Below are 144,179 nucleotides of genomic sequence, written 5' to 3'. Positions count from 1 at the left end.
AAATGCCTTCCTCACCATCTTAAATAAGCATGCCCCATTCAAGAAATGTAGAACCAGCAGGTGTTTCCCCAACCCTGGTACTCCAGTACCCCCAGCAGTACACATTTTCTTTGGAGCCCTGGACAAACACCTCATTCAACTCATTGGGGGTTGATGATTAGTTGAATCAGGTGTGTTTGTCCAGGGTTACTATAAAAATGTGTACTGTTGGGGGTAATGGAGGACCAGGGTCGGGAATCACCGACTTAAAACACAAGGCCAAATCTATATCCATTGGAGTTGCTTACCAAGACAGTGAATGTTCAAGGTTTGACTTAAATCTACTTGAACATCTATGGCAAGCCCTGGATATGGTTGTCTAGCAATGATCAACAACCAATTTGACAGAACTTGAAGAATTTAAAAATAAAGGCTAAATTTGCACAAGCCAGGTGTGGAAAGCTCTTAAGCTTTGTTCAAAACGCAGGTCTTAATGCTTTAATCTGTTTTGGAATACGCACTGTCCAAACAGCAAGTTACAAGTGACTAAATCGTGTGTGTTCAGACAGCAGTCATTTCCTGATAAGGCTATGCTAGTTGTCATAGTAATGGTGTGTGTGTGTGTGTGTGTGAGAGAGAGAGAGTAGTGTAGGCTGAGTGGTGGTGCTTCCTTTCACTCAGAAGTTAGGTAGCAAGCTAAAGTGACAGTGCCTGCCATGGACATTTCAGTTGATTTGAATGTTTAAAATCTTAGTGGAAGAACACTGAAAGCCTCAAAGGATAAGAGACAACTTGTCAAACTGTCACCTGAGTAGCTAACAAGCAACAAGATATGTGGAATAACAGTCTAAAAAGCATTTAAATCACAAGTCACATGGCCAGGAATCCAATTTGTATCTGACTTCAAACTACCTACAAAGGCTGTTCAGACTGCAGGCAAAATAAGATTCAAATCAGAAATGCAAATAGGATGTGGGTCACTTCAAACTGCCAATGTGAACACAGCTTAGAGACCTACTCAGAAAGTCACAGCTGTAGTCGCTGCCAAAGGTGCTTCTATTAAGTATTGACTCAGGGATGTAAACACTTGTTACGTAGACCTCTAGGAAGAGGGAAAGAAACACCCTGATACATCTCATAAATGCAAGTACAGATGACAAAGGCAGAGAATTTAACATTTACTGGGAATTTATTCCTTCACACAGTACATTTTGGGAAAAAGGGCTGAACAGAACCAAAACAAAGAAAGTAAATGTCAAACAAAGCCTCCTCTCCTACCTTACCTGCCTACCCACTACTTACCTAACCTTTTAGCACCACCTGGTGCACTACCCAAAATATAGGGGGTGGTCCACCCAGGTCTTACCTAGTGTGTAGAGACAGTAAAGACTATGGGCTATGTATGCCCGCAGGCCTCTTACCTAAGCACTCCCTAGGTGCCTTCCCCTTCCCCCCTGGGAACAAAAACAGAATAATACAAACAATTTCAATAATCAAAACCACTGCATCCCAATGGCACACACACATACATCTCAGAACCAGCAGCTACACAATACTTAACAAATCCCTGTCTCTGAGCAACAACCAAGATAGGACATCAAATCAGCTCTCTCGCTGCAACAACCAATGTAGGACATACCAAATCTCTCTTAACAACAACCAACAGAGGAAACACTAATCATCTCTCTTCTGAGTAACAGAACACTGGCTTATATAGCTGGAGAAGGAGTCTGTAATGGGATATAGCTGTATCCTCTGACGAGAGGGCGGGGTCAGCCCCAATTAGCAATGGGGCCGACCAATTAGCTGCTTGGGGGAATTTCAGGAAGCCCTCCTGAAACACACACATACAAACAAAACCACAACACAGAAAGTAGGGAATGTAACATTATGTAAATGAGATATTTCTGTATTTAATTTCCAATAAAAATCTATTTGTCATTATCGGGTATTTTCCATAGATTATTGAGGGAAAAAAAATATTTAATCAATTATGAATTTAGACTGTAACACTATATTTGTAAAAATATATATTTATAAGTCAAGGGGTATGAATACTTTCTGAAGACACTGGGCCCAAAGTTACTCCCGGACAGGGCCAACCACACCCACTTTACCAAAACACAACCCCCACACCAACATAGAGTGTTGGACTAGTAACCGGAAGGTTGCAAGTTCGAATCCCCGAGCTGACAAGGTACAAATCTGTTGTTCTGCCCCTGAACAGGCAGTTAACCCACTGTTCCAAGGCCGTCATTGAAAATAAGAATTTGTTCTTAACTGACTTGCCTAGTTAAATAAAGGTAAAATAAAATAGGGATAACAACAGACCACTAACTTACTACCCTGAGACAAGGCTGAGTGTAGCCCACAATGATCTCTCCCATCTGAGGGGCCTGAGTACAGGAAGGATGGGAGAGCTCAAGCAAGCCAGTGACTCAGCCACTGAAATAGGGTCAGAGGAAGAGAATCCCAGTGGAGAGAGGGGAGCCAGCCCAGCAAGGGTGGTTCGTCACTCCAGTGCCTTGCTGTTCACCTTAACACCCCTGGTGTGACCAAACTGACTGTTGAATGTTCTGTTTTTGCACACTGTTTGCATAGTTGTTTCATTATTTGGACAGAATATACTATGATTACAAATCATTGTTCGCCCAGCTATCTGCTGATTACAATCATTCTGTTATTGTTTCAGGGTAATGAACTGACAATACAAGAGCAATGGTAAATTGCACTGAACAGGGTTTGAGAATGATGGATGGAAAAGAGGAACTCTGTTACCATAGTGTTCTTGTATTATTAACCCTCTTGCACAAAGAATTTGGTATTACCATGAAACAATGCTGAAGGTGTTTCTGAGCAAATAGTGGTTGGAAAAATATAACTTGTTAGAAAATAATGTAATGTAAAATGAAATCGCATTTGTTACATGCGCCAAATACAACAGTAGTACAGTGAAATGCTTACTTACAAGCCCTTAACCAACAATGCAGTTAAGCAAAATAAGTGCCAAGAAAGTATTTACTAAAATAAAATAAACTGAAGTAAAAAATGTAAACATGAAAAAAATACTAATGAAAAAAGAAAATAGAAAAATAACAAATAATTAAAGAGCAACTACAAAATGAAATTAGCCTATATACTGGGGGTCCCGGTACAGAGTCAATGAGCGGGGGCACAGGTTAGTTGAGGTAATTGAGGTCATATGTACATGTAGGTAGAGGTAAAGTGACTATGCATAGATAATAAACAGAGAGTAGCAGCAGCGTAAAAATGGGGCGGGTCAATGCAAATAGTCCAGGTAGCCATTTGAGAAGCTGTTCAGGAGTCTTATGGCTTGGGGGTAGAAGCTGTTAAGAAGCCTTTTGGACCTAGACTTGGTGCTCCGGCACTGCTTGCCGTGCGGTAGCAGAGAGAACAGTCTGTGACTAGGGTGGCTGGTGTCTTTGGCAATTTTGAGTGCCTTCCTCTGACACGCCTGGTGTAGAGATCCTGGATGGCAGGAAGCTTGGCCAAAGTGATGTACTGGGCCGTACGCACTACCCTCTTGTAGTGCCTTATGGTCGGAGGCCGATCAGTTGCCTTACCAGGCGGTGATGCATTCGTTCAGGATGCTCTTGATGGTGCAGCTGTAGAACTTTTTGAGGATCTGAAGACCCATGCCAAATCTTTTCAGTGTTTTGAGAATAGGCATTGTCGTGCCCTCTTCACGTCTGTCTTGGTGTGTTTGGACCATGATAGTTTGTTGTTGATGTGTATACCAATGTGGACACCAAGCTCTTAACCTGCTCATGTAATGTAAATGCTACCCACATACATTATGTAATGTAAAATGCATCCACATACATCATGTAAAATGCTGTCTACATACATAATGTAATGTAAAATGCTGTACACATACATAATGTAAAATGCATCCACATACATAATGTCATGTAAAATGTGTCCAAATACATAATGTCATGTAAAATGTGTCCAAATACATCATGTAATGTAAAATACTGTCTACATACATCATGTAATGTAAAATACTGTCTACATACATCATGTAATGTAAAATACTGTCTACATACATCATGTAATGTAAAATACTGTCTACATACATCATGTAATGTAAAATACTGTCTACATACATCATGTAGTGTAAAATACTGTCTACATATGTAACAGATTTGAAACGGCTAGCTTAGTTAGCGTGGGCGCTAAATAGCGTTTCAATCAGTGACGTCACTTGCTCTGAGACCTTGAAGTAGTAGTTCCCCTTGCTCTGCAAGGGCCGCAGCTTTTGTGGAGCGATGGGTAACGATGCTTTGAGGGTGACTGTTGATGTGTGCAGAAGGTCCCTAGTTCGCGCCCGGGTATGGGCGAGGGACGGTCTAAACTTATACTGTTACATTGATGCTGTTGACCCGGATTACTAGTTGCTGCGGAAAAAGGAGGAAGGTCAAAAGGGGGGTGAGTGTAACAGATTTGAAACGGCTAGCTTAGTTAGCGTGGGCGCTAAATAGCGTTTCAATCAGTGACGTCACTTGCTCTGAGACCTTGAAGTAGTAGTTCCCCTTGCTCTGCAAGGGCCGCGGCTTTTGTGGCGCGATGGGTAACGATGCTTCGAGGGTGACTGTTGATGTGTGCAGAAGGTCCCTAGTTCGCGCCCGGGTATGGGCGAGGGGACGGTCTAAATTTGTACTGTTACACATACATAATGTAAAATACTGTCTACATACATCATGTAGTGTAAAATACTGTCTACATACATCATGTAATGTAAAATACTGTCTACATACATCATGTAAAATACTGTCTACATACATCATGTTGTGTAAAATACTGTCTACATACATAATGTAAAATACTGTCTACATACATCATGTAGTGTACAATTCTGTCTACATACATCATGTAGTGTAAAATACTGTCTACATACATCATGTTGTCTAAAATACTGTCTACATACATAATGTAAAATACTGTCTACATACATCATGTAGTGTACAATTCCGTCTACATACATCATGTAGTGTAAAATACTGTCTACATACATAATGTAAAATACTGTCTACATACATCATGTAGTGTAAAATACTGTCCACATACAGTGCCTTGCGAAAGTATTCGGCCCCCTTGAACTTTGCGACCTTTTGCCACATTTCAGGCTTCAAACATAAAGTTATAAAACTGTATTTTTTTGTGAAGAATCAACAACAAGTGGGACACAATCATGAAGTGGAACGCCATTTATTGGATATTTCAAACTTTTTTAACAAATCAAAAACTGAAAAATTGGGCGTGCAAAATTATTCAGCCCCTTTACTTTCAGTGCAGCAAACTCTCTCCAGAAGTTCAGTGAGGATCTCTGAATGATCCAATGTTGACCTAAATGACTAATGATGATAAATACAATCCACCTGTGTGTAATCAAGTCTCCGTATAAATGCACCTGCACTGTGATAGTCTCAGAGGTCCGTCAAAAGCGCAGAGAGCATCATGAAGAACAAGGAACACACCAGGCAGGTCCGAGATACTGTTGTGAAGAAGTTTAAAGCCGGATTTGGATACAAAAAGATTTCCCAAGCTTTAAACATCCCAAGGAGCACTGTGCAAGCGATAATATTGAAATGGAAGGAGTATCAGACCACTGCAAATCTACCAAGACCTGGCTGTCCCTCTAAACTTTCAGCTCATACAAGGAGAAGACTGATCAGAGATGCAGCCAAGAGGCCCATGATCACTCTGGATGAACTGCAGAGATCTACAGCTGAGGTGGGAGACTCTGTCCATAGGACAACAATCAGTCGTATATTGCACAAATCTGGCCTTTATGGAAGAGTGGCAAGAAGAAAGCCATTTCTTAAAGATATCCATAAAAAGTGTAGTTTAAAGTTTGCCACAAGCCACCTGGGAGACACACCAAACATGTGGAAGAAGGTGCTCTGGTCAGATGAAACCAAAATTGAACTTTTTGGCAACAATGCAAAACGTTATGTTTGGCGTAAAAGCAACACAGCTGAACACATCATCCCCACTGTCAAACATGGTGGTGGTAGCATCATGGTTTGGGCCTGCTTTTCTTCAGCAGGGACAGGGAAGATGGTTAAAATTGATGGGAAGATGGATGGAGCCAAATACAGGACCATTCTGGAAGAAAACCTGATGGAGTCTGCAAAAGACCTGAGACTGGGACGGAGATTTGTCTTCCAACAAGACAATGATCGAAAACATAAAGCAAAATCTACAATGAATGGTTCAAAAATAAACATATCCAGGTGTTAGAATGGCCAAGTCAAAGTCCAGACCTGAATCCAATCGAGAATCTGTGGAAAGAACTGAAAACTGCTGTTCACAAATGCTCTCCATCCAACCTCACTTAGCTTGAGCTGTTTTGCAAGGAGGAATGGGAAAACATTTCAGTCTCTCGATGTGCAAAACTGATAGAGACATACCCCAAGCGACTTACAGCTGTAATCGCAGCAAAAGGTGGCGCTACAAAGTATTAACTTAAGGGGGCTGAATAATTTTGCACGCCCAATTTTTCAGTTTTTGATTTGTTAAAAAAGTTTGAAATATCAAATAAATGTCGTTCCACTTCATGATTGTGTCCCACTTGTTGTTGATTCTTCACAAAAAAAATACAGTTATTATATCTTTATGTTTGAAGCCTGAAATGTGGCAAAAGGTCGCAAAGTTCAAGGGGGCCAAATACTTTCGCAAGGCACTGTACATCATGTAGTGTAAAATACTGTCTACATACATCATATAGTGTAAAATACTGTCTACAGCAGCAGGGTAGCCTAGTGGTTAGAGCGTTGGACTAGTAACCGGAAGGTTGCAAGTTCAAACCCCCCAGCTGACAAGGTACAAATCTGTCGTTCTGCCCCTGTACAGGCAGTTAACCCACTGTTCCTAGGCCGTCATTGAAAATAAGAATTTGTTCTTAACTGACTTGCCTAGTTAAATAAAGGTCAAATAAATACATAATGTAGTGTAAAATACTGTCTACATACATCATATAATGTAAAATACTGTCTACACACATCATGTAGTGTAAAATACTGTCTACATATATAATGTCAAATACTGTCTACACACATCATGTAGTGTAAAATGCTGACCATTAACATCATGATACTCAATTGTTTAGAATTGGAATCGATGTGAGAGAAAAGTAAATAGGGTAAATACAATAACGTATTTAGTGAATTTGAAAAGTAAGTTCACAAAATGAATGTTAACAGCCTCACAGGAGCCACATAATTTCCACCTGGTTGATCAGTTCAGAATATGCCCTCATTCACCAATGCCCATATAGGAGATTGGGCCAGTGTAGTTTTTCTGCTCGTCAAACAGAGCAATCCTTTTGCATGTATATGTTTTTGCATTGTTTACCTACCAGCACAAAACAAAGGAAACCATACAACCTTACTGCACAGCACAGACGAGTGGCGCAGCAGTCTAACGCACTGCATCTCAGTGCAAGAGGCGTCACTACAGTTCCAGGTTTGAATCTAGGCTGTATCACATCCGGTAATGATTGGGAGTCCTATAGCACAATTGGCCCAGCTTCGTCCAGGTTTGGCAGGGGTAGGCCGCTATTATAAATAATAATTTGTTCTTAACTCTCTTGCCTAGTTAAATAAAGTTTATAAGCGCTGAAATCGACCCTGCGGCACAGTCGATAGCGCGCCGGGCTGAAAGGTCGATGGTTCGAGACCTGCTCCCTGCTGTTTCATTACATTTGTGTGGGACAGGTTTGGCAGGGGTAGGCCGCTATTATAAATAATAATTTGTTCTTAACTCTCTTGCCTAGTTAAATAAAGTTTATAAGCGCTGAAATCGACCCTGCGGCACAGTCGATAGCGCGCCGGGCTGAAAGATCGACGGTTCGAGACCTGCTCGCTGCTGTTTCATTACATTTGTGTGGGACAGGTTTGGCAGGGGTAGGCCGCCATTATAAATAATAATTTGTTCTTAACTCTCTTGCCTAGTTAAATAAAGTTTATAAGCGCTGAAATCGACCCTGCGGCACAGTCGATAGCGCGCCGGGCCTCGGGCTGGAAGGTCGAGGGTTCGAGACCTGCTCCCTGCTGTTTCATTACATTTGTGTGGGAAGTGGTGCAAAAGGTTAAATGTAAAAAATAAATCAACTGGTTGTGTCCTTACTGTGCCGTTGAGTATCCTTGAAAAGTAGAGATGACAAGTAAAGTTGTGAAAGGAATTTTCCACACTGCTATTGCTCCCTATGATCCCGGGACGTCCCTAACCCCTCCCCTTTGAAGTTGTAATGTAAAATGCTTAGGGGGTAGTTATAAATCTTTTAGGGTAGGGACGCCCCAAGGATCCCAGATAATACGTGTTAGATATCATGCACTGGATACAAAATATAAAAAACAATGTACGTGGCATCATGTATTGTTGAATGTTTTGTAAAAATGTATATCATCTTTCACAAACGTCACATCCGTAAACAAAGAAGTCCCATGTGAAGAGCCTTCCATTCACCGAGAAGGAAAGGGAGGTACTTGTACTGTAAACAATGGATGTGTCATATATCGAAGTGGATATTTCCTTTCAGTAAGCTACAGCTGGGATACCATATACCATATATTGAGATGAATTAAACATGTATTCGATATATAATGATAGCTATCTATCCATAAATTGCTGTTTGTATATACGGTTTAGGTTTGTATTAACGTTACCCAACAAAGTACCCCCCACCGCTACTGAACGGTTTAGCCCAAATCGAACCGCAAGCCAGCTGTGGTCTTGGACCTTTAAAAATACTAAAGTGCCGTCAGCTAATTAGACTCAACCTCCTTTACAAACGACTCTTTTGGTGTATAACCTAGTCTCCCACAGCGGAGACGTAAAAAAGGTAAAACATAGCTATATTTCGATGTATATTTTTGTTAGAATTAGCACATGCTAGTTGGGAATTTAGCTAGATAGCGAAATCCTTTGAGCTTGTCAACAGTCACCTACCTACCTATTCTATGATGTTGCTAGTTACCAATTTATTGTTTGGGTCATGTTTATCCTTGTTGGTGTGATTGAGCTGGCTGTATGTAATCGTAACGTTACAAACTTGAACCCGTTAGAAATAGGTGATTTACCGTTAGCATTGTTGTTTACAAACAATATATCTTCTAGCTGTTAAAAAGCCATTTAGCTCCTTGTCAGATTAATATAATGTCGTTACAATAACAACTATTGCTTGTAGCGACATTTTAATTGGAGTTGGTAGCTTCAATACAATTCTTCCTGTGTAACTAGATGCGAGGAATGCAATCAATTAAAACCCTTTCAGCGACATAGTTATTGTCTTGCGTTTCTTTTGGCACAGGCAGATCTCTTCTCAGTCTTGTCCAGCGCTCTTGTTTTGGTGCTGCAGGATCGCGTGCACTTCTCAGTGACGCGTGTGTGTGTGGATATATTGTTTTGTGCATGCAGCTTGTACAGTGTACTGCAGTATTAACTGAAAATGCCCTTTGCTGTAACCAGCCTTGTAGTGCTGAGCGACGGATAGCCTATACGAATCCGAGAGTGAAAGACTCGTCTCTAACACGCAGGCTCACTTTTTGTAAACATTCCCATCACAAGTCAGACTTTTGAATATGCTTAATCTGAATGTACAGTACCAGTCAAAAGTTAAGAAGGAAGCACCACCTAGCTCTCTGGACTGGAGTTGTTGGTGTTTTCTTTGCCAGATAGCCCAACAGGGCAACACACGTCTGATACTGTGTCTTCTGTATATGGCCTAGTAGTTCGACATAGTGTATTGGAATGTTTTAAGGTCCATTTTAAAACTATTGGCCTAAATTCAAGTGCTTTGCCTCAACACTTATTGCTCTAAAAAGTGTAGGCCAAGTTGTTTACTTGATCTCAATGATGGGATGGCTGGAAGTGTGCCTTTTTTTTATGTTGCTTGGACTGATGTGCGGTACATGAGAATGATTACCCTGTCCATCTAAGCAGTGAAGTGTAACTGGATCTGTGGACGATTGGCTGAGAATGCCACTGTTATCATGTTACCCTGGAGACGCATGCAATCCCATTCATAACACTGTACCACATTCATCTGTACAAACAATAGTACGCAAGTATAAACACCATGGGACCACGCAGCCGTCATACCGCTCAGGAAGGAGACGCTTTCTGTCTCGTAGAGATGAACGTACTTTGGTGCGAAAAGTGCAAATCAATCCCTGAACAACAGCAAAGGACCTTGTGAAGATCCTGGAGGAAACGGGTACAAAAGTATCTATATCCACAGTAAAAACGAGTCCTATATCCACATGACCTGAAAGGCCGGTCAGCAAGGAAGAAGCCACTGCTCCAAAACTGCCATAAAAAAGTCAGACTACGGTTTGCAACTGCACATGGGGACAAAGATTGTACATTTTGGAGAAATATCCTCTGGTCTGATGAAACAAAAATAGAACTGTTTGGCCATAATGACCATCGTTATGTTTGGAGGAAAAAGAGAGAGGCTTGCAAGCCTAAGAACACCATCTCAACCGTGAAGCACGGGGGTGGCAGCATCATGTTGTGGGGGTGCTTTGCTGCAGGAGGGACTAGTGCACTTCACAAAATAGATGGCATCATGAGGATGGAAAATGATGTGGATATATTGAAGCAACATCTCAAGACATCAGTCAGGAAGTATAATCTTGTTCGTAAATGGGTCTTCCAAATGGACAATGACCCCAAGCATACTTCCAAAGTTGTGGAAAAATGGCTTAAGGACAACAAAGTCAAGGTATTGGAGTGGCCACCACAAAGTCATGACCTCAATCCTTTAGAAAGTTTGTGGGCAGAACTGAGTGCGAGCAAGATGGCCTACAAACCTGACTCAGTTACACCAGCTCTGTCAGGAGGAATGGGCCAAAATTCACCCAACTTATTTTGGGAAGCTTGTGGAAGGCTACCCAAAATGTTTGACCAAAGTTAAACAATTTTAAAGGAAATGCTACCAAATACTAATTGATTGTATGTAAACTTCTGACCCACTGGGAATGTGATGAAAGAAGTCAAATCTGAAACAAATCATTCTCTCTAGTATTATTCTGACATTTCACATTCTTGAAATAAAGTGGTGATCCTAACTGACCTAAGACAGGTTTTTTTTATTTGGATTAAATGTCAGGAGTTGTGAAAAACTAAGTTTAAATGTATTTGGCTAAGGTGTATGTAAACTTCTGACTTCAACTGTACATACATGCATGACTTCTGTGCCTGTCTGCAGCGCTATCCCACCATGCCTGGGAATGATGAGCGGCCCACCTCCATGTCCACCACTGTTAGCGAGGATGCCAGCAGCGACGCTGAGTCGTCATCGGACCGCTGTAACAGCATCACGTCTGCCAGCGACTTTGACTGCTCCCGCCAAAGCTTCACCAGTGACTGCTCCAGCAGCAAGCACAGCTCGCCCTCATGTGAGTAAATCTCCTTTCTCCCTGTTTAGTAGGACTGCTTCTTATGTTTGTCAAAATGTCATCCTAAAAATTGCATTTCCATTTCCTACCCATTTCCAGAAAGTGTGCACTTGCACACTTCCCATCATTGATTTAAAAGCATTGGATTGATGTTGTCATCACTTTTTGAGTAGTATAGAGAATCGGAATGCAACACTGTGTGCCATCTCCCCACTTTGGTTGAGCTTTCAAATGCCAAAATGGTTATTCTCAACACTTTTTGTTCTTATTTAAGAAATGTTATGCCCCCTATTTACAGCCAGCCCGCCCAAAACTATAACACTGGATGATGTCATTTCTTCTGCCCGGGACCTGTCCAACCTGACCCTGGCCCACGAGATCATTGTCAACCGTGACTTCCATGTGGAGCAGCCCCACCTACCTCAGAACAGGTACCAGCTCAAAATGGACGCCCAGTAAACATGGCCATCACTTGGGCTACTCAAATGCCAATTGACAACTGATGATATTCAATTCTCCTCTTCAGTTTGGAGAAGCAAGTCAAATATATAGTTCACAAGGCTTTCTGGGATGGCCTGGAGTCTGAGCTGAATGATGACCCACCAGAGTATGAGCACGCCATCAAACTGCTGGAGGAGATCAGAGAGGTGAGCATTGGCCCCTTTCCCCTCTATCAATCTTGATGAATCCATGGTTGGAAAGCTTATCTTATCAGGAAGATGACCCTGTTGGAAGACTTTGAAAATGTATAATTTCTAACTCCCTGAGCAGTAATCACTGATCTGACACAAGTGGATAAGCAACAGTTATGTAGTGGAATCCATTCTTTCACCTGTCCAATTGTGTGTGTATTGTGAATGTATGTATTTAAAATGGGCTAATAGCTTTTAAGATTGATATCTTCTTGCTATATATTGTTTCATTTTTTAAACCCATTTATTTTGAACAGATCCTGTTGTCGTTCCTGAGCCCGGGAGCCAATCGGCTACGGACTCAGATCCTGGAGGTGCTGGACATGTATCTGATTCGCCAGCAGGCGGACAAGGAAGCGGTGGACATACACGGCCTGGCCTCTTACATCATCACCATCATGGGCAAGCTGTGTGCCCCCGTCCGTGACGATGAGGTCAAGAAGCTCCGCGAGAGCCCCGACAATGTTGCGTCAATGTACAAGTACGTTTGGGCAAAGTTTTGTTTCCAACCCTTGTGAATATTTATTTGGATATTTGTAGCCATCCCCATTTTGATTCTGTTGCCTCTCTAAAGCTACCGTGCATTCGGAAAGTATTCAGACCCCATGTATTTTTCCACATTGTGTTACGTTACAGCCTTATTCTAAAATGGATTACAAAAAAAATGTAATCAATCGACACACAATGACAAAGTGAAAAGCGTTTTTTAGACATTTTTGCAAAATTTGAAAATAAATATATAGAAAATACCTTATTTACATAAGTATTCAGACCCTTTGCTATGCAAATCAAAATTGAGCCCAGATGTATTCTGTTTCCATTGCTCACCTTGAGATGTTTCTACAACTTAATTGAAGTCCACCTTTGTTAAATTCAATTGACCCTTTTAGATCTCCGAAGCTAGGAGTACAGATGTTGAGGTATGGGTTTGATGACGGCAAGTCACTAGGTATTACTTCTGGAAGCATCTGTTTTGAGAGTGTTATTACATTGAGCAGGGAGATCTTCCGGGTGCTGGACCTGATGAAGATGGACATGGTGAACTTTACCATCCAGAGCCTGCGGCCCGATCTGCAGAGGCAGTCAGTGGAGTATGAGAGGGCCAAGTTCCAGAGCATCGTGGAGAAGACTCCCAGTGAGTCTGCATTGTTATTAACCTTTAATTATTATGAGGAACATTTTATTGGCATTGGACTGGCGTTTGGATCATTTCCCTGTTTCTTTACAAATACATTTGTCAGTTGAGTGCCTAAATTCATTCATTGTTTGAACAGGGTGTGCTCCTGGAACAGTGCATGCTGTGTAAGGTTCAGGTCTAGCTGGTTTTCTTCCAAAGTAAATTATGAGCCTGTACTGCTTTATGGTGTTGTGGGATGTACAGCATGTGAAGCGTGGGTTTGATTTCTCTACATCATTAAATGAAAGATGTCGATCTCTATTAAATGCCATACAAATGACTGTCCTAACTTCCTCAGGTGCATTGGACCATACCACTGAGTGGATCAAGTCCTCTCTGGAGGAAGTGCTTTTCTCCATGCCAACCGTGGAGCAGCCCAACGGCCATGGGAAGGTGGGGAAAGCCCTGCCAAGTCCCCTCCTGGTCTTCAACAGTGGATTCATCTGCCTCCTCACCTGGGACTACCACAAGAGCCCACTGCCTGAAGTGGGTTTGAGTGTGTGTGTGTGTGTGTCTTAGTACATTATTCAAAATCATTATTCAAAATAATGATTTGCTTATTCAAGACATATCTTGATTGCCATTGGATTACTCATCCTTCGTTATTAAGAAAAGGTGACATTCAGTGCGTTTGTCAGGTGGTGAGGGTGTTGCTGAATGGTCACAGGGGAAATGTGTGTGTGTGTGTGTGTGTGTGAATAGAGGCGACAAGGATGTTGACAGGTGTTCGTTTCTGTGTATTATATGGTCAAATGAATTTTTGGTATTTATTTGCATATAGACTTATCTAGAGGGTTTGTTTGTCTGAAATGTGTGTGAATTCCATATGAATGCAAGTGTCTGAAAGAAGGTACCATCTCTCTCAACCAACTTACAACCACAAGTCTATCAAATGACCATTGTCTAAAATCTAGTCTCCATGGGGTGAATCCTAACTTCCACTAATGTCAAATGTTCATTTAGTCATGCATTGATGTCAATGGGAGTAAAAATGTGGCTTAAGTTGATGATTCGTCCCTATATGTGAAAGTCATTTGAGTCTCTCTGTGTGTGTGTGTGTGTGTGTGTTTAACCCACTCAGACCCTGATGACAGACGAGGTGCGTCTGCGGGAGCTCCAGCGGAGGCTCCAGCTGCTAAAGGCCGTGGCCTCCGTGCTGCTCATTGTCTACAGCGCCATCGGAGGGCCCATCTCGGGGCTGCCCACACTGGCCGAGCGCCTCAAGAGGATGACTAGCGTGCTCCTGGAGGGCATGCACCTCCCGTAGGTTCTACATAAACACACACACTCGTATATCAATTTCAAAGTGAAAATTGACACTGACTTCCTCCACTCTGCAGGGACTTTAACCTGTCAGAGGCTCTGGGGAACGTCAGTGGTCAGATCTGCTGTGAGCTCAACAAGTCCCTGACTGAGAGGAACTACCCAGCCTTGCCCCCAGAACTCCAGGTCACACTCAAGGGCCAGATCACCAGCATCACCCAGGAAAACAACCCTATCCGCAGTCTTGTGGGTAAGCAAAACAACACCTGAGGGCCTGACATGGCTCACTAACTATTTCATTGTATATATTTAATGCAATGTTCTCAGCCAAGCTACATTGCATTCGGAAAGTATTCAGACCCCTTGACATTTTCCACATTTTGTTACGTTACAGCCTTATTCTAAAATTGATTCAATTGTTGTTTTTTTGCTCATCAATCTACACACTATACCCCATAATGACAAGACAATTTTGTATTACTTTTTATGTAAATTTATAAGAAAAGAAAAACATGAAAATATCACATTTACATACAGTGGGGCAAAAAAGTATTTTGTCAGCCACCAATTGTGCAAGTTCTCCCACTTAAAAAGATGAGAGAGGCCTGTAATTTTCAAGTGGGAGAACTTGCACAATTGGTGGCTGACTAAATACTTTTTTGCCCCACTGTATATACCCTTTGTTGGCAATGACAGAGGTCAAACGTTTTCTGTAAGTCTTCACAAGGTTTTCACACACTGTTGCTGGTATTTTGGCCCATTCCTCCATGCAGATCTCCTCTAGAGCAGTGATGTTTTGGGGCTGTTGCTGGGCAACACAGACTTTCAACTCCCTCCAAAGATTTTCTATGGGGTTGAGATCTGGAGACTGGCTAGGCCACTCCAGGACCTTGAAATGCTTCTGACGAAGCCACTCCTTCGTTGCCCGGGCGGTGTGTTTGGGATCATTGTCATGCTGAAAGACCCAGCCACGTTTCATCTTCAATGCCCTTGCTGATGGAAGGAGGTTTTCACTCAAAATCTCACGATACATGGCCCCATTCATTCTTTCCTTTACACGGATCAGTCGTCCTGGTCCCTTTGCAGAAAAACAGCCCAAAAGCATGATGTTTCCACCCCCATGCTTCACAGTAGGTATGGTGTTCTTTGGATGCAACTCAGCATTCTTTGTCCTCCAAACACGACGAGTTGAGTTTTTACCAAAAAGTTCTATTTTGGTTTCATCTGACCATATGACATTCTCCCAATCTTCTTCTGGATCATCCAAATGCTCTCTAGCAAACTTCAGACGGGCCTGGACATGTACTGGCTTAAGCAGCGGGACACGTCTGGCACTGCAGGATTTGAGTCCCTGGCGGCGTAGTGTGCTACTGATGGTAGGCTTTGTTACTTTGGTCCCAGCTCTCTGTAGGTCATTCACTCGGTCCCCCCGTGTGGTTCTGGGATTTTTGCTCACCGTTCTTGTGATCATTTTGACACCACGGGGTGAGATCTTGCGTGGAGCCCCAGATCGAGGGAGATTATCAGTGGTCTTCCATTTCCTAATAATTGCTCCCACAGTTGATTTCTTCAAACCAAGCTGCTTACCTATTGCAGATTCAGTCCTCCCAGCCTGGTGCAGGTCTACAATTTTGTTTCTGGTGTCCTTTGACAGCTCTTTGGTCTTGGCCATAGTGGAGTTTGGAGTGTGACTGTTTGAGGTTGTGGACAGGTGATTTTATACTGATAACAAGTTCAAACAGGTGCCATTAATACAGGTAAATAGTGGAGGACAGAGGAGCCTCTTAAAGAAGAAGTTACAGGTCTGTGAGAGCCAGAAATCGTGCTTGTTTGTAGGTGACCAAATACTTATTTTCCACCATAATTTGCAAATAAATTCATTAAAAATCCTACAATGTGATTTTCTGGATTTCTTTCCCCTAATTTTGTCTGTCATAGTTGAAGTGTACCTACAATGAAAATTACAGGCCTCTCATCTTTTTAAGTGGGAGAACTTGCACAATTGTTGTTTGACTAAATACTTTTTTGCCCCACTAAGTATTCAGACCCTTTACTCAGTTCTCTGAAGCACCTTTGGCAGCGATTACAGCCTTGAGTCTTCTTGGGTATGACGCTACAAGCTTGGCACACCTGCATTTGGGGAGATTATCCCATTCTTCTCTGCAGATCCTCATAAGCTCTGTCAGGTTGGATGGGGAGCGTTGCTGCGCAGCTATTTTCACGTCTCTAGAGAGGTTTGTGTGGGTTCATGTCCGGGCTCTGGCTGGGTCACTCAAGGACATTCAGAGAATTCACCCCAGTCTGAGGTCCTGAGCGCTCTGGAACAGGTTTTCATCAAGGATCTCGCTGTACTTTGCTCCATTCATCTTTGCCTCATCCTGACTAGTCTCTGAGTCCCTGCTACTGAAAAACATCCCCACAGCTTGATGCTATGCTTCACCGTAGGGATGGTGCCAGGTTTCCTCCTGACGTGACGCTTGTCATTCAGGCCAAATAGTTCAATCTTGGTTTCATCAGACCAGAGAATGTTGTTTCTCATGGTTTGAATGTCCTTTAGGTGCCTTTTGGCAAACTCCAAGTGGGCTGTTATGTGCCTTTTACTGAGGAGTGGCTTCCGTCTGGCCAATCTAACATAAAGGCCTGATTGGTGGAGTGCTACAGAAGGTTGTCCTTCTGGAAGGTTCTCCCATCTCCACAGAGGAGCTTTGTCAGAGTGACCATCGGGTTCTTGGTCACCTCCCTGACTTAGGCCCTTCTCCCCCGATGGCTCAGTTTGGCTGGGGAAGCCAGCTCTAGGAAGAGTCTAGGTGGTTCCAAACTTATTCCATTTAAGAATGATGGAGGCCACTGTGTTCTTGGGGACCTTCAATTCTGCAGAAATGTTTTGGCACCCTTCCCCAGATCTGTGCCTCGACACAATCCTGTCTCGGAGCTCTACAGTCAATTCCTTCGGCCTCATGGCATGGTTTTTGCTCTGACATGCACTGTCAACTGTGGGACCTTATATAGACAGGTGTGTGCCTCTACAAATCATGTCAAATTAGTTGAATTTACCACAGGTGGACTCCAATCAAGTTATACAAACATCCTAAGGATGATTGATTGAAACAGGATGCACCTGTGCTCAATTTCAAGTTTCATAGCAAAGGGTCTGAATACTTATGCAAATCAGGTATTTCTATTTATTTTTTTATACATTTGCAAATTTCTAAACCTGTTTTTTTTTTTTTGCTAAGTCATTATGGGGTATGTGTGTAGATCAATTTGGATTTTTTTTTAAATGTTATCAATTTTAGAATGAGGCTGTAACGTAACAAAATGTGGAAGAAGGGGTCTGAATACATTCTGAATGGACAGTGTAATTGTACACTGTGTGAAATTTTCCTCCAGTTTATTTGAATTGCTTGAATAGCTCACACACAATTGCCTCGTGCCTGTCATCACTCTGTTTGTTCTGTGCCTCTTCTCTGTTCCTCTCCAGAGGGAAGGGTCCAGCAGTACTTCCGAGTGCTCCTCGCCACGCCCAACTCTCACGTGAATCCGCCCCCGACGCCCGGAGGCCTGGCCCTGATCCAACCGGAGCTCACCTCCTTGGCGGTCACCTTCGTCAGCCTGGTCAACTTCAACAAGCAGGTCTACAGCCCCTTCTACATGATGATCCTCAAGACCCTGCTCTTCAGTAACGCGGCGCCTCCACCGGCAGCCACCGCACCTCAGGACCCCAGCATACAGAACCCTGTGAACTCCAACTAGGACCGCCAACATACCTACCGAGCCAGGAGCAATACAAAGCTGGAGCTGACAACACCTTATTTGAAAAAGGGGTGAAGAAAGGAATGACTTAGCAGCTACCTAAATCCACCCCCCCAGTGCTCGTTCTGATTCCTTGAGGCTGCAATCGCCACGTTTCATAGACTTTATGACAAAAGGGAAAGGCCTATATATTTAGAATCATGTCGCCCATTTTTATAACGTTACATTTCATATGCTTTATGCTGTGCATAAAAATTGATCTATAACTGTTTGTTACACGTTGACAAATCCAGAACACAAAATGCTATATTATTCATTCTATTAGCTTATTCATTGAAGTGCCACCGTTTGAATAGAAATATAAAAAGTTTGTTTTTAACTTATGTCGGCTTGTGATAACTCGCCATTAAACTGGTTAGGGCTCGGGAAATGTCATCTTGATTGAAAACAAGAGACATGTTTTAATTGTTGCTTTCCAACATGTCGAAGACATGTTTAAATCACTTGAGCTAAATTAGGAGACTTAAAATATATATATATATATATATATATATATATATATATTATATATATTATATTATATATATATATAACTTTTTTGGGGCGGGGGACCCTGATTAATTGATATGATTATGGAATCACTAAATCTGATGGATTCTGACCTTTGACCTTTTGGAGATAAATATAATGCATGTTTTATTTTGTGTTAACATTCGTTGGAAAATGTTTTGTATGTTAGACCTTGCATAGTATTCAATAATTTTGTTGGGTTGTTTGAATGTGTTGACTTAATGTAGATTTTTGTTTTGTTATTTTGTGTCAGTGGATTTATAAAGTTGCGTGCTTTATACCTTCAAGGTACCAGTATTAGTTGTCCTTCTATACCTATATTTCCCTAAAAGCTATCCAACAGCTGTATGTTTCTGGACATGTTATGTAATATCTTATCTTTTGGTTTAGAACTCAAGTCATGAGAGGTGCTGAAGGTGTTTTGAAATGTCTAAAACTTCCCACAATGGAACTTTTTGGCGCAGAATAAACATTGTATGTTGTTAGCTTTTAAAATTCACTTGAATAAATACATTTTTATCTTCTCATGAAATGCAGCTATAATACAATACCTTATTATTTGTTTAGCAGTGACCTGTGTGTGTGTGCTTATTGAAAATAGTTGTCTACATACAGACACAACAATCAAAAGAGAGTTGTAATACCTGTAAAGGGCATAGATTGTAAAGATTACAATCGGACAACTAATGTAACTAGAAGGAACATTCGTTGCTGTTAGATTAAAGAAGAACTCCAGTGACCTGACAAATCAGCTGCCTGTCTGGTTTTGAAGCCACCTCTCCTCCATCTTGCACCCCCGTTTAATGCATACTTTTTCAATTATATGTGAGCTAAATATATAAAACATTTCTTTAAAGTGTCTTTTTTTGTGTTTAAAGTTGTAATGTTACTGTCCCCACTACAACAACAAAAAATGATGTAGAATTCCATTCATTCCTATCCTATGGAGGACTGCTCCTTCTGGGGAGTTCCAAATGACTGACCTGTGGCTTCAAAGTCACTCGGTGGCCAATTCAAATAATGCAGTCCAGGGTTTGTATACATCACTGGTGAGAACTTGCGTTTCCAAGCAACGCGTCTCTCATGCTATGAGGAAATAATGGTAGCTAAAGGTACAGCAAGTTATGTTTCTTATCTATTAATATGAATGAACAATTATTTAGTTATTCTCCAAATTATGACAAATTCAAGTAGAATTTTTGTTTAATTTTATATCGTTTTTAGAGCTCACTTGTCAAAGTTCCAACTTCCATTGCTTGCTGGCTAGCTAATGTTAGCTAGCTAGTTAGTACAGAGCATTGCTGTAAAGATTGCGCATTACCGTTCAAGGGGGGAGCTACCCACTGGGTAAAAACTGGTTGAATAAACGTTTCCACGTCTTTTTATTGAATTTTTATGTGATGCCGTTGAATTAGCTAGATATTTGGTTCACGAAGTTACCATGAATGAAAAATGACAGCCTGTGAATTGTTAGAGTTGCGTAAATTCGAATCTGGTATCAGGATAAATATGACAATGAGTCACCGATTGTATACTATGTGTTTTTTATTAGCTAAGCAATAAATGGCAAATGCAACTTTCGTATATACGGGCTCACTGTAATACCACGCAGGGCAGAACAGAGAACTGACAGGATGTCTTTCTGTCTTTCTCTCTATTTCTCTGTCGCTCTGTCTCTCTCTCTTGCTCTTTCTCTCTCTCTCTCTCTGTCTCTCTTTCTCTGTCTCACTCTCTCTATCTTTCTCTCACACAGATGGGCACACACACACACATAGTCAAGTACACTTGTGACAATTATAATCAATTGTTTGTCATTGTTTACCAGCATGTATTACCATGGCTACACCAGAATAAAGGTATTGGTATAGTTCCACTATACTATACACATCATACACTATTCACACCCACTCCTACTGGTCCCTGAAGACATGCATACAGGATGGCTATTATTGACAAGTCATAACTTATTTACTTCTTTTTACGAGTTGTATTTTATGGAGTTATTTTTGTGAGCACCCAGGGGTGTAGTTCCATGCCAGACTTGCAGAGGGAGACTCTCCTGGAGGAGCTGGAGATGGAGGCCCTGCCTGCCAGACCCCAGTCGCCTCTGGTGCTGCTGGCCACTGGGCCCTGCTCCAACATCGAGAAGCCCATTGACCCTGCCCAAGACCTCAGGAGGTGTGTGCGGTAGAGTGTGTGTGTGTGTATTTTTGTGCTTGAGTGTATGTATTTTGTGCTTGTGTGTGTGCGTGTGTGTGTGTGTGTGTGTGTGTGTGTGTGTGTGTGTGTGTGTGTGTGTGTGTGTGTGTGTGTGTGTGTGTGTGTGTGTGTGTGTGTGTGTGTGTGTGTGTGTGTGTGTGTGTGTGTGTGTGTGTGTGTGTGTTTGTTCTCATGTGTGTGAATGTGTCTTGGTTGCTACAGGACAGAGTGATTGTGGATCAAGCTGTGACAGACTCTGACACAGACCTCCCTCCTCTGATCAAGGCCCTGACGTGGAGAAGTCAGGTAGGGAACAGGTAGGGAACACACTCTGCAGGTAGGGAACACACTCTGCAGGTAGGGAACACACTGCAGGTAGGGAACACACTGCAGGTAGGGAACACACTCTACAGGTAGGAAACGCACTCTGCAGGTAGGGAACACACTCTGCAGGTAGGGAACACACTCTGCAAGTAGGGAACACACTCTGCAGGTAGGGAACCCACTCTGTAGGTAGGGAACACACTCTGCAGGCAGGGAACACACTCTGCAGGCAGGGAACACATTCTGCAGGTAGGGAACACACTCTGCAGGTAGGGAACACACTCTGCAGGTAGGGAACACACTCTGCAGGTAGGGAACACACTGCAGGCAGGGAACACACTCTGTAGGCAGGAACACACTGCAGGCAGGAACACACTCTGCAGGTAGGGAACTCACTCTGTTATACTGTTACTATCATTATGACCTCATCATGTTGGTCTGACCCCTCTCTCTCTCTCCTGTCCTTTCTCTCTCTCTCTCTCGCTTTACCTCTCTCTCTCTCTCTCTCTCTCTCTCTCTCTCCAGTTCTCTCTCTCCTGTTCTCTCTCTTTCTCTCTCCTGTTCTCTCTCTCTCCTGCTCTCTCTCCTGTTCTCCCTCTCTCTCTCTCTCGCCTGTTCTCTCTCTCTCTCTTTACCTCTCTCTCTCTCTCTCTCTCCTGTTCTCTCTCTCCTGTTCTCTCTCTTTCTCTCTCCTGTTCTCTCCTGTTCTCTCTCCTGTGAGATATACTGTTTTACATTGCCTGTTGAATTTATTTAATTCAGGAAAAATCCATTCTTGAATTGGCAATTGTTGATCCAGAATTTCACTTAATCTCTTGAATATCAATAGAATTGACTCCCAAGTGATCTGTTCCTTTCCCCTATAGGACCCCATGATAGAGCCAGCCCTGACCAACATCAGATGGAGTCTGAAGAAGAAGAAACCTCAGAGGTTCATCAACCCACAGCTGAAGAGACAGAACACCAACGCCATGTCCCACAGGTACTGTACCCTGCATCCCACTTGACTCAACACCTGAACACCACTTTAACACACTCTCTCTCATAATACAATACATTTTCTCACAGAGAGCTGTGCAGCTCTCCCAATGTAACTCAAAGTGCGTGTGTTCGTACGTGAGTGTGTGTGTGTGTGTCCAGGAAAAGGGCCGAGATCCCAGTGGGCCTACACGGTCTGGCTGCAGTGGTGGAAGACTGACCTCTCAGTCGAGGACTATCTCCGATACATCACCAATCAGGTCAGAGGTCACACATTCTGTAGTTACAGGAAGCAAGTAGAAGACTTTCTAATTAATAGAAGTAAATGCATAAAATCGATTGAGTAACTAGAAGAAAATCAACCAGTTTTGTGTAAAATTAAATCTCAATAAACTTTTGAATTGGACCATAGGTTATGCATGTACATTATAGACATGGCTTGATTTATTTTTTGTGTTTTGATGTTGTTGTATTTTAGTAGTTCTACTTTTTTTATATTGAATACTGTGCCCTGTTGGGTAGGGCTTGAAAGTTAAGCGTTTCACTATATTTGTGCATGTGACAAATAAAACGTGAAATTTAAAATAGGTGCCGGTACTCATTTTGGGCTTGAGTACTGTTTATATTTAGGTGCCAGAACTTTTCAGTCATTATTCTATAAGAGGTGCTGAACCTCAAGCAGTAAAAAAGTCAAGGTGCCGGTACTCAGTACCGAATGAAATGAATACTTTTTTAAAGGAATGAATGACATTTTATTTCCATGTCAAATCGCCAATTGGCAACCCATCCCTTATGGGATTAATTGACACATGAACAAACATTAAAATAATTCACTATGGTAATTAAATGATCATTATTCTTCCAATGTTCTTTGCATTGCACATCGCATAAATTAATAATAATTTTAAAAAGAAAGAAAGAAAAAGTAAGGTAAAAATCAATACATAATAGTAAATTACATCCATAGAGCAGTAAAATAATATACATACATACCTACATACACATTGTATATACATACATACATACATACATACATACATACATACATACATACATACACATTGTATATACATACATACATACACACATACATACATACATACATACATACATACATACACATTGTATATACATACATACATACATACATACACATTGTATATACATACATACACATTGTATATACATACATACCTACATACACATTGTATATACATACATACCTACATACATACATACATACATACATACATACATACATACATACATACATACATACATAGTATATACATACACACATACATACACATTGTATATACATACATACATACCTACATACACATTGTATATACATACATACCTACATACCTACCTACATACATACATACCTACATACCTACCTACATACATACCTACATACATACATACATACATACATACATACACATTGTATATACATACATACCTACATACATACATACATACACATTGTATATACATACATACATACCTACATACACATTGTATATACATACATACATACATACATACATACATACACATTGTATATACATACATACATACATACACATTGTATATACATATATACATACATACATACATACACATTGTATATACATACATACATACATACACATTGTGTATACATACATACATACATACACATTGTGTATACATACATACATACATACATACATACATACATACACATTGTATATACATACATACACATTGTATATACATACATACATACCTACATACACATTGTATATACATACATACCTACATACATACATACATACATACATACATACATACATAGTATATACATACACACATACATACACATTGTATATACATACATACATACCTACATACACATTGTATATACATACATACCTACATACCTACCTACATACATACCTACATACATACATACATACATACATACACATTGTATATACATACATACCTACATACATACATACATACACATTGTATATACATACATACATACCTACATACACATTGTACATACATACATACATACATACATACATACATACATACATACATACATACATACACATTGTATATACATATATACATACATACATACATACATACACATTGTATATACATACATACATACCTACATACACATTGTATATACATACATACACATTGTATATACATACATACATACACATTGTATATACATACATACATACCTACATACACATTGTATATACATACCTACATACATACATACATACATACATACACATTGTATATACATACATACATACCTACATACACATTGTATATACATACCTACATACATACATACATACATACATACATACATACATACATACCTACATACATACACATTGTACATACATACATACATACATACATACATACACATTGTATATACATACATACATACATACATACATACATACATACATACATACATACATACATACATACATACATACATACATACATACATACACACACACACACACATACAGTTGTGGCCAAAAGTTTTGAGTATGACACAAATATATATTTTCACAGTCTGCTGCCTCAGGTTGTATGATAGCAATTTGCATATACTCCAGAATGTAATGGAGAGTGATCAGATGAATTGCAATTAATTGCAAAGTCCCTCTTTGCCATGCAAATGTACTGAATCCCCCAAAAACATTTCCACTGCATTTCAGCCCTGCCACAAAAGGACCAGCTGACATCATGTCAGTGATTCTCTCGTTAACACAGGTGTGAGTGTTGACGAGGACAAGGCTGGAGATCACTCTGTCATACTGATTGAGTTTGAATAACAAACTGGAAGCTTCAAAAGGAGGGTGGTGCTTGGAATCATTGTTCTTCCTCTGTCAATCATGGTTACCTGGAAGGAAAAACGTGCTGTCGTCATTGCTTTACACAAAAAGGGCTTCACAGGCAAGGATATTGCTGCCAGTAAGATTGCACCTAAATCAACCATTTATCGGATCATCAAGAGCTTCAAGGAGAGCAGTTCAATTGTTGTGAAGAAGGCTTCAGGGCACCCAAGAAAGTCCAGCAAGCGCCAGGACCTTCTCCTAAAGTTGATTCAGCTGCGGGATCAGGGCACCACCAGTACAGAGTTTGCTCAGGAATGGCAGCAGGCAGGTGTGAGTGCATATGCACGCACAGTGAGTTAAAGACTTTTGGAGGATGGCCTTGTGTCAAGAAGGGCAGCAAAGAAGCCACTTCACTCCAGGGAAAACATCAGGGACAGACTGATATTCTGCAAAAGGTACAGCGATTGGACTGCTGAGGACTGGGGTAAAGTCATTTTCTCTGATGAATCCCCGTCCCGATTGTTTGGGGCATCCGGAAAAAAGCTTGTCCGGAGAAGACAAGGTGAGCGCTACCATCAGTCCTGTGTCATGCCAACAGTAAAGCATCCTGAGACCATTCATGTGTGGGGTTGCTTCTCAGCCAAGGGAGTGGGCTCACTCACAAATTTTGCCTAAGAACACAACCATGAATAAAGAATGGTACCAACACATCCTCCGAGTGCAACTTCTCCTAACCATCCAGGAACAGTTTGGTGATGAACAATGCCTTTTCAGCATGATGAAGCACCTTGCCATAAGGCGAAAGTAATAACTAAGTGGCTCTGGGAACAAAACATCAATATTTAGGGTCCATGGCCAGGAAACTCCCCAGACCTTAATCCCATTGAGAACTTGTGGTCAATCCTCAAGAGGCGGGTGGACAAACAAACCCACAAATTCTGACAAACTCCAAGCATTGATTATGCAAGAATGGGCTGCCATCAGTCAGGATGTGGCCCAGAAGTTGATTGACAGCATGCCAGGACAGATTGCAGAGGTCTTGAAAAAGAAGGGTCAACACTGCAAATATTGACTCTTTGTATCAACCTCATGTAATTGTCAATAAAAGCCTTTGACACTTATGAAATGCTTTTAATTATACTTCAGTATTCTATAGTAACATCTGACAAAAATATCTAAAGACACTGAGGCAGCAGACTTTGTGAAAATTAATATTTGCGTCTTTCTCAAAACTTTTGGCCACGACTGTACATACCAGCCTTGTGCAGGTCTACAATTTTATCCCTGATGTCCGTACACAGCTCTCTAGTCTTGGCCATTGTGGAGAGGTTGGAGTCTGTTTGATTGAGTGTGTGGACAGGTGTCTTTTATGCAGGTAACGAGTTCAAACAGGTGTAGTTAATACAGGTAATGAGTGGAGAACAGGAGAGCTTCTTAAAGAAAAACTAACAGGTCTGTGAGAGCCGGAATTCTTACTGGTTGGTAGGTGATCAAATACTTATGTCATGCAATAAAATGCAAATGAATTACTTAAAAATCATACAATGTGATTTTCTGGATTTTTGTTTTAGATTCCGTCTCTCACAGTTGAAGTGTACCTATGATAAAAAATTACAGACCTCTACATGCTTTGTAAGTAGGAAAACCTGCTAAATCGGCAGTGTCTCAAATAATTGTTCTCCCCACTGTATATCTTTTTTTTTACAATTTAATTATAGGTAGCCCTTTTTTTTATTCCAAGCTTTATTTAAATATTATGCAAACTGAAATAAACAATAGACAAAACAACGATTTCAATTTGTCCTCATCACATAAGGCCAGGGTATATCGGGTGTGCTTTCTAGAATAAGAGTAAGAGTATAGAAAGGGCAATAGAGGTTAAAATAAGTTTACTTCTCTATTTATTTGAGCTCACAGTAGTTACATAGTCTTTCGTCTTCCATTTCACCATGATACCAACCTGTTTCAATATCCCTGATCTGACCTGTTTCAATATCCCTGATCTGACCTGTTTCAATATCCCCGATCTGACCTGTTTCAATATCCCTGATCTGACCTGTTTCAATATCCCTGATCTGACCTGTTTCAATATCCCCGATCTGACCTGTTTCAATATCCCCGATCTGACCTGTTTCAATATCCCCGATCTGACCTGTTTCAATATCCCTGATCTGACCTGTTTCAATATCCCTGATCTGACCTGTTTCAATATCCCCGATCTGACCTGTTTCAATATCCCTGATCTGACCTGTTTCAATATCCCTGATCTGACCTGTTTCAATATCCCTGATCTGACCTGTTTCAATATCCCCGATCTGACCTGTTTCAATATCCCTGATCTGACCTGTTTCAATATCCCCGATCTTACCAGTTTCAATATCCCCGATCTTACCTGTTTCAATATCCCCGATCTTACCTGTTTCAATATCCCTGATCTTACCTGTTTCAATATCCTGATCTTACCTGTGCACATAGTGATCTCTTGCTTTTAGGTAGGTTATACATAATATATCTCTCACACACAAATTCACCCTTAATCAAACAAAAGTTTCTCAATTTGGGTTTAGAATTCATCTCACCACCCATTTTTTTTCATATTGCATCAACAGTTGTTTTTCAATCATATCTATGTCTCCCTTCATTTGGTTTTCGTACAGATGTTCACAGTCAGACTCTTGAAAAAGTTTGGACATTTCAGCTGACCAGGCTCCCCCTATGGATAGATCCCGTTGAAAAACTTTACTAGCTATTCTGGCAGTTGGCATATCCAGCAGTCTATTCTAAAGTCTCACCATACATGCCTTCCATCTCACCTCACAGGGTTCCCAGCCCATATCCCCAGTTATTGCAAGGAAAGGTGCAAACTTGTGGACACGTAAAAAGTAACATACTGCTCTGTTATGGGCATGTTGGTTTTTAAAATAACTCTTAGCACCCCACACTCCTGCTGAATAGTCCAGAACAGGACACACGCATGTCTGACACAGTTTGGAGTATGTAGAATAACCAATATCTTTGAGTGTTTTTGTTTTTCCCATAACTCCTCCAAGAACTCTACTTCCTGAGTCGGCTAGGGCTGATGTTCTGTATAGAAAGGTAATATGTTCATCAATAAAAAGACCCAAATATGTATAATTGCTAGTAAACTCAAGAATGTCTTCACCAAAACAAAACTGAAAAACACTTATCTTAGTAGCTGGTTTTCTAAAAGTCATTATCTGTGTTTTTGTCTGGTTGATCATGAGTCTCTATATTTTACACCAATTGACTGCACATAATAACATGTTCTGCAGGTCTTGTTCAGTTTCTTCCATCTAAATAGTATCATCAGCATATAAAAGGATTCTTAACATTTCATCATCATATCTTACTCCAATATTTAACTGTGGAATTTCTTTTGCCAAGTAATTTATAAATAAAGCAAACAAAGTCGGTGATAAGGCATCTCCTTGTTTTACACCCGAGGGTGTGGGAAACCAGTCTGTACCATACTCATGAACCTGCACACAAGCAATTGATACTTTGTAAAGAGACTGGATTGCGTAATCAAATTTCCCTTCAACCCTTGTCTTTAACAAACTATAGGCTAAAATATCCCTATTTACAAAATCATAAGCTTTCTGGAAATCAATGAAACATGCAAAAGTAGGCTTCTCTTTGTGTAATTTATTTCTGATTATTGTACCGAGAAGATATGATCTGTACAGGCTCTGGATTTACCAAAACCATTTTGTTCTTCCACCAGAATGTTTTGATCCTCCAAAAATGTAATTAGCCTATTGTTGAGGATGGATGAAAATATCATTTATAAACTGTACTTAATAAACTTATGCCTCTATAGTTCAGTTGCACTCTTGGGTAATTTTTTTGAAGATTTGGGAATGTGATTCACTATAGACTTATACCAAGTGGACGGCAGTATACTGTACTCAAAACACATTTGGAGCAAATCATATAGGACGTGAATTAATTTAGGGGATTTTAAAACCTCATTAGGCAGTTCATCAATGCCAAACGCTTTCCCATTTTTTGCAGCGTCAATCACCTTCTTAACTCCTGCCACAGAGAGCTCCTCATTTAAATACAGGTTACATATATCAGAAGGTTCTAACATTGTATTTTCCAGTTTAGTTTTCAGGGAACACATGTCTTTATAAAATTCTTCCTCAAAATATACCACAATATCAGAGTACCAGTGTTTTTCCAGGCCCAACTCAAGCACTGGATACATGTCCAATTATTTCCATGTCCAGTTATTTTTGTGGTATCAGAGAGCGATTGACTAGGACTCTCTCTGTCTCTGTCTCTGTGAAGGACTCTGACTACCTGTGGGTGGCGTTCCACCTGTACGATAGTGGCGATAGTGACGATGAGGAGGACGAGAGAAGGAGACTGCTCCAGCTACGACGAGACGAGTGGAAGAAGTCTCTGTCTGTCTGTCTGTCTGTCTGTCTGTCTTACTGTCTGTCTGTAGGTCTGTCTATCTTACTGTTTGTCTGTCTGTCTGTCTGTCTGTCTTACTGCCTGTCTGTCTGTCTGTCTATCTTACTGTCTGTCTGTAGGTCTGTCTATCTTACTGTTTGTCTGTCTGTCTGTCTTACTGTCTGTCTGTAGGTCTGTCTATCTTACTGTTTGTCTGTCTGTCTGTCTGTCTGTCTGTCTATCTTACTGTCTGTCTGTCTGTCTGTCTATCTTACTGTCTGTCTGTAGGTCTGTCTATCTTACTGTTTGTCTGTCTGTCTGTCTGTCTGTCTTACTGTCTGTCTGTAGGTCTGTCTATCTTACTGTTTGTCTGTCTGTCTGTCTGTCTGTCTGTCTGTCTGTCTGTCTGTCTGTCTGTCTGTCTGTCTGTCTATCTTACTGTCTGTCTGTAGGTCTGTCTATCTTACTGTTTGTCTGTCTGTCTGTCTGTCTTACTGTCTGTCTGTAGGTCTGTCTATCTTACTGTTTGTCTGTCTGTCTGTCTGTCTGTCTGTCTTACTGTCTGTCTGTCTGTCTGTCTATCTTACTGTCTGTCTGTAGGTCTGTCTATCTTACGGTTTGTCTGTCTGTCTGTCTGTCTGTCTTACTGTCTGTCTGTAGGTCTGTCTATCTTACTGTTTGTCTGTCTGTCTGTCTGTCTGTCTGTCTATCTTACTGTCTGTCTGTCTGTCTGTCTATCTTACTGTCTGTCTGTAGGTCTGTCTATCTTACTGTTTGTCTGTCTGTCTGTCTGTCTGTCTTACTGTCTGTCTGTAGGTCTGTCTATCTTACTGTTTGTCTGTCTGTCTGTCTGTCTGTCTTACTGTCTGTCTGTAGGTCTGTCTATCTTACTGTCTGTCTGTAGGTCTGTCTATCTTACTGTTTGTCTGTCTGTCTGTCTGTCTGTCTTACTGTCTGTCTGTAGGTCTGTCTATCTTACTGTTTGTCTGTCTGTCTGTCTGTCTGTCTGTCTTACTGTCTGTCTGTAGGTCTGTCTATCTTACTGTTTGTCTGTCTGTCTGTCTGTCTGTCTGTCTTACTGTCTGTCTGTAGGTCTGTCTATCTGTCTGTCTGTCTGTCTGTCTGTCTGTCTGTAGGTCTGTCTATCTTACTGTCTGTCTGTAGGTCTGTCTATCTGTCTGTCTGTCTGTCTGTCTGTCTGTCTGTCTGTCTGTCTGTCTGTCTGTAGGTCTGTCTATCTTACCGTTTGTCTGTCTGTCTGTCTGTCTTTCTTACTGTCTGTCTGTAGGTCTGTCTATCTTACTGTTTGTCTGTCTGTCTGTCTGTCTGTCTTACTGTCTGTCTGTAGGTCTGTCTATCTTACTGTCTGTCTGTAGGTCTGTCTATCTTACTGTTTGTCTGTCTGTCTGTCTGTCTGTCTGTCTTACTGTCTGTCTGTAGGTCTGTCTATCTTACTGTTTGTCTGTCTGTCTGTCTGTCTGTCTTACTGTCTGTCTGTAGGTCTGTCTATCTGTCTGTCTGTCTGTCTGTCTGTCTGTCTGTCTGTCTGTCTGTCTGTCTGTCTGTCTGTAGGTCTGTCTATCTTACTGTCTGTCTGTAGGTCTGTCTATCTTACTGTTTGTCTGTCTGTCTGTCTGTCTTACTATCTGTCTGTAGGTCTGTCTATCTTACTGTTTGTCTGTCTGCCACACTATTTTCATTCTTTTTTCTCCATTCTTTTTTGTTGTAATCATGTTTCTTACATTATGAGGACTGCGAGCAGCTAACAAACCAGTGTGTGTGGACAGGAGGCGGAGGCAGAAGATGGAGGCTCTAAAGGGTCAGAAGCAGGAGTACATGACAGGGGTGTGGAACGTCAACACGGTGCTGCTGAGAGGGCTGTGGAAGGAACCCGATCTGGAGGGTAACAAACACTCACACACACTAACTTTTGACCATAGTAATTTAGTGAGTCATTCAAAAGCAGGATGTTCCAGTCAAGGATTGTGAAATAAAAGGAAGTCAAACAGTTCTGGTTTAGTAGTAATGTCATGACTCATTGGATTTCTGGCTCGTTAGTACTAAACCTGTTTCATAGCCTATTGTTTCTAGACTCATAGGTAACCTATTGTCTGTTGGGTTTTTTACAGAAGAGGAAGAGAGCCCAGATGAAGAAATAACCAGCCCTAAACAGGTGTGTGTGTATGCGTGTCTTAATGTACAGATGATACTATAAATGTTCAGTACAGATTGCAAAATAGTTGGGAAGAGATTTTTTATGTACCGATTCCATGGTACAGGGTGTATGAGTTGATAAAAAAACAACGCCAGATTCAAGACTTTGTGCTTTTCAGCTTTAATTATTATATAGAATTCTTGCAACCAACAACATTTTGAAAATTTGGGGCATAAAATCATCGAAGCTCTGCAGATTTTGTTGTGAGGATACAGAATCAATAGACCATTTATTTTGGTATTGCCCTCAGGTAGCCTCTTTCTGGTCTCAGGTTCAGGAATGGCTGAAAATGCATAACATTGATATAAAATTTACCCTAGAAATAGTACTGTTAGGAGATCTGGAGAGACCAGGTCTGTCAATTACTAATATACTAATACTCTTAGTAAAAGTATTTATCTTCAACTCGCAATCTGTGGATTCTATTCGATTAGATAGATTGAAATTGTACATTAAGCATCACAGCATAGTTGAAAGATACATGTTGTGTAGAAATCCGAAGAGGGTGGCCAACAGAGATAGGTGGGATGGGCTGAGGGAAGCTGAGGGTTGGGATGTGGAATTGGAGACAAGTGGGAGTGGAGTTGCTGGGCAGGAGATGGAATGATGCATGAAAAATAAAGTCAAAATAAAACATAATAAAAAGTCAATTTGAATGACACTGAGGGGCAGTGTTTTTACAGCTAATGCTCACCATATACTACCAAAATGTCTTCCATACTTTGAACAGAATTGTGTGTGTGTGTGTGTATACATCCGTTTATGTGTATGTGTCCGTGTGTGTGCATTTGTATACATCCGTGTGTGTGTGCACGCGTTTCCTCCCAGGCCACAGCAGCATGGGAGCGCACTGCCCGTCTCATCCAGCAGAGGGAGTCTCTGCTGGCTCGTCTGGAGATGTTTGACAAGGACGCTTCTGACCCCAACCGCTTCTTCCTGCAAGGTACTGCATAATATATATCTGCTCTGGGGTAAAGTTTCCCCTTGGTGCAGATATATTCCCACGAGCCCGTCCTCCCCAATTAAGATGACACCAACCTCCTGTGCTCCTTACAATATTATAACATATTGCTTTTACAGCGTATTGTATTGGATGATATATTGTAAATTGCTAAATATATCATCATATTATTATTGTTATAAATAAAAGGCAGTTGATGAAATATCTAATGCCAGAGTACACCCTACTGGACAAAAAAATGTAAGCGCCTGGTATTCCCAGGCAGTCTCCCAGCCAAGTACTAACTAGGCCCAACCCTGCATAGCTTCTGAGAGGCTAGTATGGTCGTAAGTGAAGGAACATATCTTCATGTACTTTACAAAGTGAATGTTTTTCGCTCTATCTTTCTTTTTTTCCTTCCTTCCTTCCTCTTTCTTTATTTTCTTTCTATTAATTCCTTCCTGCCCTTCTCTCTCTTTCTCGCTCTCTCTCTCACTCATTTTTTTCTTTCTCAGGCTACCAGGGCACCTCTCTAGCCAGGTTGGATGAGTCCAAGCACCGGAGCATACTCAACTCCCAGATCTGTTCTCTGGAGATGGTGTTGTCTAAGATTCTCCACCACATTACAGACAGCTTCCACGACACTGTCACCTACAAGGTGAGTCAGGCCAATGGGCCATACATCAGGGGTCTATTAATTAGTGTACAGCGTAGCAAATTGTTTTGCAACGGAAAACGAAAACCTGTGTTTCTTATTAGACAAATTGAGCAAAGTCCCTCCTTGTTTTTGCTTGTTTGCTTCCGTTGACTTCCTAGTGAATATGACCCACTAGTGTCACTGTGCTCTCTGACATACAGCACATGCAGTATGCTATGGGGGATAGAGAGAGACAGAGCGAAAGCAGAGTTTTTAGTTTGGTGATTTACCCTCATTGAAAGAGCCTTGCTCACTTCCTCTGTTTCATCCTCTGGCCGTGTCCAAAATTGGTCCTGTCTTGCCTCCTACTTACTAAAACTGCATAATGTGTAATAGTCATATATTCTATCTAGAACATACCAGTTAGAAAATATTTATGCAGTAAGCTACAAATATTGACATACTAGGCTCATACACACTGAGAAAACGCTATGAAGAGCTCTGCGCCATCCCACATCTGATTATCCCCAATAACCAGAACTTGTCAACTCATCATCAAGTCCTTCATTGGTTTAATCAGGTGTAGTAGTATTGGGCTAGAACAAAAGCCCCAAAACTCTGGTGTAGCCAGACATAACTAAGCAGTTTCCTCACAGCTGTGTTTTCAACGGTCACTTTCTCACTCTCTCCAGGGGAGGCCGTACAGGGAGAAGATGCGAAATACTGTCACCACTGATAAATCCACTATAATTGAGAATTTCAATAAGCATTTTTCTACGGCTGGCCATGCTTTCCACCTGGCTACCCCTACCCCGGTCAACAGCACTGCACCCCCCACAGCAACTCGCCCAAGCCTTCCCCATTTCTCCTTCTCCCAAATCCAGTCAGCTGATGTTCTGAAAGAGCTGCAAAATCTGGACCCCTTCAAATCAGCCGGGCTAGACAATCTGGACCCTTTCTTTCTAAAATTATCTGCCGAAATTGTTGCCACCCCTATTACTAGCCTGTTCAACCTCTCTTTTGTGTCGTCTGAGATTCCCAAAGATTGGAAAGCAGCTGCGGTCATCCCCCTCTTCAAAGTGGGGGACACTCTTGACCCAAACTGCTACAGACCTATATCTATCCTACCATGCCTTTCTAAGGTCTTCGAAAGCCAAGTCAACAAACAGATTACCGACCATTTCGAATCTCACCATACCCTCTCTGCTATGCAATCTGGTTTCAGAGCTGGTCATGGGTGCACCTGAGCCACGCTCAAGGTCCTAAACGATATCTTAACTGCCATCGATAAGAAACATTACTGTGCAGCCGTATTCATTGATCTGGCCAAGGCTTTCGACTCTGTCAATCACCACATCCTCATCGGCAGACTCGACAGCCTTGGTATCTCAAATGATTGCCTCGCCTGGTTCACCAACTACTTCTCTGATAGAGTTCAGTGTGTCAAATCGGAGGGTCTGTTATCCGGACCTCTGGCAGTCTCTATGGGGGTGCCACAGGGTTCAATTCTTGGACCAACTCTCTTCTCTGTATACATCAATGATGTTGCTCTTGCTGCTGGTGAGTCTCTGATCCACCTCTACGCAGACAACACCATTCTGTATACTTCTGGCCCTTCTTTGGACACTGTGTTAACAACCCTCCAGGCAAGCTTCAATGCCATACAACTCTCCTTCCGTGGCCTCCAATTGCTCTTAAATACAAGTAAAACTAAATGCATGCTCTTCAACCGATCGCTGCCCGCACCTGCCCGCCTGTCCAACATCACTACTCTGGACGGCTCTGACTTAGAATACGTGTGACAACTACAAATACCTAGGTGTCTGGTTAGACTGTAAACTCTCCTTACAGACTCACATTAAGCCTCTCCAATCCAAAGTTAAATCTAGAATTGGCTTCCTATTTCACTCATGCTGCCAAACATACCCTTGTAAAACTGACCATCCTACCAATCCTCGACTTCGGCGATGTCATTTACAAAATAGCCTCCAATACCCTACTCAACAAATTGGATGCAGTCTATCACAGTGCCATCTGGTTTGTCACCAAAGCCCCATATACTACCCACCATTGCGACCTGTACGCTCTCGTTGGCTGGCCCTCGCTTCATACTCGTCGCCAAACCCACTGGCTCCATGTCATCTACAAGACCCTACTAGGTAAAGTCCCCCCTTATCTCAGCTCGCTGGTCACCATAGCATCACCCACCTGTAGCACGCGCTCCAGCAGGTATATCTCTCTGGTCACCCCCAAAACCAATTATTTCTTTGGCCGCCTCTCCTTCTAGTTCTCTGCTGTCAATGACTGGAACGAACTACAAATATCTCTGAAACTGGAAACACTTATCTCCCTCACTAGCTTTAAGCTCCAGCTGCCAGAGCAGCTCACAATATTACTGCACCTGTACATAGCCCACCTATAATTTAGCCCAAACAACTACCTCTTTCCCTACTGTATTTATTTATTTTATTTATTTATTTATTTTGCTCCTTTGCACCCCATTATTTTTATTTCTACTTTGCACATTTCTTCCACTGCAAGTCTACCATTCCAGTGTTTTACTTGCTATATTGTATTTACTTTGCCACCATGGCCTTTTTTTTGCCTTTACCTCCCTTATCTCACCTCATTTGCTCACATCGTATATAGACTTGTCTATACTGTATTATTGACTGTATGTTTGTTTTACTCCATGTGTAACTGTGTCGTTGTGTGTCGAACTGCTTTGCTTTATCTTGGCCAGGTCGCAATTATAAATGAGAACTTGTTTTCAACTTGCCTACCTGGTTAAATAAAGGTGAAATAAATAAATAAAATGTAAAAAAAAAAAAACCTTCAGCTGGGCACCCACCCCACCCCCCAAGGACACACCCCGACCCTCAGCCAAAGACCCCACCCTCACACACACAGCCACTCCAACCCAACCCAGCTGAGCTCAGTGTATCCGGTATAAGTTTGAACTTTGTATGCAAATGAATAAAATGCTTGGATAATTGTTTGTATACACTGCTGGGAATGAAATATTATATTTGATCATTTGTATGTATTCATATTATGTATAATCCATTATCATTATGAACGTGATTGGATAGTATTTATGCACTACTAGTAGGTTCATCTGACATTGACAACATTTGATATGGAGAATATTTTGTCATTAATCATTTACATTATTTTGTTCTGAGTGTGGCAGAAACATGCAACTCTAAGTGCCATGACAAAAGGAACGCTGTTTGCACTATGAGTCTATTTAGGGCCACTGGTAAGTGCGTTATCAGTTTTACCAAGTGCAATACCAAATATACCGAGCTAGCACTGCAGGCCTACAAGTTTACAATGAACAACAAGCTGTCACGTATCACCAGGCAGCCTGCTCCCATCTGCCTAGTTACAGTCAAGCATGCATTCTCTCACCCTCTCACGTGTGCGCGAAACGCCACCGCATTGGTCATTTCAGACCGGGGAGTGTTTTTGTTATAATTCAGGAAGAACACTACTCATTTCAAAAATAGTTGGGGATTTTTGTCAGAATTACATTATTTTCAAAGGAAATTATTATAATCCTGAGCACTATCGAGTGTGGATAGCGAGCTCCTGTGTTGAGCAAATAGATACACGTGAGTAGTTGTATTTAATTTCCTTACAACTTGGGTAAGTCTTATTACGAGTGAAGTATGTGCCACCTTCAGTTAAAAAGTGTTGTTCCTATCTTTTGTTTTTATAAACATTATAAAATGTTTGTCTGCTTGTGGAAATAATAAACGTATAAATAGCGTTTGTTATGCATACTATATAGCCTACTACAGACAGCTGCTGTGTAGTTTTGGGAATGTCGGCTAGCTACACTGCTGTGTCGAAAAGCTGTCAAATTAGACAGTAACGTTGATAGTTAACTATCAAGTGCACAGTTAGCTAGCTATACGCCAGTCGGCTACATATACTGACTGACAAAAGCCTACAATCAATGTTCACCCTAAAGAGGACATTTGGTAACTTCCCGAAGTTGAATCATCGCAATATCTGGCAAGTCAGTGCACGCAGACTGAATGGAAAGATGGATAACGGAAGTAGTCTCAATTGTTGTTTTTCTGCTACAAATAAGTTGGTCAAGTCAGTCAAACTTTTATTCCATTCTCAACCACATTCATGGAGAAGAAAGTCAGCTGTCCTTACGAAATATATTGCGGTCAAAGTGCTGTATAACTGCAGTATGCTGCAAATACTGCCTCAAATACCACAGTCGACTGCAGTTACTGCACTTTTACTGCAATTTCAAAACTGCATTTTTTTTTTTTGTAAGGGCAGCATTTTCAAGTATTTTATGGCACTGTAGTATTACAAGGATCTTCATCATACTGTATATTTACCTATCAGAGCTCTTATCAGTGTCCAGTTTTATTTTAGGTGAGGCACAGGAGTCACACTAAGAGACAGCAGTGCTAGTAGTGGTTCTGTCCTAGCTCTGATCCAGGGTGTTACGTGCAGCTTGAGCCTCCTTCAAAGTATTATTGTTCAAGAAGGCTCAAGCCACACAGCACACTGGACCAGAGCTTGTGCTGCCCATACTACATCAATCCATGCAACTTCCTTTCCCCGCAGTTCCCATCACCTGCCAATCAATCACCATTCCAGCCCAGCCACCCCACCTGTGTGGTCGGACCAGGTCTGGCCCGTTGGCATGGCGATGATGGAGGAAGGGGCACGGAGCTGCCTGCTTCAGTCACGCTCCAGCCTGGAGCAGGACATCAGGGCTTCCTACCTGATGGATCACATGATCAGTGACGGTGTGCTGACGGGGGACGAGGAGGACAGGATCAGGAGCAAGGTGGGGTGAGGAGGTGGGGAAGTACAGTAGCACCCTTTTCATACACTTTCCTATGTCCATACTGGTAAGTGTGTAGTGATGATTTAAGTGTATAAAAGTGTTTGTTGTGGGCCAGATTCCAAACAAACTTTCACACTACTGAGCCAACCGAGGGCACTGTGCTGGGAAAACTTATAAGTGGTTGGGTGCCTGATTCCAAACAAACACCCTCATAAGAGAGAGGGAGGAAGAAAGAGAGGAAGGGTGGAGAAAGAGGTAAAGTCAGAGAGATTGCATGGCCTTTTAAACACTTAACACTACGGACATCTGAAAGAACTGCATCGGTGTAAGAAATGCAATAAAGTGGATTCAAAATTCACATGGTCTCTCTCCATTGATCAGCCCACCAGGAAAGAGCAGGCGGCGGCCCTGCTGGAGCTGCTCCTGAGGAAGGATAACCATGCCTACATCTCCTTCTACAACGCCCTGGTCCGCGAGAGCTACGGAGACCTGGCCAGCCTGCTCCACAACAGCCTGCCCCTGGTCTCCCCCGAGGCTGAGAAGAGCTTCTCAGACGGTGGCACCCGCTATGGTGAGCTGCCCCAAAGGGTGGAGAATGGAGAATACCAGGAGACTAGGGCAGTCTGAGATGTGCCCTCCTTTTCTGATACAGGGAAATAATATACAGTGGGGAGAAAAAGTATTTGATACACTGCCGATTTTGCAGGTTTTCCTACTCACAAAGCATGTAGAGGTCTACATGTATCAAATACTTGTTCTCCCCACTGTACAGGGGAGCTCTATGTTTATGTACAGTTGAAGTCGGAGGTTTACATACACCTTAGCCAAATACATTTAAACTCAGTTTTTCACAACTACTGACATTTAATCATAGTAAAAATACCCTGTCTTACGTCAGTTAGGATCACCACTTTATTTTAAGAATGTGAAATGTCAGAATAAGAATAGAGAGAATTATTTTATTTCAGCTTTTATTTCCTTCATCACATTCCCAGTGGGTTAAAAGTTTACATACACTAAATTTAGTATTTGGTAGCATTGCCTTTAAATTGTTTAACTTTGGTCAAACATTTTGGGTAGCCTTCCACAAGCTTCCCACAATAAGTTGGGTGAATTTTGGCCCATTCCTCCTGACAGAGCTGGTGTAACTGAGTCAGGTTTGTATAGGCCTCCTTACTCGCACATGCTTTCTCAGTTCTGCCCACAAATTTTCTATACGATTGAGGTCAGTGATTTGCGATGGCCACTCCAATACCTTGACTTTGTTGTCCTTAAGCCATTTTGCCACAACTTTGAAAGTATGCTTGGGGTCATTGCCCATTTGGAAGACCCATTTGTGACAAAGCTTCAACTTCCTGACTGATGTCTTGAGATGTTGCTTCAATATATCCACATAAGTTTCCTTCCTTATGATGAATCTATTTTGTGAAGTGCACCAGTCCCTCCTGCAGCAAAGCACCCCCACAACATGATGCTGCCACCCATGTGCTTCATAGTTGGGATGGTGTTCTTCGGCTTGCAAGCTTCCCCATTTTTCCTCCAAACATAACGATGGTCATTATGGCCAAAAAGTTTGATTTTTGTTTCATCAGACCAGAGGACATTTCTCCAAAAAGTATGATCTTTGTCCCCATGTGCAATTGCAAACCGTAGTCTGGCTGTTTGGGAGCAGTGGCTTCTTCCTTGCTGAGTGACCTTTCAGGTTATGTCGATAGAGCACTCGTTTTACTGTGGGTATAGATACTTTTATACCTGTTTCCTCCAGCATCTTTACAAGGTCCTTTGCTGTTGTTCTGGGATTGATTTGCACTTTTCGCACCAAGGTACGTTCATCTCTAGGAGACAGAACGCGTATCCTTCCTGAGCGGTATGACGGCTGCGTGGTCCCATGGTGTTTATACTTGCGTACTATTGTTTGTACAGATGAACGTGTTACCTTCAGGTGTTTGGAAATTGCTCCCAAGGATGAACCAGACTTGTGGAGGTCTACAAAAAAATAATTCTGAGGTCTTGGCTGATTTGTTTTGATTTTCCCACGATGTCAAGCAAAGAGGCACCGAGTTTGAAGGTAGGCCTTGAAATCCATCCACAGGTACACCTCCAATTGACTCAAATTAGCCTATCAGAAGCTTCTAAAGCCATGACATCATTTTCTGGAATTTTCCAAGCTGTTTAAAGGCACAGTCAACTTACTGTATGTAAACTTCTGACCCACTGGAATTGTGATACAGTGAATTATAAGTGTAAACAATTGTTGGAACAATTACTTGTGTCATGCACAAAGTTGATGTCCTAACCGACTTGCCAAAACTATAGTTTGTTAACAAGAAATTTGTGGAGTGGTTGAAAAACAAGTTTTAATGACTCTAACCTAAGTGTATATAAACTTCCGTCTTCAACTGTATGTGTGTATGTGTGCTTCTGTTGGCTCACCTCTGTCTCTCTGCCTTGTTTGACCCCTCTGTTTATTTCATTGGCAACATACTGCATTTATATATAATGCCGTCTTTGCTGTATTACCCTGTTCCAGTCCAGGCGGTGCTGAGTGAGGGCGGCGTGCCCCAGAGACCCGTGGTGTTTGTGAGCCGGCCAGCCCTGATGAACCGGGTCAGGGAGAAGCTCTACCACTTGCAGAAGGAGCCTGGCTGGGTCACTGTGTTCGGCATGGCCGGCTCCGGCAAGTCTGTCTTGGCTGCGGAGGCAGTCCGAGACCACGCACTCATCACAGGTAGGTGGCTCCGGGGTGAAGTTTTCCCTCGGTACAGATCTAGGATCAGTTTCCTCCCCCAATCTTAACCAAGCCCAATAATGGGTAAAACGTCAGACTGACTCAAGATGCATTTCAGGAGAGGGGTTAACACATGTAGAGGAGTTTCTTTTTCTCTCTGTCTGCATTCACTTTCTCTCTGTTTTCTCTTTGTCTGCATTCACTTTCTGTTTTCTCTCTTTATCACATTGGTCTAACTGTTCTCTGTCTGTCTGTCTCTGTCTGTCTGTGTCTCTGTGTCTCTGCCTCACCATCTTTCTCTCTCTCTGACCATCTTTCTCTCTGTTTTCTCTGTTTATCACATTGGTCTCTTGACTGTACTCTCTCTCCATCTGTGTCTCTCTCTCCCTGTCTTTCTCTCTCTCTCTCTGACCTGACACACACGCACACACACTCACTCACACTGGTCCTCCTGACACCCTCCCCCCCCCCAGAGTGTTTTCCGGGAGGAGTCCACTGGCTGTCCGTAGGCCAGCTGGACCGGTCTGACCTGCTGGTTAGGATCCAGTCACTGTGTTTCCGTCTGGAGCAGCAGAGCCAGGAGAAAGACCCCTCGTCCTCCCTCCACCGGCCTCCTGGCTCTCTGGAGGAGGCCAAGGAGCGACTACGCTTCCTCATGCTCCGTCGTTACCCCAGGTCAGTCCCCCAGGGTTGATGTGGACTGGTAGCCAACTTTTCAACTTGGTCCATTTCTTCTAAATGGTGGCTGTTAATGATGAGTAGAACGTTCAGTTGGAACTCAGAAGTTTCAGCTCTGGAGTGAATTATTGTATGCTATTAATTACATTCCAATTCCTGTCAATTGAATTAGATGTGTGTGTGTGCAGGTCGTTGCTGATACTGGATGACATCTGGGACAGCTCGGTGCTCAAGGCCTTTGACATCCAGTGTCGAGTACTGCTCACCACCCGAGACAGAAGCCTAGCCGACTGTGTCAGCGGTGTGTATGAGTAATAGCACTGATATTAATACTAACATTACTACAGTACTACTGAAAATGATGACTTAATTTATAGAACACTTCTCAAACATTACACTCAATGCACCTGAATATGTGCACCTGCACCTGCATATGTGTGTGTGTGTACGCACTCATGCGTGTATGTGTGTGTGTGTCCAGGTTCTAAGTCTGAGGTGGCAGTGGAGAGTGGTCTGGAGGAGGATCAGGCCTTGGAGATCCTCGCCCTGTATGTCAACGGGAAACCCCAGAGACTCCCAGAACAGGCCCGCAGCATTGTCAGAGAGTGCAAAGGTACACACACACCATATGGAACTATAGTGTCAACAGAAATTGTATTGAATGAAATGAAAATTCTTTTCAGGTTTACAATAAAATGATAATTTACTTCACATATTCGAGAGAAATACAGTATTACATTTTCATATGAAGGATTTGGGAAGCATTATGTAGTGCCCAAAAACATTGATAGAAATAATGAACAGATCATAAATAGAGAACAAGCTAATTAAACATCAAATAAAACAGCAACATGGCATACTGTAGTAGTATGGATAGAATATAGTACCTTATACAACGGGTGGGTCTATTCCTGAATGCTGATTGGTTAAAACCACATTCCAGCCGGTGTCTATTCCACAAGTTGCCACCGTTTAAAGTGACTATGCATAAATAATAAACAACGGGGGGGGACAATGTAAATAGTCCGGGTGGCCATTTGATTAATTGTTCAGCAGTCTTATAGCTTGGGGGTAGAAGCTTTTAAGGAGGCTTTTGGTGCTAGACTTGGCTCTCCGGTACTGCTTGCTGTGCATTTTTGGGCTTTCCTCTGACACTGCCTAGTATATAGGTCCAGGATGGCAGGAAGCTTGGCCCCAGTGATGTACTGGGCCGTATGCACTACCCTCTGTAGCGCCTTACGATCAGATGCCGAGCAGTTACCATACCAGGCGGTGACGCAACTGGTCAGGATGCTCTCGATGGTGCAGCTGTAGAACTTTTTGAGTATCTGGGGACCCATGCCAAATCTTTTCAGTCTCCTGAGGTGGAAAAGGTGTTGTCATGCCCTCTTCACAACTGTTTTGGTGTGTTTGGACCATGATAGCTCGTTGGTGATGTGGACACCAAGTAACTTGAAACTCTCGACTCTCTCCACTTCAGCCCGTTGATGTTAATGGGGGTCTGTTCGGCCTGCCTTTTCCTGTAGTCCACAATCAGCTTCTTTGTCTTGCCCACATTGAGGGAGAGGTTGTTGTCCTGCCACCACACTGCCAGGTCTCTGACCTCCTCCTTATAGGCTGTCTCATTGTTGTTGGTAATCAGGCCTACCACTGCTGTCGTCAGCAAACTTAATGATGGTATTGTAGTTGTGTTTGGCCACGCAGTCGTGGGTGAACAGGGAGTACAGGAGGGGACTAAGCATGCACCCCTGAGGGGCCCCAGTGTTGAGGATCAGCATGGCAGACATGTTGTTGCCTACCCTTACCACCTGGGGGTGGCCCGTCAGGATGTCCAGGATCCAGTTGCAGAGGGAGGTGTTTTGTCCCAGAGTCCTTAGCTTAGTGATGAGCTTTGTGGGTGCTATGGTGTTGAACGCTGACCTGTGAGTGAATAGCATTCTCACATAGGGGTTCCTTTTGTCCAGGTGCGAAAGGGCTGTGTGGAGTGCAATAGAGATTGCATCATCTGTGGACCTGTTGGGGCGGTATGCGAATTGGAGTGGGTCTAGGGTATCCAGGATGATGCTGTTGATGTGAGCCATGACCAGCCTTTCAAAGCACTTCATGGCTACAGACGTGAGTGCTTCGGGGCGGTAATCATTTGGGCAGGTTACTTTTGCTTCCTTGGGCACAGGGACTATGGTGGTCTGCTTGAAACATGTAGGTATTATAGACTCTGTTAGGTAGGGTTTGAAAATGTCATTGAAGATAATCAGCTGGCATCACTTTTATGGATATATACAAAGAAATGTAAATTGAAAAAAGGTCAAACGAAATGGGGCTAGTTTGCAGTCTTTCCAGCTTCAGTTTTTAGTGATTGTGTTGTTGGCTCCTCTGTCCTGACAAGAGAGAGAAATTTCTATGCCAGTAGAAATCGTGCATCATTAGCTCATTGTTATGGATGTATCCAAGTAAATGTCACTAGAAAACAGCTTAAACAAACACAAATGCAGCTACTGTTGTTATTCTGGCTGCACTGTTTGACGTGACTGTAATTTAGCCGTAGTTAGCTAGCTAACAAGCAAGGGATAAGATCGTTGCCAGCCAGTATGGCTCTGGAACGAACGACTGGGTCGCGTCTCTGGCAACCGAACCGATAGAACGAACGAACGACCAGCCGGCTTGGGTAGCAACCCTGGAAGGATGAAATGGCATGAATAAGGTAATCAAAATCAAGTTTTTAATTAAAATATGTAAATCGTTATTTGAATATGTTGGTAACCCGTTAATGCCCTCAAAGCCAGTGTTTGGAGGATTTAATGGCACGGTTTGCCGGCTCTTGACTTCGTTTCAGGCCTAACAACACCCATGCCAATATATCCTACAAACACCGGCTTCTCGGGCATTATCACTTAATTATGATATTTAATAATGGTTCATGATAAATGAGTACAATGTGAGATGAGAAGGGAATCATTAATTATAGCTGGCACGGGGCAACCGATCCACACACTAACTCCATGTGCTTCTATTCAAAGCTCTTCCTTCTTTTTCGGCCCCCTTTTTTCTCTCTTTCTGTCATTCTTTCTTCTCTTCCTTGTGGAAGACCTTTCCATCTGGCTGCTCTTTCCATCTCAGTTCGAAGTTTTCAGTTATCCCATTGGCCTTCATTTTCTCCATTATCTGAGGAACAGAACCAGGATTTATGCCCTGAACACCTAATCTTACTGAATATTTATTTATTACATTGTAGGATTAACCAATTTGCATTACACATTTTAATTATGGCAGCTATATGTAGGTACCTGCACTCTTACGGTTTGAAGGGTTTATCATTACTTGGAGAACTCTCTTAACGTAAGGAGCAGTGGACTGTACTTGTTCACAGCGAGCTAGTCATTATGAATAAGAATTTATTCTTAACCCTTTACACTTGTGGGAAATTTACCTTTATGGAAAGGGCTAAATTGAAATGTTTCTAAAAGAAGAAATATGAATCGCATGGTAGAAATTGAAATGGAACAATTAGGAGATTATGGGGAAATTATTTGATCAAAGTTGAGGACACAACAGTTCACCTGATACAAGACTGAATCCAAACATTACACAGTTGATTTTATGTGCATTTTACGTTTACTGTACCTTTCACATCATTTGTTATTAGCGAAATCTGGAAATACTCTGGATCCCTCCAGTAGCATGATAAGAATATTCCTGGAAAAGGTGGGATACGTACAACATTAGACAAAACAATTACAAGGGTTTGAGTGAGAGGACTAAGTGGCCACACACCTCTCCAAAGTGTGCACAGTTCCTAAGTCATTCCAATGCACTTTTATGACTCAAAGAAGAGTGTTCAAATATAAAGTGTTTTTTTTTAGCTCTCCTAGTGGTGCTGTTGAGGAACTAGAGCAAGCAAATGTGTAGTTTTGTTTGGAACACAACCCTGCATCCCACTTTCACACAATTACTGTTTACGGACCATTTATAAATCGCAATCTGGGTCAGATGGGCATAAAATCTGCCATTTTGAACCCGTAAACTATCGAATCGTTCTGCCCCTGAACAAGGCAGTTAATCCACTGTTCCTCTGAACAAGGCAGTTAACCCACTGTTCCTCTGAACAAGGCAGTTAACCCACTGTTCCTCTGAACAAGGCAGTTAACCCACTGTTCCTCTGAACAAGGCAGTTAACCCACTGTTCCTCTGAACAAGGCAGTTAACCCACTGTTCCTCTGAACAAGGCAGTTAACCCACTGTTCCTCTGAACAAGGCAGTTAACCCACTGTTCCCCTGAACAAGGCAGTTAACCCACTGTTCCTCTGAACAAGGCAGTTAACCCACTGTTCCAAGGCCGTCATTGGAAATAAGAATTTGTTCTTAACTGACTTGCCTAGTTAAATAAAGAAAGTGTAAAGGGTTAACTGGCATACATGGTTAAATGAAGGTAAAAGTCTAGAAATGAAGAGGGTGAGACTCACCTGCTGTAAAATGGCCTCCCTCACGTAGCATCATTCAGGTCCATGTTTGGGTCTGGGGTCATCCTCACTCTCACTACCTGTATCTTCTTGACTGTTGGGGCTCTTGGGTCTAACACATACACAGATATAACCCTTCTCAGCAGGGAATTAATTTGAAATTTAAACCACCAATTGAAATAATTCATAATGTAGCCTTTTCATGGTAATTTAGCTTTGGGGACCTGTATGTCGAAAGACACATTGTCAAGGTAGTCCAATTAAACTCCACAAAATGCAAAACCCATGACGCAGGGTGGTTGGTTATATACACAGTTAAGATGAACAGTCACCATTACATACAATAATGTTACATATTTAAATCTGTGTGGACAGTTATTCCAAATCAACAGCCCATTTAAGGAGATGAGTTCGGTGGCACAATAAGGGATTTTAACTTACTACTGTAGCAACAAAGGGACATTCCTTCAGACATTCTCTTGTCTATCCATTGGTCTGAGGTACTGCGATTCCAAGCAGCGCAGAACTCGTTCAGTTCTCTGTCGACCCAGTATCTGAACGAGGAGTTACTCTGGTCCGACCACGTCCAGGTGTCTTTGAACTGGCCGATCCACATGCCTCTACCCCCGGCCACGTTACAGATCTCTTTGTTCTCAGTCTGGTTCCTCACACTGGCCAGGTCTGTATGGTGCTTCCTGCAGCTCCCTCCAGGTCTTTAGCTGTTGAACCATTAGGAAACGACCAGCTGGAGACTTAGTCCCTATGGGGACAAATGTAACCGGCAGAGTTTGGATCAGAGTTTGGATCAGTCCCATTTGAATTGTTGTCAATTCATAAACATTTGGAAATCAAGCTTGGAGTTGACAAGAAATTTGAAAGACAAATGTTGCGACCTTGATAACCCCACAGTAATCTGTTACTTGGTGAACTTGTGTGTATGTGATGTTAGTGTCCTCTGGTGTTACCAGGTTAGTGTGTTTTAACTACAATACATGTAGTATGTCACTCACCGTCGTAGCACACTGGAGGTAGTCGAGTAGTGCAGGGATAGTTGTGCCATTTTCCAGAATCATGCACGACACCACAATCTTCATTCAAATTACCTGACTGGCCTGTGTTCCAAAACACACTAAACTCAGTCTGTCCCTCACTATAGTGGTCTATGTCTGCCAGAGACCACTGCCACCTGAAATACTGTCCCTTCCTCAGTCCTATCCACACTGCGCCATCATAACCGCTGTCTATAGTCAAGTGGTTCACTCTGTTCATATCCTCCATGTTGCTTACGGTGGCCAGGTCCGTGTACTTCTCTCTGCAGTACCTCTGTGCTTCAGTCCAGTTTAGGGTCCCTTACATAGTGATACTGACAGGAGGATAGTGTGAAGAGCCCTGTGAAGAGGTGCATTGTCAATCCAAGTAACTGCCTCAAGGGCTGCAACATCAATAATATCTACTCTTCTACCCAGAGACTGCAACATCATTAATATAGACCCTTCTACCCAGAGGCTGCAACATCATTAATATAGACCCTTCTACCCAGAGGCTGCAACATCATTAATATAGACCCTTCTACCCAGAGGCTGCAACATCATTAATATAGACCCTTCTACCCAGAGGCTGCAACATCATTAATATAGACCCTTCTACCCAGAGGCTGCAACATCATTAATATAGACCCTTCTACCCAGAGGCTGCAACATCATTAATATAGACCCTTCTACCCAGAGGCTGCAACATCATTAATATAGACCCTTCTACCCAGAGGCTGCAACATCATTAATATAGACCCTTCTACCCAGAGGCTGCAACATCAATAATATCTACCCTTCTACCCAGAGGCTGCAACATCATTAATATAGACCCTTCTACCCAGAGGCTGCAACATCATTAATATAGACCCTTCTACCCAGAGGCTGCAACATCAATAATGTCTACCCTTCTACCCAGAGGCTGCAATATCAATAGTCAATTTGATCATCTAAAAGTTCAGAGCAGAACAAAAATAGTATTACTATTTCTTAAACTACTAATGTTCACATTTTAACTCAATATCTAAAAGTATTGCACTTTAGCAGATTCAACTTCTCAAGGGCTTGATGGTTCATTGATTATTTGTGATAGTGTTGGGTTGGAACACAAATGTGCTGGCTGCAGATATGCAATCGTAAATACATTGTAATAAAATATATTTTAAATATCATAACAAAGACCTGAGAAAAACACAATCGGCACTTTCTTCTCCATGACAAACGATTCCTAAAAAAAGAAACCAATATTTTGAGCGAGCTGTCTTGACCTGGTGTACTGTGGATCCTCTGCATTCAGCTGCACCTTTCTCTGTAGGGCAGGTGCTATTTCTCTGTCAGAACAATGGGTTTCACAAAACACATATTCATGTATTTTTATAGCTTTATTTGTATAGTGGTTATGTTCAGTTCTCTCTTACCAGCAGGACATCAGTCAAATGAGTATGAGTCTGTCAGCCTGTTTTGGTTTTTCTGTCAAAAAACTCAGTCAAATTAGCCTGAGCATAGACTTCGGAGTAAAGGAGCCCTTAATGCCCACTGAAATTTCTGTTAACCTTCAATGACTTGTAGAATTCCATTCAAAATCATGAAATAAATACAAATTCCATTTCTGTTACATCTCAACTCTTAAAAAACTATAAAACTCTTGGCACAATCAACCAGCCTACCTAAACCCCTCCTCTACCCTCCTCTCTTCCCCAGGCTCTCCCTTGGTGGTGTCCCTAATCGGGGCCCTGCTGCGGGAGTTCCCAGACCGCTGGGCCTACTACCTGCACACTCTTCAGCAGAAGAAGTTCAAGCGTATCCGTAAGTCGTCTTCGTATGACTACGATGCCCTTGACCAGGCCATGGCTGCCAGCATCCAGGTCCTGTCTGAGGAACACAGAGAGCGATACATTGACCTCACCGTGCTGGAGAAGGACGTCAAAGTACCTGCCAAGGTCAGACTGGCCGGGGGGGATTATGGTTAGGCTTGGGTAGGTAAGGTTAAATTCGGCTAGGCTTGGTTAGGTCAGGTTAGGCTAAACTAAGCTAGGCTACAGTAGGTTAGGGTAAGGCTATCCCGCACCTTCAGCCAGAAAGTATTCACAACCCATGGAGACATTGTGAGCTGTCCTTATGGAAAGAAGGAGGGAATAAGATAATAAAAGACAAGGAAGCAGGTCATTGTCTCTTAATCGAAGCCTGTTCTTCCATCAAAGGAGGCTGCTGAGGGGAGGACGGCTCATTATAATGTCTTGAATAGCGTTCCAGCCATTACTAGGAGCCAGTCCTCCCCAATTAAGGTGCCACCAACCTCCGGTGTCCTCCATGTTCCTCTGCCTGCAGGTTCTGTCGGTTCTGTGGGATCTAGAACCGGAGGAGGTGGAGGATGTTCTCCAGGACTTTGTGAACAAGTCCCTACTGTTCCGTGACTGTCACCACCGGCCCTACCTCTACTACCTCCACGACCTCCAGCTGGACTTCCTGGCTGAGATGAACCGCTCTGGTCTAGAGGTGGGTCTCATACACTCCAACCAGTGGAGGCTGCTGAGAGGAGGACGACTCATAATAATGTCCAGTATAGAGTGAATGGAATGGTATCAAACACTCCATTCCAGCCATTATTATGAGCCGTCCTCCCCTCAGCAGCCTCAACTGACTCCAACATACACACCTCTATCTTCATTTACATAGGGTTGTTATCTATGCTGGTGGCCATTTTGAAATGTATCTAAAGTTTGATGTTTGATAACTGTGTTGAAATTAATTCATATTTTCTGAAATCCAATGTAAGGAAATAATTCTAGAGAATCAATGTACATAGAACTTGGAAAACTAGACCGTCGCTTACAGAATTAATCAGTTAGACGCATGTCTTCTATGCCCTGCATTATTGGGACATCAATCTACTATAATTAAGCAATAAGGTCTGAGGGGTTTGTGATATATGGCCAATATACCACGGCTAAGGGCTGTGTCCAGGCACTCCGTGTTGCGTCGTGCTTAAGAACCACCCTTCTCCGTCATATATTGGCCATATATCACAAACCGCTTATTGCAATTATAAACTGGTTACCAATGTAATTAAAGCAGTAAAATAAATGTTTTGTCATATCTGTGCTATATGGGCTGTTATACCACGGCTGTCAGCCAATCAGCATTCAGGGCGTTAAAACCACCCAGTTTTATAATATGGTGTGTGTGTTCCAGAGCCTCCACACCAAGGTGGTGCGTCAGTACCAGCAGCGCTACAGCCAGGGTCCCCCCACCTCAGGAGATGAAGAGTGCCTTTACTGGTTCAGATTCCTCACCTACCACATGGCCAAGGCCAACCTCACACAGGTATGCACGCGCGCACACACAACCCACACAACTAAATCAACATTTTTGGGTCGCGTACACAGTTTAGCAGATATTATAGCGGGTGCAGGGAAATGCTTGTGTTACTAGCTCCTAGCAGGGACACAAATAATCAAAAACTAAATCCAATTAACCACCCAAATAACACTTTCAGAGCTTGTGTTTAAGCTTGTTTGCGGATGTGTGAGAGAGAGCTGGTGTGAGTGTGTGTTTTGTGAGCGAGTCTCTTTGCGTCTTGCTACAGGAGATGGTGTGATGGCTGTTCAACAGTCTGATGGAGATAAAGGCACCACTCCGTATGATAGAGGCCTTCGCCAGACAAGCACAAGTCGCTAACTTATTTCTCTCTCTCTCTCTCGCTCTCTCGCTATCTCCCCCCCCCCCTTTAGGAGTTGTGCTCTCTGATGTTCTCTCTGGACTGGGTCAGAACTAAAGCTCAGATTATGGGACCGGCTCATCTCATCAATGACTATGTTGAGTACGGAGCCATCCTGGACAAAGAGGTCAGGATTTGATCAACACCAAGTTCACTGAGGAAATTAGTGTACCCTGTTTTATCCTCATTTGATATGTTTTTCAGATCTTGTGTTTGGTATCAATTCCTCATAAGTCAATGGTGGCCTAGCGGTTAAGAGCATTGGTCCAGTAATCAAAACGTTGCTGGTTTGAATTCCTGGGCCGACTAGGTGAAACATTTGTTAATGTGCCCTTGAGCAAGGCACTTAACCCTAATTGCTCCTGTAAGTCTCTTTGCATAAGAGCGTCTGCTAAATGACTACAATGTAGAAATGTCAATGCAAGAAACAGTTACTCGTTTCATGCCTGTGAATACAATTGTTGTGTTCCAATCTCTCCTTTCTCTCACTGTGTGTACCTGTTCAATTCCCCTCATGGTTTTGAAACACCCCGTTTGTCACATCCTCGCTGTGAGTCTCTCTTTATGGTCCCCCCAGAACAGCGAGGTGCGGGGCCAATTCCAGGAGTTCCTGTCTCTGAACGGCCACCAGTTGGAGCAGCGTCCGTTCCCTGACGTAGTGCAGCTGGCCCTGTCCCAGCCAGACTCCTCTGAGGTGTACCGCCAGGCCCTGCTGCAGGCGCAGGAGAGGGCCACCAGAGGGGGACTCTACCTTGACTGGGTGTCAGTAGTAGGCCCGTACACACTACTCACGTGCTTATAAGTGTACTCACTACTTAATCGGGGTGTACAGTGTTGACCCCTAGCCCCCACCTCTTACTCCCGAGCCCTTATGCATTCCATTCCCCAGTCAACCATACCCTAACCATAGAGTTGGTTTTGTGTCGCAATTACCACAAAGCCTGTTTGAGCGTAGTGTCAGTGGCACTGCCCATGCTAAAACAGAAGCCATTGTAAATGCAAAAACGTACCCTCTATCCAACTCTATGACCATTACTCTACGTTTTAGTCTCATTGCCTGATGTTCAACTTCCTCTAACATCCCCTCATGCTCACGTTCTCTAAGTCATTTATGTTTGTGGTTTGTTCCAGGAACAAAAGTAGTCTGAAGAGCCTGTCTCGTCTGGTGGTCCAGCCCCACCAGGGATCCATCTACTCTGCCTGCTTCTCCCACGACGGCACCAAGATCGCCTCCTGTGGCTCCAGCAAGACACTGCGAGTAAGACACACACATTCTTTTGAAATACATCTTCACCCACTGTATCTCCCACACATCTCTGTTTGTGTGAGTGGGTGTCCTCAAAAGCTCTGCCCTGTGTGTGTCTCCAGGTGTTTAAGAGCACGTCTGGGGAGAAGATGCTGGAGATCCAGGCCCACGACGATGAGGTGCTCTGCTGCGCCTTCTCCCCGGATGACCGTCTCCTAGCAACCTGCTCCAGTGATAGGAAGGTCAAGGTATGGTGTGGAAGCCTCTGCGATTCAAACTTTGGACAGACTTCAGACAGACTTGCCTGACAACCCGACTTCGACAGACGGAAGTGGTTTGTCTGTCTCTAATCTGTGTAGTGTAAAAGGTTTGGAAAGCAAATAAAAGAGTTGTATATCTGCGTAACTACAGTATCTGTGTTGTGTGCCAGGTTTGGAACGTGGAGCGTGGGACTCTGATGAGGGTGTTTGAGGACGAACACGAGGAGCAGGTCAACCACTGTCAGTTCACCAACACACGCCGACGCCTCCTACTGGCCACCTGTTCCAACGACAAGTTCATGAACACCAAGGTGAGCCTGTGTGTGTGTGTGTGCCTGTTTCTGTTCTGTGTGTGATTTTTATTTTTCTTATTTTTTATATATTTTTTTAAACCATGAAGTAGGCCACATTTTTTTGCACTCCAGCTATAAGATAGATATATATCCCCCACACTATATATATATATATATATATATATATATATATATATATATATATATATATATATATATATATATATATATATATATATATATATATATATATATATATATATATATATATATATATATCCTACTCTCTCTCTCTAGCTGTGGAACATCAATAAACCCTCTTCCCAGAACACCATGTTTGGTCATTTGGAGCCTGTCAATCACTGCTGTTTCTCCCCTGATGACGCCTACCTCTCCACCTCTTCCAGCGACGGAACCCTGAAGGTGGGCGGGGCATAGTCACCACCTATGTGTTTATATTAGCAAATATAGATAAAGGTTTTTCATTTAGGTGTAGACTACTATTATGTATTTAACAACATTAATTGTACGTGTGTGTGTGTGTTTGTGTTTCAGCTGTGGGAGGTGTCCTCGGCTAATGAGTGGAAGTCCATAGACGTGGCGGACATGTTCTCGGAGCAGAGAGAGCAGACGGAGGTCATGGTGAAGTGCAGCACCTGGTCAGCAGGCGGCAGGACCATCATCTGTGCTGCCAGGAACGCAGTCTTTGTGAGTGTTGAAGAGCCAGCCCTCCCCTGCTGAGTGAGTAAGCCTCTGCTCTGCTCCGTCAGGCTGGCATGGGGCCGTGGCGTGGGCACAGGGACTGAGGGGTGGTCCCCTGGCTGAGCTCCATGACTCGGACCAGATTTGTTTAGCATGTTGCGATTCATCAGAGGAGGAGCTGGCAGAATGTTGAATGGACTTCGGTAACTGGGGGACATGAGCTAATGCTCATGCTAAGGCTAATACTACACTGAACAAAAATAGAAACCCAACACGCAACCATTTCTAAGATTTTACTGAGTTACAGTTCATAAAAGGAAATCGGTCAATTGAAATAAATGTATTCGTTCCTAATCTATGGATTTCACATGACTGGGAATATGCAGATATGTTGGTCACAGATACCTTAAAAAAAAAAGAAGTTGGGCCGTGGATTAGAAAACCAGTCAGCATCTGGTGTGACCACCATTTGCTTCATGCAGCGTGACACATCTCCTTCACATAGAGTTGATCAGGCTGTTGATTGTGCCCTGGGGAATGTTGTGGCTGTGGACAACGAGCATGCAGATGAGCTTCCCTGAGACGGTTTCTGACAGTTTGTGCAGAAATTCTTCAGTTGTGCAAACCCACAGTTTCATCAGCTGTCCGGGTGGCTGGTCTCAGACGAAGAAGCCGGATGTGAAGGTCCTGGGCTGGCGTGTTTACACGTGGTCTGCGGTTGTGAGGCCGGTTGGACGTACTGCCAAATTCTTTTGGAGGTGGCTTATGGTAGAGAAATGAACATTAAATTATCTGTCAACAGCTCCTGTGGACATTCCTGCAGTCAGCATGGCAATTGCACACTCCCTCAACTTGAGACATATGTGGCATTAACTACATGACATAAATTGTGTACAAACATTTCACCCCCCTTGCCCTCAGAACAGCCTCATTTCGTCAGGGCATCGACTCTACAAAGCGTTCCACAGGGATGCTGGCCCATGTTGACTCCAATGCTTCCCACAGTTGTGTCAAGTTGGCTGGATGTCCTTTGGGTGGTGGACCGTTCTTGATAAAACTACGATAAACCCAGCAGCGTTGTAGTTTTTGACACAAACCAGTGTGCCTGGCACCTACTACCATGCCCCGATCAAAGGCACTTAAATCTTTTGTCTTGCCCATTCACCCTCTGAATGGCACACATACACAATCTATTTTTCAATTGTCTCAAGGCTTAAAAATCCTTCTTTAACCTGCCTCCTCTCCTTCATTTACACTGATTGAAGTGGATTTAACAGGTGACATTTAAAAAGTTTTTTTTTTACCACGATTCACCTGGTCGGTCTGTCATGGAAAGAGCAGCTGTTCATAATGTTTTGTATGCTGTGTTGACGTAGTGCATTGACAATCTGTCAAATTCGGTCAATATATTTGTGTTTAGTGGTATGTTCTTGCCTAGTAAACTGCTCCTAGAGCAATCTGTCCGTGAAGCAATGAGAATGCCCTGGACAACTTGTCTTTCATGTTTTGGTATTTGGGCCTGTCTGTCCATCAGAGGGTAGAAGCGTGTGTTCTGACTGAGAATGAAGCCGTCCCACTCCTGGGAAATGTAAAGGTCTCTGTGTCCGTGTCTGTTCTCTCCACTCCAGGAATCAGAGTGGCGTTGAATGTCAGAGTTGTCAGTTTGTAGGCTAGTATTGATAGAAGAATAGATAGCTTGATGGACTTTAAAAACAATTATGGCTCGTAGAAACAGCAGTTGGAACCCCTTTTGTTTTCCTCCTGAATCTCTGTTTTCTCTCTGTCTCTTTCCCTTTCTTTTCTTCGGTCTGCTTTTCCCTTCACAATCCCACACTTTGCCAAGTTGGAAGATATGGAAATCATCATCCATGGTTGAGATGCAGGTTGACATGTATTGTCATGAGTCTTGCCCTGGAGGCAGAACTGAGCCGTTTCCGCTAGATGGGACAGCTGCAAAGTCAGAAAAATGAATGAAAACCAAACCTGCAGTTGAGACTTCACTTAGCAGCTTATCAGGCTATTACCATATTGCTTCCATTTAATCCCATCCTGTCATGTCCTTTACAGTTCACATTACATTTGAGTCATTTAGCAAAGACTCCAGATCAATTTACAATTAGATCTCTACATGGTCTGACCTAACAACCTATGAGCCCTCCAAGGGGCCATCAAGAAGTGTCTAGAAAGTTATCACTAGCTTATGCATGGAAGCCATTTTGTGCCCCACATATTGGCAGTTGCACTAGAGAGCGATCACCAGCTATAACAATGGTGTAGTGACAGATCCCTCCTGCTGTTCCCAGGTGTTTGATGTAGAGGCGGCGGCCATGTTGTTGGAGATCCGGACCAGTCGTCTGAGCACGGTGCAGTACTGTCACGCCTGCCCCAGCAGCAACCTGGTGGCCATCGCACTGTCACACTATGCTGTGGAGGTACACACACACACAGCCTGTTGACTATTACACTGTGCCATGTACACACATGGTGGCTATAGCCCTATCAAACTACTACACCATCATACGGCAAGATATGACATCATAGGTCTCTTCCCTCCAGCTGTGGGACATAGAGACCAGTAAGAAGATGGCTGACTGTAGTGGTCATCTGAGCTGGGTCCATGGAGTCCAGTTCTCCCCTGACGGATCTCTACTGCTCTCCTGTTCTGACGACCAGACCGTCAGGGTAAGTGTGTGTGTGTGTGTATTTGTGCGTCTGCCGTCTGTCTGTCAATAATTTGTCCAATCTGTCTTCATCAGTTAACCCTTCTCGTGACATATTGTACATAACCATTTAACACTTTTAATGGCATAAAAAATGTAATGCTGTGATGTGTGTGTGTGTGTGTGTCAGGTGTGGGAGACTAAAAAAGTCCACACCTCATCAGCTGTCTGTTTGAAGAGGGATTCTGACGTGCTCTTTAACAACGGTGACATTACCGTGGTCGCCGCCGACAACCGCAACAGACTGCAGGTGAGAGGGCTGGGCTGGACACACACACACACACAATGACGTCTTACAGATGTGACAGGTGTTAACCCAGCAGGCTGGCGTGTGTTTCAGGTGAGGAATGGGAGGACCGGAGCGGTGATGTTCCAGTCAGAGAACCAGGAGTCTCGTATCCGCTGCACTGCTATCTGCTCACAGACCTCAGCCGTGGGGCTGGGACGAGAGGATGGGACTATACAGGTACACACACACACACACACACACTGCTATCTGCTCACAGACCTCAGCCGTGGGGCTGGGACGAGAGGATGGGACGATACAGGTACACACACACACACACACACTGCTATCTGCTCACAGACCTCAGCCGTGGGGCTGGGACGGGAGGATGGGACGATACAGGTACACACACACACACTGCTATCTGCTCACAGACCTCAGCCGTGGGGCTGGGACGAGAGGATGGGACTATACAGGTACACACACACACACTGCTATCTGCTCACAGACCTCAGCCGTGGGGCTGGGACGAGAGGATGGGACTATACAGGTACACACACACACACTGCTATCTGCTCACAGACCTCAGCCGTGGGGCTGGGACGAGAGGATGGGACGATACAGGTACACACACACACACACTGCTATCTGCTCACAGACCTCAGCCGTGGGGCTCGGACGAGAGGATGGGACGATACAGGTACACACACACACACTGCTATCTGCTCACAGACCTCAGCCGTGGGGCTGGGACGAGAGGATGGGACTATACAGGTACACACACACACACACACACACACACACTGCTATCTGCTCACAGACCTCAGCCGTGGGGCTGGGACGAGAGGATGGGACTATACAGGTACACACACACACACTGCTATCTGCTCTCAGACCTCAGCCGTGGGGCTGGGACGAGAGGATGGGACTATACAGGTACACACACACACACACACACACACACACACACACTGCTATCTGCTCACAGACCTCAGCCGTGGGGCTGGGACGAGAGGATGGGACTATACAGGTACACACACACACACACACACACACACTGCTATCTGCTCACAGACCTCAGCCGTGGGGCTGGGACGAGAGGATGGGACTATACAGGTACACACACACACACACACACACACACACTGCTATCTGCTCACAGACCTCAGCCGTGGGGCTGGGACGAGAGGATGGGACTATACAGGTACACACACACACACACACACACACACACACTGCTATCTGCTCACAGACCTCAGCCGTGGGGCTGGGACGAGAGGATGGGACGATACAGGTACACACACACACACACACACACACACACACTGCTATCTGCTCACAGACCTCAGCCGTGGGGCTGGGACGAGAGGATGGGACGATACAGGTAAAGCAAAAATCTTCAAGGACACAAAAGTAGGAAAATGCTTATGTATAATTTATGCTTAACTTGACAAAAGTGCAGGTGCTATGAGGGAAAAGTGCCAGAAATGTAAAAGGCTTTTTGGCTGGAGAAGATGGTGTCACTGCCAAACTTGTTAAAGACCAACTGAGCTGTAGGAAAGGCAGGAAGAGACATTCTTTCAGGTAAAGCTGGACACAATGTTACACCAAAACTAAGTTTGACAGTTTTACCACTGGTGCTGTCCTAGTAGCATTGTGACTACTGTGGTCTGCCTATGCTTGGAAGAGTTGGTCGAAGTGGTGTGTGTGTGTAAAAATCATGTTCACCTTGCTGGAGGAGGTGTTTCTCACGTCCACTAATGGCTGGTGACATTGTGCTGGAAACCTCTCTGTCTGGCCTGTCAACCCTGTCTCAGTCCTCCTGTACTGTACCCTGTACTGTACTCTCTGTCTGCCTGTCTGCCTGCCTGCCTGCCTGCCTGCCTGCCTGCCTGCCTGCCTATCCTGTCTCAGTCGTGCCGTACCCAGCTCTCTCTCTGTCTTGCTCTCTCTCTCTGTCTTGCACTCTGTCTCTGTCTTGCGCTCTCTCTCTCTCTCTCTGTGTGTGTGTGTGTGTGTGTGTGTGTGTGTGTGTGCCTGGCCTGTCAACCCTGTCTCAGTCCTACTGTACTGTACCCAGCTTTCTCGCTCTCTTTCTGTCTGGCCTGTCTCAGTTCTACTGTACTGTACCATACCCAGCTCTCTGTCTGGCCTGTCAACCCTGTCTCAGTCCTACTGTACTGTACAATACCCAGCTCTCTCTCTCAATTCAATTAAATTCAAGGGGCTTTATTGACATGGGAAACGTGTTAACGTTGCCAAAGCAAGTGAGGTAGATAATATACAAAAGTGAAATAAACAATAAAAATGACATTACAAATGTCATATTATAAATACACTGCTCAAAAAAATAAAGGGAACAATAAAATAACACATCCTAGATCTGAATGAATGAAATATTCTTATTAAATACTTTTTTCTTTACATAGTTGAATGTGCTGACATTTAAAATCACACAAAAATTATCAATTGAAATCAAATTTATCAACCCATGGAGGTCTGGATTTGGAGTCACACTCAAAATTAAAGTGGAAAACCACACTACAGGCTGATCCAACTTTGATGTAAAGTCAAAATGAGGCTCAGTAGTGTGTGTGGCCTCCACGTGCCTGTATGACCTCCCTACAACACCTGGGCATGCTCCTGATGAGGTGGCGGATGGTCTTTTTTTAATTTTACCTTTATTTAACTAGGCAAGTCAGTTAAGAACAAATTCTCATTTTCAATGACGGCCTAGGAACAGTGGGTTAACTGCCTGTTCAGGGGCAGAACGACAGATTTGTTCCTTGTCAGCTCGGGTTTTGAACTTGCAACCTTCCGGTTACTAGTCCAACACTCTAACCACTAGGCTACCCTGCTGCCCCATCTCCTGAGGGATCTCCTCCCAGACCTGGACTAAAGCATCCGCCAACCCCTCGACAGTCTGTGGTGCAATGTGGCGTTGGTGGATGGAGCGAGACATGATGTCCCAGATGTGCTCAATTGGATTCAGGTCTGGGGAGCGGGCGGACCAGTCCATAGCATCAATGCTTTCCTCTTGCAGGAACTGCTGACACACTCCAGCCACATGAGGTCTAGCATTGTCTTGCATTAGGAGGAACCCAGGGCCAACCGCACCAGCATATGGTCTCACAAGGGGTCTGAGGATCTCATCTCGGTACCTAATGGCAGTCAGGCTACCTCTGGCGAGCACATGGAGGGATGTGCGGCCCCCCAAAGAAATGCCACTGTAACGGATGTGAAACGGCTAGCTTAGTTGGCGGTGGTACGTGCTAAATAGCGTTTCAATCGGTGACGTCACTTGCTCTGAGACCTTGAAGTAGTTGTTCCCCTTGCTCTGCAAGGGCCACGGCTTTTGTGGAGCGATGGGTAACGATGCTTCGTGGGTGAATGTTGTTGATGTGTGCAGAGGGTCCCTGGTTCGCGCCAGGGTATGGGCGAGGGGATAGTATAAAGTTATACTGTTACACCACCCCACACCATGACCTACCCACCGCCAAACCGGTCATGCTGGAGGATGTTGCAGGCAGCAGAACGTTCTCCACTGCGTCTCCAGACTCTGTCACGTCTGTCACATGTGCTCATCTGTGAAGAGCACAGGGCGCCAGTGGCGAATTTGTCAATCTTGGTGTTCTCTGGCAAATGCCAAACGTCCTGCACGGTGTTGGGCTGTAAGCACAACCCCCACCTGTGGACGTCGGGCCCTCATACCACCCTCATGGAGTCTGTTTCTGACCGTTTGAGCAGACACATGCACATTTGTGGCCTGCTGGAGGTCATTTTGCAGGGCTCTGGCAGTGCTCCTCCTGCTCCTCCTTGCACAAAGGCGGAGGTAGTGGTCCTGCTGCTGGGTTGTTGCCCTCCTACGGTCTCCTCCACGTCTCCTGATGTACTGGCCTGTCTCCTGGTAGCGCCTCCATGCTCTGGACACTACGCTGACAGACACAGCAAAAGGAAGCATAGGAACTGAGAAGTGGTCTGTGGTCACCACCTGCAGAACCACTCCTTTATTGGGGGTGTCTTGCTAATTGCCTATAATTTCCACCTGTCGTCTATTCCATTTGCACAACAGCATGTGAAATTTATTGTCAATCAGTGTTGCTTCCTAAGTGGACAGTTTGATTTCACAGAAGTGTGATTGACTTAGAGTTACATTGTGTTGTTTAAGTGTTCCCTTTCTTTTTTTGAGCAGTATATGTATGTATGTATGTATGTATGTATGTATGTATGTATGTATGTGTGTTTTAACAATGTACAAATGGTTAAAGTACACAAGATAAAATATATAAGCATAAAAATGGGTTGTATTTACAATGGTGTTTGTTCTTCACTGGTTGCCCTTTTCTCGTGGCAACAGGTCACAAATCTTACTGCTGTGATGGCACACTGTGGAATTTCACCCAGTAGATATGGGAGTCTATCAAAATTGGATTTGTTTTCGAATTCTTTGTGGATCTGTGTAATATGAGGGAAATATGTCTCTCTAATATGGTCATACATTGGGCAGGAGGTTAGGAAGTGCAGCTCAGTTTCCACCTCATTTTGTGGGCAGTGAGCACATAGCCTGTCTTCTCTTGAGAGCCAGGTCTGCCTACGGCGGCCTTTCTCAATAGCAAGGCTATGCTCACTGAGTCTGTACATAGTCAAAGCTTTCTTTAAGTTTGCGTCAGTCACAGTGGTCAGGTATTCTGCCGCTGTGTACTCTCTGTTTAGGGCCAAATAGCATTCTAGTTTGCTCTTTTTTTGTTAATTCTTTCCAATGTGTCAAATGTCTCTCTCTCTCTCTCTTGACCTATTTTGTCCTCTCTCTTTCTGCTTTTCTTTTCTAGTAGTCATAAATGAGATCTTTCCTACTTCTGACCTTTTCTTCCTCTCTCATTTATTCCCACTCTCTGCTCTACTTGCTCCATCGCTCCCTGTCTCTATGATAAATGGTTGTTTACTGTGAGCCCAGGAAAATCTGGTCCCTTTTGGAAGTGTGTGTGGAGACTCAGGGATGTCCCTGGAAGTGGTAGTAAGTAGTGTCACACAGGAGACTCAGGGTTGTCCCTGGAAGTGGTAGTAAGTAGTGTCACACAGGAGACTCAGGGATGTCCCTGGAAGTGGTAGTAAGTAGTGTCACACAGGAGACTCAGGGATGTCCCTGGAAGTGGTAGTAAGTAGTGTCACACAGGAGACTCAGGGATGTCCCTGGAAGTGGTAGTAAGTAGTGTCACACAGGAGACTCAGGGATGTCCCTAGAAGTGGTAGTAAGTAGTGTCACACAGGAGACTCAGTGATGTCCCTGGAAGTGGTAGTAAGTAGTGTCACACAGGAGACTCAGTGATGTCCCTGGAAGTGGTAATAAGTAGTGTCACACAGGAGACTCAGGGATGTCCTTGGAAGTGGTAGTAAGTAGTGTCACACAGGCAGGTGTGTAAAACTCTGTACTCCAGTAAGGGCCACACCTCAGGAACCTCTTATATTAATGAATGGAGCCTGGGCTCTAACCAACACAGGGGTTAATGGATTATAATAACTCGGGCCTCTTCTCTCACTCACACACACACTTGGGTGTCTGTCTACTCTTCTGAGTCAAGACAGTCAAGAGGGTATGAGGAAGAGGACAGATGGTTGAAATGAGTGGAGCTGAAAGACTGCAGGGTTGTGTAATATCAGTTACTTAACATGTGAAAAGTGGGCATACCATGGAAATGTTGGTTTCACTGTGAGGATACTTGTGTTGGTCTTTACACCTGTTCCATTACATCTAATTCCTCTCATTTCCACCAGAGGGAGCTGCTGCTTTGTGTCCTTCCAGGTCCGCTGCTGCAGTAGTCTGCTCGCACTCTCCCTCTAACTCTTGCTCTCTCTCACTCTCTCTCCCTCTAACTCTTGTGCTCTCACTTTCTCTTTCTCTCTCTCTCTCTCTCTCTCTCTCTCTCTCTCTCTCTCTCTCTCTCTCTCTCTCTCTCTCTCTCTCTCGCTCTCCCCCTCTAGCTCTTGTGCTCTCTCGCACTCTTTCTTTCCCTCTAGCTCTCTCTCGTGCTCTCTCTCTCTGTGTCTCTCTGCCTGCTCTCTCTTTCTCTCCACATCAGAGCCACTGTGCTATTAGAGCAGAGAGGTACAAATTGACCATAACTCTTAATGAACTCACAAAGCAATGCCCTCGTTGTCATTGACTCAGTTTGACGCATGCCTCGCATTCTAGTCTTCTTTCTTGGCTGTAATTGCCACTTTGATTGGCTCGGTTCTCTCCTCTGAAATGACATGCGTTTTTTCTATTAAGAAGGAAAAGAAGAGGGACAGGAGTGTTGAAGAGAGTGTGTGTTCTACCCCAGGCAGGAGGGAAGACAGTTAGGCAGGTACTGAGGACCATTGGATGGAGGACTCTACAGCGGCTGACCTCTCACAGGGGCTTGTTGCTGGCGCTAGGGCTAGAAACAGGCAGTGTGCAGGTATGGTAGCGTGATATGGCATGTGTGCGCGTCAGTGGAGGCTGCTGAGGGGAGGACGGCTCATAATAATGGCTGGAATGGAGTCAATGGAATTGTCTCAAACACGTGGTTTCTATGTGGTTAATACCAGTCCAGCCATTACTATGAGACGTCCTACCCTCAGCAGCCTCCACTGTGTGCTTCGACCTGGATTCAAATAATATCATAAATACTTATACTTAGTCTGCCTAGATGGTCAGGGTGTGCACTGTTGGGACTATTCCATTTGCACCAGGCTCAATCAAGTCCTGATCTTTTTAAGGTGTGTGTGTGTGTGTGTGTGTTCCTTGACCTTCTCAAAGGGATTGTGATCAGTGTTAGGGAGAGGGATAGCTCCAGTACTGTGGAGTGATCTATTGTTCAAATGGAGTTTAAGGTGCACATCACAGCATATCTTTCTGTATGCAATATTACACAAGGGAGGCTGCACATGTGGATGAAAACAGATCAGGGATCAGTACATGTTAACCTGCTCATCGTTAGTTACTTCGATGACCACTGCTCTCAGATCAGATCTGTGCTGCTTTTGTTGATCTGTTTATTCCTAAGCTTCATAAGCCAAACTAGTATTCCTACCGCTAACATGTTTTACTCAACCTTTCCCCCATATCGCCCTGAGCACCCTCAATGCTGCCTCATTCCCAAACCTTGAGGAGAGCTGGCAACCTTTCCCCCATATCGCCCTGAGCACCCTCCCTGCTGCCTCATTCCCAAACCTTGAGGAGAGCTGGCAACCTTTCCCCCATATCGCCCTGAGCACCCTCCCTGCTGCCTCATTCCCAAACCTTGAGGAGAGCTGGCAACCTTTCCCCCATATCGCCCTGAGCACCCTCCCTGCTGCCTCATTCCCAAACCTTGAGGAGAGCTGGCAACCTTTCCCCCATATCGCCCTGAGCACCCTCAATGCTGCCTCATTCCCAAACCTTGAGGTGAGCTGGCAACCTTTCCCCCATATCGCCCTGAGCACCCTCCCTGCTGCCTCATTCCCAAACCTTGAGGAGAGCTGGCAACCTTTCCCCCATATCGCCCTGAGCACCCTCCCTGCTGCCTCATTCCCAAACCTTGAGGAGAGCTGGCAACCTTTCCCCCATATCGCCCTGAGCACACTCCCTGCTGCCTCATTCCCAAACCTTGAGGAGAGCTGGCAACCTTTTGAAACCCGTTTCCCAGTAGCATCGCAGAGCCTCCTCTGGTTGGCATGCCCTGCGGCTAGCCTTCTCACCCGTTTGTTTCCCAGTAGCATCGCAGAGCGTCCTCTGGTTGGCATGCCCTGCGGCTAGCCTTCTCACGCGTTTGTTTCCCAGTAGCATCGCAGAGCGTCCTCTGGTTGGCATGTCCTCTGGTTGGCATGCCCTGCAGCTAGCCTTCTCACACGTTTGTTTCCCAGTAGCATCGCAGAGCGTCCTCTGGTTGGCATGCTCTGCGGCTAGCCTTCTCACCCGTTTGTTTCCCAGTAGCATCGCAGAGCATCCTCTGGTTGGCATGTCCTCTGGTTGGCATGTCCTCTGGTTGGCATGCCCTGCAGCTAGCCTTCTCACACGTTTGTTTCCCAGTAGCATCGCAGAGCGTCCTCTGGTTGGCATGCTCTGCGGCTAGCCTTCTCACACGTTTGTTTCCCAGTAGCATCGCAGAGCATCCTCTGGTTGGCATGCCCTCCGGCTAGCCTTCTCACACGTTTGTTTCCCAGTAGCATCGCAGAGCGTCCTCTGGTTGGTATGCCCTGCGGCTAGCCTTCTCACGCGTTTGTTTGAAGTAGAGGTTTAAATATTTTAGCACAATCTCAATCTACGATTCACCTTGTGCTCAGTGTGTCTGTGTGTCTGTGTGTGTGTGTCTGTGTGCGTGTGTGCATGCTTGCGTGCATGTGTAGTCATTTTTCGTCTAAAGTTATGAGCTTGTGTGTTTCTTTGCCTTTTGGTTTACACTACAAATATCATACCAGGAGGGTTAATTTATTATTTTGCGATAATATTTATAGACTTCAAGTATGTTTGATAACTTAAGTTTGCAATCATTTCCAATAGTTCAATGTCATCAGAATTCAGCCTTAAAATTCTAGTCCAACTACTCAGTCAAGTTATCAAAGATGGCGCGGGAAGTTTGTAAGACAGTTCGGACTTCTAGGACCTCAGTAATGTACTCTATGTTGTCAGAGTTTCCGTTGTAACTTGAAGCCAGTTCTTTGGGCATCAGAGCTGTTTTTTGTCCTACTGTGGCAGTGTTGTCTGTCAGACCCTCACACAAAGCAGTCAGGGCAGATCCACTCTGCTAATGGGCTGATCAATCGCACGCAGAGCCCGGTAATATTTAAAACATGTCCTTTTTGATGAGCTTATCACTGTCAACCCAAACGCATTACTTTGGTCTCCTTTTTTATTCTAATATATTTTATTTAGCTCTTTTACTAGTTTTGGTCTAGGCTTACCCATAGACAGTTAGGTTATTTCTTTATCCTCCCAGCTTTCCCCTCTAAATATCTCTGTCTTCCCTCCTCTTTCTGTCTCCCGTTTTCTATCTCACTTGAGCAGTTGCTTGTTTTTACACTTTTGGGAGCAAAATATAGTGTGGGACTCTCTTATTTTATTTTTTCTAAGTTTACTATTCTGTTAGTCAACACCTCTCCAACTTCTTGGGATGTGTGTCAACTCATGATTTTAATATATTGTTTTTGCTCTTTTGACACAGTAATAAAGGATTTAATTGGAATCATCTGTCTCTCCCTTCTCCTCCATCCCCTCTCTCTCCCTCCCCTCTATCTCCCCAGGTGTTGGAGGTGCCGTCGGGGACCTCTCTAGCCACTCTTCAGGGTCACACCAGGACAGTTCTCCACTGCCAGTTCACCCCGGAGGGACACACACTCATCACCTCCTCTGAGGACACCACCATACGGGTGGGGCCCTTCTCTTTCTTCCTCATCCTTCTTTCTTCTCTTCTCTTCTGTGGTTTGTTATTTCCCTCCATGTGTCTGTGTGTGTGTCTGATGTTTTCGGACTGTTCCGCTCTGTCACCCCTAACAGCTCTCCTCTACAGTTCCACCTCACTGAACATATCCTCTCATATCCTCTGTTTCTCTCATCGCCTCTCCTCTGTTTTTAGGACAGCCTGTCCACTGCTAGACCTATCTGCCTATCAGAAGTACACACACTATCCAGAGCACCACCTTGCTGCAAATCAGAACAGCACAGCCTCACTTTGTATTCATCTTACTCTATATTCCATTACTGTCTATGGACCATCTCCTGTGTAGTCCCTTACTGTCTATGGACCATCTCCTGTTTAGTCCCTTACTGTCTATGGACCATCTCCTGTCTAGTCCCTTACTGTCTATGGACCATCTCCTGTCTAGTCCCTTACTGTCTATGGACCATCTCCTGTTTAGTCCCTTACTGTCTATGGACCGTCTCCTGTCTAGTCCCTTACTGTCTATGGACCATCTCCTGTCTAGTCCCTTACTGTCTATGGACCATCTTCTATGTAGTCCCTTACTGTCCATGGACCATCTCCTGTGTAGTCCCTTACTGTCCATGGACCATCTTCTATGTAGTCCCTTACTGTCTATGGACCATCTCCTGTTTAGTCCCTTACTGTCTATGGACCATCTCCTGTCTAGTCCCTTACTGTCTATGGACCATCTCCTGTTTAGTCCCTTACTGTCCATGGACCATCTCCTGTGTAGTCCCTTACTGTCTATGGACCATCTCCTGTTTAGTCCCTTACTGTCTATGGACCATCTCCTGTCTAGTCCCTTACTGTCTATGGACCATCTCCTGTGTAGTCCCTTACTGTCTATGGACCATCTCCTGTCTAGTCCCTTACTGTCTATGGACCATCTCCTGTTTAGTCCCTTACTGTCTATGGACCATCTCCTGTCTAGTCCCTTACTGTCTATGGACCATCTCCTGTTTAGTCCCTTACTGTCCATGGACCATCTCCTGTCTAGTCCCTTACTGTCTATGGACCATCTCCTGTCTAGTCCCTTACTGTCTATGGACCATCTCCTGTGTAGTCCCTTACTGTCTATGGACCATCTCCTGTGTAGTCCCTTACTGTCTATGGACCATCTCCTGTTTAGTCCCTTACTGTCTATGGACCATCTCCTGTTTAGTCCCTTACTGTCTATGGACCATCTCCTGTGTAGTCCCTTACTGTCTATGGACCATCTCCTGTGTAGTCCCTTACTGTCTATGGACCATCTCCTGTTTAGTCCCTTACTGTCTATGGACCGTCTCCTGTCTAGTCCCTTACTGTCTATGGACCATCTCCTGTTTAGTCCCTTACTGTCCATGGACCATCTCCTGTCTAGTCCCTTACTGTCTATGGACCATCTCCTGTCTAGTCCCTTACTGTCTATGGACCATCTCCTGTGTAGTCCCTTACTGTCTATGGACCATCTCCTGTCTAGTCCCTTACTGTCTATGGACCATCTTCTATGTAGTCCCTTACTGTCTATGGACCATCTCCTGTTTAGTCCCTTACTGTCCATGGACCATCTCCTGTGTAGTCCCTTACTGTCTATGGACCATCTCCTGTCTAGTCCCTTACTGTCTATGGACCATCTCCTGTCTAGTCCCTTACTGTCTATGGACCATCTCCTGTCTAGTCCCTTACTGTCTATGGACCATCTCCTGTGTAGTCCCTTACTGTCTATGGACCATCTCCTGTCTAGTCCCTTACTGTCTATGGACCATCTCCTGTCTAGTCCCTTACTGTCTATGGACCATCTTCTATGTAGTCCCTTACTGTCCATGGACCATCTCCTGTCTAGTCCCTTACTGTCTATGGACCATCTCCTGTGTAGTCCCTTACTGTCTATGGACCATCTCCTGTCTAGTCCCTTACTGTCTATGGACCATCTTCTATGTAGTCCCTTACTGTCTATGGACCATCTCCTGTCTAGTCCCTTACTGTCTATGGACCATCTCCTGTGTAGTCCCTTACTGTCTATGGACCATCTCCTGTGTAGTCCCTTACTGTCTATGGACCATCTCCTGTGTAGTCCCTTACGGTCTATGGACCATCTCCTGTGTAGTCCCTTACTGTCTATGGACCATCTCCTGTGTAGTCCCTTACTGTCTATGGACCATCTCCTGTGTAGTCCCTTACTGTCTATGGACCATCTTCTATGTAGTCCCTTACGGTCCATGGACCATCTCCTGTTTATATGAATGTTTGAGTAGCTTCGCTGAAAAGGGAGTATTTGGTGGATAGATTGACTTTGAGGAAATGTGACTAGCTCTATACAGTAAACATAGCTGTTACTCTGACCACTGACTTCTGGAGTGGTGAGGGGGGTGAATGGTACATTCACAAACCCAACATTAGTAAGAGTTTTATGTGTCAATCATTGTCTGAGATATTTGCGTAGAGGCCAATATTTTGCCCAGTGCCCATTCCCTCCTACCAGCTGAATACTCCCACTCTGGGCACAGATCCAGGATCAGCTTACCCTCAATAACTCTGATTGTGCTAAATCCCTGGTTCAGGTGCAACTTTTACCCACTCCAGTACCAGAAGGTGATTGCTCTCTCTCTCGCACTTTCTCTCTCCCTCGCCTTCTCTCTTTCTCTCTCTCTCTTTCTCTCTCCCCCTGTAGGTGTGGAGGTGGAGGACAGGTGAGTGTGTGGTTCTGGAGGGCCACAAGGAGCAGGTCAGATGCTTCTCTCTGCTCACCACCACACCCTCCTCAGAGACACATCTCCTCAGCTGGTCCTTTGACGGCACCATCAAGGTAATACAAGCACACGTATGCAGTACCAGACAGACAGTAAGACTTAGAAACACACACACACGCATGCAAAACCTGTTAAAAGCAACAAGTTACATGAACTAAAGGATATTTACTAGAGGGAGGTGACACAGAAAGCGTCTCCTCCTCTCTCTCCCTCCCCCCAGGTGTGGGACATGTCTAGTGGTGAACGGCTACAGGACCTAGTGTGTCACCAGGGGGCGGTGCTAGCCTGTGACGTGTCGCCTGATGGACAGCTCTTCGCCACCACTTCCGCTGACAAGACTGCCAAGGTAACACACACACACACACACACACACACACACACGTGTCATCAGTATGCGACCGAACCTAGCCTAAATCCTTAGATCAGTGTGAGACAGGCATGTTGTCTATATCATAATCCCTTCAGAAACGTGTATAGTGTACATTTATTATGCGGTCAACTAAAGGTCATTGGTAGCTTGAGATGGACATGAAGCAGATGGTTACTGTGGTCACTAACTTAGCCAGCGGTCAAGCCGCCCACTCGCCTCCCTGCCCCTCCAGCGGTCAAGCCGCCCACTTGCCTCCCTGCCCCTCCAGCGGTCAAGCCGCCCACTCGCCTCCCTGTCCCTCCAGCGGTCATTAAGTCTGACTGCAACCTACAGACCGTACCGCTGCCCTCTCCTCTCCTCCTACCTAGCATTACCTGTGTGTGTGCGTGTTTGTGAGAGAGAGCAGGCTGTTGCTCTGCGGTTGACTTTGATTGACACTGTAGGTTGGGAGAGGATCTCTCCTCTGACTAGGTTTACACTTACTGTCACCTTACTGTGTTTTTGCCCTCGATCGTCCTTCCTCGTTCTCCATCAGTTTGTATTGTTCCCTCTTCTATTTTCTATCCTTGTTTCCCCTTCTGTCAGTCACAGGATCGTTGAGTTGGTCACTCACTGTGGAAATGGCTATTAAGTCAGCATCCAAATTGGCATTGGAGGTGTGTGTGTGTGTGTGTGTGTGTGGGGGTGGGTAATGGTTCAGAGCTGGTGTTCCCATTAACCACACTGTTTATGTCTGTTCATCAGACCAGCATGCTTTCATTAGTGCTTTGGACCTAGACACTCTGGTAATGATGTGGAATTGTAGTCTGAAGGGCTGGCCGTGGTTCTGACATACACGCAGGCGCGCGCTCTCTCACACACACACACACACACACACACACACACACACACACACACACACACACACACACAGTGCCTTGCAAAAGTATTCACCCCCTTGGCGTTTTTCCTATTTTGTTGCATTACAACCTGTAGTTTAAATTAGATTTTTATTTGGATTTCATGTAATGGACATACACAAAATAGACAAAATAGTCAAAATTGGTGAAGTGAAATGAAAAAAAAATACTTATATATATTAATAAAAAAATAAGGAAAAGTGGTGCGTGCATATGTGTTCAATCCTTTGCTATGAAGCCCCTAAATAAGATCTGGTGCAACCAATTACCTCAAGAAGTCACAGAATTAGTTAGATTGCACAGAGGTGGACTTTAAGATCTTACTGTGTATTTTTACACCTGTTCTGAAATGCCCCAGAGTCCGCAAAACCACTAAGCAAGGGGCACTACCAAGCAAGCGGCACTATGAAGACCAAGGAACTCTCCTAACAGGTCAGGGACAAAGTTGTGGAGAAGTACAGATCAGGGTTGGGTTATAAAAAAATATCTGAAACTTCTCGTCTCACAGAGCACCAATAAATTCATTATACATTTTTTTTTAAAGAATATGGCACCACGACAAACCTGCCAAGAGGGCCACCCACCAAAACTCACAGACCAGGTATGGAGGGCATTAATCAGAGAGGCAACAAAGAGACCAAAGATAACCCTGAAGGAGCTGCAAAGCTCCACAGCGGAGATTGGAGTATTTGTCCATAGGACCACTTTAAGCCGTACACTCCACAGAGCTGGGCTTTACGGAAGAGTGTCCAGAAAAATATAAGCAAACATGTTTGGTGTTTGCCAAAAGGCATGTGGGAGACTCCCCAAACATATGGAAGATGGTACTCAGTTCAGATGAGACTAAAATTTAGCTTTTTGGCCATCATGGAAAACGCTGTCTGGCGCAAACCCAACACCTCCCATCATCCCAAGAACACCATCCCCACAGTGAAGCATGGTGGTGTTTGCATCATGCTGTGGGGATGTTTTTCATTGGCAAGGACTGGGGAACTGGTCAGAATTGAAGGAATGATGGATGGCGCTAAATACAGGGAAATTCTTGAGGAAAAACTGTTTCAGTCTTCCAGAGATTTGAGACTGGGACGGAGGTTCACCTTGCAGCAGGACAATGACCCTAAGCATACTGCTAAAGCAACACTTGTGGTTTAAGGGGAAACATTTAAATGTCTTGGAATGGCCTAGTCAAAGCCCAGAACTCAATCCAATTGAGAATCTGTGGTACGACTTCAAGATTGCTGTACACCAGCGGAACCCAACCCAACTTGAAGGTGCTGGAGCAGTTTTGCCTTGAAGAATGGGGGGGGGGGTAGTTATGCGCGCTCAAATTTTCTGTTTTTTTTGTCTTGTATGTTTCTTCAAAGTGGTAGGCATGTTGTGTAAATCAAACGATACAAACTCCCCAAAAATCTATTTTAATTCCAAGGTGTGAGGCAACAAAATAGGAAAATTGCCAAGAGGGGTGAATACTTTCGCACGCCACTGTATGCACACATACACCCACGGTCTTTTTCTGTCTGCTATCATAGATCAAAGCCGAACCCTGAGTCTGATCGTCTTTGTCTGATAGAATAAAAGACTGAAGCTTTTTGTTCCACTCATCTGTCTCTCTCTCCCCCTCTCTCTCTCTCTTCTCTGTTCCTTTCTCTCTCCCTTCCTCCCTCTGTCTATTGACCTTCAGATGACTATGAGACGTGCCAAATTAACTTAATCATCTACCATGTGATGTTCTCTCCATCAAGCATGAAAGAGGGAGAGCGAGATAGACAGACAGGAAGACAGAGACAATTTACTAAAAACATTGTGTTCTTGTAATAAACAGTATTCTTTATTATGTTAGTTTTACTCTGTTTATTTAGAACCAAACGGACAGCTAGGAAAAGCTCAAACCAAGTTTATTCACCTAATGGGTCAGACAGCTGAACAGACAAAGACATGTGCCCGTGTGTGTGTGTGTGTGTGTAAAATATACATACAGTGCCTTGCGAAAGTATTCGCCCCCCTTGAACTTTGCGACCTTTTGCCACATTTCAGGCTTCAAACATAAAGATATAAAACTGTATTTTTTTGTGAAGAATCAACAACAAGTGGGACACAATCATGAAGTGGAACGACATTTATTGGATATTTCAAACTTTTTTAACAAATCAAAAACTGAAAAATTGGGCGTGCAAAATTATTCAGCCCCCTTAAGTTAATACTTTGTAGCGCCACCTTTTGCTGCGATTACAGCTGTAAGTCGCTTGGGGTATGTCTCTATCAGTTTTGCACATCGAGAGACTGACATTTTTTCCCATTCCTCCTTGCAAAACAGCTCGAGCTCAGTGAGGTTGGATGGAGAGCATTTGTGAACAGCAGTTTTCAGTTCTTCCCACATATTCTCGATTGGATTCAGGTCTGGACTTTGACTTGGCCATTCTAACACCTGGATATGTTTATTTTTGAACCATTCCATTGTAGATTTTGCTTTATGTTTTGGATCATTGTCTTGTTGGAAGACAAATCTCCATCCCAGTCTCAGGTCTTTTGCAGACTCCATCAGGTTCTCTTCCAGAATGGTCCTGTATTTGGCTCCATCCATCTTCCCATCAATTTTAACCATCTTCCCTGTCCCTGCTGAAGAAAAGCAGGCCCAAACCATGATGCTGCCACCACCATGTTTGACAGTGGGGATGGTGTGTTCAGGGTGATGAGCTGTGTTGCTTTTACGGCAAAAATAAAGTTTTGCATTGTTGCCAAAAAGTTCAATTTTGGTTTCATCTGACCAGAGCACCTTCTTCCACATGTTTGGTGTGTCTCCCAGGTGGCTTGTGGCAAACTTTAAACAACACTTTTTATGGATATCTTTAAGAAATGGCTTTCTTCTTGCCACTCTTCCATAAAGGCCAGATTTGTGCAATATACGACTGATTGTTGTCCTATGGACAGAGTCTCCCACCTCAGCTGTAGATCTCTGCAGTTCATCCAGAGTGATCATGGGCCTCTTGGCTGCATCTCTGATCAGTCTTCTCCTTGTATGAGCTGAAAGTTTAGAGGGACGGCCAGGTCTTGGTAGATTTGCAGTGGTCTGATACTCCTTCCATTTCAATATTATCGCTTGCACAGTGCTCCTTGGGATGTTTAAAGCTTGGGAAATCTTTTTGTATCCAAATCTGGCTTTAAACTTCTTCACAACAGTATCTCGGACCTGCCTGGTGTGTTCCTTGTTCTTCATGATGCTCTCTGCGCTTTTAACGGACCTCTGAGACTATCACAGTGCAGGTGCATTTATACGGAGACTTGATTACACACAGGTGGATTGTATTTATCATCATTAGTCATTTAGGTCAACATTGGATCATTCAGAGATCCTCACTGAACTTCTGGAGAGAGTTTGCTGCACTGAAAGTAAAGGGGCTGAATAATTTTGCACGCCCAATTTTTCAGTTTTTGATTTGTTAAAGTTTGAAATATTCAATAAATGTCGTCCCACTTGTTGTTGATTCTTCACAAAAAAATACAGTTTTATATCTTTATGTTTGAAGCCTGAAATGTGGCAAAAGGTCGCAAAGTTCAAGGGGGCCGAATACTTTCGCAAGGCACTGTAAATAGTGGGGCAAAAAAGTATTTAGTCAGCCACAAATTGTGCAAGTTCTCCCACTTAAAAAGATGAGAGAGGCCTGTAATTTATCATAAGTACACTTCAACTATGACAGACAATATGCCCCCCAAAAAAAATGTAAATCACATTGTAGGATTTTTAATGAATTTATTTGCAAATTATGGTATATCTTTTTAAGTGGGAGAACTTGCACAATTGGAATATGAAATATCCTTATATATATATACCCACCCCACTTTGGGTGGTCTCCTCCCTTTCTCTAAACATTACATATTTAATGGTAGGCAGGAAGGTAAGTGATGTGGGTAATAAACTGTTCCTTCTCCCTTAATGTGATCTGACCTGGGCCCCGATTCCTCACTAATCCACAGCTCTCCACCCTTATCAGTGACCACAACCATGTGATTGCCTTTCCCTTACTCAGTAACAGTCCAAGCCCCTGGCTCATATCCAACCTTAATTGACCCCACCATATACATTCCTCCTACAGAAAACCATTCACTTCTGGTGTAGCAAGTATTTCAAATTAAATTAAACAACAACTGAAACTAGACTGTGGCCCTTCTTTCCATAGGATACCTGATGTCAAGCAATAACATGTTCTGACAGAATGTCAGAATGACAGGTTCTGCATTCCCCTCTGTACCATGAACAAGGATATTTCATATTTCAAGTTTAGAAGTCAGAACCCATCAATTAGATGTACTTTACATACTGATGGGATTAAATTAAAATATGTTTACACTACCTTGTAGTTTACCAATAAAATGGCCGGATGGTGAAGTAGACATACTTCGTATTCACATCTCAAAAAATATAAATTAAATTACCACAATCAATTTCAATAGAAAGTTAGAAAAAATAGATACGATTCTGCAACCGTGGAGAGGTAAATACTTGTCTATTTATGGAAAAATCACATTGATTAACTCTTTGGTCCTATCACAGTTTACTTACTAATGGCACCGCCTACTCCAGATTACTTGTTTTTTAAATCATATGAGCAAAAAATATTTCATTTTATTTGGAATGCTAAGCTAGACAAAAATTTAAACGTGCCTATTTATATAATAAATATGAGTTTGGGGGGCTAAAATGATTAAATATGAAATATTTAAACCTCTCACTAAAAGCTTCACTCATGCATATGTTATACTTAAACCCAAAATGGTTCTCCAGTAGATTATTAAAGCTCATCCTTTGTTCAAAAATGGCCTTTTGGCCTTTTATACAGAGTACAACTTCTTATTTCCGACTAATTGAAAAGTACATTTTGTTTAAAGTATCGCCCTTTCTTAAACAAGATATACAAAGCTGGTTACAATTTCAGTTTTATCCTCCAGAAATGATAGAACAAATGTTATGGTTAAACTCACATATACTGATTTAATAAAAATACACATTCTTTATGGATTATAATTTTTTTAATGGTATTATATTTATGAATGATATTATGACTAGAAATGGAGGAGATATGTCACATATGCAGCTATCGAAAATATATGGGAATATCTGCTCAATCCTAATTTACAACCAACTGATTGCAGCACTACCACAATGGAGGAGGCAAGTAGAAAAGGGAGAAGGTAGGGAACTTGTTTGCCTGCCATGTAGTAAAGATACAAATTGGCTGAAAGGAATTGGCGTAAATAGAAAAATATACCCGTTTTCATTTGAGGACAAAAATGTTGACAGCTGTGCCATACAGGAAATACATGGGAAGAGATTTTTTACGTACCGATTCCATGGCACATGGTTTATGAACTGGTACAAAAAACAACACTTGATTCAACACTTAAAGTTTTTAAATTTAAATGATTATATAAATTCTTGCCACCGACTGAATGCTATATAAATGGGGCATACAACAATCTCAGCTCTGTAGATTTTGCTGTGAAGAGACAGAATCACTAGATTATTTATTCTGGTATTTCACCTATGTAGCTTGTTTCTGGTCACAGGTTCAGGAATGGTTAAAAAATCACAACAGTAACCTTGCAAATAGCAGTGTTGGGCAATTTGGAAAGCCATAGTCATTAAATAATCAAATACTAGTAGGAAAAGTTTCTTTAGCTCACAATCTGATTTAGAAAGGTAAACAAAATTATGTAAAACATCACAGTACAATTGAAAAATATCTGGTAGATGGAAACCAAATGAGGGTGGTCTATGGTGATAGGGTAGGATGGGCTGAGAGTGGCTGAGGGGTGGGATTAAAGAGCTGAGGTCTATGGTGATAGGTGGGATGGGCTGAGAGTGGCTGAGGGGTGGGATTAAAGAGCTGAGGTCTATGGTGGTAGGTGGGATGGGCTGAGAGTGGCTGAGGGGTGGGATTAAAGAGCTGAGGTCTATGGTGGTAGGTGGGATGGGCTGAGAGTGGCTGAGGGGTGGGATTAAAGAGCTGAGGTCTATGGTGGTAGGTGGGATGGGCTGAGAGTGGCTGAGGGGTGGGATTAAAGAGCTAAGGTCTATGGTGGTAGGTGGGATGGGCTGAGAGTGGCTGAGGGGTGGGATTAAAGAGCTGAGGTCTATGGTGGTAGGTAGGATGGGCTGAGAGTGGCTGAGGGGTGGGATTAAAGAGCTGAGGTCTATGGTGGTAGGTGGGATGGGCTGAGAGTGGCTGAGGGTTGGGATTGGTAATAATACGTTGTTTGGTAATGTATTATTGTTATGTGACTGCTTTATATAGAAGTACCATGTGTGTCAAATGTGTATGTATATGTAGCAGAAAAGCTGTAAAAAAAATACATACAAACATACATACATACATACAGTGGGGCAAAAAAGTATTTAGTCAGCCACCAATTGTGCAAGTTCTCCCACTTAAAAATATGAGAGAGGCCTGTAATTTTCATCATAGGTACACTTCAACTATGACAGACAAACGTTTTCTGTAAGTCTTCACAAGGTTTTCACACACTGTTGCTGGTATTTTGGCCCATTCTTCCATGCAGATCTCCTCTAGAGCAGTGATGTTTTGGGGCTGTTGCTGGGCAACACGGGACTTTCAACTCCCTCCAAAGATTTTCTATGGGGTTGAGATCTGGAGACTGGCTAGGCCACTCCAGGACCTTGAAATGCTTCTTATGAAGCCACTCCTTCGTTGCCCGGGCAGTGTGTTTGGGATCATTGTCATGCTGAAAGACCCAGCAACGTTTCATCTTCAATGCCTTGCTGATGGAAGGAGGTTTTCACTCAAAATCTCACGATACATGGCCCCATTCATGAATTCCTTTACACGGATCAGTCGTCCTGGTCCCTTTGCAGAAAAACAGCCCCAAAGCATGATGTTTCCACCCCCATGCTTCACAGTAGGTATGGTGTTCTTTGGATGCAACTCAGCATTCTTTGTCCTCCAAACACAACGAGTTGAGTTTTTACCAAAAAGGTCTATTTTGGTTTCATCTGAACATATGACATTCTCCCAATCTTCTTCTGGATCATCCAAATGCTCTCTAGCAAACTTCAGACGGGCCTGGACATGTACTGGCTTAAGCAGGGGGACACGTCTGGCACTGCAGGATTTGAGTCCCTGGCGGCGTAGTGTGTTACTGATGGTAGGCTTTGTTACTTTGGTCCCAGCTCTCTGCAGGTCATTCACTCGGTCCCCCTGTGTGGTTCTGGGATTTTTGCTCACCGTTCTTCTGATCCTTTTGACCCCACTGGGTGAGATCTTGCGTGGAGCCCCAGATCGAGGGAGATTATCAGTGGTCTTGTATGTCTTCCATTTCCTAATAATTGCTCCCACAGTTGATTTCTTCAAACCAAGCTGCTTACCTATTGCAGATTCAGTCTTCCCAGCCTGGTGCAGGTCTACAATTTTGTTTCTGGTGTCCTTTGACAGCGCTTTGGTCTTGGCCATAGTGGAGTTTGGAGTGTGACTGTTTGAGGTTGTGGACAGGTGTCTTTTATACTAATAACAAGTTCAAATAGGTGCCATTAACACAGGTAACGAGTGGAGGACAGAGGAGCCTCTTAAAGAAGAAGTTACAGGTCTGTGAGAGCCAGAAATATTGCTTGTTTGTAGATGACCAAATACTTATTTTCCACCATAATTTGCAAATAAATTCATAAAAAATCCTACAATGTGATTTTCTGGATTTTTTTTTCTCATTGTCTGTCATAGTTGAAGTGTACCTATGAAAAGTATAGGCCTCTCATCTTTTTAAGTGGGAGAACTTGCACAATTGGTGGCTGACTAAATACTTTGTTGCCCCACTGTGTGTGTGTGTGTGTATCCTCCAAAGAGGGGCAGTGGTGGATGGGTTAATACAATGTAAAAATAGCCTCATGGTATGGGCAGTATCGTCTATCAAAGAGCAGCCGGGAGGCTTTAATTGGTGCCAGGCTTCATTATCAGTGAGCGCTTGCTCTGTTCTTTAAGTTGAGTGGTCTACCAGACTAGCAGCATAGAGAAACAATAGACAGTTAGGCCTTCAGGGAAAAAGGAAATGTATTCAATTGAATTAACCAAGGCACTCTGCATATAGAAGTGGCCTAACCAAAATTGCTATGGCATGTTCAAAAGAACATATTTGAAAATGTTTTATTTTAGTTTCGACAAACTTTTGTAACCGCTGACCTCCTGTTTCTCCTCTCATTGGCCCTCAGGTGTGGAGCAGTGCATCGTGGGAGTGCGTGCGCCTGTTGACCGGCCACCAGGACTGTGTCCGCAGCTGCCGCTTCTCTTGGGATGGCCGGCGCCTAGCAACCGGCGACGACAACGGAGAGATACGGGTGGGTAGGGATAGAGGGATGGAAGGGGGGGTGAGTGAGTAAAGGGGAGGGAGGAAGGAAGGAGTGAGTGAAGGAGCATTAGAAGGAGGGGAAGTTGAGGGGTAAGTGAAGGAGTGAGCACATGAGTGAAGGAAGGAGCTGGAGAGACGGAGAGGAGGAACAGGTGTGCAGGTCAGCAGGGGGGATGAAGAGGAAGGAAAGAAGGCTGAGGAGGGGAGGAAGTAGAAGACAGTTATTCAGATTGAATCCCTAAGTCTCTGGCATCTGCATAGATCCTAGAGAAAGAGAAGGAGAGATGGAGGGAGAAGGGATGATGGAAATGAAGGGAGAGAGGGAAAGTGGGGTAAGAGAATAAATGAGTGTGCAAGATGGGATGATGGAAAATAAGAACAATTAAAGAGAAGAACAGGGAGAGTGAGAGAGAGGGACAGACAAGGGACTGAAGAAATGAGAGCATGACAGAGGGACCTGTCTGTTCCTCTACAATCACACTACCAGCTGCTTTCCACAAACTATCCCTGACTGTCTGACTAGTACATTTGGACTACACTCCAAAGTTTGTGAGTACACTCAAGTTTTCGTACCTGAAAAGTGATCTAATGTCGAGATGAGTCCACATCTCATGCCACTTCCCAGGTTCGAAAACAACTGACAAACTTTTATTTTGGAGTGAACTGTCACTTTAAAGTCATGACATGTCAATCATCCAGGGTTGTGTTCATTAGGCACCAAACAGAAGGAAACCGACTTAAACCACAAGATTGAATTACAGTACATAGAGTGGAATATATGCCCCTCTTGTTTCTATGGAAACACTTGAGTCATTCTCAGTGAATCATGCAAGGTGTTAAATATAGCATGTTCTGTGTCCTATATAGACAGGACAGTATGGCTCATGGTTGTTAGTTGCATAACTCCAGTATTAAAATGGAGAGTTGTTTTACGTCTCTATGGGCCTTTATTAATCAGTGAAAGTGGTCATTGATTGAAAGGTAAAGTTGAAAAGCACAACATACTGTAGCATTCAAGGACTGGATTATTGGACACCTAACTGTAGACTACTGTATGTCTAAGGTTGGTAGTCACTAGATGGCCATGTTAGAAAGTACTAAAGTAGCCTGAACAGTACATGAGATATTTGTTATTTTAGTTTGTAGTTCTGGTTGGGGTTAGATATTTTATGGCCGTCCCGTCAAAAGGTTCCTAAGATACCAGGTTGATAATAAGTACATAGCTGTCATACACCCCACCATTTATAACTACTAGGTCTCATTCATTTCTCTCATTTTTCATTCGTTTGTCTCGTGTGTCTCAGCTGTGGAACGTGAAGGATGGTACTCTGCTTAAGATCTGTTCCCGTGACAACAAGGACGCCATGGACTCTCTGCATGGAGGCTGGGTGACCGACCTGCACTTCTCCCCAGACAACACTGTGCTGCTGTCTACAGGAGGATACATTAAGGTAGGAAACACATACACACAGAGAGACACACACACACACACACACACACACACACACACACACACACACACACACTAATGGGAACAAACTGAGGTTTAAAGCACTATCGACCAGAGCCCTTGTCCCCCGGGGATTACATCATCACTGCCTGGTTAAAAAGCCAATCAGAGCCCGACTGAGGCTGACCCCCAGGTGATCCCTCCTTCTGTAAAACTGGAGGTAATCAGAGAGGTGTAACAGACACATGCAGACACACACTCCGCAATCCAATCAAGTTGGGAGGAGGATGAGATGTGAAATCTCACTCACACTTACTGTGACTACTGCTTTGGGAGTACTATAAACCTACTGTGGTGTAAGAAAGCTTGGGGGCATTACATTTAGCATACGTGGATGGGTGTGGGTAGGTGGGCGGGCGTGGGTGTGAGAGGAGAGAGAGGGAGTTTCTTGCCTGAGTGATTTCAGGAAAATTCAACAGCAGCATTCCTTAACTCACTTGTCTCCTCCGCTCTGAATTCCAAAAGCCTCTAGTAAATGTATGAAGTATATTAAACCAGTGATTTTAACATACATTGGATCAATGTGATGGATGTTTTTCTTCTAATGCCTCTCAACACATCTTTTTCTGTGATATTCAAGTGTCTGTTTTAGAGGTCGACCGATTATGATTTTTCAATACCGATACCGATTATTGGAGGACCAAAAAACCCGATACCGATTAATCGGCCGACTTTTAATTTATTTTATTTGTAATAATGACAATTACAACTACTGAATTAACACTTATTTTAACTTAATATAATGCATCAATAAAATCAATTTAGCCTCAAGTAAATAATGAAACATGTTCAATTTGGTTTAAATAATAAGTGTTGGAGAAGAAAGTAAAAGTGCAATATGTGCCATGTAAGAAAGCTAACGTTTAAGTTCCTTGCTCAGAACATGAGAACATATGAAAGCTAGTGGTTCCTTTTAACATGAGTCTTCAATATTCCCAGGTAAGAAGTTTTAGGTTGTAGTTATTATAGGAATTATAGGACTATTTCTCTCTATACCATTTGTATTTCATTAACCTTTGACTATTGGATGTTCTTATAGGCACTTTAGTATTGCCAGTGTAACAGTATAGCGTCCGTCCCTCTCCTCGCTCCTCCCTGGGCTCGAACCAGCAACACAACGACAATTAGCGCGCGCTAACTAGCTGGCCATTTCACTTCGGTTACACAAGCCTCATCTCGGGAGTTGATAGGCTTGAAGTCATAAAAAGCGCAATGCTTGACGCACAACGAAGAGCTGCTGGCAAAACGCACGAAAGTGCTGTTTGAATGAATGTTTACGCGCCTGCTTCTTCCTACCACCGCTCAGTCAGATACTTGTATGCTCAGTCAGATTATATGCAACGCAGGACACGCTAGATAATATCTAGTAATATCATCAACCATGTGTAGTTAACTAGTGATTATGATTGATAGTTTTTTATAAGATAAGTTTAATGCTAGCTAGCAACTTACCTTGGCTTACTGCATTCGTGTAACAGGCAGTCTCCTTGTGGAGTGCAACGAGAGAGAGGCAGGTCGTTATTGCGTTGGACTAGTTAACTGTAAGGTTGCAAGATTGAATCCCCCGAGCTGACAAGGTGAAAATCTGTCGTTCTGCCCCTGAACAAAGCAGTTAACCCACCGTTCCTAGGCCGTCATTGAAAATAAGAATGTGTTCTTAACTGACTTGCCTCGTTAAATAAAGGTTAATAAAGTTAAATAAAGGTATTTAAAAAAAAAATAAAAATAATAATAATTAAAAAAATCGGCGTCCAAAAATATCGATTTCCGATTATGAAAACTTGAAATCGGCCCTAATTAATCGGGCATTCTGATTAATCGGCCGACCTCTAGTCTGTTTGAATCAAACTGTTTGCCACGTATCCAAGAAACACAAAATAAATTGACTGCATGTTCATTTCAAACTTCTTTCTCTCGCAGTTGTTAGCTAGCCTTTTTGTTTGTTGTCTTCATTGGGAAGATTCTAGTTTCTATTGATGAGCCCCAGGTCATTAAGCACATTGTGATCAGTCAATATGTTGTGCATAGTGTTAATGAGTCAACTCTATGGATACTGATGGAGAACTTAACTACTAATTCCATCATTACCTCCTGATGACACTCGCTCTTATCCAGAGTGTTAGAGTGATGGAGGTATTCTGTCCTTCTATCACTTCCTCTTTCCACACTTCCTTTCTTTCTCCTGAGGCACCTTGACTTGATGGATCTGAGCATGTGTAGATGTAACGAGCAGTGATGGATTATTATGCCTGTCTGCGCTGAAGAGGCGAATCCCTTGTAATGAGCGTTGATTGATTTATCGTGGGTGAGAGGTGAGCTGTCAGTCATAATAATTGCCGTGGCAGCTGTGTATTCATAGTTAAACGATTACTAATTTAGCCTGGGGAGGCGTGGGGACAGAATAAATAAAACGGACTAATTGAGTCTGTATGTATTAACAGTGGGCCTTATTCAATCAAACCTGTATTCAGATTTCAGCTGGAAGTTATTACAAAATATACAGCACTGGAACAAAATAAAAGACCACTGCAAAATGATCAGTTTCTCTGGTTATAAATCCATATCAAATTTTATTTGTCACATACACATGGTTAGCAGATGTTAATGCGAGTGTAGCGAAATGCTTGTGCTTCTAGTTCCAACAATGCAGGAATAACCAACGAGTAATCGAACCTAACAATTCCACAACTGCTACCTTATACACACAAGTGTAAAGGGATAAAGAATATGTAAATAAAGATATATGAATGCGTGATGGTACAGAACGGCAAGATAGGCAAGATGCAGTAGATGGTATCGAGTACAGTATATACATATGAGATGAGTAATGTAAGGTATGTAAACATTATATTAAGTGGCATTGTTTAAAGTGGCTAGTGATAAAAAAATTTTTTACATCAATTTCCATTATTAAAGTGAGCTGGAGTTGAGTCAGTATGTTGGCAGCAGCCACTCAATGTTAGTGGTGCCTGTTTAACAGTCTGATGACCTTGAGATAGAAGCTGTTTTTCAGTCTCTCGGTCCCCGCTTTAATGCACCTGTACTGACCTCGCCTTCTGGATGATAGCGGGGTGAACAGGCAGTGGCACGGGTGGTTGTTGTCCTTGATGACCTTTATGGCCTTCCTGTGACATCAGGTGGTGTAGGTGTCCTGGAGGGTAGGTAGTTTGCCCCTGGTGATAGGTTGTGCAGACGTCACTACCCTCTGGAGAGCCTTACGGTTGTGGGCGGAGCAGTTGCCGTACCAGGCGGTGATACAGCCCGACAGGATGCTCTCGATTGTGCATCTGTAGAAGTTTGAGTGCTTTTGTTGACCAGCCAAATTTCTTCAGCCTCCTGAGGTTGAAGAGGCGCTGCTGCGCCTTCTTCACAACGCTGTCTGTGTGGGTGGACCAATTCAGTTTGTCTGTGATGTGTACGCCGAGGAACTTAGAACTTACTACCCTCTCCACTACTGTCTCGTCGATATGGATAGGGGGGTGCTCCCTCTGCTGTTTCCTGAAGTCCACAATCATCTCCTTTGTTTTGTTGACGTTGAGTGTGAGGTTACTTTCCTGACACCACATGCCGAGTGCCCTCATCTCCTTCCTGTAGGCCGTCTCGTCGTTGTTGGTTATCAAGCCTATCACTGTAGTGTCGTCCGCAAACTTGATGATTGAGTTGGAGGCGTGTATGGCCACGCAGTCGTGGGTGAACAGGGAGTACAGGAGAGGGCTCAGAATGCACCCTTGTGGGGCCCCAGTGTTGAGGATCAGCGGGGTGGAGATGTTGTTACCTACCCTCACCACCTGGGGGCGGCCCGTCAGGAAGTCCAGTACCCAGTTACACAGGGCGGGGTCGAGACCTAGGGTCTTGAGCTTGATTACGAGTTTGGAGGGTACTATGGTGTTAAATGCTGAGCTGTAGTCAATGAACAGCATTCTCACTTAGGTATTCCTCTTGTCCAGATGGGTTAGGGCAGTGTGGTTGCGATTGCGTCGTCTGTGGACCTATTGGGACGATAAGCAAATTGGAGTGGGTCTAGGGTGTCAGGTAGGGTCGAGGTGATATGGTCCTTGACTAGTCTCTCAAAGCACTTCATGATGACGGAAGTGAGTGCTACGGGGCGGTAGTCGTTTAGCTCCGTTACCTTCGCTTTCTTGGGAACAGGAACAATGGTGGCCCTCTTGAAGCATTTGGGAACAGCAGACTGGGATAAGGATTGATTGAATATGTCCGTAAACACACCAGCCAGCTGGTCTGCGCATGCTCTGAGGACGCGGCAGAGGATGCCCTCTGGGCCTGCAGCCTTGCGAGGGTTAACACGTTTAAATGTTTTACTCATGTCGGCTGCAGTTTAAGGAATCCACAGGGTTTGGTAGCGGGCCGTGTCAGTGGCACTGTATTGTCCTCAAAGCGAGCAAAGAAGTTATTTAGTCTGCCTGGGAGCAAGACATCCTGGTCTGCGACGGGACTGGTTTTCTTTTTGTAATCCGTGATTGACTGTAGACCCTGCCACATACCTCTTGTGTCTGAGCCGTTGAATTGCAACTCTACTTTGTCTCTATACTGACGCTTAGCTTGTTTGATTGCCTTACAGAGGGAATAGCTACACTGTTTGTATTCGGTCATGTTTCCGGTCACCTTGCCCTGGTTAAAAGCAGTGGTTCGCTCTTTCAGTTTCGCGCGAATGCTGCCATCAATCCACGGTTTCTGGTTTGGGAATGTTTTAATAGTTGCTGTGGTTATGACATCACCGATGCACTTTCTAATGAACTCGCTCACCGAATCAGCGTATTCATCAATGTTGTTGTTGGACGCAATGCGGAACATATCCCAATCCACGTGATCGAAGCAGTCTTGAAGCGTGGAATCAGATCGGTCGGACCAGCGTTGAACAGACCTGAGTGCGGGAGCTTCTTGTTTTAGTTTCTGTCTGTAGGCTGGAAGCAACAAAATGGAGTCGTGGTCAGCTTTTCCGAAAGGAGGGCGGGGGAGGGCCTTATATGCGTTAGAATAAGTTAGAATAACAATGATCCAGGGTTTTACCAGCCCTGGTTGCGCAATCGATATGCTGATAGAATTTCGGGAGTCTTGTTTTCAGATTAGCCTTGTTAAAATCCCCAGCTACAATGAATGCAGCCCACGTCTCGTTAATAATAAGGCATACCCTTCCGCCCCTCTTCTTACCAGAAAGATGCTTGTTTCTGTCGGGGTGATGCGTGAAGAAACCAGCTGGCTGCACCGACTCCAATAGCGTGTCTCGAGTGAGCCATGTTACCGTGAAGCAAAGAACGTTAGTCTCTGATGTCTCTCTGGAAGGCAACCCTTGCTCGGATTTCGTCAACCTTGTTGTCAAGAGACTGGACGTTGGCGAGTAGTAAGGTAGGGAGTGGTGCGCGATGTGCCCGTCTCCGGAGCCTGACCAGAAGACACCTTCGTTTTCCCCTTTTACGGCGACGTTGTTTAGGTTCGCCGGCTGGGATCCGATCCATTGTCCTGGGTGGAAGGCAAAACACAGGATCCGCTTCGGGAAAGTCATATTCCTGGTCGTAATGATGGTGAGTTGACGTTGCTCTTATATTCAGTAGTTCCTCCCGACTGTATGTAATGAAACCTAAGATTACCTGGGGTACCAATGTAGGAAATAAAATATAAAAAATATATACTGTTGTTGTTGTTGTGTTTGGGTAAAATGAACATTTTTGTTTTATTCTATAAACTGCTGACAACATTTCTCTCAAATTCCAAATAAAAATATTGTCATTTAGAGCATTTACAGTGGGGCAAAAAAGTATTTAGTCAGCCACCAATTGTGCAAGTTCTCCCACTTAAAAAGATGAGAGAGTCCTGTAATTTTCATCATAGGTACACTTCAACTATGACAGACAAAATGAGAAATAAAATCCACAGAATCACATTGTAGTATTTTTAATGAATTTATTTGCAATTTATGGTGGAAAGCAGCTTGGTTTGAAGAAATCAACTGTGGGAGCAATTATTAGGAAATGGAAGACATACAAGACCACTGATAATCTCCCTCGATCTGGGGCTCCACGCAAGATCTCACCCCGTGGGGTCAAAATGATCACAAGAATGGTGAGCAAAAATCCCAGAACCACACAGGGGGACCTAGTGAATGACCTGCAGAGAGCTGGAACCAAAGTAACAAAGCCTACCATCAGTAACACACTACACCGCCAGGGACTCAAATCCTGCAGTGCCAGACGTGTCCCCCAGCTTAAGCCAGTACATGTCCAGGCCCGTCTGAAGTTTGCTAGAGAGCATTTGGATGATCCAGAAGAAGATTGGGAGAATATGGTCAGATGAAACCAAAATATAACTTTTTGGTAAAAACTCAACTCGTCGTGTTTGGAGGACAAAGAATGCTGAGTTGCATCCAAAGAACACCATACCTACTGTGAAGCATGGGGGTGGAAACATCATGCTTTGGGGCTGTTTTTCTGCAAAGGGACCAGGACGACTGATCCGTGTAAAGGAAAGAATGAATGGGGCCATGTATCGTGAGATTTTGAGTGAAAACCTCCTTCCATCAGCAAGTGCATTGAAGATGAAACGTGGCTGGGTCTTTCAGCATGACAATGATCCCAAACACACCGCCCAGGCAATGAAGGAGTGGCTTCGTAAGAAGCATTTCAAGGTCCTGGAGTGGCCTAGCCAGTCTCCAGATCTCAACCCCATAGAAAATCTTTGGAGGGAGTTGAAAGTCCATGTTGCCCAGCAACAGCCCCCAAAAATCACTGCTCTAGAGGAGATCTGCATGGAGGAATGGGCCAAAATACCATCAATAGTGTGTGAAAACCTTGTGAAGACTTACAGAAAACGTTTGACCTCTGTCATTGCCAACAAAGGGTATATAACAAAGTATTGAGAAACTTTTGTTATTGACCAAATACTTATATTCCACCCTGATTTGCAAATAAATTCATTAAAAATCCTACAATGTGATTTTCTGGATTTTTTTTCCCTGTCATAGTTGAAAATTACAGGCCTCTCTCATATTTTTAAGTGGGAGAACTTGCACAATTGGTGGCTGACTAAATGCTTTTTCGCCCCACTGTATTTGCAGAAAATGACAACTGGTCAAAATAACAAAAAATATGCAGTGTTGTCAAACATCAAATAATGCAAAGAAAATAAGTTCATATTCATTTTCATTAATGTTTAATTAGGAAGAGTTCATAAATCTTTGCTTTAATAACCCTGATTTTCAATCACAGCTTTCATGCATGTTGGCATGCTCTCCACCAGTCTTTCACATTGATGTTGGGTGACTAAGGCACACCAATTCAAGCAGCTCGGCTTTGTTTGATGGCTTGTGACTATCCATCTTCCTCTTGATCACATTCTCAGAGATTTTCAATGGGGTTCAGGTCTGGAGATTGGGCTGGCCATGACAGGGTCTTGATCTGGTGGTCCTCCATCTACACCTTGATTGACCTGACTGTGTGGCATGGAGCATTGTCCTGCTGGAAAAACCAATCCTCAGAGATGGGGAACATTGTCAGAGCAGAAGGAAGCCACTTTTCTTCCAGGACAACCTTGTACGTGGCTTCATTCATACTTCCTTCACAAAGGCAAATCTGCCCGATTTCCAGCCTTGCTGAAGCACCCCCAAATCATCACCGATCACCAAATTTCACAGTGGGTGTGAGACCTGGAGAGGCCTACAAGCCACAGTGTCTCGCACCCACTGTGAAAATGTGTCTTTGTGAAGGACACATGAATCAAGTACAAAACTTTTTTCCTTCTGCTCTGACAATTTGGGTTTTGGTTGAGTTAAGGCCTAGTTTGTACTGTAGCCTTGTCTGCCTGAAGAAGACCATGTCTTTCCAAATGTTGATTTTGTATCACGCTGTATGAAAACTAACTTGAGGAAGCAGCCAACAGTGAGAAGAACTTATCATTACAGACGTGTGTGTTCAGTAGAAGTGGTGCTGATGGGATCAGTAGTGCTGTGATGTTGATTCAATAAAGCTAGTCTCCCTGATGTCTGTCAACCCCTATCTGTCTCCTCCTTATGGCTTCCTGGAGTAACTTCCCACCACAACACTCACACTATCTCTGTCTTGCTATATTTAAAGGAGATTATCAATCTCTCTCCCTCTCTCTATTCTCCATCTCTGGTCCCTTTCCATGGACTCCTCTCATTATTTACCTTTTTTTTCTCTCCGTCTGGTCCATGTGACGGGTAATATCAGGTAGTGTAATTAAAAGCAGCACGGTGTGTGACCCTCTGGGAGCTGTTCCAATGCTTCCTTAAGCCTCTGAGACACCAGGATAGGACATTGTGTGTGTGTGTGTGTGTGTTTCAGGGAGTGATAAGGTGTTTTGGGGCAGCTCTCTAAGTGAGGGTGTAATATCACACTGACCCCATCATTCTCTGCCCGGTAATACCTCACACAGCCTGTCTTACACCTGGGAGACAGCCCCCGACGCACAGCTATACATCACACAGTCTGACACACATCACGCACATGAAGACACGCACACAGACACACACACACACACACACACATACATGCAGACACAGGTACGCACATAGGTACACTCAGAATCAGCGGGATCTCACAGATTCAGCATGAGTTGCTGTGAGACAATCTGTCATACTGCCATAATCCAAGTAGAGGTGGGATGTGTGAAGAGGCTCATCCTGACACACACCTACCTACCTACCTACCTACCTACCTACACACACACACACAGCAGGAGACCCTGAGTAATTCACACATAGCGCTCAATCTTAGATGCTTCATCCTAAGTCAACACTAGTCCTTAGGATTGAGGAGACACAGTATACATCCCAAATGGCACACTATTCCCCTATTTAGTGCACTACTTTTGATCAGGGCCCAACTCGCTCTGGTCAACAGTAGTGCACTGTATAGGGGAAAGTGCACCATTTGGTATGCAACCACAGACCAATATACAGTACCAGTCAAAAGTTAGAACACACCTACTCATTCCAGAGTTTTTCTTTATTTTTACTATTTTCTACATTGTAGAATAATAGTGAAGATATCAAAACTATGAAATAACACATGGAATCATGTAGTAAGTGTTAAACAAATCAAAATATATTTTATAGCCACACTTTGCCTTGATGATAACTTTGCACACTCTTGGCATTCTCTCAACCAGCTTCACCTGGAATGGTTTCCAACAGTCTTGAAGGGGTTCCTACGTATGCTGAGCACTTGCTAGCTGCTTTTTCTTCACTCTGCGGTCAAACTTATTCGAAACCATCTCATTTGGGTTGTGGTCAGGTGATTGTGGAGGCCAGGTCATCTGATGCAGCACTCCATCACTCTCCTTCTTGGTCAAATAGCCCTTACACAGCCTGGAGGTGTGTTGGGTCATTGTCCTGTTGAAATACAAATGATAGTTCCACTAAGCGCAAACCAGATGGGATGGCGTATCGCTGCAGAATGTTGTGGTAGCCATAATGGTTAAGTGTGTTTTGAATTCGAAATAAATGAATGACCGTGTCACCAGAAAAGCACCATCACACCACCTCCTCCATGCTTCACAGTGGGAACCACACATGCAGAGATCATCCGTTAACCTACTCTGCGTCTCAAAGACATGGCGATTGGAACCAAATATCGCAAATTTGGACTCCTCAGACTGAAGGACAGATTTCCACCGGTCTAATGTACATTGCTTGTGTTTCTTGGCCCAAGCAAGTCTCTTATTGTTGTCCTTTTAGTAGTGGTTTCTTTGTAGCGATTCAACCATGAAGGCCTGATTCACAGTCTCCTCTGAACAGTTGATGTTGAGATGTCTCTTACTTGAACTCTGTGAAGCATTTATTTGGGCTGCAATTTCTGAGGCTGGTAACTCTAATGAACTTATCCTCTGCAGCAGAATACTCTGGGTCTACCTTTCCTGTGGCGGTCCCAGTTTCATCATAGTGCTTGATGGTTTTTGCGACTGCACTTGAGGGAACTTTAAAAGTTCTTGAATTTTTCCGCATTGACTGATCTTAAAGTAATGATGGACTGTCTTTTCTCTTTGCTTATTTGATCTGTTCTTGTCATTATATGGACTTGGTCTTTTACCAAATACAGTTGAAGTCGGAAGTTTACATACGTTGGAGTCAATAAAACTCGTTTTTCAACCACTCCGCACATTTCTTGTTAACAAACTATAGTTTTGGCAAGTCTGTTGTGTCATGCACAAAGTAGATGTCCTAAGTCATTTTTCCAACAATTGTTTACAGACAGATTATTTCACTTATAATTCACTGTATCACAATTCCAGTGGGTCAGAAGTTTACATACACTAAGTTGACTGTGCCTTTTCAACAGCTTGGAAAATTCCAGAAAATTATGTCATGGCTTTAGAAGCTTCTGATAGGCTAATTTACATAATTTGAGTCAATTGGAGGTTTACCTGTGGATGTATTTCAAGGCCTACCTTCAAACTCAGTGCCTCTTTGCTTGACATCATTGGAAAATCAAAAGACATCAGCCAAGACCTCAGATAAAACATTGTAGACCTCTACAAGACTGGTTCATCCTTGGGAGCAATTTCCAAACGCCAGAAGGTACCACGTTCATCTGTACAAACAGAAGTACGCAAGTATGAACACCATGAGACCACGCAGCCGTCATACCACTCAGGAAGGAGACACGTTCTGTCTCCTAGAGATGAATATACTTTGGTGCGAAAAGTGCAAATCAATCCCAGAACAACAGCAAAGGACCTTGTGAAGATGCTGGAGGAAACTGGTACAGTGGGGCAAAAAAGTATTTAGTCAGCCACCAATTGTGCAAGTTCTCCCACTTAAAAAGATGAGAGGCCTGTAATTTTCATCGTAGGTACACTTCAACTACAGACAATGAGAAAAAAACATCCAGAAAATCACATTGTAGGATTTTTAATGAATTTATTTGCAAATTATGGTAGAAAAGAAAAAAGCAGCTTGGGTTGAATAAATCAACTGTGGGAGCAATTATTAGGAAATGGAAGACATACAAGACCACTGATAATCTCCCTCGATCTGGGGCTCCACGCAAGATCTCACCCCGTGGGGTCAAAATGATCACAAGAATGGTGAGCAAAAATCCCAGAACCACACAGGGGGACCTAGTGAATGACCTGCAGAGAGCTTGGACCAAAGTAACAAAGCCTACCATCAGTAACACACTACGCCGCCAGGGACTCAAATCCTGCAGTGCCAGACGTGTCCCCCAGCTTAAGCCAGTACATGTCCAGGCCCGTCTGAAGTTTGCTAGAGAGCATTTGGATGATCCAGAAGAAGATTGTGAGAATGTCATATGGTCAGATGAAACCAAAATATAACTTTTTGGTAAAAACTCAACTCGTCGTGTTTGGAGGACAAAGAATGCTGAGTTGCATCCAAAGAACACCATACCTACTGTGAAGCATGGGGGTGGAAACATCATCAAAGAAACCAGGACGACTGATCCGTGTAAAGGCAAGAATGAATGGGGCCATGTATCGTGAGATTTTGAGTGAAAACCTCCTTCCATCAACAAGAGCATTGAAGATGAAACGTGGCTGGGTCTTTCAGCATGACAATGATCCCAAACACACCGCCCGGGCAATGAAGGAGTGGCTTCGTAAGAAGCATTTCAAGGTCCTGGAGTGGCCTAGCCAGTCTCCAGATCTCAACCCCATAGAAAATCTTTGGAGGGAGTTGAATGTCCGTGTTGCCCAGCAACAGCCCCCCAAAAATCACTGCTCTAGAGGAGATCTGCATGGAGGAATGGGCCAAAATACCAGCAACAGTGTGTGTGAACCTTGTGAAGACTTACAGAAAACGTTTGACCTCTATTATATACCCTTTGTTGGCAATGACAAAGTATTGAGATAAACTTTTGTTATTGACCAAATACTTATTTTCCACCATAATTTGCAAATAAATTCATAAAAAATCCTACAATGTGATTTTCTGGAATTTTTTTCTAATTTGGTCTGTCATAGTTAAAGTGTACCTATGATGGAAATTACAGGCCTCTCTCATCTTTTTAAGTGGGAGAACTTGCACAATTGGTGGCTGACTAAGTACGTTTTTGCCCCACTGTATATTAGTATCTATATCCACAGTAAAACAAGTCCTATATCGACATAACCTGAAAGGCCGTTCAGCAAGGAGGAAGCCACTGCTCCAAAACTGCCATTTAAAAAAGCCAGACTACGGTTTGCAACTGCACATGGGGACAAAGAATCATACTTTTTTGAGAAATGTCCTCTGGTCTGATGAAACACAAATAGAACTCTTTGGCCATACTGACCATCGTTATGTTTGGAGGAAAAAGGGGGAAGCTTGCAAGCCGAAGAACACCATCCCAACCGTAAAGCACGGGGGTGGCAGCATTATGTTGTGGGGGTGCTTTGCTGCAGGAGGGACTGGTGCACGTCACAAACTAGATGGCATCATGAGAAAGGAAAATTATGTGGATATATTGAAGAAACATCTCAAGACATCTGTCAGGAAGTTGAAGCTTGGTCGCAAACGGTTCTTCCAAATGGACTATGACCCCAAGCATACTTTCAAAGTTGTGGCAAAATGGCTTAAGGACAACAAAGTCTAGGTATTGGAGTGGCCATCACAAAGCCCTGACCTCCTATAGAAGACCTTTGGGCAGAACTGAGAAAGTGTGTGCGAGCAAGGAGGCCTGCAAACCTGACTCCGTTACACCAGCTCTGTCAGGAGGAATGGGCCAAAATTCACCCAACTTATTGTGGGAAGCTTGTGGAAGGCTACCCAAAACGTTTGACAATTTAAAGACAATGCTAGCAAATACTAATTGAGTGTATGTAAACTTCTGACCCACTGGGAATGTGATGTAAAAAATAAAAGCTGAAATACATCATTCTCTCTACTATTATTATGACATTTCACATTCTTAAAATAAAGTGGAGATCCTAAAACTACATTTTTACTAGGATTAAATGTCAGGAATTGTGAAACCTTTAAACTTTTTTTGGGCTACGGTGTATGTAAGCTTCCGACTTCAACTATTGGTCTTTCTTCTGTATGCCACCCCTACCTTGTCACAATACAACTGAATGGCTCAAACGCATTAAGAATGAAATATATATTCCACAAGCTTTTAACAAGGCGCACCTGTTAATTGAAACGTATTCCAGGTGACTACCTCATGAAACTGGTTGAGAGGATGCCAAAAGTGTGCAAAGCTGTCATCAAGGCAAGGGTGGCTACTTTGAAGAATCTCAAATCTAAAATATATTTTTTGAGTTAACACTTTTCTTTTGGCTACTACATGATTCCATATTTGTTATTTCATAGTTTTGATTTCTTCACTATTATTCTTCAATGTAGAAAGTAGTACAAATAAAGAAAAACTCTGGAATGAGTAGGTGTGTCCAAACCTTGACTGGTACTGTAGGTGCAATCACCTATCTTGATAATCACACAGTATTTAATTTATCATTATAATACTTTGATGCTTTCCTATGCAATATTATACAGTACTATATGACTCAACAGTGCTCTATATTATTACATTACGGTTCTATAAGACTAATGCAATCGATATAATGTTGAATTTTCTCAATATTCCAAAATACAGTGCTTTGCAAAAGTATTCAGACCCCTTGGATTTCTTCACATTTTATTGTGTTGCAAAGTAGGATTGAAATGGATAAAACAAATTGTAATGTTTGTCAACAAATCTAAACAAAATACTCTTTCAAAGTGGATTTTTTTTCAACACTTTTTTTAAAGATGAATAAAAAATAAATAAAATATATTAGTTGCATAAGTATTCAGCTTCCTGATTCCATACATGTTAGAAACACCTATGTCAGCAGAACAGAACATGTATGTGGGTACTGTATGTTCTCTTCTCTCAAAATACCCTTCTACACTGGGTGTACAAAACATTAGGAGCACCTTCTTTAGAACAGCCTAATTTCGTCAGGGCATGGACTCTAGAAAGTATTGAAAGCGTTCCACAGGGATGCTGGCCCGTGCTGACTCCAATGCTTCCCACAGTTGTGTCAAGTTGGCTGGATGTCCTTTGGGTGGTGGACCGTTCTTGATAAAACTGTGATAAACCCAGCAGCGTTGTAGTTTTTGACACAAACCAGTGTGCCTAGCACCTACTACCATACTCTGATCAAAGGCACTTAAATCTTTTGTCTTGCCCATTCACCCTCTGAATGGCACACAATATACAGTGCCTTGCGAAAGTATTCGGCCCCCTTGAACTTTGCGACCTTTTGCCACATTTCAGGCTTCAAACATAAAGATATAAAAATGTATTTTTTTGTGAAGAATCAACAACAAGTGGGACACAATCATGAAGTGGAACGACATTTATTGGATATTTCAAACTTTTTTAACAAATCAAAAACTGAAAAATTGGGCGTGCAAAATTATTCAGCCCCCTTAAGTTAATACTTTGTAGCACCACCTTTTGCTGCGATTACAGCTGTAAGTCGCTTGGGGTATGTCTCTATCAGTTTTGCACATCGAGAGACTGACATTTTTTCCCATTCCTCCTTGCAAAACAGCTCGAGCTCAGTGAGGTTGGATGGAGAGCATTTGTGAACAGCAGTTTTCAGTTCTTTCCACAGATTCTCGATTGGATTCAGGTCTGGACTTTGACTTGGCCATTATAACACCTGGATATGTTTATTTTTGAACCATTCCATTGTAGATTTTGCTTTATGTTTTGGATCATTGTCTTGTTGGAAGACAAATCTCCGTCCCAGTCTCAGGTCTTTTGCAGACTCCATCAGGTTTTCTTCCAGAATGGTCCTGTATTTGGCTCCATCCATCTTCCCATCAATTTTAACCATCTTCCCTGTCCCTGCTGAAGAAAAGCAGGCCCAAACCATGATGCTGCCACCACCATGTTTGACAGTGGGGATGGTGTGTTCAGCTGTGTTGCTTTTACGCCAAACATAATGTTTTGCATTGTTGCCAAAAAGTTCAATTTTGGTTTCATCTGACCAGAGCACCTTCTTCCACTTGTTTGGTGTGTCTCCCAGGTGGCTTGTGGCAAACTTTAAACAACACTTTTTATGGATATCTTTAAGAAATGGCTTTCTTCTTGCCACTCTTCCATAAAGGCCAGATTTGTGCAATATACGACTGATTGTTGTCCTATGGACAGAGTCTCCCACCTCAGCTGTAGATCTCTGCAGTTCATCCATAGTGATCATGGGCCTCTTGGCTGCATCTCTGATCAGTCTTCTCCTTGTATGAGCTGAAAGTTTAGAGGGACGGCCAGGTCTTGGTAGATTTGCAGTGGTCTGATACTCCTTCCATTTCAATATTATCGCTTGCACAGTGCTCCTTGGGATGTTTAAAGCTTGGGAAATCTTTTTGTATCCAAATCTGGCTTTAAACTTCTACACAACAGTATCTCGGACCTGCCTGGTGTGTTCCTTGTTCTTCATGATGCTCTCTGCGCTTTTAACGGACCTCTGAGACTATCACAGTGCAGGTGCATTTATACGGAGACTTGATTACACACAGGTGGATTGTATTTATCATCATTAGTCATTTAGGTCAACATTGGATCATTCAGAGATCCTCACTGAACTTCTGGAGAGAGTTTGCTGCACTGAAAGTAAAGGGGCTGAATAATTTTGCACGCCCAATTTTTCAGTTTTTGATTTGTTAAAAAAGTTTGAAATATCCAATAAATGTCGTTCCACTTCATGATTGTGTCCCACTTGTTGTTGATTCTTCACAAAAAAATACAGTTTTATATCTTTATGTTTGAAGCCTGAAATGTGGCAAAAGGTCGCAAAGTTCAAGGGGGCCGAATACTTTCGCAAGGCACTGTGTCTCAATTGTCTCAAGGCTTAAAAATCCTACTTGAACCTGTCTCCTCCCCTTCAGCTACACTGATTCGAAGTGGATTTAACAAGTGACATCAATAAGGGATCATAGCATTCACCTGGTCAGTCTGTCATGGAAAGAGCAAGTTTTTGTAATGTGTTGTACACTCTGTGTACGTGTTCTTTCTCTCAACAGACCCACATATAGCATGCCTTCACAAAGTATTCACACCCCTTGACTTTTTCCACATTTTGCTGTGTTACAGCCTGAATATAAAATAGATGAAATGTGGATGTTTTGTCAGTGGCCTACACACGCAATACCCCATAATGTGGAATTTTTTTAAAACATTTTTACAGATTTATTAAATATTAAATACTGAAATCTAGTGAGACAAAAGTATTCAAACTCTTTTGTTATGGCAAGCCTAAATAAGTTCAGGAGTAAAAATGTGCTCAATAAGTTGCATGGACTCACTCTGTGTGCAATAATAGTGTTTAACATATAGATTTTAACGACTACCTCATCTCTGTACCCCACAAATCTGTAAGGTTGAGCAGTGAATTTCAAATACAGATTCAACCACCAAGACCAGGGAGATTTTTGAAGGGCACCCATTGGTAGATGGTTTAAAAGAAAATGGCAGACATTGAATATCTCTTTCAGCATGGTGGAGTGATTAACTATGCTTTGGATGGTGTATCAGTACACCCAGTCACTACAAAGATACAGGCGTTCTTCCTAATTAAGTTGCCGGAGAGGAAGGAAACCACTCAGGTATTTTACCATGAGGCCAATAGTGACTTTAAAACCGTTAGTTTAATGGTTGTGATAGGAGAACTGAGGATGGATCAACAACGTTGTAGTTACTCCACAATACTAACATAATTGACAGAGTAAAAAGGAAGCCTGTGCAGAATAAAATATATTCAAAAATGTGCACCCTGTTTGCAACAAGTCACTTAAGTAATACTGTAAAAAATGTGGCAAAGCAATTAATTAACTTTTAGTCCTGAATACATAGTGTTGTTTGGAGAAAACACAAAACATTACTGAGTACCACCACTGGTGATTTTAGCAAGTAAACCAAGTTAATGGCACCATAACGGTGACAACAAAGCAACAAAAAAGAACTCGCAATATCAACTAGAATTACTGAACTTTTTTCTTCAAAAATAATATTTGGAATGGAAGAGTCACTGGCAAACATGGTTACAGACCTAACAACATTTAAATAGAATCTCCTCATGGTTACAGACCCAACAACATTTAAATAGAATCTCCTCATGGTTACAGACCTAACAACATTTAAATAGAATCTCCTCATGGTTACAGACCCAACAACATTTAAATAGAATCTCCTCATGGTTACAGACCCAACAACATTTAAATAGAATCTCCTCATGGTTACAGACCCAACAACATTTAAATAGAATCTCCTCATGGTTACAGACCCAACAACATTTAAATAGAATCTCCTCATGGTTACAGACCCAACAACATTTAAATAGAATCTCCTCATGGTTACAGACCCAACAACATTTAAATATAATCTCCTCATGGTTACAGACCCAACAACATTTAAATATAATCTCCTCATGGTTACAGACCCAACAACTTTTAAATAGAATCTCCTCATGGTTACAGACCCAACAACATTATATAGTATCCCTTCCTCATGGTTACAGATCCAACGACATTATATAGTATGCCCTCCTCATGGTTACATACCCAACAACATTATATAGTATCCCTTCCTCATGGTTACAGACCCAACAACATTATATAGTATGCCCTCCTCATGGTTACATACCCAACAACATTATATAGTATCCCTTCCTCATGGTTACAGACCCAACAACATTTATATAGAATCCCCTCATGGTTACAGACCCAACAACATTATATAGTATCCCTTCCTCATGGTTACAGACCCAACAACATTATATAGTATCCCTTCCTCATGGTTACAGACCCAACAACATTTATATGGAATCCCCTCATGGTTACAGACCAAACAACATTATATAGTATCCCTTCCTCATGGTTACAGACCCTCCTCATGGTTACAGACCCTCCTCATGGTTACAGACCCAACAACATTATATAGTATCCCCTCCTCATCGTTACAGACCCAACAACATTATATAGTATCCCCTCCTCATCGTTACAGACCCTCCTCATGGTTACAGACCCTCCTCATGGTTACAGACCCAACAACATTATATAGTATCCCCTCCTCATGGTTACAGTCACAACAACATTATATAGTATCCCCTCCTCATGGTTACAGACCCAACAACATTATATAGTATCCCCTCCTCATGGTTACAGACCCAACAACATTATATAGAATCCCCTCTTCATGGTTACAGACCCAACAACATTTATGTAGAATCCCCTCATGGTTACAGACCCAACAACATTATATAGTATCCCCTCCTCATGGTTACAGACCCAACAACATTATATAGTATCCCTTCCTCATGGTTACATACCCAACGACATTATATAGTATCCCTTCCTCATGGTTACAGACCCAACAACATTATATAGTATCCCTTCCTCATGGTTACAGACCCAACAACATTATATAAAATCCCCTCATGGTTACAGACCCAACAACATTATATAGTATCCCCTCATGGTTACAGACCCAACAACATTATATAGTATCCCCTCCTCATGGTTACAGACCCAACAACATTATATAGAATCCCCTCTTCATGGTTACAGACCCAACAACATTTATGTAGAATCCCCTCATGGTTACAGACCCAAGAACATTATATAGTATCCCCCCCTCATGGTTACAGACCCAACAACATTATATAGTATCCCCTCATGGTACCAGATCCAACAACATTATATAGTATCCCCTCCTCATGGTTACAGACCCAACAACATTTATGTAGAATCCCCTCATGGTTACAGACCCAACAACATTATATAGTATCCCTTCCTCATGGTTACAGACCCTCCTCATGGTTACAGACCCTCCTCATGGTTACAGACCCAACAACATTATATAGTATCCCCTCCTCATCGTTACAGACCCTCCTCATGGTTACAGACCCAACAACATTATATAGTATCCCCTCCTCATGGTTACAGACCCAACAACATTATATAGTATCCCCTCCTCATGGTTACAGACCCAACAACATTATATAGTATCCCCTCCTCATGGTTACAGACCCAACAACATTATATAGAATCCCCTCTTCATGGTTACAGACCCAACAACATTTATGTAGAATCCCCTCATGGTTACAGACCCAACAACATGATATAGTATCCCCTCCTCATGGTTACAGACCCAACAACATTATATAGTATCCCCTCCTCATGGTTACAGACCCAACAACATTATATAGTATCCCTTCCTCATGGTTACAGACCCAACAACATTATATAGTATGCCCTCCTCATGGTTACAGACCCAACAACATTATATAGTATCCCCTCCTCATGGTTACAGACCCAACAACATTATATAGTATCCCCCCCTCATGGTTACAGACCCAACAGCATTATATAGTATCCCTTCCTCATGGTTACAGACCCAACAACATTATATAGTATCCCTTCCTCATGGTTACAGACCCAACAACATTATATAAAATCCCCTCATGGTTACAGACCCAACAACATTATATAGTATCCCCTCATGGTTACAGACCCAACAACAATATATAGTATCCCCTCCTCATGGTTACAGACCCAACAACATTATATAGAATCCCCTCTTCATGGTTACAGACCCAACAACATTTATGTAGAATCCCCTCATGGTTACAGACCCAACAACATTATATAGTATCCCCCCCTCATGGTTACAGACCCAACAACATTATATAGTATCCCCTCATGGTACCAGATCCAACAACATTATATAGTATCCCCTCCTCATGGTTACAGACCCAACAACATTTATGTAGAATCCCCTCATGGTTACAGACCCAACAACATTATATAGTATCCCCCCCTCATGGTTACCGACCCAACAACATTATATAGTATCCCCTCATGGTACCAGATCCAACAACATTATATAGTATCCCCTCTTCATGGTTACAGACCCAACAACATTATATAGTATCCCCTCCTCATGGTTACAGACCCAACAACATTATATAGTATCCCTTCCTCATGGTTACAGACCCAACAACATTATATAGAATGCCCTCCTTATGGTTACAGACCCAACAACATTATATAGTATCCCTTCCTCATCGTTACAGACCCAACAACATTATATAAAATCCCCTCCTCATGGTTACAGACCCAACAACATTATATAGTATCCCCTCATGGTACCAGATCCAACAACATTATATAGTATCCCCTCCTCATGGTTACAGACCGAACAACATTATATAGTATCCCCTCCTCATGGTTACAGACCCAACAACATTATATAGTGTCCCCTCCTCATGGTTACAGACCCAACAACATTATATAAAATCCCCTCATGGTTACAGACCCAACAACATTATATAGTATCCCCTCCTCATGGTTACAGACCCTACAACATTATATAGTATCCCCTCCTCATGGTTACAGACCCAACAACATTATATAGTATCCCCTCCTCATGGTTACCGACCCAACAACATTATATAGTATCCCCTCCTCATGGTTACAGACCCAACAACATTAAATAGTATCCCTTCCTCATGGTTACAGACCCACTAACATTATATAGTATCCCCTCCTCATGGTTACAGACCCACTAACATTATATAGTATCCCCTCCTCATGGTTACAGACCCAACAACATTATATAGTATCCCCTCCTCATGGTTACAGACCCTCCTCATGGTTACAGACCCAACAACATTATATAGTATCCCTTCCTCATGGTTACAGACCCAACAACATTATATAGTATCCCTTCCTCATGGTTACAGACCCAACAACATTTTATAGTATCCCTTCCTCATGGTTACAGACCCAACAACATTATATAGTATCCCTTCCTCATGGTTACAGACCCAACAACATTATATAGTATCCCCTCCTCATGGTTACAGACCCAACAATATTATATAGTATCCCTTCCTCATGGTTACAGACCCACTAACATTATATAGTATCCCCTCCTCATGGTTACAGACCCAACAACATTATATAGTATCCCCTCCTCATCGTTACAGACACTCCTCATGGTTACAGACCCAACAACATTATATAGTATCCCCTCCTAATGGTTACAGACCCAACAACATTATATAGTATCCCTTCCTCATGGTTACAGACCCTCCTCATCGTTACAGACCCAACAACATTATATAGTATCCCCTCCTAATGGTTACAGACCCTCCTCATGGTTACAGACCCAACAACATTATATAGTATCCCCTCCTAATGGTTACAGACCCAACAACATTATATAGTATCCCTTCCTCATGGTTACAGACCCTCCTCATCGTTACAGACCCAACAACATTATATAGTATCCCCTCCTAATGGTTACAGACCCAACAACATTATATCGTATCCCCTCCTAATGGTTACAGACCCAACAACATTATATCGTATCCCCTCCTAATGGTTACAGACCCACCAACATTATATAGTATCCCTTCCTCATGGTTACAGACCCAACAACATTATATAGTATCCCTTTCTCATGGTTACAGACCCAACAACATTATATAGTATCCCCTCCTCATGGTTACAGACCCAACAACATTATATAGTATCCCCTCCTCATGGTTACAGACCCAACAACATTATATAGTATCCCCCCCTCATGGTTACAGACCCAACAACATTATATAGTATCCCCCCCTCATGGTTACAGACCCAACAACATTATATAGTATCCCTTCCTCATGGTTACAGACCCAACAACATTATATAGTATCCCCTCCTCGTGGTTACAGACCCAACAACATTATATAGTATCCCTTCCTCGTGAATAAAAGCACATGAGCTAATCTTTGGACCGTTGTTGTGCTTACTTGAACAGGAAGGTGGCGTGGCGGTCCTTCTTGTGGGCACATTTTGTCATCAAAGGTGCTTTTTTTAAAGGGAACTCTTTAAAAAAAAAAAAATAAAAAAAAAAGGTTGAATCATGATGTCCGTGATCTTCAGGTCGGAGCGCTAGAAAGAGGCCCGAGTTCCCGGTGTGGAATTCTGTTGGATGACCGTTCAAAATGTCATTTCCAAGTTGGAGCTAGTTTTTTCCCCCAGAGTTCCCAGTTGTCTTAAACACGGAAGAAGTCATTCTGGATGGACAGCATGGCTAATGTATTCAACCTTTTCTGGTCCATGGTGTTGCGAGTGAATGTTTATCTTTTTAAGCTTGGAAAAGAGACCATTTCAGAGAGATTATTTAAATCCTTAAACCCAGACTTGGACCACACATCCTCTCCACCAAATAGCAGGCAGGCGAAGCAAAATGGTGATTGCTTTGCAACGCTTGCAGTTAGCTACTGATTCCTTCCAAACCACTCATTGTTGAATTTGCGATTTCCGACTTGTTGTGTAATGTTTATGGCCAATGAGCACCGATACCTTTTTTTTTTTTTATCTATAATTTATTTTATCTATAATTTATCTTCATGTTTCAAGGATGGAAAAGGATTTTCCAGTAGATTGTCGACGTGGTTCATGGTGAGGACTGCTTGTCTAGCTTGCTAGCTAAGATTTTGAAGTAAAATGATCCAATCAAAGCTACGGTAGATATAACGTGATTTGATGTCATTTTATCTGTGGCCAATGACCTTGAGCCTTCTTAAATATGCCCTTCTAATGTAAATCTATGGCAGCACCCAAGGGGACTTAAATTGCCTAGCTTTCCCTGTAGATTCTGCGGTGACGTAGTGTTCCCATGAGTGACAGAACACTGAGCATATCACGGCACAACTAAAGAAGATTACCAACGCCTACGCTCTGTATATTCCGCTAGCTGCCCCTCCACCACAGAAAGCACTGAGCTAGGCTGAAACGCCTGCATTTTGGAGCTGCCTTACTCAAGAAAGAGACCATGTTTTGTATGCGGCTTTATTAACTCAATATTATTTTTAAAAATATTTTACATCGTTTGCTGATATGTGACATGAATTAATGCCAAAATAACATGCCCTAAATGACGAGTCGCCACTGAGTACCACTCTCCATATTTTCCAGCATAGTTATGGCTGCATTATGTTATGGGTATGCTTGTAATCATAAAGGACTTGGGAGTTTTTCAGGATAAAAAATAAACGTAATGGAAACGCAATGGAGCTAAACACAGGCAAAATCCTAAAGGAAAACCTGGAAAACCTGGTTGTCTTTTTTCCACTAGACTCTGGGAGATTAATTTGCCTTTCAGCAGGACAATAACCTAAAACACAAGGCCAAATATACACTGGAGTTGCTTCCCAAGAAGACAGGGAATGTTCCTGAAAGGCGAGTTAATGTTTTGACTTAAATCTATAGCATGACCTGAAAATGGTTGTCTAGCATTGATCAACAACCAATTTGACAGAGCTTGAACAATTTTTTAAAATAATAATGGGCAAATGTTGCACAATCCAGGTGTGGAAAGCTCTTAGAGACTTACCCAGAATGACTCACAGCTGTAATTGCTGCCAAAAGTGCATCTACAAAGTTGGGTTGTAAATTAGATATGTCTGCATTTCATTTTCAATAAATTTGCTAACATTTCTTAAAACATGTTTTCACGTTGTCATTATGGGTTATTGCGTGTACATGGGTGATCATTTATTTATTTTTTAATCAATTTTGAATTCCGGCTGTAACACAACAAAATGTGGAATAAGTTAACAGGTATGACTACTTTCTGAAGACACTGTATGTTCTGTTTTCTCAATATACCCACATTTATCAAATATATCCCCAGATCTCATACCATCCTCATTTAACCTTCATTCATTTCCCTAGTTACTCTCACACCGACACACGTGTACAGACACACACACACACACACACACACACACACACACACACACATACGTAGACACGCACACAGTACTGTAGATGGATGTGAGGAGTTTAGATGAAGGCAGTTGCCTGTCGGTAGTGTTGTCAGACCTCACTTCTCTTCTCTAGGTGATTGAAGACCAAGAGAAGACATCCAACCTTATCTCACCTTTTCACACTCGCTGTTGTTGCGCTCCATCTCTCTGTTCCCCATAGGACGTCTCTCACACTAATGGTATCTCTCCTCTCTCGCTCTGTCTTTCTCTCACTCTCTTTTACTCGCTCACTTTGTGTGTGTCTCTATCTCTGTCTGTTTCTCACTCTCCCTTTCTCTCAGGTGTTCATTCTGTTTTTTTCACTTTTCATCTCCCCATTGGAACCCCTCTCTCAATCTCTCTCTCCTTCATCATAAGCTTCTGCTTCGGTAAGAATTGGATAAAATGAGAGCTTTCTGCTCCTCTCTCTCCTTTCTGTCTCTGTCTGTGTGTGTGTTATGGTTGTTAAATGTGCGCTAACAAGACCCAGGTGGCCAATGAGGAGAGTGAGAGGAGTCAAGGTTAATATGACCTTCCCCTGGAAAGGTGGAAAGGGGGAGAAAAGAAAGAGTATATTCGTGAGGGAGAGAATCATAGAGAAGGGTGAGAGTTAAAGAGAGAGATGGAGGTAAATTGTGTGATCTGTGTCCCCCATAAAGCTAAATAATCCATCTGTAAATATCTTGTTGCTGAAACCCTGTTAATAATGTTTAATAGTCAGTCGGCTAACAATATTGGACGAGAAATGTAAATTATGCTGATTGGTCCGTTCAAGTCTCCCGATGTAACGTCACAAACACCTAGTTTAGTAATAAAAAGGCTCTCCGTTGCCTTCCCATGACAACGGTGCATTTTCTAATGCTTGTAGATACAGCATTCTTACACCACAGTCTATGTCGGTAAATAGATTGGATGAAGTCATCCGATAAGACATGGTGGAGCGAGTCAGTACGAGAGAACCTTGTCAGTGTAGATCTGTTGTTCCTCCCCAGCCATAACACCACGTACTGATAGTTCCCAACAGAGAAGCTGCAGGAGAGCCATGCCACACTCCACGCAGAGCAGAGACATGCCTCATAAAATACACGCACACTACCTGTCACATCACATACTTTAAATCACAGTTCTGTGCTATGTGGTGGCTTTGTGTGTATGTGGGTTTGGGGTGGGTGTTTTTTGTGATTTTGTTGTTTGAGGTTTTGTTTTTAGGCTTGTGTTTTTGTATAAATTAAATGTGTATTTCGGATAGAATTACGATCAGACACAGTACAGTTATTATATTTGTGTGTTCATATTTTTCTTATTCCAAGATCAAAAGATACATCTCGGTGTTTGAAAGAGCCAGCTATTGTCACCGTTCCCTTGAGTAAGGACCACCCAAACTGCTCATTGACTGCTCTCTGCTCCAGCTTCTCCAACTTAATGTGTGTTTGCGTGTACGTACACACACATATATACATACAAACACACACACACAAACACACACACACACATCTATACATTCTAATGTGTAAAGCATGATCTGTCTGGTACAAAATGACTGGTAGTTTAGGAGTGCAGACAGTCGGTCTCTAACAGACAGACAGAGAGACAGATCTTTCATCAAGCAGTGATGAAACCGTGCGGTTTGGTAAAAGCAGAAGACTCATTTCTGTCTCGGTTGAACTAATAAAGTATTCTCCTTCTTCTTCAGCTAGAGCCGTGATCTAGCCTTGTTCAGCTTTTGCTACGTCCCAAAAGCTATCCTATTCTGTTTATAGTACACTACTTTTGACCAGAGCCCTATCCAAGCAGTGCACTATAAAGGGAATAGGGTGCCATTTGGTTGGCAGCCCTGAGTTTGGCCTAGCTACAGTATATCTCTTCTCAGGCTCATGGCGTAAACACAACATGATATAGTGAAATATTTATCCCCCCCAAAGCCTGTTGTTCCGATGCTCCTCTCATTAAACCTGGGTTAATTGTCTTTGTCTGTGGGAGAGGGAGGGGGCATGTTATACCTTACACCCTGGGAAGAGATGGAGAAAAAGAGAGGCAAGATGTGGGAGAGAGTTAGGGAAGAGAGGGAAAGGTAGGTGGAGAGAGAGACACGCAGACACACACACACGCAGACACACACACACGCAGACACACACACGCAGACGGACAGACACGCAGACAGACCGACACACACAAAGGTAGAGGGTTAGGGAAGAGTGGGAGAGGTAGGTGGAGACAGGAGAGAAACAGACACACACACACACGGCCTTGCCAGGACAGAGAGTACATATGCATATAGAAATTGAGACAATGCCGTCCTTTCCGAGAGAGAGAGGAGAGGGAGAGAAAGGGAGGAAGGGATGAGAGAGATGGAGGAGTTAAAGAATTAACTGCATCAATATTTCATTAGGTGGAGCCTTTGTTGAATAATGCAGCCGTTGTGTCAGACAGCGTTTCCCTCTCTCTCCGCTTGGTTCTGGGTGCTGACACACACACACACACACACACACACTTGAGTGTACAAAACATTAAGAACATGCTCTTTCCATGACAGACTGACCAGGTGATTTCAGGTAAAAGCTTATTGATGTCACCTGTTAAATCCACTTCAATCAGTGTAGATGAAGGGGAGGAGGCAGGTTAAAGAAGGATTTTCAAGCCTTGAGACAATTTAGACATGGATTGTGTATGTGTACCATTCAGAGGGTGAATATTTAAGTGCCTTTGAACGGGGTATGGTAGTAGGTGCCAGACGCACCAGTTTGAGTCAAGAACGGCAACTCTGCTGTGTTTTTCACGCTCCACAGTTTCCCGTGTGTGTCAGGATTGGTCCACCACCCAAAGGCCATCCAGCCAACTTGACACAACTGTGGGAAGCATTGGAGTCAACATGGGCCAGCATCCCTGAGGAACGCTTCTGACACCTTGTAGAGTCCATGTCCTGATGAATTGAGGCTGTTCTGAGGACAACATTGAGGGAGGTGGTGTTCATATTTGGTACATCAGTGTACAGTTGTAATATAGGCCTACAGTGTACTGGTATTCACCTAGTTCACCCACAGTTCTCTCACCTTTTATTTGATCATCTCTCTCCCTCCATCTCCTTTCCTGTGGCTACCTTGTCCCAGAGCCTGTAGGAGTTGAACAAGAGCAAGATTGTTCATCCACATATAAACACCTGCCTCTCCATCTCTCTCTTTCCCTATTTCTCTCTCTCTCCTCCCATCCAATTATCTCTCTCTCACTCACACACACTCTGTTGTGTTGTGACTGGGCCAGGCAGGCTGTGTTTCTATCATGTAAGTCTTGAGTTTTTCCCTGGGCAGCTTCAATAGACAGACCTGCTCAGCTCTGCAAAAGCTGGAAGCACCTGTCACAGCCAGTTTATTCCAGTGGACTGGGTTATGGTTGTTTCTACACATACTGACACACACACATACTCTCAGTATACAAGCCTGCATATTAACATACTCACACACACACACATACTCTCAGTATACAAGCCTGCATATTAACATACTGACACACACACACATACGCTCAGTATACAAGCCTGCATATTAACATACTGACACACACACACATACTCTCAGTATACAAGCCTGCATATTCACATACTGACACACACACACACACATACTCTCAGTATACAAGCCTGCATATTAACATACTGACACACACACATACTCTCAGTATACAAGCCTGCATGTTAACATACTGACACACACACACATACTCTCAGTATACAAGCCTGCATATTCACATACTGACACACACACACACATACGCTCAGTATACAAGCCTGCATATTAACATACTGACACACACACACACACATACGCTCAGTATGCAAGCCTGCATATTAACATACTGACACACATACTCTCAGTATACAAGCCTGCATATTCACATACTGACACACACACACACACATACTCTCAGTATACAAGCCTGCATATTCACATACTGACACACACACACACACATACTCTCAGTATACAAGCCTGCATATTAACATACTGACACACACAGGCTCTAGTGTACTGTATGCACTCTAGCATAAGCTAATACTCACTAGACACACACACAGTACATATACTAACACATTTAGTCAGTGTGTGTGTTAGACTGGTTGTTATTCTATATTAGTATATCCATGCAGATATCATCATCATCATCATCATCAGTGTTAATTTTAGAAGACTTGGCAGGAGGGGGCAGCAAGCTGTGCTGTTGGATTGGAAAGTTTTCTAACTCATGAGATCTCAAGATGGCACACACACACACACACCCAAGTACAAACACACGCACACAAACAAAAACAGCTTACAGTACACGTATGCGCGCACACACACACACACACCAGGACATTGCATCTTTCTGCTTCGCTAACACCATCATAAATCAATGGCAGCACAGTAATAGTGTTCATATCAGCAGCACCATCTGTTCTATAGAGGACACACACACATTCCATCATGACTTATACTGCAGTATTCTCTTGGTGGTCATTAGACCTTTGTCAAATAAGGCTCCTCTTGTAGTGTGTGTCTGTGTGTACCTATAGTACAGTGACTCTGTCCCTGTCATGTTCGTTCCCTCCCTTGCCCCTGTCTTCCCCTGCATCATGTACACCACATGGACACACTGCCCCCAACACACAGAAAAATACTGCACCAAACATCTTAGATGTAAAATTGCATGACTAAGATCTCTTCGGCAAAACGTCAAAATTAATGACGGATTTCTTGGAATAATTCAGACTATTTTGAGGAAGTATATCCTGGCTACGGCATGTCAAAATGGACAAACAGTACAATTTCTGCATTTTCCTCCTTTTTCAAGCATAGGTCTTTCAAGGCAGTATGCGAGCACACTCGTTCGGTTCGGCTAGCCGTGTTCGGCTAGGCATCAGCCGAACTGTGGCATGCTGACGCCTTTAGCAGGAACCACATTTTCTCTCCTCTCTCTCTCTTTTCTCTCTCTCTCTGGGGTTAGAGTTTGGAGGATGTGGAGTTAAGTCCTCTCTTCTCCTCTGTGTCATTCTCGTTCTCTTTATTCGGTCGCTTCTAATCCCTTGCTGGTGGTCTCTTTATTCTCATCCCTTGCTGGTTGTCTGTCTTTATTCTCACCCCTTGCTGGTGGTCTGTCTTTATTCTCACCCCTTGCTGGTGGTCTGTCTTTATTCTCACCGCTTGCTGGTGGTCTGTCTTTATTCTCATCCCTTGCTGGTTGTCTGTCTTTATTCTCATCCCTTGCTGGTTGTCTGTCTTTATTCTCATCCCTTGCTGGTGGTCTGTCTTTATTCTCATCCCTTGCTGGTGGTCTGTCTTTATTCTCATCCCTTGCTGGTTGTCTGTCTTTATTCTCATCCCTTGCTGGTGGTCTCTTTATTCTCATCCCTTGCTGGTTGTCTGTCTTTATTCTCATCCCTTGCTGGTTGTCTGTCTTTATTCTCACCCCTTGCTGGTGGTCTGTCTTTATTCTCATCCCTTGCTGGTGGTCTTGTCTTTATTCTCATCCCTTGCTGGTTGTCTGTCTTTATTCTCATCCCTTGCTGGTGGTCTTGTCTTTATTCTCATCCCTTGCTGGTGGTCTGTCTTTATTCTCATCCCTTGCTGGTGGTCTTGTCTTTATTCTAATCCCTTGCTGGTTGTCTGTCTTTATACTCATCCCTTGCTGGTGGTCTTGTCTTTATTCTAATCCCTTGCTGGTTGTCTGTCTTTATTCTCATCCCTTGCTGGTGGTCTTGTCTTTATTCTAATCCCTTGCTGGTTGTCTGTCTTTATACTCATCCCTTGCTGGTTGTCTGTCTTTATTCTCATCCCTTGCTGGTTGTCTATCTTTATTCTCATCCCTTGCTGGTGGTCTTGTCTTTATTCTCATCCCTTGCTGGTGGTCTGTCATTATTCTCATCCCTTGCTGGTGGTCTTGTCTTTATTCTCATCCCTTGCTGGTGGTCTTGTCTTTATTCTCATCCCTTGCTGGTGGTCTTGTCTTTATTCTCATCCCTTGCTGGTGGCCTTTCGATCAAAGGATATTTACAAGAGAGATTGATGAGTTTGAGAGACTAGGAGTTTTTGTGCACCCATGAGTGTGTGTGTGTGTGGGGAGCTGTTTTTCTTTCCTCTGAGACTTAATCACACTTCCCTCCCTGCCTCCCCCTCCTCTCAGTATGTGGTACCACCTCCTCCATCACGGAAATCTGTCAAATAGGAAGAATAGTACTTTATTTTTATATCCATCTGTTACTACAAAAACCTTCTCTCTGTTGTCAACAGGCAGGACACATGCACACACGCACTCACACACGCACGTACACGCACGCACGCACGCACACACACACACACACATACACATACACATACACACCACTCCAAGTACAGCACTACCTAGAGTTATCTAGGGTTGAGAGCATTGCTGAAAGCAGTAACTATCTATATCCATGGGTCCATATCTGTGTTGCCCAGTCTGGGATTAGAATCAGCAGTCTTACAGCTACAGTACAGGGTTTATTTATTATTAACTCGCCTCACTAGCTCTCCTCTCTCTCCAAATATTTATATGGAAATGGAGGGTGTGTGAAAGAAAGGAGGGGGGAGAGAATAAAATGAGAGATGGGGAGAGAGATAGAGGGAGAGATCTTAGTGGTGTTAAATATTGAAGACCTTTGTCTTGTTGTGTTGCATGGTTATGTAACCTGTGTGTGAGTGAGTGAGTGACACACGGGGATCTGAAAGGGAATCGCCTACCGGACCTTCTCCATCTCTCCTTCCCTCCATCTCTCCTTCTCTTCTCCACAGAAGCATACCTCATTAAGTCAAAACAGACATCCTGTTGTTCCTCCTATTTGTTTTAATGAGACTCTCCATTCCTCAGTCTTCATAGATCTAGAATAGTCAGCTTGAGGCCTTATGGAGCTCAGTCACCCCACTTCACTGCAGCCTGCTCCATACGCTGCTCACACAGTGGTGTTGGTATTCCACAGACCGTGGCCAAAACCCCTGCAGAGGTTTGTAGTGTACAGACCGAGCCATTACACAGCATGGGCCTCACACTCATAGACTAGAGATAGGGGGGTACAGAGTGGCAGACAGTCAGACACACCACACACACAAATATGAATGAATGCTACAAACTCCTCAAACACACAAAAGGGGCCTCATTTGCAAGCTGTACTTGCAGGGGAATGGAAAATGAGACCCCTTTTGTGTGTTTGAGGAGTTTGTATGATTCATTAATATTTCTGTGTCTGTGGTGAGTTTGTGCGTGCGTACATGTGTCTGCGTGTGAGAATGTATGTGTGTACTTGAGCACGATGGTACAAGGATACTACTAATTCTGCAACAATTGACGCTGCATACACTCTCTCGGAGACAGACTTGTCCTGGTTTTTCCTCAGACCCACAATAACATCTGGGTCTTACAGTCTGACTTGTCCTGGTTTTTCCTCAGACCCACAATAACATCTGGGTCTTACAGTCTGACTTGTCCTGGTTTTTCCTCAGACCCACAATAACATCTGGGTCTTACAGTCTGACTTGTCCTGGTTTTTCCTCAGACCCACAATAACATCTGGGTCTTACAGTCTGACTTGTCCTGGTTTTTCCTCAGACCCACAATAACAGCTGTGTATTCTTCTGACTTGTCCTGGTTTTTGCTCAGACCCACAATAACAGCTGGGTCTTACAGTCTGACTTGTCCTGGTTTTTCCTCAGACCCACAATAACAGCTGGGTCTTACAGTCAGACTTGGCTTGGTTTTTCCTCAGACCCACAATAACAGCTGGGTCTTAGAAGCTGCTAGGTTTCTCCCTTCCACTAATGGAATTGAGGAAGTGGAAATATGTTCTGCAGGGAGATAAGTGGTTTGATGATGCTGTCTGTTTTCATTGGCTTGATAAAAGAGCGAATATGAATATTATTCTGGGAAATGTGGAAGATTGGCATGTCTTCGTTTGAGACACCTCCTGCGCGCACACTTGATATGATTGACTTGGTGCCTTTTGATAGTGGATTCCTGAGGTGGAACTTCAATGAAAAAATTACAGCTTAGCAGGTCGCATTAAACAGAATTGGTTAGCAAAACTGTGTGTGTGGCTGACAAGACCAAACTGCATCACTGATCTATTTATTAGAAGGGCTCTTACAGGGTACTGTACATCAGTGGTAGGAGCTTAGAGAGACACTTAAACTGATAACTCTCTCACTGTCTGTCTCTCTCACCCTCTCTCATTCTCTCTCCCTCTTGCCCCTGCTCTCTCTCTCGCTCTCCCTCATAGTGGTGGAACGTGGAGAAAGGAGAGGCCCTCCAGACCTTCTACCCGACAGGAGCCAATCTGAAAAGGATCCACGTGTCACCTGACTTCTCCACCTTCGTCACCATCGACAATATCGGAATCCTCTACATCCTGAAGAAGGTGGAATGAGGAGGCATAGCTCATTAGTCTAAAGTGGTTTCCTTATAGCTCATTAGTCTAAAGGGGGCGTAGCTCAATAATGGAAATAATTCTCGTCTCCTCTCCTTGCATTGATCTGAAAGAGCCAGACAGGTGAGAGCCAATGTCTGTTAGTCATCTGCCATGTTGCTTTAGCCTGCGTTCTCAGATTAGAGTAGGAGATCTGCTAAAGGACAATCATTTCTCCTGCTCTGCCTTCTGCATGCCATAACAGTCAAACAATCACATTAAATACATCATTTCTCCTGCTCTGCCTTCTGCATGCCATAACAGTCAAACAATCACATTAAATACATCATTTCTCCTGCTCTGCCTTCTGCATGCCACAACAGTCAAACAATCACATTAAATACATAATTTCTCCTGCTCTGCCTTCTGCATGCCATAACAGTCAAACAATCACATTAAATACATAATTTCTCCTGCTCTGCCTTCTGCATGCCACAACAGTCAAACAATCACATTAAATACATAATTTCTCCTGCTCTGCCTTCTGCATGCCACAACAGTCAAACAATCACATTAAATACATAATTTCTCCTGCTCTGCCTTCTGCATGCCATAACAGTCAAACAATCACATTAAATACATAATTTCTCCTGCTCTGCCTTCTGCATGCCATAACAGTCAAACAATCACATTAAATACATAATTTCTCCTGCTCTGCCTTCTGCATGCCACAACAGTCAAACAATCACATTAAATACATCATTTCTCCTGCTCTGCCTTCTGCATGCCACAACAGTCAAACAATCACAACAAAATACATCATTTCTCCTGCTCTGCCTTCTGCATGCCACAACAGTCAAACAATCACATTAAATACATCATTTCTCCTGCTCTGCCTTCTGCATGCCACAACAGTCAAACAATCACATTAAATACATCATTTCTCCTGCTCTGCCTTCTGCATGCCACAACAGTCAAACAATCAGAACAAAATACATCATTTCTCCTGCTCTGCCTTCTGCATGCCACAACAGTCAAACAATCACATTAAATACATCATTTCTCCTGCTCTGCCTTCTGCATGCCATAACAGTCAAACAATCACATTAAATACATCATTTCTCCTGCTCTGCCTTCAGCATGCCATAACAGTCAAACAATCACATTAAATACATCATTTCTCCTGCTCTGCCTTCTGCATGCCATAACAGTCAAACAATCACATTAAATACATCATTTCTCCTGCTCTGCCTTCTGCATGCCATAACAGTCAAACAATCACAACAAAATACATAATTTCTCCTGCTCTGCCTTCTGCATGCCATAACAGTCAAAACAATCAGAACAAAATTGATATCCTGACAAAATGAACTATTCTGCTTTTCTTATTGTATCAGGGGACCATATTTTTTTTTATTTCACCTTTATTTAACCAGGTAGGCTAGTTGAGAACAAGTTCTCATTTGCAACTGTGATCTGGCCAAGATAAAGCATAGCAGTGTGAACAGAAAACACAGAGTTACACATGGAGTAAACAATTAACAAGTCAATAACACAGTAGAAAAAAGGGGAGTCTATATATACATTGTGTGCAAAAGGCATGAGAAGGTAGGCAAATAATTACAATTATGCAGATTAACACTGGAGTGATAAATGATCAGATGGTTATGTACAGGTAGAGATATTGGTGTGCAAAAGAGCAGAAAAATAAATAAATAAAAACAGTATGGGGATGAGGTAGGTGAAAATGGGTGGGCTATTTACCAATAGTCTATGTACAGCTGCAGCGATCGGTTAGTTGCTCAGATAGCAGATGTTTGAAGTTGGTGAGGGAGATAAAAGTCTCCAACTTCAGCGAGTTTTGCAATTCGTTCCAGTCATAGACAAAAAGCATTTGATTCTTACTGCACTGGGGTAAATTGCATGCAATGGACAGATTTTTCTATGCTCTTTTTAACTAGGAAAATCTATGCTATAATGAAATGCACCAGCATTATCTGTTGTGATTCTACAGGGATGTTGTCAAACACAGTGAATTGGTTTTGTATTTCTAAGTGCCCAATTAGTCTTTGGCTTTGCTGATGTCGTGGCACTCTGCAAATGGTCATGATTGTGTTCTGTCGTCTTAAACAAAGTGCATGTATTTTTCCCTGTGAAGTTCGGGCGGCAGGGACACTAGCGATTAAGAGCGTTGGGCCAGTAACCTAAAGGTTGCTGGTTCGAATCTCTGAGCCGACTGGGTGAAAAATCTCTCTATGCCCTTCAGCAACGCACTTAACCCTAATTTGCTCTTGTAAGTCGCTCTGGGTAAGAGCGTCTGTTGACTAAAATGTAAAAATGTAGCGGTCTAAACCTGTGTATTTGGACTAACTAAAGCCTTAAAGGTGGAGTCCGCAGTATGGGGAAGCCTACCCACTACTGTTTTTGTTGTTGTTGTCCGGGCTGAGGAGCGTCACACAGCATGGTAAAACTAATAGCAGGACATATTGTGCTCTTCTATCGCGCTTGCACTGATGTCTGAGGGGGAGAACTGTTGGTCGTTTCCAGTAACTTCTTTGTTGTTGTAATATCACAAACGGAAGTGGCTGTTTCACCACTAAGGATTCCAGCTTTAATGTTTTTAAGGGGACATATACTAAGGAAAATGTGGGAAAGCTAAGGAAAGATCCAAATGATAGGGATCTTTGCCTCAACCAGCTCAGTCTCACGTCAGATTTAGACGTTCATCCATGTTTCTCAAACGTCCATTTTGAAATTGTTTAAGGTTAAGTCCAGGCATTAACTCCATATTCTTAAGTTTAGGTATTAACTGAATTGTTAAGGTAAGGGATAAGGTTTGGGTTAGGCTTAACTTTCCATTGCTGTATTCGAACTTGCAACCTTTGGAATCAGAGGGAGATGCTTCCCCCCATCCGCCATCCCTGTCCACAACGCCCTAGCAAATCTGAAACTTTATTGAGGGTAACAGCGCTCACTGTTTTTCTAGAGCAAATGAGTAATTCAAACCTTGACCAAAGGCATTTGTCAGAATAGCATCTGTCGACTATGTTTACTATCAAGTTCAATACTGTTTAGGACATTTTCTACACTAATTATATCGATTGAGCCTGTTTTTTTTTGTACAAGTCCTTTTTTATTGTATATATCTTGCTTTCATACATTTAGTTTTCTTATTACTACTGATCCACACTCTAGTGAGCTTTGTAAAAAGGCACTATAATTTTTCTCTTGTGGTCTGTATCAAGAACATGGCCTTGTTCCAATACTTTGACAATGCATCCTTCCTTCCTTGCTTCCTTCCTTCCATCATTGCTTGACTTCATCTCTGATCTGACTCTATTGAATAGCTGACCGATTGCTTCCACTTCATGGCTGACAATCCAGAGTCATTTCAAATCTGTGATTATTGAAGGGAAGGATGTGTTTTCGAAGTATTCAATCTGGGCCTTGTTTTTGATGTCAGAACATGTGCTCTTACCTATTGGTGCTTTAAACTCAGTGTGCAAGTAAATCATCAGAGGAGGTCTCTCCCTGTCAATCAAATCTGTGAAGTCACGAGGTGATCTCAGGACATGAATACTGTTATGGTAAAGTGCTTGTGTGTGGTGTGTAATTTATAATACCTTAGAGAATAAAACATTCTATGACAGCAGGTGGCTTACTTCTCTTAATTTGTCATTAAATCATTTGATGTTCACTGTCCAGAGCGTATTTGATCTACACTGAACAAAAAAACGCAACATGTAAACTGTTGGTCGCATGTTTCATGAGCTGAAATAAAACATTCCTGAAATTTTCCATACGCACAAATAGCTTATTCCTTAAACAAATTTGCTTAGATCCTTTTTAGTGAGCATTTCTCCTTTGCCGAGATGATCCATCCACCTGACAGCTGTGGCATAACAAGAAGCTGATTAAACAGCATAATCATTACGTATAAGGCAATTCTAAAATGGGCAGTTTTGTCACACAACACAATGCCACAGATGTCTCAAGTTTTGAGGGAGTGTGTAATTGGCGTACTGACTACAGGAATGTCCACCATAGCTGTTGCCAGAGAATTGGATGTTCATTTCTCTACCATAAACCGCCTCCAATGTTGTTTTAGTGAATTTGAAAGTATGTCCATCCGGCCTCACAACCGCAGACCACGTGTAACCACACCAGCCCAGGACCTCCACATCCGACTTCTTCACCTGCGGGATCGTCTGAGATCAGCCACCCAGACACTTGATGAAACTGTGGGATTGCACAATTGAATAATTTCTGCACAAACTGTCAGAAACCGTCTCGAAAGCTCATCTGCGTGCTCATCGTCCTCACCAGGGACATGACCTGACTGAAGTTCGGTGTCGTAACTGACTTCAGTGGACAAAGGCTCACCTTCGATGGCCACTGGCACGCTGGAGAAGTGAGCTCTTCACGGATGAATCCCAGTTTCCACTGTACCGGGCAGATGGCAGCGTGTATGGCGTTGTGTGGCCGAGCGGTATGCTGATGTCAACGTTGTGAACAGAGTGCACCATGGTAGTGGTGGGGTTAAAGTATGGGCAGGCATAAGCTACGGATAACGAACCCAATTGTGTTTTATCGATGACAATTTGATTGCACAAAGAGACCGTAACGAGATCCTGAGGACCATTGTCGTGCCATTCATCACCCGCCATCACCTCATGTTTCAGCATGATAATGCACGGCCCCACATCGCAAGGATCTGTACACAATAACTGGAAGCTGAAAATGTCCCAGTTCTTCCATACTCACCTGACTTGTCACCCATTGAGCATGTTTGGGATGCTCTGGATCAACATGTACGACAGCGTGTTCCAGTTCCCGCCAATATCCAGCAACTTTGCACATCCATTGAAGAGGAGTGGGACAACATTCCACTGGCCACAATAAACACCCTGATCAACTCTATGTGAAGGAGATGTGTCACGCTGCATGAGGCAAATGGTGGGTCACACCAGATACTGACTGGTTTTCTGATCCATGCCACTGCCATTTTTTTTAAAGGTATCTGACCAACAGATGCATATCTGTATTCCCAGTCAAGTGAAATCCAAAGATTAGGGTCTAATTTATTTATTTAAATTGACTGATTTCATTACATAAACTATAAAATCTTTGAAATTGTTACATGTTGCGTTGATCTTTGTGTTTAATGGATAAGAGAAGTTAGATCTGAAGCAGTTTGAACGAAAAATGCAAAAGATGTTCAAATACGATGATGTGTAGACTAGACATAAAGTGTGTGTGTGTCAGCGTGACAGAGAGGAGATGCTGCTGACTGTAGAGGCTGCATGGCTGTCAGTGTTAGCTCCTCCAGGGAGGGAGTACTGGGTTAGTTAGCTGCTGACACAACGTTGGTCACGCTCCGTCTGCTCCTGATACATCCTTCTGACAGACCGCTGATGGGGCCGACAAGCTCAACATACCACGCTGCCTGTCTCCTTATACCACGCTGCCTGTCTCCTTATACCACGCTGCCTCTCTCCTTATACCACGCTGCCTCTCCTTATACCACGCTGCCTCTCTCCTTATACCACGCTGCCTGTCTCCTTATACCACGCTGCCTCTCTCCTTATACCACGCTGCCTCTCCTTATACCACACTGCCTCTCTCCTTATACCACACTGCCTGTCTCCTTATACCACGCTGCCTGTCTCCTTATACCATGCTGCCTGTCTCCTTATACCACGCTGCCTGTCTCATTATACCACGCTTCCTGTCTCATTATACCACGCTGCCTCACTCCTTATACCACGCTGCCTGTCTCCTTATACCACGCTGCCTGTCTCCTTATACCACGCTGCCTCTCTCCTTATACCACGCTGCCTCTCTCCTTATACCACGCTGCCTGTCTCCTTATACCACTCTGCCTCTCTCCTTATACCACTCTGCCTCTCTCCTTATACCACGCTGCCTATCTCCTTATACCACGCTGCCTGTCTCCTTATACCACGCTGCCTGTCTCCTTATACCACGCTGCCTGTCTCCTTATACCACGCTGCCTGTCTCCTTATACCACTCTGCCTCTCTCCTTATACCACGCTGCCTCTCTCCTTATACCACGCTGCCTGTCTCCTTATACCACGCTGCCTCTCTCCTTATACCACGCTGCCTCTCTCCTTATACCACACTGCCTGTCTCCTTATACCACGCTGCCTCTCTCATTATACCACGCTGCCTGTCTCCTTATACCACGCTGCCTGTCTCCTTATACCACGCCGCCTCTCTCCTTAGACCACGCTGCCTGTCTCCTAATACCACGCTGCCTGTCTCATTATACCACGCTGCCTGTCTCATTATACCACGCCGCCTGTCTCCTTATACCACGCCGCCTCTCTCCTTAGGCCACGCTGCCTGTCTCCTTATACCACGCTGCCTGTCCCATTATACCACGCTGCCTGTCTCCTTATACCACGCTGCCTGTCTCATTATACCACGCTGCCTGTGTCCTTATCCCACGCTGCATCTCTCCTTATACCACGCTGCCTGTCTCCTTATACCACGCCGCCTCTCTCCTTAGACCACGCTGCCTGTCTCCTAATACCACGCTGCCTGTCTCATTATACCACGCTGCCTGTCTCATTATACCACGCCGCCTGTCTCCTTATACCACGCCGCCTCTCTCCTTAGGCCACGCTGCCTGTCTCCTTATACCACGCTGCCTGTCTCATTATACCACGCTGCCTGTCTCCTTATACCACGCCGCCTGCCTCATTATACCACGCTGCCTGTGTCCTTATCCCACGCTGCATCTCTCCTTATACCACGCTGCCTGTCTCCTTATACCACGCTGCCTGTGTCCTTATACCACGCTGCCTGTGTCCTTATACCACGCTGCCTGTCTCCTTATACCACGCTGCCTGTCTCCTAATACAACGCTGCCTCACTCCTTATACCACGCTGCCTCTCTCCTTATACCACGCTGCCTGTCTCATTATATCACGCTGCCTGTCTCATTATACCACGCTGCCTGTCTCCTTATACCACGCTGCCTGTCTCCTTATACCACGCTGCCTGTCTCCTTATACCACGCTGCCTCTCTCCTTATACCACGCTGCCTGTCTCCTTATACCACGCTGCCTTTCTCCTTATACCACGCTGCCTCACTCCTTATACCACGCTGCCTCTCTCCTTATACTACGCTGCCTGTCTCCTAATATCACGCTGCCTCTCTCCTTATACCACGCTGCCTGTCTCCTTATACCACGCTGCCTCTCTCCTTATACCACGCTGCCTCTCTCCTTATACCACGCTGCCTGTCTCCTTATACCACGCCGCCTCTCTCCTTATACCACTCTGCCTCTCTCCTTATACCACGCTGCCTGTCTCCTTATACCACGCTGCCTGTCTCCTTATACCACGCTGCCTCTCTCCTTATACCACGCTGCCTGTCTCCTTATACCACGCTGCCTCTCTCCTTATACCACGCTGCCTCTCTCCTTATACCACGCTGCCTGTCTCATTATACCACGCTGCCTCTCTCCTTATACCACGCTGCCTGTCTCCTTATACCATGCTGCCTGTCTCCTTATACCACGCTGCCTGTCTCCTTATACCACGCTGCCTGTCTCCTTATACCACGCTGCCTCTCTCCTTATACCACGCTGCCTGTCTCCTTATACCACGCCGCCTGTCTGCTTATACCACTCTGCCTCTCTCCTTATACCACGCTGCCTATCTCCTTATACCACGCTGCCTCTCTCCTTATACCACGCTGCCTCTCTCCTTATACCACGCTGCCTGTCTCCTTATACCACGCTGCCTGTCTCCTTATACCACGCTGCCTGTCTCCTTATACCACTCTGCCTCTCTCCTTATACCACGCTGCCTCTCTCCTTATACCACGCTGCCTGTCTCCTTATACCACGCTGCCTCTCTCCTTATACCACGCTGCCTCTCTCCTTATACCACACTGCCTGTCTCCTTATACCACGCTGCCTCTCTCATTATACCACGCTGCCTGTCTCCTTATACCACGCTGCCTGTCTCATTATACCACACTGCCTGTCTCATTATACCACGCTGCCTGTCTCCTTATACCACGCCGCCTCTCTCCTTAGACCACGCCGCCTGTCTCCTAATACCACGCTGCCTGTCTCATTATACCACGCTGCCTGTCTCATTATACCACGCCGCCTGTCTCCTTATACCACGCCGCCTCTCTCCTTAGACCACGCTGCCTGTCTCCTTATACCACGCTGCCTGTCTCATTATACCACGCTGCCTGTCTCCTTATACCACGCTGCCTGTCTCCTTATACCACACAACCACGCTGCCTGTCTCCTTATACCACGCTGCCTGTGTCCTTATACCACGCTGCCTGTCTCCTTATACCACGCTGCCTGTCTCCTAATACCACGCTGCCTCACTCCTTATACCACTCTGCCTCTCTCCTTATACCACGCTGCCTGTCTCATTATATCACGCTGCCTGTCTCATTATACCACGCTGCCTGTCTCCTTATACCACGCTGCCTGTCTCCTTATACCACGCTGCCTGCCTCCTTATACCACGCTGCCTGCCTCCTTATACCACGCTGCCTGCCTCCTTATACCACGCTGCCTGCCTCCTTATACCACGCTGCCTGCCTCCTTATACCACGTCGCCTGTGTCCTTATACCACGCTGCCTCACTCCTTATCCCACGCTGCCTGCCTCATTATACCACGCTACCTGTCTCCTTATACCACGCACCCTGTCTCCTTATACCACGCTGCCTTATTCATTATACCACGCTGCCTTTCTCATTAAACCACACTGCCTGTCTCCTTATACCACACAACCACTCGACCTGTCTCCTTATACCATGCTGCCTGTCTCCTTATACCACGCTGCCTGTCTCCTTATACCACACAACCACTTGACCGGTCTCCTTATACCATGCCGCCTCACTCCTTATACCACGCTGCCTGTCTCCTTATCCCACGCTGCCTGTCTCCTTATACCACGCACCCTGTCTCCTTATACCACGCTGCCTTATTCATTATACCACGCTGCCTTTCTCATTAAACCACGCTGCCTCGCTCCTTTTACCACGCTGCCTCTCTCCTTATACCACGCTGCCTTCTCCTTATCCCACACTGCCTGTCTCCTTATACCACGCTGCCTGTCTCCTTATACCACGCCGCCTCTCTCCTTATACCACGCCGCCTGTCTCCTTATACCACGCCGCCTGTCTCCTTATACCACGCCGCCTGTCTCCTTATACCACGCCGCCTGTCTCCTTATACCACGCCGCCTGTCTCCTTATACCACGCCGCCTGTCTCCTTATACCACGCCGCCTGTCTCCTTATACCACGCCGCCTCTCTCCTTATACCACACTGCCTGTCTCCTTATACCACACAACCACTCGACCTGTCTCCTTATACCACGCTGCCTGTCTCCTTATACCACACTGCCTGTCTCCTTATACCACACAACCACTTGAAAGGTCTCCTTATACCATGCCGCCTCACTCCTTATACCACGCTGCCTGTCTCCTTATCCCACGCTGCCTGTCTCCTTATACCACGCCGCCTGTCTCCTTATACCACGCTGCCTTATTCATTATACCACGCTGCCTTTCTCATTAAACCACGCTGCCTGGCTCCTTTTACCACTCTGCCTCTCTCCTTATCCCACACTGCCTCACTCCTTATTCCATGCCGCCTGTCTCCTTATACCACGCCGCCTGTCTCCTTATACCACGCCGCCTGTCTCCTTATACCACGCTGCCTGACTCCTTATTCCACGTCGCCTGTCTCCTTATCCCACGCTGCCTGCCTCATTATACCACGCTGCCTGTCTCATTATTCCACGCACCCTGGCTCCTTATCCCACACTGCCTCACTCCTTATTCCACGCCGCCTGTCTCCTTATACCACGCTGCCTGTCTCCTTATACCACGCCGCCTGTCTCCTTATACCACGCTGCCTGTGTCCTTATCCCACGCTGCATCTCTCCTTATACCACGCTGCCTGTCTCCTTATACCACGCCGCCTCTCTCCTTAGACCACGCTGCCTGTCTCCTAATACCACGCTGCCTGTCTCATTATACCACGCTGCCTGTCTCATTATACCACGCCGCCTGTCTCCTTATACCACGCCGCCTCTCTCCTTAGGCCACGCTGCCTGTCTCCTTATACCACGCTGCCTGTCTCATTATACCACGCTGCCTGTCTCCTTATACCACGCCGCCTGCCTCATTATACCACGCTGCCTGTGTCCTTATCCCACGCTGCATCTCTCCTTATACCACGCTGCCTGTCTCCTTATACCACGCTGCCTGTGTCCTTATACCACGCTGCCTGTGTCCTTATACCACGCTGCCTGTCTCCTTATACCACGCTGCCTGTCTCCTAATACAACGCTGCCTCACTCCTTATACCACGCTGCCTCTCTCCTTATACCACGCTGCCTGTCTCATTATATCACGCTGCCTGTCTCATTATACCACGCTGCCTGTCTCCTTATACCACGCTGCCTGTCTCCTTATACCACGCTGCCTGTCTCCTTATACCACGCTGCCTCTCTCCTTATACCACGCTGCCTGTCTCCTTATACCACGCTGCCTTTCTCCTTATACCACGCTGCCTCACTCCTTATACCACGCTGCCTCTCTCCTTATACTACGCTGCCTGTCTCCTAATATCACGCTGCCTCTCTCCTTATACCACGCTGCCTGTCTCCTTATACCACGCTGCCTCTCTCCTTATACCACGCTGCCTCTCTCCTTATACCACGCTGCCTGTCTCCTTATACCACGCCGCCTCTCTCCTTATACCACTCTGCCTCTCTCCTTATACCACGCTGCCTGTCTCCTTATACCACGCTGCCTGTCTCCTTATACCACGCTGCCTCTCTCCTTATACCACGCTGCCTGTCTCCTTATACCACGCTGCCTCTCTCCTTATACCACGCTGCCTCTCTCCTTATACCACGCTGCCTGTCTCATTATACCACGCTGCCTCTCTCCTTATACCACGCTGCCTGTCTCCTTATACCATGCTGCCTGTCTCCTTATACCACGCTGCCTGTCTCCTTATACCACGCTGCCTGTCTCCTTATACCACGCTGCCTCTCTCCTTATACCACGCTGCCTGTCTCCTTATACCACGCCGCCTGTCTGCTTATACCACTCTGCCTCTCTCCTTATACCACGCTGCCTATCTCCTTATACCACGCTGCCTCTCTCCTTATACCACGCTGCCTCTCTCCTTATACCACGCTGCCTGTCTCCTTATACCACGCTGCCTGTCTCCTTATACCACGCTGCCTGTCTCCTTATACCACTCTGCCTCTCTCCTTATACCACGCTGCCTCTCTCCTTATACCACGCTGCCTGTCTCCTTATACCACGCTGCCTCTCTCCTTATACCACGCTGCCTCTCTCCTTATACCACACTGCCTGTCTCCTTATACCACGCTGCCTCTCTCATTATACCACGCTGCCTGTCTCCTTATACCACGCTGCCTGTCTCATTATACCACACTGCCTGTCTCATTATACCACGCTGCCTGTCTCCTTATACCACGCCGCCTCTCTCCTTAGACCACGCCGCCTGTCTCCTAATACCACGCTGCCTGTCTCATTATACCACGCTGCCTGTCTCATTATACCACGCCGCCTGTCTCCTTATACCACGCCGCCTCTCTCCTTAGACCACGCTGCCTGTCTCCTTATACCACGCTGCCTGTCTCATTATACCACGCTGCCTGTCTCCTTATACCACGCTGCCTGTCTCCTTATACCACACAACCACGCTGCCTGTCTCCTTATACCACGCTGCCTGTGTCCTTATACCACGCTGCCTGTCTCCTTATACCACGCTGCCTGTCTCCTAATACCACGCTGCCTCACTCCTTATACCACTCTGCCTCTCTCCTTATACCACGCTGCCTGTCTCATTATATCACGCTGCCTGTCTCATTATACCACGCTGCCTGTCTCCTTATACCACGCTGCCTGTCTCCTTATACCACGCTGCCTGCCTCCTTATACCACGCTGCCTGCCTCCTTATACCACGCTGCCTGCCTCCTTATACCACGCTGCCTGCCTCCTTATACCACGCTGCCTGCCTCCTTATACCACGTCGCCTGTGTCCTTATACCACGCTGCCTCACTCCTTATCCCACGCTGCCTGCCTCATTATACCACGCTACCTGTCTCCTTATACCACGCACCCTGTCTCCTTATACCACGCTGCCTTATTCATTATACCACGCTGCCTTTCTCATTAAACCACACTGCCTGTCTCCTTATACCACACAACCACTCGACCTGTCTCCTTATACCATGCTGCCTGTCTCCTTATACCACGCTGCCTGTCTCCTTATACCACACAACCACTTGACCGGTCTCCTTATACCATGCCGCCTCACTCCTTATACCACGCTGCCTGTCTCCTTATCCCACGCTGCCTGTCTCCTTATACCACGCACCCTGTCTCCTTATACCACGCTGCCTTATTCATTATACCACGCTGCCTTTCTCATTAAACCACGCTGCCTCGCTCCTTTTACCACGCTGCCTCTCTCCTTATACCACGCTGCCTTCTCCTTATCCCACACTGCCTGTCTCCTTATACCACGCTGCCTGTCTCCTTATACCACGCCGCCTCTCTCCTTATACCACGCCGCCTGTCTCCTTATACCACGCCGCCTGTCTCCTTATACCACGCCGCCTGTCTCCTTATACCACGCCGCCTGTCTCCTTATACCACGCCGCCTGTCTCCTTATACCACGCCGCCTGTCTCCTTATACCACGCCGCCTGTCTCCTTATACCACGCCGCCTCTCTCCTTATACCACACTGCCTGTCTCCTTATACCACACAACCACTCGACCTGTCTCCTTATACCACGCTGCCTGTCTCCTTATACCACACTGCCTGTCTCCTTATACCACACAACCACTTGAAAGGTCTCCTTATACCATGCCGCCTCACTCCTTATACCACGCTGCCTGTCTCCTTATCCCACGCTGCCTGTCTCCTTATACCACGCCGCCTGTCTCCTTATACCACGCTGCCTTATTCATTATACCACGCTGCCTTTCTCATTAAACCACGCTGCCTGGCTCCTTTTACCACTCTGCCTCTCTCCTTATCCCACACTGCCTCACTCCTTATTCCATGCCGCCTGTCTCCTTATACCACGCCGCCTGTCTCCTTATACCACGCCGCCTGTCTCCTTATACCACGCTGCCTGACTCCTTATTCCACGTCGCCTGTCTCCTTATCCCACGCTGCCTGCCTCATTATACCACGCTGCCTGTCTCATTATTCCACGCACCCTGGCTCCTTATCCCACACTGCCTCACTCCTTATTCCACGCCGCCTGTCTCCTTATACCACGCTGCCTGTCTCCTTATACCACGCCGCCTGTCTCCTTATACCACGCCGCCTGTCTCCTTATACCACGCCGCCTGACTCCTTATTCCACGCTGCCTGTCTCCTTATCCCACTCTGCCTGTCTCCTTATCCCACGCTGCCTGTCTCCTTATCCCACGCTGCCTGCCTCATTATACCACGCTGCCTGTCTCATTATTCCACGCACCCTGTCTCCCTATACCACGCTGCCTTATTCATTATACCACTCTGCCTTTCTCATTAAACCACGCTGCCTCTCTCCTTATACAACGCTGCCTGCCTCCTTACACCACGTCGCCTGTGTCCTTATACCACGCTGCCTCACTCCTTATCCCACGCTGCCTGCCTCATTATACCACGCTGCCTGTCTCCTTATACCACGCACCCTGTCTCCTTATACCACGCTGCCTTATTCATTATACCACGCTGCCTTTCTCATTAAACCACACAGCCTGTCTCCTTATACCACACAACCACTTGACCGGTCTCCTTATACCATGCCGCCTCACTCCTTATACCACGCTGCCTGTCTCCTTATACCACACAACCACTTGACCGGTCTCCTTATACCATGCCGCCTCACTCCTTATACCACGCTGCCTGTCTCCTTATCCCACGCTGCCTGTCTCCTTATACCACGCACCCTGTCTCCTTATACCACGCTGCCTTATTCATTATACCACGCTGCCTTTCTCATTAAACCACGCTGCCTCGCTCCTTTTACCACGCTGCCTCTCTCCTTATACCACGCTGCCTTCTCCTTATCCCACACTTCCTGTCTCCTTATACCACGCTGCCTGTCTCCTTATACCACGCCGCCTCTCTCCTTATACCACGCCGCCTGTCTCCTTATACCACGCCGCCTGTCTCCTTATACCACGCCGCCTGTCTCCTTATACCACACCGCCTGTCTTCTTATACCACGCCGCCTGTCTCCTTATACCACGCCGCCTCTCTCCTTATTCCACACTGCCTGTCTCCTTATACCACACAACCACTTGAAAGGTCTCCTTATACCATGCCGCCTCACTCCTTATACCACGCTGCCTGTCTCCTTATCCCACGCTGCCTGTCTCCTTATTCCACGCACCCTGTCTCCTTATACCACGCTGCCTGTCTCCTTATACCACACTGCCTATTTCCTTATACCACACAACCACTTGAAAGGTCTCCTTATACCACGCCGCCTGCCTCCTTATACACCGCCGCCTCTCTCCTTATACCACACTGCCTGTATCCTTATACCACACAACCACTCGACCTGTCTCCTTATACCACGCTGCCTGTCTCCTTATACCACACTGCCTGTCTCATTATACCACACAACCACTTGAAAGGTCTCCTTATACCATGCCGCCTCACTCCTTATACCACGCTGCCTGTCTCCTTATCCCACGCTGCCTGTCTCCTTATTCCACGCACCCTGTCTCCTTATACCACGCTGCCTTATTCATTATACCACGCTGCCTTTCTCATTAAACCACGCTGCCTCGCTCCTTTTACCACGCTGCCTCTCTCCTTATACCACGCCGCCTGTCTCCTTATCCCACACTGCCTCACTCCTTATTCCACGCCGCCTGTCTCCTTATACCACGCCGCCTGTCTCCTTAGACCACGCCGCCTGTCTCCTTATACCACGCCGCCTGTCTCCTTATACCACGCTGCCTGTCACCTTATACCACGCTGCCTGACTCCTTATTCCACGTCGCCTGTCTCCTTATCCCACGCTGCCTGCCTCATTATACCACGCTGCCTGTCACATTATTCCACGCACCCTGTCTCCTTATCCCACACTGCCTCACTCCTTATTCCACTCCGCCTGTCTCCTTATACCACGCCGCCTGTCTCCTTATACCACGCCGCCTGTCTCCTTATACCACGCCGCCTGTCTCCTTATACCACGCCGCCTGACTCCTTATTCCACGCTGCCTGTCTCCTTATCCCACGCTGCCTGTCTCCTTATCCCACGCTGCCTGTCTCCTTATCCCACGCTGCCTGCCTCATTATACCACGCTGCCTGTCTCATTATTCCACGCACCCTGTCTCCCTATACAACGCTGCCTTATTCATTATACCACTCTGCCTTTCTCATTAAACCACGCTGCCTCTCTCCTTATACAACGCTGCCTGTCTCCTTATACCACGCTGCCTGCCTCCTTATACCACGCTGCCTGTCTCCTTATACCACGCTGCCTGTCTCCTTATACCACGCCGCCTGTCTCCTTATCCCACACTGCCTCACTCCTTATTCCACGCCGCCTGTCTCCTTATACCACGCCGCCTGTCTCCTTAGACCACGCCGCCTGTCTCCTTATACCACGCCGCCTGTCTCCTTATACCACGCTGCCTGTCACCTTATACCACGCTGCCTGACTCCTTATTCCACGTCGCCTGTCTCCTTATCCCACGCTGCCTGCCTCATTATACCACGCTGCCTGTCACATTATTCCACGCACCCTGTCTCCTTATCCCACACTGCCTCACTCCTTATTCCACTCCGCCTGTCTCCTTATACCACGCCGCCTGTCTCCTTATACCACGCCGCCTGTCTCCTTATACCACGCCGCCTGTCTCCTTATACCACGCCGCCTGACTCCTTATTCCACGCTGCCTGTCTCCTTATCCCACTCTGCCTGTCTCCTTATCCCACGCTGCCTGTCTCCTTATCCCACGCTGCCTGCCTCATTATACCACGCTGCCTGTCTCATTATTCCACGCACCCTGTCTCCCTATACAACGCTGCCTTATTCATTATACCACTCTGCCTTTCTCATTAAACCACGCTGCCTCTCTCCTTATACAACGCTGCCTGTCTCCTTATACCACGCTGCCTGCCTCCTTATACCACGCTGCCTGTCTCCTTATACCACGCTGCCTGTCTCCTTATACCACGCCGCCTGTCTCCTTATCCCACACTGCCTCACTCCTTATTCCACGCCGCCTGTCTCCTTATACCACGCCGCCTGTCTCCTTATACCACGCCGCCTGTCTCCTTATACCACGCCGCCTGTCTCCTTATACCACGCCGCCTCGCTCCTTATACCACACTGCCTGTCTCCTTATACCACACAACCACTCGACCGGTCTCCTTATACCATGCCGCCTCACTCCTTATACCACGCTGCCTGTCTCCTTATCCCACGCTGCCTGTCTCCTTATACCACGCACCCTGTCTCCTTATACCACGCTGCCTTATTCATTATACCACGCTGCCTTTCTCATTAAACCACGCTGCCTCGCTCCTTTTACCACGCTGCCTCTCTCCTTATTCCACGCCGCCTGTCTCCTTATCCCACGCCGCCTGTCTCCTTATACCACACCGCCTGTCTTCTTATACCACGCCGCCTGTCTCCTTATACCACGCCGCCTGTCTCCTTATACCACGCCGCCTGTCTCCTTATACCACGCCGCCTGTCTCCTTATACCACGCCGCCTGTCTCCTTATACCACGCCGCCTCTCTCCTTATACCACGCTGCCTGACTCCTTATTCCACTTCGCCTGTCTCCTTAACCCACGCTGCCTGCCTCATTATACCACGCTGCCTGTCTCATTATTCCACGCACCTTGTCTCCTTATCCCACACTGCCTCACTCCTTATTCCACGCCGCCTGTCTCCTTATACCACGCCGCCTGTCTCCTTATACCACGCCGCCTGTCTCCTTATACCACGCCGCCTGTCTCCTTATACCACGCCGCCTGACTCCTTATTCCACGCTGCCTGTCTCCTTATCCCACTCTGCCTGTCTCCTTATCCCACGCTGCCTGTCTCCTTATCCCACGCTGCCTGCCTCATTATACCACGCTGCCTGTCTCATTATTCCACGCACCCTGTCTCCCTATACAACGCTGCCTTATTCATTATACCACTCTGCCTTTCTCATTAAACCACGCTGCCTCTCTCCTTATACAACGCTGCCTGTCTCCTTATACCACGCTGCCTGCCTCCTTATACCACGCTGCCTGTCTCCTTATACCACGCTGCCTGTCTCCTTATACCACGCCGCCTGTCTCCTTATCCCACACTGCCTCACTCCTTATTCCACGCCGCCTGTCTCCTTATACCACGCCGCCTGTCTCCTTATACCACGCCGCCTGTCTCCTTATACCACGCCGCCTGTCTCCTTATACCACGCCGCCTCGCTCCTTATACCACACTGCCTGTCTCCTTATACCACACAACCACTCGACCGGTCTCCTTATACCATGCCGCCTCACTCCTTATACCACGCTGCCTGTCTCCTTATCCCACGCTGCCTGTCTCCTTATACCACGCACCCTGTCTCCTTATACCACGCTGCCTTATTCATTATACCACGCTGCCTTTCTCATTAAACCACGCTGCCTCGCTCCTTTTACCACGCTGCCTCTCTCCTTATTCCACGCCGCCTGTCTCCTTATCCCACGCCGCCTGTCTCCTTATACCACACCGCCTGTCTTCTTATACCACGCCGCCTGTCTCCTTATACCACGCCGCCTGTCTCCTTATACCACGCCGCCTGTCTCCTTATACCACGCCGCCTGTCTCCTTATACCACGCCGCCTGTCTCCTTATACCACGCCGCCTCTCTCCTTATACCACGCTGCCTGACTCCTTATTCCACTTCGCCTGTCTCCTTAACCCACGCTGCCTGCCTCATTATACCACGCTGCCTGTCTCATTATTCCACGCACCTTGTCTCCTTATCCCACACTGCCTCACTCCTTATTCCACGCCGCCTGTCTCCTTATACCACGCCGCCTCTCTCCTTACACCACGCCGCCTGGCTCCTTATACCACGCCGCCTGTCTCCTTATACCACGCCGCCTGTCTCCTTATACCACGCTGCCTGTCTCCTTATACCACGCCGTCTGTCTCCTTACACCACGCCGCCTGGCTCCTTATACCACGCCGCCTGTCTCCTTATTCCACGCCGCCTGTCTCCTTATACCACGCTGCCTCTCTCCTTATACCACGCTGCCTGTCTCCTTATACCACGCCGCCTGTCTCCTTACACCACGCCGCCTGACTCCTTATTCCACGCTGCCTGTCTCCTTATCCCACTCTGCCTCTCTCCTTATCCCACGCTGCCTGTCTCCTTATCCCACGCTGCCTGCCTCATTATACCACGCTGCCTGTCTCATTATTCCACGCACCCTGTCTCCCTATACCACGCTGCCTTATTCATTATACCACTCTGCCTTTCTCATTAAACCACGCTGCCTCTCTCCTTATACAACGCTGCCTGTCTCCTTATACCACGCTGCCTCTCTCGTTATACCACGCTGCCTGTCTCCTTATACCACGCTGCCTCTCTCCTTATACCACGCTGCCTCTCTCCTTATACCACGCTGCCTCTCTCCTTATACCACGCACCCTGTCTCCTTACACCACACTTCCTGTCTCATTATACCATGCTACCTGCCTCATCATACCACGCTACCTGCCTCATTATACCACGCCGCCTCTCTCCTTATACCACACTGCCTGTCTCCTTATACCACACAACCACTCAAACTGTCTCCTTATACCACGCTGCCTGTCTCCTTATACCACACTGCCTGTCTCCTTATACCACACAACCACTTGAAAGGTCTCCTTATACCATGCCGCCTCACTCCTTATACCACGCTGCCTGTCTCCTTATCCCACGCTGCCTGTCTCCTTATTCCACGCACCCTGTCTCCTTATACCACGCTGCCTTATTCATTATACCACGCTGCCTTTCTCATTAAACCACGCTGCCTCGCTCCTTTTACCACGCTGCCTCTCTCCTTATACCACGCCGCCTGTCTCCTTATCCCACACTGCCTCACTCCTTATTCCACGCCGCCTGTCTCCTTATACCACGCCGCCTGTCTCCTTATACCACGCCGCCTGTCTCCTTATACCACGCCGCCTGTCTCCTTATACCACGCTGCCTGTCTCCTTATACCACGCTGCCTGACTCCTTATTCCACGTCGCCTGTCTCCTTATCCCACGCTGCCTGCCTCATTATACCACGCTGCCTGTCACATTATTCCACGCACCCTGTCTCCTTATCCCACACTGCCTCACTCCTTATTCCACGCCGCCTGTCTCCTTATACCACGCCGCCTGTCTCCTTATACCACGCCGCCTGTCTCCTTATACCACGCCGCCTGTCTCCTTATACCACGCCGCCTGTCTCCTTATACCACGCCGCCTGACTCCTTATTCCACGCTGCCTGTCTCCTTATCCCACTCTGCCTGTCTCCTTATCCCACGCTGCCTGTCTCCTTATCCCACGCTGCCTGCCTCATTATACCACGCTGCCTGTCTCATTATTCCACGCACCCTGTCTCCCTATACAACGCTGCCTTATTCATTATACCACTCTGCCTTTCTCATTAAACCACGCTGCCTCTCTCCTTATACAACGCTGCCTGTCTCCTTATACCACGCTGCCTGTCTCCTTATACCACGCTGCCTCACTCCTTATACCACGCTGCCTGTCTCCTTATACCACGCCGCCTGTCTCCTTATCCCACACTGCCTCACTCCTTATTCCACGCCGCCTGTCTCCTTATACCCCGCCGCCTGTCTCCTTATACCACGCCGCCTGTCTCCTTATACCACGCCGCCTGTCTCCTTATACCACGCCGCCTCGCTCCTTATACCACACTGCCTGTCTCCTTATACCACACAACCACTCGACCGGTCTCCTTATACCATGCCGCCTCACTCCTTATACCACGCTGCCTGTCTCCTTATCCCACGCTGCCTGTCTCCTTATACCACGCACCCTGTCTCCTTATACCACGCTGCCTTATTCATTATACCACGCTGCCTTTCTCATTAAACCACGCTGCCTCGCTCCTTTTACCACGCTGCCTGTCTCCTTATTCCACGCCGCCTGTCTCCTTATCCCACGCCGCCTGTCTCCTTATACCACACCGCCTGTCTTCTTATACCACGCCGCCTGTCTTCTTATACCACGCCGCCTGTCTCCTTATACCACGCCGCCTGTCTCCTTATCCCACACTGCCTCACTCCTTATTCCACGCCGCCTGTCTCCTTATACCACGGCGCCTGTCTCCTTATACCACGCCGCCTGTCTCCTTATACCACGCCGCCTGTCTCCTTATACCACGCCGCCTGTCTCCTTATACCACGCCGCCTCTCTCCTTATACCACGCCGCCTGGCTCCTTATACCACGCCGCCTGGCTCCTTATACCACGCCGCCTGGCTCCTTATACCACGCCGCCTGGCTCCTTATACCACGCCGCCTGTCTCCTTATACCACGCTGCCTGTCTCACCATGCTTCCTCTCTCTCTGCATCCCTCTGTGTGTCAAAGCCCAACCGGTAAAGGCTGTGGATCTGAGAATTATTATGATGGTTGAAACCTATAACCACTGAACACATGTTTCGTCTGCATTGAACATCCAAAGCCCACTTTCAATTGGTTTGTTTGGACATTGTTAAAATGGGGAGGGTCTCATGAGAGTTTGTACCAGTGTGTGTGTGTGTGTGTGTGTGTGTGTGTGTGTGTGTGTGTGTGTGTGTGTGTGTGTGTGTGTGTGTGTGTGTGTGTGTGTGTGTGTGTGTGTGTGTGTGTGTGTGTGTTAGACCTACTTCTGTGTCTGTATTAAAATCCCTTCGTCCTGGGACCAGTATGAAGTTCTCCAGTCTTTGTCAGTATCCTCAGTAAAAAGTCTTGGCACTCATTGTAATTAATCATTGTCTCTGGTTGAGTTAATTAAAACCAGCTGAAAGGCTTTGCGTTCGCTCACAGAGGGAAACTGACACTGGGTCTTTAAGGGCTAAGAGACTTGACAAAGGTCTTATTCATTAGGCACCAAAGCAAGAAGCCATACTGAAACAGGGAGGGACTATCTGAACTTCAATATACATTTTATTTTCCGTTGCAGAACTTTTGCTACGATGTGCTATAATGAATGCGATCCAGAGATTTTCGTCCCATCTCAAACACAGGTCATTCATTTTTCTGGTTTACTGGCCTAGTTAGCTTAGTTAGCATTCATAATGATGGATTGAGGTCTTGGCTAATGCGTCAGGCACATTTCTAGACCTCCCGAGTTCCAGTGTAAAAGTGGCCCCAACTGGCCCCAACTGGAGACTTGTTTTCCCAGAAGCCTTTGAGAGGGCTGGGCTGGAAGATTTCATTCAAGACATGTGAACCTCCTGGGTTCTGTCTGCGCAATACTTTAATTATGATGGATCTAGGTCTTGGCTAATGCATCAGGCACATTTTTAGACCTCCCTAGTTGTTTTCCCAGAAACCTTTGGGAGGGCTGGGCTGGAAGATTTCAGTCTTCTGTCTCTGCAGGCCTGCTGCTCCTGTTTCTGCTGTCTCCTGTCTCCTCTGTGCTGTCTCCTGTCTCCTCTCTGCTGCCCGCTGTCTCCTGTCTCCTCTGTGCTGCCTGCTGTCTCCTCTCTGCTGCCTGCTGTCTCCTCTCTGCTGTCTCCTCTCTGCTGCCTGCTGTCTTCTGTCTCCTCTGTGCTGTCTCCTGTCTCCTCTGCTGCCCGCTGTCTCCTCTGTGCTGCCTGCTGTCTCCTGTCTCCTCTGTGCTGTCTCCTGTCTCCTCTCTGCTGCCCGCTGTCTCCTGTCTCCTCTGTGCTGCCTGCTGTCTCCTCTGTGCTGCCTGCTGTCTCCTCTCTGCGGTCTCCTGTCTCCTCTCTGCTGTCTCCTCTCTGCTGCCTGCTGTCTCATCTCTGCTGTCTCCTGTCTCCTCTGTGCTGCCTGCTGTCTCCTCTGCTGCCTGCTGTCTCATCTGCTGTTTCCCCTCTGCTGTCTCCTGTCTCCTTTCTACTGTCTCCTGTCTCCTCTCTGCTGCCTGCTGTCTCCTCTCTGCTGCCTGCTGTCTCCTCTCTGCTGCCTGCTGTCTCCTCTCTGCTGTCTGCTGTCTCCCCTCTGCTGTCTCCTGTCTCCTTTCTACGTCTCCTGTCTCCTCTCTGCTGCCTGCTGTCTCCTCTCTGCTGCCTGCTGTCTCCTCTCTGCTGCCTGCTGTCTCCTCTCTGCTGCCTGCTGTCTCCTCTCTGCTGTCTGCTGTCTCCTCTCTGCTGTCTGCTGTCTCCTCTCTGCTGCCTACTGTCTCCTCTCTGCTGCCTACTGTCTCCTCTGCTGCCTGCTGTCTCCTGTCTCCTCTGTGCTGTCTCCTGTCTCCTCTCTGCTGCCCGCTGTCTCATGTCTCCTCTGTGCTGCTTGCTGGCTCCTCTCTGCTGTCTCCTCTCTGCTGCCTGCTGTCTCCTCTGTGCTGCCTGCTGGCTCCTCTCTGCTGTCTCCTCTCTGCTGCCCGCTGTCTCCTGTCTCTTCTGTGCTGCCTGCTGTCTCCTCTGTGCTGCCTGCTGTCTCCTCTCTGCGGTCTCCTGTCTCCTCTCTGCTGACTCCTCTCTGCTGCCTGCTGTCTCTTCTCTGCTGTCTCCTGTCTCCTCTGTGCTGCCTGCTGTCTCCTCTGCTGCCTGCTGTCTCATCTGCTGTATCCCCTAGGCTGTCTCCTGTCTCCTCTCTGCGGTCTCCTGTCTCCTCTCTGCTGTCTCCTCTCTGCTGCCTGCTGTCTCTTCTCTGCTGTCTCCTGTCTACTCTGTGCTGCCTTCTGTCTCCTCTGCTGCCTGCTGTCTCATCTGCTGTCTCCCATCTCTTCTCTGCTGCCTACTGTCTGCTGTCCCTGTCTCCTCTCCACCTTCTCCTGTCTGCTGTCTCCTCTCTACTGTCTCCTCTCTGCTGTCTCCTGTCTTCTCTCTACTGTCTCCTTTCTCCTCTCTACTGTCTCCTCTCTACTGTCTCCTGTCTCCTCTCTGCTGTCTCCTGTCTCCTCTCTGCTGTCTCCTGTCTCCTCTCTACTGTCTCCTGTCTCCTCTCTACTGTCTCCTGCATCCTCTCTGCTGCCTCCTCTCTGCTGCCTCCTCTCTACTGTCTCCTGTCTCCTCTCTACTGTCTCTCTACTGTCTCCTCTCTGCTGTCTCCTCTCTACTGTCTCCTGTCTGCTGTCTCTTCTCTGCCCTCTCCTCTCTACTGTCTCCTCTCTGCTGCCTGCTGTCTCCTCTCTGCTGCCTGCTGTCTCCTCTCTGCTGCCTGCTGTCTCCTCTCTGCTGTCTGCTGTCTCCCCTCTGCTGTCTCCTGTCTCCTTTCTACGTCTCCTGTCTCCTCTCTGCTGCCTGCTGTCTCCTCTCTGCTGCCTGCTGTCTCCTCTCTGCTGCCTGCTGTCTCCTCTCTGCTGCCTGCTGTCTCCTCTCTGCTGTCTGCTGTCTCCTCTCTGCTGTCTGCTGTCTCCTCTCTGCTGCCTACTGTCTCCTCTCTGCTGCCTACTGTCTCCTCTGCTGCCTGCTGTCTCCTGTCTCCTCTGTGCTGTCTCCTGTCTCCTCTCTGCTGCCCGCTGTCTCATGTCTCCTCTGTGCTGCTTGCTGGCTCCTCTCTGCTGTCTCCTCTCTGCTGCCTGCTGTCTCCTCTGTGCTGCCTGCTGGCTCCTCTCTGCTGTCTCCTCTCTGCTGCCCGCTGTCTCCTGTCTCTTCTGTGCTGCCTGCTGTCTCCTCTGTGCTGCCTGCTGTCTCCTCTCTGCGGTCTCCTGTCTCCTCTCTGCTGTCTCCTCTCTGCTGCCTGCTGTCTCTTCTCTGCTGTCTCCTGTCTCCTCTGTGCTGCCTGCTGTCTCCTCTGCTGCCTGCTGTCTCATCTGCTGTATCCCCTAGGCTGTCTCCTGTCTCCTCTCTGCGGTCTCCTGTCTCCTCTCTGCTGTCTCCTCTCTGCTGCCTGCTGTCTCTTCTCTGCTGTCTCCTGTCTACTCTGTGCTGCCTTCTGTCTCCTCTGCTGCCTGCTGTCTCATCTGCTGTCTCCCATCTCTTCTCTGCTGCCTACTGTCTGCTGTCCCTGTCTCCTCTCCACCTTCTCCTGTCTGCTGTCTCCTCTCTACTGTCTCCTCTCTGCTGTCTCCTGTCTTCTCTCTACTGTCTCCTTTCTCCTCTCTACTGTCTCCTCTCTACTGTCTCCTGTCTCCTCTCTGCTGTCTCCTGTCTCCTCTCTGCTGTCTCCTGTCTCCTCTCTACTGTCTCCTGTCTCCTCTCTACTGTCTCCTGTCTCCTCTCTACTGTCTCCTGCATCCTCTCTGCTGCCTCCTCTCTGCTGCCTCCTCTCTACTGTCTCCTGTCTCCTCTCTACTGTCTCTCTACTGTCTCCTCTCTGCTGTCTCCTCTCTACTGTCTCCTGTCTGCTGTCTCTTCTCTGCCCTCTCCTCTCTACTGTCTCCTCTCTGCTGCCTCCTCTCTGCCCACTCCTCTCTGCTGCCTCCTGTCTCCTCTGTGCTGCCTCCTGTCTCCTCTCTGCGGTCTCCTGTCTCCTCTCTGCTGCCTGCTGTCTCCTCTCTGCTGCCTGCTGTCTCCTCTCTGCTGCCTGCTGTCTCCTCTCTGCTGCCTGCTGTCTCCTCTCTGCTGCCTGCTGTCTCCTCTCTGCTAACTGTTGACTCCTCTCTGCTGACTCCTCTCTACTGTCTGCTGTCTCCTCTATGCTGCCTGCTGTCTCCTCTCTGCTTCCTGCTGACTCCTCTGTACTGCCTGCTGTCTCCTCTCTGCTGCCTGCTGTCTCCTCTCTGCTGCCTGCTGTCTCCTCTCTACGGTCTCCTCTCTGCCACCTGGTGACCCCTCTCTGCTGTCTCCTCTCTGCTGTTTCCTCTCTGCTGCCTGCTGACTCCTCTCTGCTGCCTGCTGTCTCCTCTCTGCTGCCCGCTGTCTCTTCTCTGCTGCCTCCTGTCTCCTCTCTGCTGCCTGCTGGCTCCTCTCTACTGTCTACTCTCTACTGTCTCCTGTCTGCTGTCTCCTCTCTACTGTCTCCTCTCTCCTCTCTACCGTCTCCTCTCTGCTGTCTCCTGTCTTCTCTCTACTGTCTCCTCTCTACTGTCTCATGTCTCCTCTCTACTGTCTCCTGTCTCCTCTCTACTGTCTCCTGTCTCCTCTCTACTGTCTCCTGCCTCCTCTCTGCTGCCTCCTCTCTGCTGCCTCCTCTCTACTGTCTCCTGTCTCCTCTCTACTGTCTCTCTACTGTCTCCTCTCTGCTGTCTCCTCTCTACTGTCTCCTGTCTGCTGTCTCTTCTCTGCTGTCTCCTCTCTACTGTCTCCTCTCTGCTGCCTCCTCTCTGCTGTCTCCTCTCTGCTGCCTCCTGTCTCCTCTGTGCTGCCTCCTGTCTCCTCTCTGCGGTCTCCTGTCTCCTCTCTGCTGCCTGCTGTCTCCTCTCTGCTGCCTGCTGTCTCCTCTCTGCTGCCTGCTGTCTCCTCTCTGCTGCCTACTGTCTCCTCTCTGCTGCCTGCTGTCTCCTCTCTGCTGCCTGCTGTCTCCTCTCTGCTAACTGTTGACTCCTCTCTGCTGACTCCTCTCTACTGTCTGCTGTCTCCTCTATGCTGCCTGCTGTCTCCTCTCTGCTTCCTGCTGACTCCTCTGTACTGCCTGCTGTCTCCTCTCTGCTGCCTGCTGTCTCATCTGCTGTCTCCCATCTCTTCTCTGCTGCCTACTGTCTGCTGTCCCTGTCTCCTCTCCACCTTCTCCTGTCTGCTGTCTCCTCTCTACTGTCTCCTCTCTGCTGTCTCCTGTCTTCTCTCTACTGTCTCCTTTCTCCTCTCTACTGTCTCCTCTCTACTGTCTCCTGTCTCCTCTCTGCTGTCTCCTGTCTCCTCTCTGCTGTCTCCTGTCTCCTCTCTACTGTCTCCTGTCTCCTCTCTACTGTCTCCTGTCTCCTCTCTACTGTCTCCTGCATCCTCTCTGCTGCCTCCTCTCTGCTGCCTCCTCTCTACTGTCTCCTGTCTCCTCTCTACTGTCTCTCTACTGTCTCCTCTCTGCTGTCTCCTCTCTACTGTCTCCTGTCTGCTGTCTCTTCTCTGCCCTCTCCTCTCTACTGTCTCCTCTCTGCTGCCTCCTCTCTGCCCACTCCTCTCTGCTGCCTCCTGTCTCCTCTGTGCTGCCTCCTGTCTCCTCTCTGCGGTCTCCTGTCTCCTCTCTGCTGCCTGCTGTCTCCTCTCTGCTGCCTGCTGTCTCCTCTCTGCTGCCTGCTGTCTCCTCTCTGCTGCCTGCTGTCTCCTCTCTGCTGCCTGCTGTCTCCTCTCTGCTAACTGTTGACTCCTCTCTGCTGACTCCTCTCTACTGTCTGCTGTCTCCTCTATGCTGCCTGCTGTCTCCTCTCTGCTTCCTGCTGACTCCTCTGTACTGCCTGCTGTCTCCTCTCTGCTGCCTGCTGTCTCCTCTCTGCTGCCTGCTGTCTCCTCTCTACTGTCTCCTCTCTGCCACCTGGTGACCCCTCTCTGCTGTCTCCTCTCTGCTGTTTCCTCTCTGCTGCCTGCTGACTCCTCTCTGCTGCCTGCTGTCTCCTCTCTGCTGCCCGCTGTCTCTTCTCTGCTGCCTCCTGTCTCCTCTCTGCTGCCTGCTGGCTCCTCTCTACTGTCTACTCTCTACTGTCTCCTGTCTGCTGTCTCCTCTCTACTGTCTCCTCTCTCCTCTCTACCGTCTCCTCTCTGCTGTCTCCTGTCTTCTCTCTACTGTCTCCTCTCTACTGTCTCATGTCTCCTCTCTACTGTCTCCTGTCTCCTCTCTACTGTCTCCTGTCTCCTCTCTACTGTCTCCTGCCTCCTCTCTGCTGCCTCCTCTCTGCTGCCTCCTCTCTACTGTCTCCTGTCTCCTCTCTACTGTCTCTCTACTGTCTCCTCTCTGCTGTCTCCTCTCTACTGTCTCCTGTCTGCTGTCTCTTCTCTGCTGTCTCCTCTCTACTGTCTCCTCTCTGCTGCCTCCTCTCTGCTGTCTCCTCTCTGCTGCCTCCTGTCTCCTCTGTGCTGCCTCCTGTCTCCTCTCTGCGGTCTCCTGTCTCCTCTCTGCTGCCTGCTGTCTCCTCTCTGCTGCCTGCTGTCTCCTCTCTGCTGCCTGCTGTCTCCTCTCTGCTGCCTACTGTCTCCTCTCTGCTGCCTGCTGTCTCCTCTCTGCTGCCTGCTGTCTCCTCTCTGCTAACTGTTGACTCCTCTCTGCTGACTCCTCTCTACTGTCTGCTGTCTCCTCTATGCTGCCTGCTGTCTCCTCTCTGCTTCCTGCTGACTCCTCTGTACTGCCTGCTGTCTCCTCTCTGCTGCCTGCTGTCTCCTCTCTGCTGCCTGCTGTCTCCTCTCTACTGTCTCCTCTCTGCCACCTGGTGACCCCTCTCTGCTGTCTCCTCTCTGCTGTTTCCTCTCTGCTGCCTGCTGACTCCTCTCTGCTGCCTGCTGTCTCCTCTCTGCTGCCCGCTGTCTCTTCTCTGCTGCCTGCTGTCTCCTCTCTGCTGCCTGCTGGCTCCTCTCTACTGTCTACTCTCTACTGTCTCCTGTCTGCTGTCTCCTCTCTACTGTCTCCTCTCTCCTCTCTACCGTCTCCTCTCTGCTGTCTCCTGTCTTCTCTCTACTGTCTCCTCTCTACTGTCTCATGTCTCCTCTCTACTGTCTCCTGTCTCCTCTCTACTGTCTCCTCTCTACTGTCTCCTGTCTCCTCTCTGCTGACTCCTCTCTACTGTCTGCTGTCTCCTCTCTGCTGCCTGCTGTCTCCTCTCTGCTTCCTGCTGACTCCTCTCTACTGCCTGCTGTCTCCTCTCTGCTGCCTGCTGTCTCCTCTCTGCTGCCTGCTGTCTCCTCTCTGCTGCCTGCTGTCTCCTCTCTACTGTCTCCTCTCTGCCACCTGGTGACCCCTCTCTGCTGTTTCCTCTCTGCTGCCTGCTGACTCCTCTCTGCTGCCCGCTGTCTCCTCTCTCCTGCCCGCTGTCTCTTCTCTGCTGCCTGCTGTCTCCTCTCTGCTGCCTGCTGGCTCCTCTCTACTGTCTACTCTCTCCTCTCTGCTGCCTGCTGTCTCCTCTCTGCTCTCTCCTGTCTCCTCTCTACTGTCTCCTCTCTACTGTCTCCTGCCTCCTCTCTGCTGCCTCCTCTCTGCTGCCTCCTCTCTACTGTCTCCTGTCTCCTCTCTACTGTCTCTCTACTGTCTCCTCTCTGCTGTCTCCTCTCTGCTGCCTCCTCTCTACTGTCTCCTCTCTGCTGTCTCCTCTCTGCTGTCTCCTCTCTACTGTCTCCTCTCTGCTGCCTCCTCTCTGCTGTCTCCTGTCTCCTCTGTGCTGCCTCCTGTCTCCTCTCTGCGGTCTCCTGTCTCCTCTCTGCTGCCTACTGTCTCCTCTCTGCTGCCTGCTGTCTACTCTCTGCTGCCTGCTGCCTCCTCTCTGCTGCCTACTGTCTCCTCTCTGCTAACTGCTGACTCCTCTCTGCTGACTCCTCTCTGCTGTCTCCTCTCTACTGTCTGCTGACTCTTCTCTGCTGCCTGCTGTCTCCTCTCTACTGCCTGCTGTCTCCTCTCTGCTGCCTGCTGTCTCCTCTCTGCTGCCTGCTGTCTCCTCTCTGCTGCCTGCTGTCTCCTCTCTGCTGCCTGCTGTCTCCTCTCTGCTGCCTGCTGTCTCTGCTAACTGTTGACTCCTCTCTGCTGACTCCTCTCTACTGTCTGCTGTCTCCTCTCTGCTGCCTGCTGTCTCCTCTCTGCTTCCTGCTGACTCCTCTGTACTGCCTGCTGTCTCCTCTCTGCTGCCTGCTGTCTCCTCTCTGCTGCCTGCTGTCTCCTCTCTGCCACCTGGTGACCCCTCTCTGCTGTTTCCTCTCTGCTGCCTGCTGACTCCTCTCTGCTGCCCGCTGTCTCCTCTCTCCTGCCCGCTGTCTCTTCTCTGCTGCCTGCTGTCTCCTCTCTGCTGCCTGCTGGCTCCTCTCTACTGTCTACTCTCTCCTCTCTGCTGCCTGCTGTCTCCTCTCTGCTCTCTCCTGTCTCCTCTCTACTGTCTCCTCTCTACTGTCTCCTGCCTCCTCTCTGCTGCCTCCTCTCTGCTGCCTCCTCTCTACTGTCTCCTGTCTCCTCTCTACTGTCTCTCTACTGTCTCCTCTCTGCTGTCTCCTCTCTGCTGCCTCCTCTCTACTGTCTCCTCTCTGCTGTCTCCTCTCTGCTGCCTCCTCTCTGCTGTCTCCTGTCTCCTCTGTGCTGCCTCCTGTCTCCTCTCTGCGGTCTCCTGTCTCCTCTCTGCTGCCTACTGTCTCCTCTCTGCTGCCTGCTGTCTACTCTCTGCTGCCTGCTGCCTCCTCTCTGCTGCCTACTGTCTCCTCTCTGCTAACTGCTGACTCCTCTCTGCTGACTCCTCTCTGCTGTCTCCTCTCTACTGTCTGCTGACTCTTCTCTGCTGCCTGCTGTCTCCTCTCTACTGCCTGCTGTCTCCTCTCTGCTGCCTGCTGTCTCCTCTCTGCTGCCTGCTGTCTCCTCTCTGCTGCCTGCTGTCTCCTCTCTGCTGCCTGCTGTCTCCTCTCTGCTGCCTGCTGTCTCTGCTAACTGTTGACTCCTCTCTGCTGACTCCTCTCTACTGTCTGCTGTCTCCTCTCTGCTGCCTGCTGTCTCCTCTCTGCTTCCTGCTGACTCCTCTGTACTGCCTGCTGTCTCCTCTCTGCTGCCTGCTGTCTCCTCTCTGCTGCCTGCTGTCTCCTCTCTGCTAACTGTTGACTCCTCTCTGCTGACTCCTCTCTACTGTCTGCTGTCTCCTCTCTGCTGCCTGCTGTCTCCTCTCTGCTTCCTGCTGACTCCTCTGTACTGCCTGCTGTCTCCTCTCTGCTGCCTGCTGTCTCCTCTCTGCTGCCTGCTGTCTCCTCTCTACTGTCTCCTGTCTCCTCTCTGCCGCCTGCTGACTCCTCTCTGCTGTCTCCTCTCTGCTGTCTCCTGTCTCCTCTCTGCTGTATCCTGTCTGCTGATCCTGTCTCCTCTCTACTGTCTCCTGTCTGCTGGCTCCTCTCTCCTGTCTCCTCTCTGCTGTCTCCTGTCTTCTCTCCACTGTCTCCTGTCTCCTCTCTATTGTCTCCTCACTACTGTCTCCTGTCTCCTCTCTACTGTCTCCTGTCTCCTCTCTACTGTCTCCTCTCTACTGTCTCCTGTCTCCTCTCTACTGTCTCCTGTCTCCTCTCTACTGTCTCCTCTCTACTGTCTCCTGTCTCCTCTCTACTGTCTCCTTTCTCCTCTCTACTGTCTCCTGGCTCCTCTCTGCTGCCTCCTCTCTGCTGCCTGTTTTATCTTCTTTCCTCTCCGTCCGTCCGTCCGTCTTTCTTCCCTCATGCATTTTTAAGTGTTTTATATTTTTCAGCTGGGGGGTTGTGCACTAATGTGCGTGAGGATATTTGTGGGCACAGACAGACAGACAGATACTGTTCAAAAAAATAAAGGGAACACTAAAATAACACATCCTAGATCTGAATGAATGAAATATTCTTATTAAATACTTTTTTCTTTACATAATTGAATGTGCTGACAACAAAATCACACAAAAATTATCAATTATCAATGCAAATTTATCAACCCATGGAGGTCTGGATTTGGAGTCACACTCAAAATTTAAGTGGAAAACCACACTACAAGCTTATCCAACTTTGATGTAATGTCCTTAAAACAAGTCAAAATGGGGCTCAGTAGTGTGTGTGGCCTCCACGTGCCTGTATGACCTCCCTACAACGCCTGGGTATGCTCCTGATGAGGTGGCGGATGGTCTCCTGAGGGATCTCCTCCCAGACCTGGACTAAAGCATCCGCCAACCCCTGGACAGTCTGTGGTGCAACGTGGCGTTGGTGGATGGAGCGAGACATGATGTCCCAGATGTGCTCAATTGGATTCAGGTCTGGGGAACGAGCGGGCCAGTCCATAGCATCAATGCCTTCCTCTTGCAGGAACTGCTGACACACTCCAGCCACATGAGGTCTAGCATTGTCTTGCATTAGGAGGAACCCAGGGCCAACCGCACCAGCATATGGTCTCACAAGGGGTCTGAGGATCTCATCTCAGTACCTAATGGTAGTCAGGCTACCTCTGGCGAGCACATGGAGGGTTGTGCGGCCCCCCAAAGAAATGCCACCCCACACCATGACTGACCCACCGCCAAACCGGTCATGCTGGAGGATGTTGCAGGCAGCAGAAAGTTCTCCACGGCGTCTCCAGACTCGTCTGTCACATGTGCTCAGTGTGATCCTGTTTTCATCTGTGAAGAGCACAGGGCGCCAGTGGCGAATTTGCCAATCTTGGTGTTCTCTGGCAAATGCCAAACATCCTGCACGGTGTTGGGCTGTAAGCACAACCCCCACCTGTGGATGTCGGGCCCTCATACCACCCTCATGGAGTCTGTTTCTGACCGTTTGAGCAGACACATGCACATTTGTGGCCTGCTGGAGGTCATTTTGCAGGGCTCTGGCTGTGCTCCTCCTGCTCCTCCTTGCACAAAGGCGGAGGTAGTGGTCCTGCTGCTGGGTTGTTGCCCTCCTACGGCCTCCTCCACGTCTCCTGATGTACTGGCGTGTCTCCTGGTAGCGCCTCCATGTTCTGGACACTACGCTGACAGACACAGCAAACCTTCTTGCCACAGCTCGCATTGATGTTCCATCCTGGATGAGCTGCACTACCTGAGCCACTTGTGTGGGTTGTAGACTCCGTCTCATGCTACCACTAGAGTGAAAGCACCGCCAGCATTCAAAAGTGACCAAAACATCAGCCAGGAAGCTTAGGAACTGAGAAGTGGTCTGTGGTCCCCACCTGCAGAACCACTCCTTTATTGGGGGTGTCTTGCTAATTGCCTATAATTTCCACCTGTTGTCTATTCCATTTGCACAACAGCATGTGCAATTTATTGTCAATCAGTGTTGCTTCCTAAGTGGACAGTTTGATTTCACAGAAGTGTGATTGACTTGGAGTTACATTGTGTTGTTTAAGTGTTCCCTTTATTTTTTTGAGCAGTGTATATATACACACACACAGACACACACACACACACACACACACACACACACACACACACACACACACACACACACACACACACACACACACATAGGGTGCTGGGGGGATGGTGAACTGTAGGTTATGTAATATTGATTGGTTCCTCCACCATTAAGACCTCTGGTCAAGCAGGGCAGCTGTCTCAGTCATACTTATCATGCATAGGAAGTGTCAGTGAGTGCATCTATATACTGTATGTGTGGTGAAAAACAATGATGGTGTCAGTTTGAGTGTGTAACAGTGATGTGTATATGGCCCCGGGGTTGTAGATCTCACTGTCTGGCA

At 45.2% G+C, this 144,179-nt stretch overlaps 2 protein-coding genes across 3 annotated transcripts; both read left to right on the top strand.

The window, feature by feature from the left end:
• The first annotated feature begins 8,478 nt into the window (after positions 1-8,478).
• LOC110490570 (T-complex protein 11-like protein 2) lies at positions 8,479-19,390 on the top strand. The gene is made up of 10 exons (XM_021563997.2): positions 8,479-8,848; positions 11,219-11,408; positions 11,707-11,839; positions 11,935-12,055; positions 12,358-12,581; positions 13,099-13,235; positions 13,576-13,763; positions 14,359-14,540; positions 14,618-14,790; positions 18,022-19,390. The coding sequence occupies exons 2-10, from the start codon at positions 11,231-11,233 to the stop codon at positions 18,291-18,293; spliced, it is 1,608 nt and encodes a 535-aa protein (XP_021419672.2). The 5' UTR covers positions 8,479-8,848; positions 11,219-11,230; the 3' UTR covers positions 18,294-19,390.
• A 16,856-nt stretch (positions 19,391-36,246) lies between these two features.
• On the top strand, positions 36,247-112,976 carry LOC110490568 (apoptotic protease-activating factor 1). Of its 2 annotated transcripts, XM_036944935.1 has the most exons (27): positions 36,247-37,068; positions 38,051-38,276; positions 38,658-38,847; positions 40,807-41,004; positions 41,478-41,679; positions 41,871-41,983; positions 42,164-42,295; positions 48,869-49,107; positions 49,496-49,663; positions 50,360-50,491; positions 50,899-51,012; positions 51,463-51,647; positions 52,017-52,143; positions 52,254-52,379; positions 52,562-52,702; positions 52,982-53,107; positions 53,240-53,392; positions 55,690-55,818; positions 55,943-56,068; positions 56,237-56,356; positions 56,447-56,572; positions 65,573-65,698; positions 68,402-68,536; positions 68,701-68,826; positions 77,962-78,087; positions 79,403-79,549; positions 111,632-112,976. In XM_036944935.1, the coding sequence occupies exons 2-27, from the start codon at positions 38,130-38,132 to the stop codon at positions 111,776-111,778; spliced, it is 3,801 nt and encodes a 1,266-aa protein (XP_036800830.1). In that variant the 5' UTR covers positions 36,247-37,068; positions 38,051-38,129; the 3' UTR covers positions 111,779-112,976. The 2 variants fall into 2 exon arrangements, with proteins under 2 accessions (XP_036800830.1, XP_036800831.1); XM_036944936.1 differs by lacking the exons at positions 36,247-37,068; positions 77,962-78,087; positions 79,403-79,549; positions 111,632-112,976 and adding an exon at positions 71,431-71,555 and having other exon boundaries at positions 38,130-38,276.
• The last annotated feature ends 31,203 nt before the right edge of the window (positions 112,977-144,179 follow it).

This window comes from Oncorhynchus mykiss, chromosome 15 (assembly GCF_013265735.2).
Source record: "Oncorhynchus mykiss isolate Arlee chromosome 15, USDA_OmykA_1.1, whole genome shotgun sequence".
NCBI lineage: Eukaryota > Metazoa > Chordata > Actinopteri > Salmoniformes > Salmonidae > Oncorhynchus > Oncorhynchus mykiss.
This window is presented reverse-complemented; position numbering and strand designations above follow the sequence as displayed.

Bases quoted from the DNA above. Each gene is read 5' to 3' on its own strand.
- LOC110490568 (XM_036944935.1), top strand. From the start codon at position 38,130: ATGGCGATGATGGAGGAAGGGGCACGGAGCTGCCTGCTTCAGTCACGC. The intron at 52,380-52,561 runs GTATGGTGTGGA...GTTGTGTGCCAG, and splicing joins CCAGTGATAGGAAGGTCAAG to GTTTGGAACGTGGAGCGTGG. The intron at 56,069-56,236 runs GTAAGTGTGTGT...TGTGTGTGTCAG, and splicing joins CTGACGACCAGACCGTCAGG to GTGTGGGAGACTAAAAAAGT.
- LOC110490570 (XM_021563997.2), top strand. From the start codon at position 11,231: ATGCCTGGGAATGATGAGCGGCCCACCTCCATGTCCACCACTGTTAGC. The intron at 12,582-13,098 runs GTACGTTTGGGC...TACATTGAGCAG, and splicing joins AATGTTGCGTCAATGTACAA to GGAGATCTTCCGGGTGCTGG. The intron at 14,791-18,021 runs GTAAGCAAAACA...GTTCCTCTCCAG, and splicing joins CCCTATCCGCAGTCTTGTGG to AGGGAAGGGTCCAGCAGTAC.